Below are 144,179 nucleotides of genomic sequence, written 5' to 3'. Positions count from 1 at the left end.
TTCAATTTTTCCGAAAATTTCAGTTTTTATCCCCCCAAAAAACGGAAAAAAACAGTTTTTTTTCCGAGCTTCAAAATTTCCGGAAATTTTACATCTCTAGTCCTGTCAAATAATTACAACGGATGTTTATGTTCCTTTTATAATTTATGGATTACAATGGACGTTTATATTCCTTGTAATAGGAATAAAAGTAATCAACAATTACAATGGATGTTTATGTTCCTTGTAATAGGAATAAAAGTGATCAAAAGAAAAATGAATGGGACAGTGTAAAAATAAAATAAAAAATACTTTTTTTTTTTAAAGCACTCCCATTACTCCGTGCTCGCACGCAGAAGCGAACGCATACGTAAGTCGCTCGCGCATATGTAAAAGGTGTTCGCACCACACATGTGAGTTTTTACCTCGAACGTTAGAGAAAGAGCAATAATTCTAGCACTAGACCTCCTCTGTAACTCTAAACAGATAACCTGTAAAGTAGTTTAAAGTGTTGCCTATGGAGATTTTTAAGTATCATAATTTGTCGCTATTCCACGAGCATGCGCAATTTTAAAGCATGACATGTTAGGTATCTATTTAATCGCCGTAACATCATCTTTCATATAATACAAAAAATTGGGGTATACATTATGTTTTTTTTTTTTTTTAATTCATTAAAATACATTTTTTCCAAAAAAATGACGTTTGAAAAACCGCTGCGCAAATACCACGTGACATAAAAATTGCAACGATTGCTTTTGATTCCTTAGGGTCTCTGCTAAAAAAAAAAAACACTGATAACATCTGGTGGCAGAAAGGAATTACGATGGTGGAACGTCTGGATTAAATGTGGGCAATGCAGCAAATGTTGCTTTTTTTATGTCACTTGTAATAGGTGAATAATGTTAATTGTTTTTTTTTTTTATTATTTTAGCTCGAGTTCTGCTTCAAATACAAATGCAGGTTTAAGAGAAACTTGATCATGCAAATTAATCATTAATTCTCAGAGCAAACTGTGATCAGTAACTGTTTTAAAATGCACTTAGCAAAGCAAAAAAATAACAGTTCTGACAGCTATATTAGACCATAAAATCACAGGTCACAATGTAAGCTGCTTTCAAAGTGACAAATCAGGTGGTGTCTCCAGGGCTTCAACTCAGTGACACTAGTGTACTGTAGTGAATGGTCAGCAGTAGCCACTAATCCATGACTCATTAACTAATTGAAGTAAAAGTGTAATATTTGAACATCTACTGATAGTATCCTGAAATAGAAGTTGTATGCACAGGAATGTTTTCTTCCCTCTATGGTGCAGAGCTGTGATACTAGGAATCCGGGTGTAGGCTTGCAGTACCCACCAGCCCACGATACCGGAAATCCGGAAATCCAGATCTGATTCTATAACAAATACCATTCCTATTATACCTGGAGTCCTGGTGTATTCTTACATCAGGGGTGTTGCTAGGTCTGCAAAAGATCTGGGGCTAGAGCCCATAGCAGCGGTCACCAACCTTTACCACCGGCAGGGGCACGCTGGGTGTAAGCAATTTTTCGCGGGCAAAGACTGGTGTTGGTGTTTCAATCATCATGGCACCATGGTTGATATAGTGTCAGGGTGATTGAAGCGCATTGTTTCTATTGTTACATTCTAATATATAATGAAGTGGTTCAACTCACCATAATGCAGAATCAGTGGGAGCCCTGAGCATGTCACTTGCCACATCTCCTGCCACCAGATGCAGCATGTCACTTGCCACTGTCACCTGTCACCAGATGCAGCTTTTTAACTTGCCACCGTCACCTGCCACTAGATGTGGATTGTCACTTGCCATGTCGCCTGCCACCAGATGTGGATTGTCACTGGCCACATCACCTGCCACCATTTGCAGATTGTCACTTGCCACATCATCTGCCACCATTTGCAGATTGTCACTTGCCACGTCACTTGCCACCATTTGCAGATTGTCACTTGCCATGTCACCTGCCACCATTTGCAGATTGTCACTTGCCATGTCACCTGCCACCATTTGCAGATTGTCACTTGTCATGTCACCTGCCATCATTTGCAGACTGTCACTTGCCAAGTCACCTGCCACCATTAGCAGATTGTCACTCGCCATGTCACCTGCCACTAGATGTGGGTTGTCACTTGCCAACTGATGTGGATTGTCACTTGCCATGCCAGCCAGTGCCACCAAATGTGCTGGCGGCACTGGTCCATTTAGTGAGGGCAGGAGAGCGGAGATGTGGGGCGGGCAGTGAGAGATGATGTCATCTCTCTGCTCCCCGCCGCACATCGCTCCCACATTGAAGTGGCCCAGGCTGTGAGGGCAGAAGAGTGGTGACATGGAGCGGGCAGAGAGAGATGATGTCATCTCTGCTCGTCCTCCCGCTCGTGTCTCTCCTCTCATCCACCTCTAATGCAGCCCGCCCTCCCGCCTGCCGCAGCCACGACCCGCTGGTTAGGCAGGGACCCTGCGACAAGAGACTCGGGGCTATGGGCTCCAGATTTGGGACTATAGCCTCAATAGCCACCCCCTGGCAATGCTTGTGGTTACCAGTCCCATAACACTGGAAGTCAAAAATGAAACTGAAACAACTACCAGACCCATGATATGGAGAGTCCAGGGCTGACCCTGCAACATGTGCAAGCCTCTTGATATTGGGAGTCCAGGTGTACACTTGCAATAACCACCAGTCCTATGATGCTAGGAGTCCAGGTCTGACCCTGCAACAACTACTAGCCCCATATCAGTGCTGCCTATCAGTGCCTATCAGTGCAGATCATCAGTACCACCTATCAGTGCCAGTGCCACCTATCAGTGCTGCATATCAGTGCCTATCAGTGCCTATCAGTGCAGCTCATCACTGCCACCTATCAATGCCAGTGCCACCTATCAGTGCCCATCGGTGCTACCTATCAGTGCAGCTCATCAGTGACCATCAGTGCAGCTCATCAGTTCCAGTGCCACCTATCAGTGCCCATCAGTGCTGCCCATCCATGCAGCTCATCAGTGCCACCTATCAGTGCCCATCAGTGCAGCTTACCAGTGCCAGTGCCACCTAATAGTGCCCATCAGTGTTGCCTATCAGTACAACTCATCAATGCCACCTATCAGTGCCTATCAGTGCAGCTAATCAGTGCCCATCAGTGCTGCTTATAAGTGCCCATCAGTGCAGGCCATCAGTGCCGCATAATAGTGCTGCCTCATCAGTGCCACCTTATCAGTACCCATAAGTGCTGCCTGTCAGTGCAGCTCATCAGGCCTATCAGTAATGCCCAATAGTGCAGCTCACCAGTGCCCATTAGTGCAGCTTATCAGTGCCACCTATCAGTGCCCATCAGTGCAGCTCATCAGTGCTGCCTATAAGTACCCATAAGTGCAGCCCTTCAGTGCTGCATAATAGTGCTGTCTCATCAGTGCCGCCTTCTCAGTATCCATAAGTGCTGTCTATCAGTGCAGCTTATCAGTGCTGTCTATCAGAGCCCATCAGTGCCGCCTACCAGAGCCCATCAGTGCAGCATATCAGTGCCCATCAGAGCAGCTCATCAGTGCTGCATATTAGTGCTGCCTCATCAGTGCCGCCTTATCAGTGCCCATAAGTGCCACTTATCAGTGCCCATCAGTACTGCCAATCAGTGTAGCTCATCAGAGCCCATCAGTGCTGATATCAGTGCTGCTCATCAGTGCCTATCAGTGCCACATATCAGTGCTGCCTCATCAGTGTCGCCTTATCAATGCCCGTCAGTGCTGCCTCATTGGTGCCCATCAGTGCCTATCAGTGCTGCCTCATTAGTGTAGCATCATCAGTGCACATCAGGGAAGAAGAAAAATTACTTATGTGCAAAATATTATAACAAACTAAGAAAAACATTTTTTTTTTTTAAATGTCTGTCTTTTTTTCATGTTTAGCAAAAAATAAAAAAAGCAGTGGTGTTTAAATACCACAAAAAAGAAAGGTCTATTTGTGTGAAAAAAAATTATAAAAATGTCATATGGGTACAATGTTGCATGACCGCACAATTATCATTTAAAGTGTGACAGCACTGAAAATTGGTTTGGGCAGGAAGGGGATAAAAGTGCCTGGTAGGCAAGTGGTTAAAGGATAAGTTCACCTTTGGGAACATGTAACATGTTCCCACTGCAGCGTCTCCCCTATACACTGGATCTAATGACAGCAAATGCAGAATCTTCTCCCTGAACTCGCTGTCACTATTTAAAAATATATATAGTGTAGTTCCTGTACGCCACCACTTAGGTAAGAGTAAATAATAGGATTTATAAATACAACTTACATGTAAAATCCTTTTCTTGGGAATATATCACAGGACACAGAGGCTTGGTAATTACTTAGTGGGTTAGATAGTACCTTCAGGTGATTGGACACTGATAACCCTAATTACAAGATGAGTTCCTCCCCTATATAACTCCTCCCATATAGAGAGTGCCTCAGTTTTGTAGCAAAACAATAAGTACTCCAACGTATAATCCCGAAGAGGGGTGGGAGCTCTGCGTATTTAAAAATCCAATTTTCTTGTTCATACATTACGGGATACGGCTTGGTAATTACTTGGTGTAATGTCCTAAAGCAATGCCCAAATTGAGGGGAGGGAGACACAGATCAGAAAATACATAGACCGCCAATGGACAAGAGGATCTATACTGCTGCCTGCAGCACACTGCGCCCGAAGGCGGCATCCTCATGCCCTCTCACATCTACCTGATAGAATCTAGTGAATGTATGGACTGAAGACCAAGTTGCAGCCTTGCAGATCTGAGCAATGGAGGCCTGGTGATGCACTGCCCATGAAGCACTAACCGCTCTAGTTGAGTGTGCCTTAAAGTGGATGTAAACCCAATGTCATCCTTTCTAAACTACTGCCATAGGGGTTATCTATAAGGATATACATGCCTCCTGCATGTATCTTTACCTGTCAAATGTCTCCCCTCTGTCTGTTATTAGACCCAAAAAACTGCATATTCTGTGGGCGGGTCTGTTATCTGGAGCTCGGTGGGTGGAGTCGTGATGTCAGTAGACTCCTCGCCCACCTCTACACTCCCCTTGTCAATATGCATTTTCTCCTGTGTATTTCTTACACTGAACTTCTGCTATGATCTCTAACATCCAGTGAAAAGACAGGAAAGTAACCACATGACTTCAGCATGCCAAATCATGCTGAGGTGTGGAACAGCCAATCCTTGCAGAGCTGCTGAAGAAAGGAGTGCGGGAGGGAATTAAAAAATAATGCCTGTGTCTTAGGCTGTCACTCACAGCAAGGGGGAGGAGTTGACAAAGTTTTTCTCAGTTTGTCAAGATTTTTCTCACTGAACAATAAAAGAGGATTGTTCAGAGATGGATTAACTCTGTGTGGCAAGACTGGGCTCAAATGATAGGAAATCTTATACTCTACAGTATGATATATATAAAAAAAAAAAATTTCGGGTTTACATCCACTTTAACCTGAAAAGGAGGCATCTTCTTTTTTATACCATAGGCCTGAATAATAACTTGCCGAATCCATCTAGAAATAGTGGATTTCGATGCTGCCTGGCCCTTTTTGGGGCCTTCTGGCAGAATAACCAGACAATCAGTCTTTCGTATCTGAGCGGTTGCCTGCAGATAGATACTGACTGCTCTTACAACATCTAGAGAGTGTAACAACTCCTCTTCCGTGGACTGCGGATCTGGAAAAAAGGACGGTAGGACCACATCTTGATTCAGATGGAATCCTGAAACCACCTTAGGTAAAAAAGTCGGGTGAGGACGCAACACCACCCTGTCTTTGTGAATAATCAAATATGGCTCTTTACAAGAAAGAGCTGCTAATTCTGATACCCTTCTAGTTGAGGAAATGGCTACCAAAAAGATCAGTTTCTTTGTCAGAAGAACTAAAGAAGCATGGTGCAATGGTTCAAAGGGTTGTTCTTGCAAAACGGACAAAACCAAATTCAGATCCCATGGGTGCACAGGAGGTTTGACTGGCGGATTCAAGCGCAGTGCCCCCTGAACAAAGGCCCGGACCAGGGAATGTGAGGCAAGTGGCCTTTGAAAGAATACTGATAAGGCAGAGATCTGGACCTTGATAGTGCTCAAAGCCAGCCTCATTTCAATGCCTAATTGAAGAAAGGCAAGAATCCTGCTAATGGCATACTTTCTAGGATTCCACCCCCTGGGTTCACACCAGGAAGCATATGCCTTCCAGATTCTGTAGTAGATGAGCCTGGAGGCCGGCTTCCTAGCATTAACCAGAGTGAAAAGGACTGATTCCAGGAGCCCACGGCTGTTCAGAATGTGGGTCTCAGCAGCCAAACCGTCAAATTCAGACTACATAAGGCAGGATGGAATATTGGACCTTGTGAGAGTAGATGTGGACGCAGCGGAAGAACCCAAGGTCTTCCCACTGCCATCTTTACGAGCTCTGCATATCAAGGTCGTCTGAGCCAAGTTGGGGGCCACCAGAATGACCGACTTTGCTTCCCTTTTGACCCTCCGAAGGAACCGCGGAAGAAGAGGAATTGGAAGAAAGGCATAGATCAGAGAGTACCGATCCCATGGAATCTTTAAGGCATCCGACCCTTGTGCTAGCAGATCCTTTGTTCTTGACACAAAGCTATCCAGTTTTTTGTTGAACCTGGACACAAACAGGTCTACATCCAGGGCACCCCAGTTTTGACATATGGTCTGAAATATGTCAGGGTGTAGAGGCCATTCTCCTGGACACATCCGCCTGCCAATTTTCTACCCCTGGAATAAAGATCGCAGACAGGCAAAGAATATGCCTTTCTGCCCAGAAAAAAATGTGATTCACCTCCTTTTGGGCATCCAGGCTACTGGTGCCTCCTTGGTGATTGATATAAGCCACAGCCGTGGCATTGTGAGACTGTATCCGGACAGGATGACCCTGTAGTCTGAAAGTCCAGACCTTGAGGGCAAGATGAATTGCCCGAATTTCCTGAATGTTGATGGGCAAGAGCCTTTCAGCTCTGGACCATCTTCCCTGGGTGGAAGCTTCTTCCAGAACTGCTCCCCAGCCTATTAGGCTGGTATCTGTGGTTACGAGTTTCCAAGTAACTGGGACAAAGGACTTTCCTTTTAGAAGATTCTTGGTTAGTAACCACCAATTGAGGCTCTGGCGCACCCCTGGCATATTGTAAGATCCAAGGCTTGAACCCTCTTGTTCCTAGCAGAGAGGGTGCTGCTTTGTAAAGGCCTCGAGTGAAACTGGGCGTAAAGGTCAGCCTCGAAAGAGGTGACCATTTTCCCCAAAAGTCTCATACATAGTCATATGGAGGGATTTCTACTTGCTGTGACTACCCGGACCAAATCTTTTATGGCCCTGGCTTTTGATTTTTTTTTAAACACTCTGCTGTGGACTGTGTCTATGACCATGCTCAAATACTCCAGCCTTTTTAGGGGCTGCAAGGAGGATTTCTCTAGATTTAGGACCCAGCCTAGGTACTCTAAGTACTTTACCATGCAGAGCACATTGTGGCTTAGGCGTGTTGCGGATTGTTCTATGAGTAGCAAATCGTCCAGATAAGCTGTCACAGTTATGCCCTGAGCCTTTAGATTTGCCAGGGGCGGGGCTAGAACTTTTGTGAACACTCGAGGAGCGGTAGCAAGACCAAAAGGAAGGGCCACAAATTGAAAGTGGTGCAGATCCACCGCAAACCTTAGGAATTTTTAAATATTGGCACATGCAAATATGCATATTTGATGTCTATTGATGCCAGGAATTCTCCCTCCTGAAGGGTGGAGACTACTGAGCGGATAGACTCCATGCGGAAAGGACAAATGTCTAGAAATTGATTCAGGTCTTTTAGATCCAGAATAGGTCTGACATCTTCGTTTGGTTTTGGAACCGTAAAGAAGTTTGAGTAGAACCCTAAGCCTTGCTCTTCCAAGGCCACCTCTATAATTACCCCTTGGGATAACAGACCTTCTAAGGCCAGAAGTAAGGGCCTTCTTTTTTCTGGATCCCTGGAGACTCTTGACCTTATGGAACGAGATGGCGGAAGCTCCCAGAACTCTAGCTTGTAGCCCAGAGACACTGTGGAGGCTACCCATCTGTCCTGAATCTCTTCCTGCCAGGCGCCTGAAAACTGCAGCAGCCTACCCCCACTCGGCCGAGCTGGGGCGCCCCTTCATAGGGAGGCTTTGGGGTTCTGTTTACCAGATCTTGGACCCCAAGGTTTCTTTTTCCCTTGGGCTTGACTTTGGACCTTTCCCCTAGTATTTGATTGGGGAGGCCCTCTCCACTGCCTGGAGGATGAGGCTCCAGGGGCTGGGGACAGAGAACGTCTAAATGAAGGACTTTTACTCTTCCTTTTGACCGGTAACAACGTGGTTTTACCCCCGGTAATCTCCTGGATATATTTGTCCAGATCATCCCCAAACAGGCGTTCTCCACAAAATATTTTTTGCATGAAGCCTCAGCTGCCCAATGTTTAAGCCAAAGGGACCTGCGCATGTGTACCAGCAGGAGAGTGAGGCGAGATGCTTGCTGAGCAGAATCCATAATGGCATCAACCATAAAACACAAGGCTTTAGGAAGGTCTGGATAAACCTCGGCCTCCTCAGTGGAAAGGAGGCTAAGCACCTGCTTCATTTGTTCCTTGAGGAACTGGCACATGCCAATTGCTGCAACTGTAGGCTGGACCACAGCACTTGCCACAGAGAAAGAGGCTTTAAATAAAGTTTACAGCTTTTTGTCAGTTGGATCCTTAAACCCTTGAGCATTGTCCACAGGACAGGTCAGGCTCTTATTCACACAAGAAACAGCCGCATCTATGGCTGGGACTACCCATTTCTTGGTGAAACTTTCCTCCACCGGATAAAGCATAGAAAACCTTTTAGAAGGAGAAAATAGTTTATCTGGGTGACCTCAGTCCTCATACAACAATTCATCCAGTAAAGGATGAGTTGGGAAGGCGTACACAGCCTGTGGGGATTTCCGGGACCCCAGGGAGGAAACAGGGGAAATGGCAGCCTCAGCAGATGGCAATCTGTATGTGGAACGCACCAAGTCAGTATAGTATTGCACCTGCGCTTTGAGGGCCTGGGAGGTAGAAGAGAGCCTCTCCTTGTCCCCCGAATCGTCCGACTGCACCTGATCCGTATCCTCAGATAGCGATATTTCCTCATTATCAGAATGCTCATCCGATAGGGAACACAAAGCAGAGGGGAGGGATCTACCCCTTTTTCTGCTGAAAAAAAAAATCTGTCCAATTCATGGTTTCTGACACAAACATTAAAAAACATCAATGCCACCGCATCCGTTTTCCTAAAACATTAAAGTTTTTATAGAGCAATTTCCTGCATAGTGGTTTGAGAGTGAGCACGATTGTATTGGGTCCTCATGTGCCAACGCGTTTCGCCAGTTATACTTCATGAGTGCTTATGAAGACCACACATTACTCATCTTTAAATCCCCCCATTAATGGTTGGTTAAATGGGTAGCCTTGCCTTAATGGTAACATGTTCCTGGCTTAACCTCACTACTAGGAATCCCAAGATGTGTTCAAATCCCTCAGATGGTGGTAGTGACCGATTGGGTCAGCATGCGAGCCAGGCACAAGATGAACAGGTAATCTTGCATAGGTGTTGTCTCTATGTATACTCGCCCCTCACTCTGGCTGAATGGCGGATAGCACCGCCGCGTGTGGTCTTGAACCTTGTTTGTCTTGAACTTTGAACTCCTTGATCCCATGAAGTTCCTATTTAAGCCATGCCTTTGCACTTCCTTTATGCCAGATTATTGTGCTCCCTCCAGGGAATATCTCACTCTTGTCTCTGCTGCCGTGTCCATATCTTCACTACCACTTGTTACCAACCCTTGGCTTGTTCCTGGACTATGCTTCTGTTTGATCACAAGCTGCAACCACTTGTTACCAACCTTTGGCTTGTTTACTGACTACACTTCTACTTGATCCCTACCTGCTATATCTGCTACTGGACTCTGGCTTGCTCACCTTCTGGTCAGGTGATCCTGATGACTGCAACCTGCTACTAACACACAGCAAAATCCATCTCCACCAGTAGGAGCTCTAGTGAACACTGGTTAGTACTTAGACTCTGCACCTCAGGTGCACCCATGTCATCCACCAGAGTGACCTGCTTCTGTATTTATCCAACTGGTCAGTGGGTGTCTCGCTACTGCTATAGCTACTGGTCTCTGAGCCTGACTTCAGATCGTGCGAAGAAAAGAGATGAGGTCAGGACAGGCTGGAAGTCAAGGTTGGCAGAAGACATGCCTAGACAAAGCCCTATTTTAGTACTTGGCATAAGCTCAGCTCAGCTCCACTCTATACCCTTCTGCCTTTTCCCATTCTAGACACATTTCTAGACAAAACATTTTGGCTAGAAATACTCTTCAAAAGAACTGACGTTGTGGTACAATGGAATTATTTGTTAAAATGAATGGTAGAGAACCTTAACTGTAGGTGGTTATTATACAACAGGGAGCAAATAATCATATATATGTGTAGGTTGATATGTAAAGGGGGCTATCCCTAGAAATAGATAAAAGCTAGAAAATCGACTTCCACATACAATGGAGCACAGACAGTTCTCACTTTTTATACACAGTAATTTGTTTTTAGTTTCAAGTCCTTAAAGGTAACCGATCTGATCCAGTGGTAAGCTTTTATGTGGCTCGGTGTGCAAAAAATGACATGGCCTCGCTTGGCATTCCGCCAGCCTTGGGAGGTGAAAGTGAAATGAAGACACAGACGTCTTATCGCTTCGATCAGGTCACAGGAAACGTGTGCGGTTTTGAATTCACAATATATTCCATTTGCCAACAGTTCTTCCTGTAAGGTTTTTTTATCTTATTTTTAAACAATAATTTTATTGCTGTTCGATCTTAAGACTATATGCATGATCAAACAATATAGATCAAAGTTCAGCAGCAGATTGCGGATTGTTCAAAATTCACTTGTCAGGATAGAGACATGAAAGCTGCCATTGACAACCTGATTTTCTCGAGTACAGTCACCAGGGCTGAGCTTATCTATTCGTCTTTGTATGTCACTGGCCTGTTAGGTGCTGGGTCCATTTACACCAGACGTGCTGACACATGTTGATCAATGCACGCCAGTGCCTATACATTGCATATACACTATATTACCAAAAGTATTGGTACTCCTGTCTTTACACGCACATGAACTTTAGTGGCATCCCAGTCTAGGCCCGTAGGGTTCAATATTGAGTTGGCCCACCCTTTGCAGCTATAACAGCTTCAACTCTTCTGGAAAGGCTGTCCACAAGGTTTAGGAGTGTGTCTATGGGAATGTTTGACCATTCTTCCAGAAGCACATTTGTGAGGTCAGGCACTGATGTTGGATGAGAAGGCCTGGCTCACAGTCTCCGCTCTAATTCATCCCAAAGGTGTTCTATCAGATTGAGTTCAGGACTCTGCAGGCCAGTCAAGTTCCTCCACCCCAAACTTGCTCATCCATGTCTTTATGGACCTTGCTTTGTATACTTGTGTGCAGTCATGTTGGAACAGGAAGGGGCCATCTCCAAACTGTTCCCACAAAGTTGGGAGCATGAAATTGTCCAAAATGTCTTGGTATGCTGACGCCTTAAGAGTTCCCTTCACTGGAACTAAGGCATACCTCCCAACATTTTGAGATGGGAATGAGGGACGCCTACTAGCAAACATATGTAGGCATAGGACACGCCCCCTGCCACACCCCCTTAAAGGAGAATTAACCAAAAAAAGTTTATTTAAATCCAAAAGGGCTTTTTTTTACCACTACTATTCCTTTACATTGGCTATCAAAATGTACAAATGCCGCAATTTAGAAATTGGATGAAAGGTTTAGCACTGGGAAACACTTTTTGAAATATAAAAAGTGCATTTTATATACAACTATATAAATCGATCAAAATGAGGGACAAATGAGGAGGAAGAGGGACAGAGGGACATTGCTCCAAATCAGGGACAGTTCCTCAAAATCCGGGACAGTTGGGAACTGTGACTAAGGGGCCAAGCCCAACCCCCTGAAAAACAACCCTTCACCAAAATCCCCCCTCCACCAAATGATGTGGACCAGTACACAAACAAGGTCTCACTTGTTTACTAAAATAATTGCATTTCCATGTTCTGTGAACTGTGGAAGACCAAATTTAGTGAATGCAGGGTCCCGGGTTTAGTAACACTTTAAGGCAGGGCAATACAATTAGCGGACCTCCAGCTGTTGCAGAACTACAAGTCCCATGAGGCATAGCAAGACTCTGACAGCCACAAGCATGACACCCAGAGGCAGAGGCATGATGGGACTTGTATTTTTGCAACAGCTGGAGGTCCGCTAATTGCATATCCCTGCTTTAAGATAAAAAACCTTTGACCAGCTGTTTTGGTCTGTTAGCAAATTGCTTCCAATGGTTATCTCATAGGCACGCGCAGTGGGTATGGTGGATGAGCCTGGGCACACCCATGTGCCAGGGCCGCATAATAATGCATGATAATGCATTACAGCCTGCCCTCCTGTACTGGGCCCATGTCCTATTGGTTCAACAAAGGGGGTCTGGGCAGAGAAAGAAATATCACTGCTCTAGGAATGTCAATTAGGAACAGACCTCTCCTCCATGCTGGAAGCTACAGGTGGCGGCAATGCTTGTAACAATGAAGTCATGAGAAAAAATCCTGGATAGCCGCACTCAAAGTAATTTTCACATTTATTAAATAAAAATCAACAAAAATACATGCCACAGCAGAAAGTGCAGGGAACTGACGCGTTTCACACTATACTCAATGCTTAATCAGTGCTTAAGGAGGTCTGGGCACCTGCCGTGCAGGAGGACCGGCTGTACTGCCTTATTGCAGATACTGATCCTCTTGTTCCTCGCTTCCATTGCAGTGATGTCAACTTCTCCTCCTCTCCCTCTGGCTGTGCTGCAGGGGGATCGGTTCTAGCATCTGCGCCTCCATCCTGTCCTCAGTCCCTTTCTCAGGTTTAAATGTAAGACATCAGGGGTCTTTTTAGAACCCTGAAATTTCACCAAAGCCCCCCAAAAGAGAAGTGTAAAAAATTAATAAATAAAAATGTAGAAAAAAAAATTACCATTTAAAAAAATAATGAAGGACTCATTCACATGTGCTTTGCACCCTCTAACTTCTGCCATGGTTGCGAAGCATGGGATTGTGGCTGTGACGTGTACCCCCCTAGTCACTGCCTCTGTTGCTCTGTGTTTGAGTTTTGAGATGCACCCTAATGCAATAGGCTCTGTACACCTATGGGTTATCTATTACCTATTTGATAAGTGAAAAAAAAATCCTGCCAGAAATCTTGAGTGCTCTCTGCTTTTGCTGCACTTTTAGCATTCACAGAGGCAGGGGAGGTAACGCCATCATCTCTACCTCATCCAATCAGAGAATGCTTTATCGACATTGAGAAAATGCAAAATGTTCTCTGAATGGCATCGTGCCAAGCAGTCAATCCTCCTGTGTTCAGTAAGCAGCATGGCAGCTGCTTGGCACAAGACCCGAAAGTTAGCAGTGATCACTGTAGTAGCAGTGACAACTACACCAATTTTTCCTGCTTCCACGGGGATCCCACAGGTATGGCGCATACTGTACATGCTTACATTGGTACAAGCCAAGGTGGACCAACGCAAGTTTGTAAAAATTGGCATATCTGGAATTCAGCTTTAATTGGATTTTAGCAATTACATTTAACACTCACTTTAATAAAAGTATTTTAGGACAGCCTAGGGATGTTGGATGATGGTTGGATGATGTTTGTGTCTAGAGATGGACCGATACCAAGCATTTGCGCTAGTATCGGTACTCGTGCAAATGCTCCCGTTAGCCGAAACCGATACTTTGTGGTGCAATTTGAGCTAATACAAAACTAATGGGTGCAAATCACACTGCAAAGAATCAAATGCGATTTGGACACATGCGATTTCCCCCACTGTTCCTGTTTGTGTGTGTGTATAGAAAGGGAAAAGCGCCATCTAGTGGGCAGTTTTTTAAAAATGTTAGAACTCAGTACATATCTGGCCAAATGCAAAATCTTCATAGGTGTCCGGGTCCGCCGATGATAGCAAATCATGGCCAATAAGAGGTGCTCACAGGGCCGGAGGAGATTATTATTATTATTTTTCCCTCTTAGATTGTAAGCTCTAAGTGAGCAGGGCCCTCTGATTCCTACTGTATCAAATTGTATTGTATTTGTACTGTCTACCCTCAAGTTGTAAAGCGCTACGTAAACTGTTGGCGCTATATAAATATTGTATAATAATAATAATAATAATAATTATTATACAGGATATAGCGTCAATAGTTTACACAGCGCTTTACAATATAAAAGAGAGACAATACAGTTACAATACAATAAAATACAATAGAGTTAAGAGGGCTCTTGCCAAAAGAGCTTACAATCTAATAGGGTGGGGCAAGTGGTACAAAAGGTTGTAACTGTGGGGAATGAGCTGATGGAAGTGGTAGGAGATTAGTTGGAGGCGTGATAGGCTTCCCTGAAGAGATGAGTTTTCAGAGATCGCCTGAAGGCAGCCAGAGTGGGAGATAGCAGGACAGATTGAGGTAGAGAGTTCCAGAGGATGGGAGAAGCTCTGGAGAAGTCCTGGAAATGACCATGGGAAGAGGAGACAAGGGAGCTTGAGAACAGGAGGTCTTGGGAGGAGCGGAGAGGACGGTTTGGGTGATATTTGGAGATGGTTATGTAGCTGAGGGCAGAGTTGTGAATGGCTTTGTATGTTGTGGTTAGTATTTTGAATTTAATTTGCTGGGCGATTGGAAGCCAGTGTAGGGATTGGAGTAGAGGGTTGGCGGACACTAAGCTGTTGATAAGGTAGAGGAGTCTGGCAGCAGCATTCATGATAGACTGATAAGGGGATGGCCTATGGAGAGGTAAGCCTATGGAAGGGAATTGCAATAGTCAATGTAGAGATGTATAGGCGGTCTGCCCATAAGCTGACATCACTTCAGCCCCATACCCACTGCACCTCCAGCAGCCGCATGACTTGCTATCATCGGCGGGACACCTATCAGGATTTGGCATTCGGCCAGATATGGACTGTGAGTTCTTACATTTCTAATAAACTGCCCACTAGATGGCGCTTTTCCCTTTCTATAGACACACACACATACAGGAGAAGTGGGGGGAAATCGCATGTGTTTTGGACAGGAATAGCATGAATGAATGAATGAATGATTTGTAAAGCGCTGCAAATGCGAACTGAATCGCCTCAAGGCGCTAACGATAATAGCACAGCATTCCTGTTCAAATCGCATGCGATTATTTGCAGTGCGATTTGCGGCAATTTTTTTTTTGTATTGACGCAACTCGCACCGCAAAGTGCAAAGAGCACTTGACCGAAAGTATCGGAAATGGCCGATAAAAAAATGCTATTGGTGCATCCCTAGTTGTGTCACCGGCATTTCACTGAAAATGACAATTTCCCACCAAGGATATATTTAAAACTTTATTCAATTGTTGTTCTCGGTAAAAATAAATACACATAAGAACAAAGATAATGACCCCAATGCTCTTTGCTCTGAGCCCTCTGTGTCATTACAGAAGTGTTTGTGACGGTACAATTTGGTTGCGCTTCCTGTGTGATTGATCGCGACGCCTGCCGCCAGGAAGGAAGCTGGTACAATATTCTGTTGCCAGTTTCCTGTGTGAGCATCCTGTCCTGTGGTATACATAGGATTGTATTTATCATACAGTCTGCTCGTGAGATATTACACAGGAATAATATAAGACAGACAGTCAATACATTTTATAGTAAGATGTCAGCTGTAACAACTTACCTTTTCACAGGAAATAATGATGAGATAAAAAAACCCAGCTCTGCTATATATTTTTTTTTCCATTGTTAGAGCCAGAAAGGATTATAACATGTCTCAGGCTTATTTTGCTTCCTGTGTCCCCATTATGAAGAATTGTCCTTACTTCCTGTCCACGTGACACCAGAAAAAAGAAGCTAGGGAACTGGACTTGTGGATAGCTGTAAAAACCGGACTTACTTTCTAACCTTTCCCCTTCCTGCTAATATAACATTTTTTGTTGATATAACTTCCTGTCCTTGAAACCCCCTGACACAGATAGGCACTGGGAAAGCTCTCTGACTTGGGCACAGATGGTAAGAGAAGCTTGAATGGGGTTTGTAATCTTCCCATTTTATTCAAGCTAAAAAAAAAGTTTAAAGTGATACTAAACACACATTGTTTAATTTACATTGTTCCTTTCTTTCTGTTTGATTGATGGCACTGTAATTATTTTAATTAATAAAAAAAAAAACTCACTACCTTTTTCCTAATTGATACATAGCTGTCACATGACCCAGGTCCAGTGTCATTGCTATAGGGGTGAGAGGGGTGTGGACCACACCTGGGTGACCCCTGCCAGAGGGGTGACACCAGGGGCACCGATAGGGCTATGACGAAGTCAGATGTGACGAAACGCGTTGGGTATAGCTACACGGCAGCGGGAATTGATGTCAGGACGCCAATCTAGGAAGTGTGAGCGGTTGATGCAGACCAACAGAGATGGTGAGACTGCAACAAGGAGGCACCTGACATTCCATTTATTTTAATATGAAGGTGTTTTATATTAACTTTTGATGTAAGTGCATTACTTCTTAAATAAAATTGGTACCTTAAGTTTTTACATTATTGGAGGCTTTGTTTTTGACTCTTTCCCCTACATGTGGAAATTGAGCTTAATTTTTGGATAGAGTTTGGAGATTTCGAGAGATTCCAGATCAGCCTAATGCTGCACACACACGGTCGGATTTTCCGACAACAAATGTTCGATGGGAGCTAGTTGTCGGAAATTCTGACGTGCGTAGGCTCCATCGGACATTTTCCGTCGGAATTTCTGACAAACCAAATTTGAGATCTGGATCTCAAATTTTCAGACAAAAAATCCATTCTCCTAAATTCTGAGCGTGTGTACACAATTCCGACGCACAAAGTTCCACGCATGCTCTGAATCAATTACGAGACGGAAGCGCTCGTTCTGGTAAAACTAGCGTTCGTAATGGAGATAGCACATTCGTCACGCTGCAAATTTTAAAATCTTTTAATGCAGCGCATTCTCTTCTTCTTTATAATGCTGGAATTATGAAGTTGTTTTGCTGCTGATATTCACACAGAGTTCTCACAACCTGATTTCTTTATTATTTCTCGTGAGCTCATGAATATTTTTTTTTTTTTTTATCCAGATCTCCTATTTTTTTTTTTTATAGTGATCTCCATAATTTTTTCTTTCGTTTTGTGTCAAGTTACCACAACACCATTATTATCTTGTATTTTTTAACCTCAAGGAGGTTGGCGTTGGTCCCCCTTGTTAATTTGACATTGTATTTTTGAAATGTACCTGCCTACTTACAAACAAACTGTCCTTTTTGAAGTAAAACACATAGGCAAGTATATGTGAAAAATAAATAGCCATTTATTATGGGTCATAACAAAATAAAGAGGAAGGCAATGCTGGAGAAACTGGTGAAATTTGCGAAGCCTTTGTACCCCAGGGCAGACATCAATTATTTTACAGTCAAAATTGTTGGCCTGAGGAGTCCTTATAATAGTGAGCACAATCTGGTCCAGGACTACAAGAGATCAGGAACAGCAGCAGATGACATATCTGTCCCCAGGCTGTGGTCTTACCACAGCCTGCATCTTTTGTCAGACCAGACTGAACCCAGGCCATCACTTTCTGGTCTTTCTTCCACACTTCCTTCCCCGCTTGCTTCCAGGCTGTGGCTCTGGTTTTGTAGTTGTGGCAGGAGGTGGAGGAGGAGGGGGGGACCATGGTTGAACTCACAAACATGGCTTTGGCTTGTGAGTTCGCCCCTCAACCCCTTTTTTAGGGCTTGTAACATAACTTCCTCATATAAGAGGCGTTGGCCCTCCTCCATTTCCTGCATTTTGCAGGCTGCCATGTAGGCATACTCTTCTTGATAATTGGGGGGGTTCTGAGGGCCGCAGTAGCCTTCTGAAATAGGCCAAGTGCTGCCTCCTCCAGGTTACTCCTCTTCCTGGGACTTTTTTTGGAAGGAGGAGGGGAGGGACCTGGGATTCGGGCAGGCTACTGGGCCCGGCCACCTCCTGGCTGCCACTTTCCACGGCTTCCTCCTGGCTGAGACTTTTCTGTGTACGAAAAAGGGACATAGTTTTAGTTTTTGGTTCATCAATCACACACAATTTTCAGCTCATGACTGTTGCAAATTGAATGTTAATAAATAGAAAAGACTGTCCTTCTGACCCCAGCATTTTTCATTCTTGTCCCAATCATTTGTGGCCACTACTGTCTATTGATATGTAAAACACTTTGTAAAATCAGAAATTACTGATCAATAATTACATCTAGTTAACATAATTAATGATTTGACTAGAAATATGTTGAACAATGCTATACCTGGCTCAAGCTGGGCTCCTCCACTTCTTCCTGTCTGGAAGGCCCAGGTTGGACGTCGGAAGCCTCAGCTGGGGGGGGGGGGGAAGGAAGCCTTGAAGGAAGACTGGAGAGTGCTGGCTTGGGTTCATTCTGGCCTGCCAGAAAATGCAGTCTGTCATAGTACCACAGCCTGGATACATAAATGTCATCTGCTGCAGCTCCTGATCTCTGGGAATCCTGGACCTTCTTGCGCTCCCTATTATAAGTGCTCCTCATGCCACCAATTAGGACCTTCAAATAGGGGATGTCTGCCATGGGGATCACCGGCTTCACAAAGTCCAGCAATTGATCCAGCGCTGCCTTCCTCTTTGGTTTATTGATATAAAAGGGGTGGTTTACCTGCCACAGACAGGGCAGCTCCCTGTACATATCAAAGAATATGGGGATAAAGTCCTCATCATTGAATAGATCGATTTTCTCTGCAAGACACAACACAAGACAAAGCCTAATGTCAGTCTAAACTCTCCTAATCTTGTCCCAATATAGGCCTCAATCTAGAAGCAGTATAGGCCACTGATGCACCTTGTACCTTCGTTAGAACGATCGGCGCTTCCGCTACACCTTCCTCCGCTCACATATCATACGTACGACGCATGCGTGTTACGCTTTATATACACTGCGCATGTGTGAAACTCTACCCGCCCCTGATGTTCTTTCTAGTCTATTCCCTGCCCCTTGTCTTTCGGCGCAGTGGGAGAGCACATGGTGGAGCAAGAGCAAGTGCATGCAGACAGCAGCAGCAACGACGAAAGGCCGGAGCCACAAACGTCCCGATCCGGAGGAAATTTAAGGCCTCAAATATGTCCTTTATAGAGATGGTGGACATCTTGAAGAGGGCCAACTATGATGGGAAGCATGGACCTTACCCAAACCCAAATGTCAGAGAGGCCAATATCATGACTAAAGTTATGAAAAGTCTGCACAGGAATTTTGGGGTACGACGATCCAAGGATCAACTGAGGAAGCGGTGGTTAGATCTGAAATTGAGGGAGCAGGATCAGTACAGAAAGATCAAGAGAGTTCTTCAAAAAAGTAAGTAGTTGTCGTGTGTTCCTATTATTATTATTATTATTATTACTTGCCTGCTGCTCCATGTGCTTTTCTTTACTGTTGTAAAGGTTACAATGGCAACTTTCAGGTTCATGGGCATAGTAATCGTTCGTAGTAAACATCGTTCGTTCGCCCACTAATACGATGTTTTTGGCAGATCCAGGTTAATTACATTTGTTCAGGCCTATTTGTATTAAAAGACATTGTTGTCTAGATGGGTTTGTACTAGAATGAAATGCAAACTTGATTTAGTGTAAGGAGAGGACACTCAGCAGCTGTTTACACATCTGGATGCAGGAGCACTAGTGTGGGACACCAGAACAAACTTTCCCACACAGGTGCTCCAGTGGATACTAGGGGTGTCTCCATGTGTGAAAATTGTACAAAAAAGGTAAGTATTTATAAAGGGAAAAAAATAATGTCTGCAGCTTGTATCAAAAAAGGCAATAGTACGACACTTCCAAGCAATGTTTCATATTACTATTTCTCGCCTCAAATACCTGTGTGCTAAGTATACCTTTTTTTTATTCACATAGAGGAGAAAAGACTTGGGACAGCTGAGGACACCAGGGACCCCCTACCTCCTAAAGAAAAGCAAATTCCCACACCACAACCAGAAGATGTGGAGGAAGGAGAGAATTATGAAGTGGGCGAAATAGTGACCACAACAGGTGAGTGTATGAGACCACAGCTTCAGGTAATAGATGGATGCCTGCATATTTCTAATACATGGTGTGTTTTTTTATTTTAGGTGATGTGGATGTTGTGGAAGAAGAGTCTCATTTCACAAGTGCAAGTGCACACGTCCTCGTCGGGGAGATCATGGTGTGCAATCGTGATTTACAGAAGATCAAGGAAGACATCAATGATGTGGAAAAAAGACTCAAAAACATCATTGAGGTTTTAGGCAGAATCTAAAACACCCCAAAATTCTTCTAGTTTGTTTGGATTTTTAGTATTTTCACACATTTTAAATATTTTTTAGAAAGCCAAATTTTGAAGATGCACACAGTGTGTCAACATGTGCTATCTGCCATCACGGGATATCAAGTTACGCTTTTGGGGGTGAAACCCCTTCCTCGCAACTAAAGTAGATAAGAGGAAGGGGTTGCACCCCCGAAACACGTCCATTGATCCCCCATGATGGAAGCTAGCACATGTTGACATTAGGCATGGGATCAGGAGTGAAATCCCCATTTTGACTCTCAATTTGTGTGCATCTTCAAAATTTGGCTTTCACAGGGGTGACATCACCCCGTCTGATGAAGGCAATATCAACACAGTTTGGACATACTAATGTCTGATATTGCCTTCACTTTGTCAAAGTTGAACTTTGTAAGTTCCTGATTTGTGTATTGTTTTATGGTTTTAAACATGCCTGTTTTAACACAAAAAAGGCTATTTGTACTGTCAAAAACAACAATGTTATTACTAAAATATGTTGGTTTGTTCAAAAACCCTTTTCTAACACACATGTGAATGTTCACAGAGTAAAAAGTTTTCTACTCAACAATGTGTGGCTTCTTCTCTCAATGCTCAATATAATTTTTTGGAGTAAGTTGGTGTTTACACTGAAATGGGGGTTATTTACTAAAGGCAAATCCACTTTGCACTACAAGTGCACTCTCAGTGCAGTTTCAAGTGCACTTTTGCAGTGCACTTGGAGTGCAAAGTGGATTTTCCTTTAGTAAATAACTCCCACAGTGCTTTATAATTTGCCACAATCAGGCCATTTTTGTAATGCATTACATACATTAACAACAAAAACAAGGTGTGTGTGTGTAGCAGACCCACAACATAATAATAGTTCACTGAAGAAGAGATTGTCACCTATTGAAGAAAATGGCCAAAAAAAAAAAGAGATTGTCACCTATTGAAGAAAATGGCCAAAAAAAAAGCCCATTAGAGAACCTAGGAGACAGCTAAAAGAAACACAAGCAGTAAATCAAAGGAAATATTATTTCAGTTTATCTAAAAACATTTATTCTTAAAATGTTTATTAAACATTTTCTGCCATATCAATGGCCCCCCTACCCGCAAAGTACTCCATATATTTTATACAGACCTCGCGTGCGCTTTGGGGGGCAAGCACTGAAAACCAGATACAAGAATACAGAATACAGAAAACGAATCTCATAGTGACTGAGTGAGTATGAACAGCATGTAATACACCATTTATTGATAGTTTTTACGAGGTGGGTTTAGTGCTATGCTAAGGGCTAATATACACTCATTGCAGCAACACAGTAATGCATGCGTTACCGCATCGAGCAGTAACACTCATAACATGAGTTGTGTTGCCTTTTCAATTGGCCCCAAATGCACTGAGGCAATGTACCTGTGTAGTGTTAGAAAAATTGGCCACATGCTTTGTTAAGTGCAACGCATGTAAGGGTGTGGTGGCCACCAATTCATTTTACATAGGCTGCCTTTCCACAGCATACATTACCTGTGTTAAGGTGGCTCCAGGCATGTACTGGCCATCGGGACTACCGGGAGCTTTCCGTGGGCTGATGGCTCAGTGGGCCAGTCAGGTGCAGTCCTGCAGCCGCTCCTCTCTGACAGTGAGTGATCGCGATTTCACTCCTGTCAGGAGGAGCAGCTTCCATCACTTGCTGGAGAGAGCATTAGGCTTTCGGCTCCCTCCAGCCTGCAGGGGGAGATAGACAACCGGCAGACTTTCCTTCCTCTCTCCCCTTATCACTTGTTATCACATGACTGGAGAGAGGAAAGAGAAGCTGCCTTCAAAACTGTGAGTATATGTGGGAGGGGGAGGAGAGGGAGGACACTCTGATGTGAAGGGGGCTGCTGGTGGGGACTCTGGTGTGAAGGGGGCTGCTGATTGTGGCTCTCTGATGTGAAGGGGGCTTCTGATGGGGACTCTCTGATGTGAAGGGGACTGCTGGTGGGGACTCTGATGTGAAGCGGGCTGCTGGTGGGGACTCTGATGTGAAGGGGGCTGCTGGTGGGGACTCTGATGTGAAGGGGCTGCTGATGGGGACTCTCTCTGATGGGGACACACTGATAAGAAGGGGGCTGTTAATGGGGCTGCTGATAGGGACTCTCTGTTGTGAAGGGGGCTGCTGATTGGTACACACTGAGGTGAAGGGGGCTGCTAATGGGGCTGCTGATAGGGACGCTGCTAATGGGGCTGCTGATAGGGACTCTCTGATGTGAAGGGGGCTGCTGATTGGGACACACTGATGTGAAGGGGGCTGCTGATTGGGACTCTCTGTGAAGGGAGCTGCTGATTGGGACACTCTGATGTGAAGGGGGACGCTGTTGGGGACACTCTGATGTAAGGGGGACGCTGTTGGGGACACTCAAAATTAAAGTGGGCTGGTCATGATGTTGTTTCTCAACCCTTTTTCAATCCCAGCAATACCTTAAGGCACTGATTGGCTGCTGATTGGCCAAAGCATGCACATGACCTGTATGCTTTGGCCAATCACATGTGCTGTGAGGGCCATGATTGGCCAAAAGCAGGGTGCCTTTGGCCAATCATGACTCAGGGGCCACGCCCCATACTATATAAGGCTGCTGCTTACACGGCAGGTTTTTATTGTAGTGTGCAGTCATCTCACAAAAGTGAGTACAACCCTCACATTTTCATAAATATTTTATTATATCTTTTCATGTGACAACACTGAAGAAATGACACTTTGCTACAATGTAAAGTAGTGAGTGTACAGCTTGTATAACAGTGTAAATTTGCTGTCCCTTCAAAATAACTCAACACATAGCCAGTAATGTCTAAACCACTGGTTTAGTGAAGTGAGTACACCCCCTAAGTGAAAATGTCCAAATTGGGCCCAATTAGCCATTTTCCCTTGCCGGTGTCATGTGACTCGTTATTGTTACAAGGTCTCAAGTGTGAATGGGGAGCAGGTGTGTTAAATTTGGTGTTATCGCTCTCACTCTCTCATACTGGTCACTGAATGTTCAACATGGCACCTCATGGCAAAGAACTCTCTGAGGATCTGAAAAAAAATAATTGTTGCTCTGCATAAAGATGGCCTAGGCTATAAGATTGCCAAGGCCCTAAAACTGAGCTGCAGCATGGTGGCAAAGACCATACAGCAGTTTAACAGGACAGGTTCCACTCAGAACAGGCCTCGCCATGGTCAACCAAAGAAGTTGAGTGCACGTGCTCAGCGTCATATCCAGAGGTTGTCTTTGGGAAATAGACGTATGAGTGCTGCCAGCCTTACTGTAGAGGTTGAAGGAGTGGGGGGTCAGTCTGTCAGAGCTCAGACCATACGCCGCACGCTGCATCAAATTGGTCTGCATTGCTGTTGTCCCAGAAGGATGCCTCTTCTAAAGATGATGCACAAGAAAGCCTGCAAACAGTTTGCTGAAGACAAGCAGACTAAGGACATTACTGGAACCATGTCCTGTGGTCTGATGAGACCAAGATAAACTTATTTGGTTCAGATGGTGTCAAGCGTGTGTGGCGGAAACCAGGTGAAGAGTACAAAGACAAGAGTGTCTTGCCTACAGTCAAGCATGGTGGTGGGAGTGTCATGGTCTGGGGCTGCATGAGTGCTGCCGTCACTGGAGGGCTACAGTTCACTGAGGGAACCATGAATACCAACATGTACTGTGACATACTGAAGCAGAGCATGATCCCCTCTCTTCAGAGACTGGGCCGCAGGGCAGTATTCCAACATGATAACAACCCCAAACACACCTCCAAGACGACCACTGCCTTGCTAAAGAAGCTGAGGATAAAGATAATGGACTGGCCAAGCATGTCTCCAGACCTAAACCCTATTGAGCATCTGTGGGCCATCCTCAAAAGGAAGGTGGAGCGAAAGTCTCTAACATCCACCAGCTCCGTGATGTCGTCATGGAGGAGAGGAAGAGGACTCCAGTGGCAACCTGTGAAGCTTTGGTGAACTCCATGCCCAAGAGGGTTAAGGCAGTGCTGGAAAATAATGGTGGCCACACAAAATATTGACACTTTGGGCCCAATTTGGACATTTTTTTGGACATTCACTTAGGGGTGTACTCACTTTTGTTGCCAGCGCATTAGACATTATTGGCTGAGATAAAAGAAAAGATAATAAAATATTTACAAAAATGTGAGGGGTGTACTCACTTTTGTGAGCTACTGTATATAATACAGTTCAGAGTATATAGTGCAGTTAGTGTAGTGTATATAATACAGTTCAGAGTATATAGTGCAGTTAGTGTAGTATATATAATACAGTTCAGTGTATATAATGCAGTCCGTGTAGTATATATAATACCGTTCAGAGTATATAGTACAGTCAGTGAAGTATATATAATACAGTTCAGAGTATATAGTGCAGTCCATGTAGTATATATAATACAGTTCAGAGTATATAGTGCAGTCCATGTAGTATATATAATACACTGCAGCGTATATAGTGCCATCAGGGTAGTATTTATAATACATTGCAGAGTATATAGTGCAGTCAGTGTAGTATATATAATATAGTGGATAATATATAGTGCAGTGCAGAGTATATAATACAGTGTATTGAAGTGGTTAAGGGGAACCCTGTGACAGAATTAAGAAAAAAATGGTGTGGGGTCCCCCCACCCCAAAATCGATACCAGGACCTTTGGGTCTGGTATAGATTTTAAGGGGAACTCCACGCAAAAATTTAAAAAAAATTACATGGGCTCCCCCCCAAAATCCATACCAGACCCTTATCTGAGCAGGTAGCCTGGCAGGCCAGGAAAGCCCCCTCCTGAACCATATCAGGCTGCTTGCCCTCAACATGGGTAGGGTGCTTTGGGGCGCCCCCCCTTCCTGACAACCCTGGTCACTGGTTGTCAGGGTCTGCGGGAGGGGGTCTTATCGGAATCTGGAAGCCCCCTTTAACAAGCGGGCCCCCGGATCACGGGCGCCCCCCAATGTGAATGGGTTTCGGGTACATTGTACCCCTACCCAGTCACCAAAAAAAGTGTCAAGAAGAGAAAACCACAACAGACAGTTTTTGATAATTCCTTTATTAAAAAAGAAAAAAAAAAGTGTCCCGCGATGTCCATCTATCTTCAATCACGCCGCTCGGTGGACCCAAAAAATAGAAAAAATGTAAAAAGATCCCCCTCGATGGAAGCCTTCCGGCAACTGCTGTCTCTTGGCTTTGACAGCTGTTATATAGGCAAGGACGGGGCCACCTGGTGATGTAACCAAGTGACCCCCACCCCTTCTGACATCATGTGATGTCATGTGACATCAGAGGGGTTGGGGTCATCTGGTTACATCAGCGGTTGGCCCCACCCTTGCCTATATAAGAGCTGTGAAAGCGAAAAGACAGCAGTTGCTGGGAGGCCTCCCATGGAGGCAGAAATTTTTTGGGTGGCGTGATTGACTATGGATGCTTTAAATTGGTTGTAAACTGCTGAAGAATAAATAAAATAAAAAAACCTGTAAGACAATGGCATAATTTGCTAGTAAGCATCGCAACAAAGCCCTTCCAGTGGCACCCGCTCACCGCTGAGACGGCTGATATCATCGGATGCATGCACTCTGAATATCTCCTAAACTGTTTAGGAGATATTCACAGTACCTACAGGTAAGCCTTATTATAGGCCTACCTGTAGGTACAACCATTTAAAGAGAACATTACAGATGATTGCCAATTCAAGGACAAATTACAAGTGTGTGAAGTATGATCCCACGATCCTAGGGCCAGGAACATATGGTAGGAACAATTTTGCATTCCAAAGGTGAAGTGGAGCGTGTATGTACTGTTCTTAGAAAAGATTAAAATTGAATAAAAGACAAAAGTCCATAGAAAGATACAGTGCCTTGAAAAAGTATTCACACCCCTTGAAATTTTCCACATTTTGTCATGTTACAACCAAAAACATAAATGTATTTTATTGGGATTTTATGTGATAGACCAACACAAAGTGGCACATAATTGTGAAGTGGAAGGAAAATGATAAATGGTTTTCCAAATTCTTTACAAATAAATATGTGCTTTGCACATCTAGAGAGGGACATTTTTGCCCATTCAACTTTGAAAAATATCTCAAGCTCTGTCAGATTAGATGGAGAATGTCTGTGAGCCTGTGGCAAGACTTTTCAAGTCTTGCCACAGATTCTTAATTGGATTTAGGTCTGCACTTTGACTGGGCCATTCTAACACATGAATATGTTTTGATCTAAACCATTCCATTGTAGCTCTGGCTGTATGTTTATGGTCGTTGTCCTTCTGGCAACTATGGGTATGGTCAAGTCTCAATAAGCCTGGCGGTTGTTCCTGCCTGCCTCTGGAAGAAGTAGAGTAGGAGGGTTAGGCACTGGGTTATATAAATAAATAAATATATATATATATATATATATACCGGTATATATATATTTATATATATATATATATATATATATATATATATATGACCTCAGCCAATCCCAGGGAGGTCACTGCTTCTGTAAAAGCGATCTTTTTTTTAAAAAAAAGTTTTGCATTGATACATGTCCTCCAGGGCAGTACCTAGACCCCTATACCTTTTTATGGCCAATAACTTGCATACAAGCCTTCAAAATGGGGACTTTTGATTTTTAAAGTTCGAGTCCCATAGACTTTAGTAGGGTTCATTGTTTGGGTCACAACTTTTTTTCTGTTTGTGAGCTCTGGTGCGAACCGAAAAGGGGGGGGGGGGGTGTTCGGCCCATCTCTAGCAGAAAAAAGTTGGTGCTTGCACCAGCCTCAGTGTAGATCCACCGAACTGATGAATACCTAAAACATAGGGGGAACTTTAAAAAGAATAATTTGAAATAAATGATAAGTCCTTATAGTCCATAATATAGCACCTTGAAGGCAGCCCAGTGAAGATGAGAAGCAGCTCTATTGCTATAATGCACAGAGGTGCCACTCTAAGGGCAGTATAGCAATGAGTTTTAATGAACAAATTGTGCATACATACTCACAAGAGTAGAATTAAAATAGGCATGTCAGGTATTGGTAGACAAAACGTGCGGGAAGGGAGTCCATCCATGTCTGTTGACTGGTGAAGCAGAGAGAGTTGCGCTGGTGGTCAACGACACTTCCTGGACCTCGAGCACACAAGGAGCCGGGGGATGACGACACTTCCGGGTCTGCTGTGGACCAATAGGAGACGCATTTACGGAACATGCTCCGTGAACGCATCGCTTATTCGTCCACTGCAAACCCAGAAGTGTCGTCATCCCCCGGCTCCTTGTGTGCTCGAGGTCCAGGAAGCGTCGGTGACCACCGGCGCAACCCATCCGTTTCAACAGCCAACAGACACGGATGGACTCCCTTCCTGGACATTTTGTCTACCAATACCTAAAATGCCTATTTTAATTCTACTTTTGTGAGTATGTATGCATAATTTGTTCATTAAAACTCATTGCTATACTGTACTTAGAGTGGCGCCTCTGTGCTTTTTCCCTCGGCCCATCTCTAGCACCTGTGCTTTGAGGGTTAGACGCCGGAAGTTGCTACAAGAACTGTGACTGTTCTTACAGAGTCTCAGACTAGCTGGTTGTCCCCTCTATCTCTAGCAATACTTAGGACAGGGGTGTTATACCTTTTTGAATAGCGGGGGGCCACTTAAGTGATTTGGTAACCGGTCGCAGGCCACAATGAAATGGTTCGGAATTTTGAATTTTTTTATTTTGAATAGCATAAGGAACATTTTCCTCCTGCAGCTGCTGAATGACAGCGAGAGGGAGAAGAGGAGAAGCCGGCTTTCAGCAGTTGCAGGAGAAAATTGGAGAGGATAGGTTCCTGTATATGCCACCCCTGCCACCCTCCTGTCCAAGTGTAAAACAGAATGTGACAGGGAGGGCCATGAGCATGAGGTCGTGGGTCACATCAGAGGGCTCTGCGAGCCACATGTGCCTCACGGGCCATCGGTTGAGCATCAACTTAAGGCTTCTATTGTAGTACTTTGCCTGAGACTCCATCCTTTAATGCCTGCGTGTGTTTTGGAGTATCTTGCACCCCATCCCTCTACCCACCTGTGTTCAAGTGCTACAATAAATCTTCAAAAACACACCCCTAGACTGAGCCTGTGTTTGTTGGTGTGCTCGGGAACTGGTGTCTGGGTCTGGAAGCCTCTGAACAGGTAAAGGAGACATGGGTTATTTCGATTGGCCCCTTCAGGGGTAAGTGCCACATGAGCGAAATACCAGGCTAAAAAATGGGTAACTACAACATTGTAAGTGACTTTATCCATCGAGGTAAGTTTGTAAGGACCTATGGGGTCCAAACCTTAAGAAAGGTTAGGATACTGTTAAGATACTAGAGTCTTTTGTTATTCATAAAGCCATCAAGTCAGGTCTAAAAACACTTATTTTCACCAAAGAAAAGCTTTCAATCATCAAAAAGAGATAGACTGTCAAAGATTTTAGCTTTACAGCATCAACCAAAGGTTAAAATATTACTTTGTGGTGGACTGACCCTTTCATAAGGCACAGCAAAAGAAAGATGTAATTAATAGTATGCAATAAGAATGCAATTTTCACTGATTATATTGCAGTATAGTAAAATCACGTCACAATTCTTTCACCACATTGCGGCTCCTTGGATTGCTTTACTTGGTAAGTAAGAATGTGTTACTTTCAGCAGCAAGAAACCCTGAGCCCTGGAAACACATTGTGGACTGCCAGGTAAACTGAGTGGGTGAGCTGACAAAGATTTCCAACTGAATGGTACTTAAAATGATGTGACCTCTACAGAAGTTCACTTTTTCTCAATGTACCAGATATATACTATGTATCAGTAGTCTCTATCTAGTGCTTTCACTATAACGTAATATGCTTCTGTAGAAAGGTCACATGCTTTTCGTCCCACGCTTGTCCTCACTGTGGTCTCGAGTGGAAATGTCTGATATTTTAAGCATCTTATCTACTTTGGTCCACCCCAAACCATCTTTCAGTTCCTAGCAGATGCTGTAAAGTTAAAGTTGTTAAGAGTTGGCTACTATACAGATCAAAGCCTTACATGCACAATCCATGCAATTCATATCCAGTCACGTGGGCCAGTGTACTACATAGTTGTTGGTAAATTTTTCTAATGAAGATTCTATAATCAGATTGGAACATGAGCATGTGGCCAGCTTTAGGATGAATCCCCTTTGCCTCCGGAAGGATAAGCTACCAGCGCGTGCTTTTGGGGGCACACAGCGAGGCGATCGGGGGTGGCGCGTGTCCCTCTGACATAGCCCATCCCCGATCAGGGTAAACAGCCAATAAAAATTGTCTGCTTACCACGTGATCGGCTGTGTCCAATCACAGCCGGTCACAAGTATAAACATCAGAGCCGTTACTAAGAGATCCCTGCTTCTTCTCCTCCTCACACACTGATAGTGTGAGAAGAGAGCAGGGATCAGTGAGTAATTTAGTGTCTGTCTGTCTATATAACATGTTACTGTGTAGGGATGAGCCGAACACCCCCCTGTTCGGTTCGCGCCAGAACTTGCGAACAGGCAAAAAATTTGTTTGAACACGCAAATACCGTTAAGGTCTATGGGACACGAACAACAATAATCAAAAGTGCTAATTTTAAAGGCTTATATGCAAGTTATTGTCATAAAAAGTGTTTAGGGAACCCTGAACCAAAATAAAAAAAAAAAAATGACGTGGGGGGTCCCCCTTCAGGTCTGGTATGGATATTAAGGGGAACCCCGGCCAAAATTTTTTTAAAAAAATGGCGTGGGGTCCCCCTCAAAGTCTATACCAGACCCTTCAGGTCTGATATGGATTTTAAGGGGAACCCCGCAAAAATTTTTTAAAAAATGGCGTTGGGTACCCTCAAAAATCCATACCAGACCCTTATCCGAGCACGCAACCTGGCAGGCCGCAGGAAAAGAGGGGGGGGACGAGAGAGCGCCCCCCTCCTGAACCATACCAGGCCACATGCCCTCAACATTGGGAGGGTGCTTTGGGGTAGCCCCCCAAAACACCTTGTCCCCATGTTGATGGGGACAAGGGCCTCATCCCCACAACCCTTGCCCGGTGGTTGTGGGGGTCTGCGGGCGGGGGACTTATCGGAATCTGGAAGCCCCCTTTAACAAGGGGACCCCCAGATCCCGGCCCTCGCCCCTGTGTGAAATGGTAAGGGGGTACAAAAGTACCCCTACCATTTCACAAAAAAACTGTCAAAAATGTTAAAAATGACAAGAGACAGTTTTTGACAATTCCTTTATTTAAATACTTCTTCTTTCTTCTATCTTCTATCTTCCTTCGGTTTCTTTCTCCATCTTCTTCTTCTTCTGGTTCTTCTGGTTCTTCTGGTTCTTCCTCTGGTGTTCTCGTCTGGCGTCTTCCTCCGTGGCGCTTTCTTGTCTTCATCTTCTTCTCTTCATCTTCTTTTCTCGGGCCGCTCCGCATCCACGATTGGATGGGAGGCTCCTGCTGTGTGACGCTTCTCTTCTGACGATTCTTAAATAACGGTGACCCCGCCCCCCTCTGACGTCACGGGGAATGCCACAGGAAAGTCCCCGTCAAGTCCCCGTGCGTCAGAGGGGGCGGGGTCACCGGGTGGCCCCGCCCTCCGTTATTTAAGAACCGTCAGAAGAGGAGAAGCATCACACAGTGGAAGTCTCCCATCCAATCGTGGATGCGGAGCAGCCCGAGAAAAGAAGATGAAGAGAAGAAGATGAAGACAAGAAGGCGCCGCGGAGGAAGATGCTGGACGAGAACACCGGAGGAAGAACCAGAAGAACCAGAAGTAGAAGAAGATGGAGGAAGAACCCGAAGGAAGATAGAAGATAGAAGAAAGATGATAGAAGATAGAAGATAGAAGAAAGAAGAAGCATTTAAATAAAGGAATTGTTAAAAACTGTCTCTTGTCATTTTTAACATTTTTGGCACTTTTTTTGTGAAATGGTAGGGGTACTTTTGTACCCCCTTACCATTTCACACAGGGGGGAGGGCCGGGATCTGGGGGTCCCCTTGTTAAAGGGGGCTTCCAGATTCTGATAAGCCCCCCACCCGCAGACCCCCACAACCACCGGGCAAGGGTTGTGGGGATGAGGCCCTTGTCCCCATCAATATGGGGACAAGGTGTTTTGGGGGGCTACCCCAAAGCACCCTCCCAATGTTGAGGGCATGTGGCCTGGTACGGTTCAGGAGGGGGGAGCGCTCTCTCGTCCCCCCTCTTTTCCTGCGGCCTGCCAGGTTGCGTGCTCGGATAAGGGTCTGGTATGGATTTTTGGGGGTACCCCACGCCATTTTTTTTTAAATTTGTCGCGGGGTTCCCCTTAAAATCCATACCAGACTCAGGTCTGGTATAGATTTTGAGGGGGACCCCACACCATTTTTTTTTTTAAATTTTGGCCGGGGTTCCCCTTAATATCCATACCAGACCTGAAGGGCCTGGTATGGAATTTAGGGGGACCCCCCCCCACATCATTTTTTTTTTTTAATTATGGTTCGGGGTTCCCCTGTGGGGAATTCCCATGCCGTTTTTATCAATGAACGCATTTATGAAGATAGAAGATAGAAGAAAGATGATAGAAGATAGAAGATAGAAGAAAGAAGAAGCATTTAAATAAAGGAATTGTTAAAAACTGTCTCTTGTCATTTTTAACATTTTTGGCACTTTTTTTGTGAAATGGTAGGGGTACTTTTGTACCCCCTTACCATTTCACACAGGGGGGAGGGCCGGGATCTGGGGGTCCCCTTGTTAAAGGGGGCTTCCAGATTCTGATAAGCCCCCCACCCGCAGACCCCCACAACCACCGGGCAAGGGTTGTGGGGATGAGGCCCTTGTCCCCATCAATATGGGGACAAGGTGTTTTGGGGGGCTACCCCAAAGCACCCTCCCAATGTTGAGGGCATGTGGCCTGGTACGGTTCAGGAGGGGGGAGCGCTCTCTCGTCCCCCCTCTTTTCCTGCGGCCTGCCAGGTTGCGTGCTCGGATAAGGGTCTGGTATGGATTTTTGGGGGTACCCCACGCCATTTTTTTTTAAATTTGTCGCGGGGTTCCCCTTAAAATCCATACCAGACTCAGGTCTGGTATAGATTTTGAGGGGGACCCCACACCATTTTTTTTTTTAAATTTTGGCCGGGGTTCCCCTTAATATCCATACCAGACCTGAAGGGCCTGGTATGGAATTTAGGGGGACCCCCCCCCCACATCATTTTTTTTTTTAAATTATGGTTCGGGGTTCCCCTGTGGGGAATTCCCATGCCGTTTTTATCAATGAACTTCTATGTGTATTGTCGGACCGGCAATTCATTAATAGCAGCGAGTAGTTTTAAATGACTTTTTTTCCTTTGAAATGTCATTTTGCTGTCAGACTGTTCTAAACACGGGAAACATGCGCCCCTTTACAGGCATACTATAGACACCCCCCAGGTACGAAATTTAAAGGAATATTACACTTTTATTGTTTCACTTTAAGCATTATTAAAATCACTGCTCCCGAAAAAAACGGCCGTTTTTAAAACTTTTTTTTGCATTGATCCATGTCCCTTGGGGCAGGACCCAGGTCCCCAAACACTTTTTATGACAATACCATGCATATAAGTCTTTAAAATTAGCACTTTTGATTTCTCCCATAGACTTTTAAAGGGTGTTCCACGGCTTTCGAATTTGCCGTGAACACTCCAAATTGTTTGCTGTTCGGCGAACTGGCGAACAGCCGATGTTCGAGTCGAACATGAGTTGGACTCGAACTCGAAGCTCATCCCTATTACTGTGCAACAAACGCCCCCCCAATAAAGAGAACCTGTCACCAGAGTACTGTCACACACTCCATCTGGATCTGTCACACAGGCCCAGCATCAGTACCGCCATCAGTGACCTGTCAGTACCACCATCAATACCACCATCAGTACCATCACACAGGCCTGCCATCAGTACTGCCATCAGTACCGTCACACAGGCCCGCCATCAGTGACCGTTCAGTACCACCATCAGTACCATCACACAGGCCCGCCATCAGTACTGCCATCAGTACCTTCACACAGGCCCGCCATCAGTGACCGTTCAGTACCACCATCAGTACCATCACACAGGCCCGCTATCAGTACTGCCATCAGTACCTTCACACAGGCCCGCCATCAGTGACCTGTCAGTACCACCAACAGTACAGTCACAGAGGCCCGCCATCAGTAGTGCCATCAGTACTGTCACACAGGCCCACCATCAGTACCGCCATCATGTCTAAAAGATTTTTCACACCTGAGGAGGCATATACCATCCTTACTATGTCGGATGATGAGAGCAGCGGGATGCTCTCATCATCCAATTCTGGTTCGTAATTCGAGCCAATAGAGAGTAGTGTATCGGGGACCGAGTCAGAGGAGGAAACAGTCCCTCCTAAAAGAATAAGGAGATCAGGAACAAGGTTTAGAAGAAGAATAAAGAAAAGAAGGCGCACCAGCCTTGTGCATTATCCTTTTGGTAAGTTTATTAAAAGAATAAGTTAAAAACTACTCACAAGCATGTGAACGAAAACCGCAATATGAAAGCCTTTGAATGGTGGCAATCGGTCAGATAACAACAGTCTCCTAGGTGATGAAAGAGAGGACATGAGGATCACTGCTGGTTGACGTATTTCGAAGGGATACCTTCTTCCTCAGAGCCTCCAAGGTTTAGCCTACAAGGTTTAGAAGACCTGCCTACCACCAGCAGTGCCAGACCCCAGGAAAGGAGCCCAGTACCAGTACTGGAATTACAAAGCAAACCCGAAGAATCTGGGCCCAGTCCTACCTTCCCGATGCCCTGGCAAAACACTTATGGTTACCTGCCAGCTCAGGGTCAGCTATAATCCCCCCTTTCACCGCACAGCCAGGTGTGCAGCTCAACACTACAAATTTTTTCACGATTAGATTTTTTTTTTTTTTGTTTTTCCCTGAAGATTTGCTGCGGTATATGGTGGACCAAACAAATCTCTATGCAGAGCATTTTATTGCCTCCAACTTCAATTTATCCTATGCCCGTATGTTCCATTGGTGACGTCTCACACTAGACGAGTTCAAATTGTTTTTGGGCCTTACATTTAATATTGGGGCTTACAAGGAAGAACGAACTGCATGTCCATTGGTCCACCCACCCCATCCACCACATACTCATTTATTCTGCTGTCATGTCCAGGACACACTATGACATGATTATGCGTTTCCTACATTTTAATGACAACTCGCAGTACCCTCCCTGAGATCATCCCAATCACGATAAATTGTATAAAATATGCCCCCTAATAAATTATTTTTACAAACGATTTGCTGAAGTGTATTTCCCAGACCAAAATATTTGTGTGGACGAATCCCTTATCTACTTTACTGGCCGGCTGCACTTCAAAAAGCATATTCCCAGTACGAGGGCCAGGTACGGGTTGAAACTGAATAAGCTTTGCGATAGTGCCACTGGATATGTGTATGCCTTCCGCATTTATGAAAGCAGACTCCCAGCTTCAGTTCCCTGAGTGCCCCACATATATCGGAACCAGTGGAAAATTTGCCTGCAACCTTGCATACCTCCTGTTCAAAAAAGGATATAATTTATATGTGGACAATTACTGCCCCTTTTTCATCACCCGTACCATGAAAAAAAACCCTGGCCTGCGGTACCTTCAGCAAAAACAGGAAGGGCTTCACACAAAATGTATTAACAAAAAGGCTACAAAGCGGGTAATCCGCATTTATGAGGAATGAGAAAGTGGAGGGACAAGAAAGATGTTCACGTGATGTCTACCATTAACAATGACACCTTGGTGGAGATTCAGGGAAGATGCGGCCCCATTGTAAAGCCTGAATGTGTCCATGATTATGATGAGATGCTACAACCATATTTATCAACCCGGAAGTCCCGTTACAGGTATAAAAACGTTGCATTTCATCTCTTTCATATGGCCATGTTTAATTTGTATGTCTGCTATCAAAACTCAACCGAAAACCAACCCATCACCCATCTCAAATATATTGAAGACATTGTCACTGCCCTGATTTACCAGCAAGGAAGCATTCACTCTGATAGTTTGAGTCAACTTCATGAGCAACATTTTCCCTATAACATTCCCCCCCCACAGAATCAGGAAGAAGACGCCAAAAGAAATGATGTGTATGCAGCAGAGGAGGAGTTAGAAGAGATACCAGTTATCATTGTCCCCAATGTCCCTCCCAACCTGGCCTATGCATTGGAGATTGCTTCAGAAGTTATCACACATTGATTAGATATTAGTTCCTCTTATGCTGCGTACACATGAGCGGACTTCTCCTCCGCCTGAACGCCGAAGGACTTTTCAACGGAGTTCCGACGGAGTTGCGACGGAGTTCCAACTAAACGGACTTGCCTACACACGATCACACCAAAGTCCGATCGTTTCTAACGTGATGACGTACGACCGGACTAGAATAAGGAAGTTCATAGCCAGTAGCCAATAGCTGCCCTTGCGTCCTTTTTTGTTCATTGGACTAGCATACAGACGAACTGATTTTTCGATCGGACTCAAGTCTGTCGGAAAGATTTGAAACATGTTCTATTTCTAGGTCCGTCGGAATGTTTGATACAAAAGGTCGGATGAAGGTCCGATGAAGCCCATACACGATCGGAATGTCCGACGGATTCGTTCCAGTCCGGTCGAAAAGTCCACTCGTGTGTACGCGTCCTTATTTTTAACAGACTGCCATTTCCCCATTTCAAATACCCGTGCGGATCATCTGCCTGCTACCATGTTTTTACCTTCTATGTTAACAAATAGGAAAAAATATACCGCGCTATGAAAAAAATAAGAATAGCAGCCAGCACAGCTATAGACAAAAAGCAATAATGTGGGTGTGAAATAAGTGCAGCGCTACTCTTACAATCAAATGAAATTGTATATCTATTGCAATACACAAATACTTCAAAATATAAACAAATATGTGAACGTAACCACATGTGAATAGTGTAATAACTACTCCTCTGTGTATAGATAAACAGTCCTGAAAATGCACCACTGTTGCAGTACACAAACACCTCTAAATATAGACAATTATGTGAACTTAACCACATGTGAATAGTGTAATGACTAAACTCTGTGCATAAATAGACAGTCCTGAAAATGCACAACTGAAAAAAGTCCAAAAATCAATGTGACTCAGAAAATAAATGTGGGAATCCAACCGCAGATGTGACCCTTGAGAAGAAACCTTGAGAAGGAAAGATAGCCAGAAAAAAAAACACCACCATAAATAGGAGGAGGCTTACCAGATCAAAATGACTTAGAGAGGCATATACCGCCCAAGTCGCATAGGCTTGTTAGACTCAGTATACCCAATGGATGTAGCTGGTCCTGGATCCACAACAGTTGACATCAGAGGTCAGAACATCAATAGGATATATGAAATGGACCCCAATACTTCATGTAGAATCAGAGGCTGGGTATCACGTGGCATATGTAATGCAATAAAAGAGAAAAAAGGGCTTGCATAGCGTGATACCGTTTTTAAAAGGTATATTTATTGTAGTAGTATTGTATTTATTGTAGTAAAAAATAAACACATTTTGAAGGTCGCAAGTAAGCTTAACATGAATGGATGCAGGTACAGGAGCGATGTATATGGGAAGGTCCACCCGACGCGTTTTGATTTAAACAGTCGTCCCTAGTCAAAACGCATCAGATGGACCTTCCCATATACATAGCTCCTGTACCTGTATCCTCTCATATTAGGCTTACTTGCGACCTTCAAAATGTGAGTGTTTATTTTTATACTACAATAAATATACCTTTTAAAAACAGTATCACGCTGTGCAAGCCCTTTTTTCTCTTATTGCATTACGTATGCCACGTGATACCCAGCCTCTGATTCTACATGAAGTATTGAGGTCCATTTCACATATCCTATTGATGTTCTGACCTCTGATGTCAGCTGTTGCGGATCCAGGACCAGCTACATCCATTGGGTTTACTGAGTCTAACAAGCCTATGAGACTTGGGCGGTATATGCCTCTCTAAGTCATTTTGATCTGGTAAGCCTCCTCCTATTTATGGTGATTTTTTTTTCCTGGCGATCTTTCCTTCTCAAGGTTCCTTCTCAAGAGTCACATCTGCAGTAGGATTCCCACATTTATTTGCTGAGTCACATTGATTTTTGGACTTTTTTCAGTTGTGCATTTTCAGGACTGTCTATTTATGCACAGAGTTTAGTCATTACACTATTCACATGTGGTTAAGTTCACATAATTGTCTATATTTAGAGGTGTTTGTGTACTGCAACAGTGGTGTATTTTCTGGACTGTTTATCTATACACAGAGGTGTAGTTATTACACTATTCACATGTGTTAAGTTCACATATTTGTTTATATTTTGAAGTATTTGTGTATTGCAATAGATATACAATTTGATTTGATTGTAAGAGTAGCGCTGCACTTATTTCACACCTACCTTCTATGTTAACGGACCCTGGCCTGTTTACTGATGATGCCTTTGGATGCCGTTTTAAACCATGTTTCTGACTCCCAACGACCTCGGCCTGTTAAACAACCATGTTTTTTGCCTGTCACATGGACTGATCTTTTTCCCTTCTACTTTAGTACACAGGAGTCTCACATATGTGAGGGGCTTCAGAATTGAGTAGAGAAAGTTTTTGTTTTTCTGTGTTCCCAGAATAGGGTCCGTAGTTCAGAGGCTTCAAAAAGATTTGGGTGGGAGAAGCCTCTACCCCTGTCCCCCTGGCCCTAAGCTTGATGGTCCTTCCTGCTGCCTGGACCAATACTTTGGCTGTGCTGACCATATCGCTGCCTGTAATGACCCAGGACTTTATGGACCATGTTTCTTCCTGCTGCCTGGCTGGGCCAATACTTTGGTTGTGTTGACCATATCTCTGCCTGCTGCCTCTACTGACTATGGACAGTATTTATGCCTGGACGATTCTGTTTGCTGCTGCTAACCACATCTCTGCATGCTACCTGGACCAATGCTTTGGCTGTGCTGACAGTTTCTCTGCCTGTACTAACTATGGACAGTATTCCTGCCTGCTGCCCGGACAATTGTTTTTGCTGTGGCTGACCACATCCCTGCCTACTGCCTTGACTGATGCTCTCCTCTGTGGATCACTGCACTACTAAAACCACAGGTAATCTTTTGTTAATTCGTATGTACATGCTATGTGTTAGAAATATGAAGGGCCTTCAAAAATGTGATCGGTAGTCAGAAAATTATATGTGTAATTTATGCTCCAAGTAACACTTGGAGATGCTACTTGGATGTTGGGCCTCTGTATGTGGCCAGGCTGTGTAAAAGTCTCACAATGTGATATCACTATACTCAGGAGGAGTAGCAGAATGTATTTTGGGGTGTCATTTTTGCTATGTGTTAGAAATATCATATAAATTGACAACTTTGTGTAAAAAAAAAAAAAAAAAATACGTTTTCATTTTCTTTCCACATTTTCTCAAAACTTGTGGAAAAAAATGACATGTTCAAAAGACTCATATTGCCTCATAGAATATACCTTGGGATGTTTTCTTTCCAAAACAGGGTCATTTTGTGTTCATTTTCATTGTTCTGGTGCTCCAGGGCCTTCAAACGTGTGATAGGTCATCATGAAATTATGTGTAATTTATGCTCCTAGAACGCCTTGAGATGCTACTTGGATGTTGGGCCTCTGTATGTGGCCAGGGTGTGAAAAGTCTCACACATGTGGTATTGCCATATTCAGGAGGAGTAGCAGAATGTATTTTGGGTATTATTTTTGCTATGTACATGCTATGTGTTAGAAATATATATATATATAATATAAATTGACAACTTTGTGTAAAAAAAAAATACATTTTCATTTTCTTTCCATGTTACAATAGAAACTAAAGAAAAGTGTTTGTTTTTCAAAATGTTTGCTCTTTTTTTTGCTTACTGTATATCGCAAAAAAATAAAAAAACCCAGTGGTGATTAAATACCACCAAAAGAAAGCTATATTTGTGTGAAAAAAAAAGTGGGTGGCGGCTTTCGTGTTCCAAACCTTCTGAGACGAGAAACCGAAAGGGACGTGATGGCGAATTTTGATTGCTAAAGTCAAATGTGGGAGGGTCTGGGGTGCAGTGCTCTGCGCCCCCCCGAGGACAATGTTAAACAAGCCAATTAGAGCCTCAGGCTCTAATCGCGTGCTTGTTAAAAAATGACGGAGCTAACAGACATTTATTTAATAGACGATTTATTCTTAAATAAATTATAATATGATTAACATTTTTTAACTAACCTAATGTTAAAAAATGTTAGTCATATTATCATTTATTTAAAAATAAATCGTTCTATGAATATGAACTTTGAGGGTGGCGGTGCCCCTGCGGCCCTTATGGACCGGCCGCTACTGCAGCTAAGTACCTTTTTTCCTAATCAATATACAGCTGTCACATGACACAGATCTTTTCCAGCCTGTCTTCAGGGAAATATAAGCCGGATGAGCTTCTAGTCACCTGCTGCTGGTCACATGTTAAAAATAAATAATAATTTAAAAAAAACAGTCTTTAGATTACAGAGTAAAAATAAATAAATAAATAAATAGTATCAATAATCTGTTTTAAATTGGCATACAAATATATATTTGAAATTAAATCTTTATTATTTTGTGGAAATAACAGGATGTGGGCGGATTTCTGTGAGGCACAGGCTGTGTCACGCTCCTCTAGCCTGTGTCCTAGAATAAGATGGAGGTGAAGCCTCCATTAATTTACATGTAATGTCCTTCCCCCATTGTGTTTAGCTGGTAAGTGGGAATGGAGGAGGAGGGAGGGAGTGGGCTGTCATTTACCAATGTGTATACACCCACATGTGTGACTCTATAGTCAAATGGGCTACTCAGATGTGATAGAGGTGAAATGCTCACTGAAAACTGAGCATGTGCACAGCTGTCACCACAGCTGCAAAATCCCTTGCTCCTCACAAGATATCTGACAGAGGAGTGAAAAGAACTATCAGAAGAGTTATCCAAGAGCCAAGGACCACATATGGAGAGCTTCAGAAAGACCTGGAATTAGCATGTACAATAGTTTCAAAGAAAATAATAAGTAACGCACTCAACTGCCATGGCCTGTATGCACGCTCACCACGCAAGACTTCATTGCTGAAGAAAAAACATGTTAAAGCTCATTTAATGTTTGCTGCACAGATGAGACCAAAATTGAACTCTTTGGATGCCATAATACACACCATGTTTGGAGGACAAATGGCACTTCACCCCAAAAACACCCCCCTACCAACAGTGAAGTTTGGAGGTGGGAACATCATGGTGTGGGGCAGTTTTTCAGCATACTGTACTGACAAACTTCATGTCATTGAAGGAAGGATGAATGGAAAAATGTACCAAGACATTCTTGATGAAAATCTGCTGCCATCTACCAGGATGATGAAGATGAAACAAGAGTGGACATTTCAGAAAGACAATGATCCCAAACACAAAGCCTGCTAGAATGATGGAAAAAATCTATGGAATGAACTAAACATCAGAGTTCATAGAGGCCGATGGAACCTTCAAAATGTGAAGAATCGGCCAAAATCACTTCTAAACAACGCAACTAGTTTCTCAATACAGGAGGTGTCTTGAAGCTGTCATTACCAACAAAGGATATTGTACCACGTATTTAATACATTTCTGTTCGTGTGTTTAATACTCTTTCCCTGTGTCATTCCATTTTATTACTTGGGAGGGGCTTTATGTTCGGGTCGAACATGAGTTCGACTCGAACATTGGCTGTTCGCCCGTTCGCCGAATAGCAAACAATTTGGGGTGTTCGTGGCAAATTCGAAAGCCACGGAACACCCTTTAAAAGGTTAATATGCAAGTTATTGTCATTAAAAGTGTTTGGGGACCTGGGTCCTGCCCCAGGGGACATGTATCAATGTAAAAAAAATGTAAAAAAAAGTTTTAAAAACGTCCGTTTTTTCGGGAGCAGTGATTTTAATAATGCTTAAAGTAAAACAATAAAAGTGTAATATTCCTTTAAATTTCGTAAAAAAAGTCATTTAAATCAGAATGAAAATGGAATGAATTGTCGGTCCGCCAATACACATAAAAGTTCATTGATAAAAACTGCATGGGATTCCCCCACAGGGGAACCCCGAACGAAAATTAAAAAAAAAATGCGTGGGGCCCCCCCAAATTCCATACCAGGCCCTTCAGGTCTGGTATGGATATTAAGGGGAACCCCGCGCCAAAATTTTTTTAAAAAATGGCGTGGGGGTACCCCCCAAAAATCCATACCAGACCCTTATCCGAGCACGCAACCTGGCAGGCCGCATGAAAAGAGGGGGGGATGAGAGAGCGCCCCCCCCTGAACCATACCAGGCCACATGCCCTCAACATTGGGTGGGTGCTTTGGGGTAGCCCCCCCAAAGCACCTTGTCCCCATGTTGATGGGGAGAAGGGCCTCATCCCAACAACCCTTGCCAGGTGGTTGTGGGGGTCTGCGGGCGGGGGGGCTTATCGGAATCTGGAAGCCCCCTTTAACAAAGGGACCCCCAGATCCCGCCCCCCCTGTGTGAATTGGTAATGGAGTACAAATGTACCCCTACCATTTACAAAAAAAGTGTCAAAAATGTTAAAAAAACACAATAGACGGTTTTTGACAATTCCTTTATTAATGTCCTCTTCTTTCCCCACTTCTTCTTCCATCTTCTAGCCGCGAGTAGTTTTAAATTACTTTTTTTCCTTTAGAAATGTCATTTTGTGCAGGGACTGTTTTAAACACGGGAAACATGCGCCACTTTACAGGCATACTATAGACACCCCCCAGGTACAAAATTTAAAGGAATATTACACATTTATTATTTACTTTAAGCATTATTAAAATCACTGCTCCTGAAAAAACGGCCATTTTTAAAACTTTTTTTTGCATTGATACATGTCCCCTGGGGCAGGACTGAGGTCCCCAAACACTTTTTAAGACAATGCCATGCATATAAGCCTTTAAAATTATCACTTTTGATATTTCATGTTCATGTCCCATAGACTTTAACGGTGTTCGCGTGTTCGAACAAATTTTTTGCCTGTTCGCATGTTCTGGTGCGAACCGAAGGGGGGGGGGGGGGGTGTTCGGACCATCCCTATTTATTACACATAACTTCATTTCTGAACTTATTTGTTTTGGTATCTTTGTATGTATGAATTGTATGGGTTGTTACCGACATGTGGGGAAAATGTCATGTCAAAAGCACCTTTAGAAATATATTTACCTAGAAAAATGGTGACATGTTCAATACTTATTTTACCTGCTGTAAGTGTGTACATTATTGGGAATTTTGCACATCTCAGGGGTCATAAAAAGCAGCTAGCTTCTGCATGAAAATATTGATTCTTGGAAGCATTGAGACAAAGTACAAGTGCATGTATATTATATACCACTTTGTGACAAACGCTAAATGGTAAGCCACACAAGTAAGGTGGAAGCAAGAACAAAGCATAAAAATAGTCATAGAGATGCAAGTTGGGTATTTAGGTTACCACATAGGAAAGAAAAGCAGCAATAGCATCACCTGATACAGAAATGTGGTGTTGGGGGGAAGGGGGGAGGGTAATTGCATTGTTTTCAGCAGTCCTAATTTTTGCAGGACTGTTTTACTTTTCTGGTTTAAAAAGTGGAGGTGATTGCATAAAGTAAAAAGACAAAATATTACTCCTATCATAAATGTATAATCAACATAGGAAGTGCACAGCAGGGTGGCTCATGAACTTTATACGAAATACAAAATTTTACCAGCATTCAGCTCTGTTTGCAAAAGATAAAATTGCGTAAAATATACTCAATGGCCACGTTGTGAAAACCGAATACCGAAAGTGTTTTTGATTAAGATTTGCAAATATAAATATGAGTTGTCTACAGTAAATCAGCTTGTGTTTTTAAAGGTTGCGTGATGTAACAAAATTTTATTTTACATTTTTTGTTTGAAATTTATAAAAAAATATATATATTTTTAGTTTCTTTTGTGTATCTGTACCTCTAAATAATCCCATGAGCACTTAGACTGTTTTGTTTGAAATATATTATCAGTGATGCGAGAACATCATTTAGTGTCCCAGATCAATATCACTATCACTGTTGGAGCTGGACCAATGTAACTATGTACAACAGTGGTTCTCAACCCCTCTAGTGCCGTGACCCCTTGATAAAATTTCCCAAGTTGTGGGGACCCCTAACAGTAAAATTATTTTCGTAGCGCGGGTTGTCAGCACCCAAGGCAAGACAAGAATTTTGCGCCCCTAACCCATTTAGCGCTCCCTGAGTCTCTTTAACTCACTGTACCACTCTTTCTCTTTGTTCTCCTTTCTTTCTTCTCCTTTCCCTTTTATCTCTCTCTATCCTAATTTCTTATTTTTTTTATCCCATCCCTCTCTCTAGCCTCTTTCTTGCTCTTTCTCCTATTCTTTCTCTCCCTTTTTCTTTGTCCCCACCCTCTTATCCTCTCCCTTTCATGTATTCTCTATTTTTATTCCTTCTCTTACTCCTTGGTGGGGAGGTAGGGGGGAATGGGATGAGTGGCAGTGCTGGTGGGGAGTTCTGATCAGCCAACTTAGGTGCTCTTGATCGAGGTCATCTGCTGATGTGAGAACTGTAGTGGGGACTTTTAATGGCAACTATAATCACAGGTAGTGCTACTCACTGTGTCTCTGGCTTCACTGTGTCTCCGACTTTGTGGTGTCTCGTAGCAGTGACACCTATGCTGAAATTAGGAGATAGGCCGTGAACTGAATGGGTGGCCGTGAAGAGGGTGAGTGGGCGGTCGCGGGCTCCAGGAATAGCCTAGCCTGGTGGCCACAGGCTCCCGGGACAGCCCTGCTGAGCGGCCGCAAAAAGGCTGGGAGAGTGGTGCGGGCTTCAGGGACAGCCCAGAATTTGGTGACCCCTGGCAAATCGTCATTCAACCCCCGCGGGGTCCCCCCCCCAGGTTGAGAACCACTGATGTACAACATGCCCGAATCCCTGAAAAGCCCTAAGGGGGACCTTTTTCCTCAGAACCCGTTGACTGTATTTGATGTTCTTAACCAACAAACATTTCAAAAAAGTGATTTGAATTTTTGTACTAGGTGCTTTTCAATACCCACCCCAAAACACTTTCAATGGTATACAGACCAAAAAAGGAACAAATAATGGAAATTTATTGTTAGGGTTTACACACACTTTAACCACTTCATTACCATGCTATAGTAGAAAGACGCCTACAGTGCGGCTCTCTTGTTCTGGGAGGGCGTCCATGAATGTCCTCTCAGAACCACACCCCCCACGCGCCCCCTGGGGCACGCATCAGGCGCGTCCTGTGACCGCTGTGTCGTTTCGGACACCGCTGATCACCTATCACTGTAAAGGGCCAATCAGTCTAAAGGCCCTTTAGTATGTGATCAGCTGTGTCCAATCACCAATGATATCATGTAAACAGACTTGCCAGTTATTGGCAGTACTTTCCTCACGCTTTGCCTGTGTGAGGAAAGGAGTGTTGATAACCGGCAAGGCTGTCAGCACACTGTTTACACTGATAATCAGGGCACTGATCATCAGTGTCCTGTTGATCAGTGCAGCATCATCAGTGCCTATAAGTGCAGCTTATCAGAGCCCATCAGTGCTGCCTATTAGTGCCCATCAGTGCCACCTCATTAGTGCCCATCAGTGCCACCTCATTAGTGCCCATCAGTGCACCTTATCAGTGGCCATCAGTTCTCATCAGTGCTGCCTCATCAGTGCCCATCAGTCCAGCCTATGAATGCAGCCTCCACAGTGCCCCCTTATTATTGCCCATCAGTGCTGCCTCATAAGTTCCCATCAGCGCAGCCTCATTAGCGCACATCCATTTTTTTCTAAATGTTTGTTCTTTTTTTCAATTGTTTAGCAAAAAATAAAAAACCCAGTGGTGATTCAATTCTACTAAAAGAAAGCTCTATCTGTCTCAAAACAAAATGATAAAAAATGTCATTGAGTACAGTGTTGCCAGTTCAGCGACTTTGTCTAGGCAAAGATGATGTCATCGGTCCGCTGCAGGGAGAAGAAATTTCCTCAGACTGCAACTTTGTAGCAAGTCAAAAGGTGGAAGGCCATAGCAGTTGCTGATCTGTGTTAGTCCAGAAAGTATATGGCAACCCTAGATGATGTCTGAATAAAGATGATGCCATCCTTCTGGGAAGAAAAGCAGGTAAAGGCATTGTCAGAGGGAAGCACTGTGAACTCTGTAAAAGATAATAAATATCTGGAAAGTAGACAATAATTCAGAACCTCATTGCTTCCAAGACCCAAACACATTTCTTCCACTGTGGGCATGATGTGTGCCAATCCCTGGAGCCTGAACAGAAAATACAAACACAAAAAGCAGCTCTCCAGCACATTGCTTCCTCCAGGAACCTTTATTAGTCAAACCCGTACATCCTGTGCACTACCACCTCAAGACTGCCCCACTGAAACATTTTCACATTTCACATTTTAACATGAAAAAATATCTAGGTCAACTTTAAACTTGAAGGCTCTATAAGATGTAAATATCACTTTTGGCTGGACTGACCCTTTAATGGGACCTGCATAGATCAACTGAGCTGTCATTAGATGAGGAATAAAATAGGCCAAAAATTCGAAGCTAGCTTGTAGACTTTCTTCCCTAGAGTCTGTGGAGGTCTCAGGTAAATTAGAGACAGTTTGATTATTGATGGAATCTCTCTAACTGTTTAAATCCCATGAAGGGCTCATAATGGGAGTTTCCACTTCCGAGCGAGCCTGCACAACCTGCACTGTCACCCTCCAACCACCAGGGGGGGCCTGCTCCCCTTCTCCCAGCACCACTACTCCCTTCCCTCTCTGTGGTCAAATCGGCGACACTCAGGAAGAAGATGAGGAGAAGAAGGAGAAGGGGAAGGAGGAGAGCTGGGCCATGGACAGGAATGTCATAGTCCACTTTTGAGACTCATGCACCGCTACGGTCTATAGAAGTGAGGAATCAGCATGTCTTGGGGGACTTCATGCTGAGCTGACTTCAGATGACAGGCTGCACCCCCCTCCCCCCCCACGGTGACAGGATGCACCCTCATCACCACCACCACCCACGACAGGCTCCACCCTCATCACCACCGCTCCCTCTCAGTCTGTGATGGGGCGGGGTCTTCAGCAATGGCGGTCCCTGGTGCCGGTGTCTTGCCGAGAAAGTTCCCCCGGCGGATAAGGACCCCCCTGTACTGCGCAGGCGCAGCACTTGCGCAGTACGAACGACTAAGGAGCCGCTGAAGATAGCCAAAGCTGAAAACCTTCAATCAGCTGTAGACAGCGCCTGCGCACTGAGTCCAGGTTCAAGCCCACCATCCAAGTGGACCTAGAGGTAGAATAAAAAAGTGCCGAGCAAAGCGAGGCCGTGCCCGAAGCGTGGCGAGCGAAGCGAGCCCGCGAGGGGCACTGTTATAGGCGCCATGTACAGCTGATTTACACCTATTTAGCTTCAGCTATTTCCGCCGGCTCGTACTACGCAAGCGCTGTGCCTGCACAGTACAGTGGGGTCCTTATCCGTCGAGGAGAACTTTCTCGGCAGAACACCGGGAAAGTTGGGGATCGCTGCTCTACTTGTGGTCATGCCAAAATTGGTAAGGCTGTCAACCCATATAGACCTACATCCAGAAACAACTTTGTGTCACTATGAAAAGAAATTCTGAGCCAGTTGAGGCAATACAAATTGTTAATTATTTTATCTTGGGTTAAAAAACAAATATACTATAAAATAACAATTAAATACAAACGTCTGTGCTAATACAAGTATGCAAACAATAAGCAGCACACATATGATTGATATACTATATATATAGAGAATCTTCTTAGTAATGCAGCACTTCAATGTTGAAATAACTCGTATATATCTCCATGAGAATAATAGAAAACATATAGAAAACAATGTTTCTTCCACTCAACAGAGAAAATAGGTGATCCACCAGATAGTTGGACCTCACAAATAGAAAAGGTCTATATGGGCTTGATAAAGCAACATCATGTTGGACTCAGAAACCAAACATCCTTTCATGGAACACCAATATGAGAAATACCAGGAAAGACTATATTCTCCCATAATGGCTTTGTCAAGGTAAACTCTATCCATCCATGTGTATCCATCCATTATCCACATGAAGAAAAGAGGAGGATTCCAATAGTCTGGGTACTGTTAAAACAACTTTATCAGAACTTTAAAATTCCTACATGGATGACCCAATGGATTGTGTCTGACAGCAGTGTTTCCTTAGCTCCACCCTAGCAGTTCCATCCTAGAGAATGTCATCAGGGGTGGAGCACACTGCACTTATTTACATGGAGGTGTTGAAGTTTCTTCAACATAAAATGAATGATACTTTAAATCCTTTTGGTCATCACATACAGTACAATAGGCGATATTTTCCAAATTTTTTTTTGTTTTATCAATTTAGTGAAAGTGGAAAATACCTTTTTGAGGTGCACAAGGTCACATCTCTATGGACATTAATATTAGAGGTCTCTGATAGCTTTGAAAGTCTAAACTAGTCTTTCTTTTTTCAGGGAGACCAATTGTTGCTAACTAATGATAGAAGAACATGCATGGGTTTGATTTGTGATTTGTAAGCGTTAAGGTTAAAATTTAGTTATTCGGTTTATAAAGACAATTAAATGGTTTTCCTATAGATGAAATAAAGTAATTTTAATTTTATGAAAAGTTTACATTCGTTATTTGTCATATTGAAAGTCTCTGAAGAAAGTGAAGTGCGTAAGTAATTCCACAGAATCCCGAAAGACTTGAAGAGATTTCTAATACTTTCTTTTGGATGAAAGCTGTCTTTGGATGAACTGGACACAAGTCATACCCCTTGGACTATTGAGCTCAACTGGTCCATTAAAGTCATAATTACTTTATTTTTACTTCAAACGGTGTTGCTGTAGTTTTACTGAAGTCCTTCATAATATCTCAGCAGTTTTTTTTTACTAAATAATATCCTTTGAGATCTTACTCTTAACTTGATTTTGAGTCTCAGACGTCACCTTAAAAAAGTTTTAAAGAGCGAGCACAATAGATCACAAAAACGTCTTCAGTATAAAGTTCTATAGATCAAGCTTTCCATTGTCCAACTTCATTGTTAATGTTCACAGGAAGGTTCCTCGTCTAGTTCAAACGCACCGTTGCATACTCAACTTCACCTGCTTCTTCAATTTGGAAATAAGCTTTTTTTGCATCATAGTTTAAATCGGCGTAGACTATAGAGTCTTCTTCTGGTGAAAGGGGAACGCTGGGCCGGCGGCCCAGATGGGCATTGTCGTAGGTGGTTTCGGTGGGCACTGTAGTGAACTCATCTTCTGGTGGACATGAAGGCTTGACACGCTCCAAGCAGTTCTCATGACCTACTGATGTAGCTATAAACTCTACCTGAAAAAAAAAAACATACAATGTATTTTTAAAAAAGTGTTGTTAGAATACATAAATACATATTTACTGCATGTGTGTGTGTGAGTTGTGGTTTGAGAGGTAATGTTATAAATTGGCTGGCAATCTGAATATTTTGGCCATACTGCACAATAATTTAAATTAGTTGAAGAGCACTTGCCATGCCATTTATGCTTGCAGGAGCCAGGCAAGAGGGGCTGGCTGTCGGGGCTGGGCTCAGCCCTTCTTTCTCTGAGCTGGCTGCTCAGCTGTTGGCTAATTGCCAGCTCCTATCTCTCCACAGTTACTCAGCTGTTAATGATATCCTGCTCGTCAGTCCTGCCTACTTAACAACTTACCGACCGGCTCCTGTACATATACGTCGGCACTTTGAAGAGGGATGTCTCAGTAACGGCAGCAGCTGCTGCCACAACCGAGGTATCCATCTTTACAGGAGTCGGTCATGTTTCCGATAATGGTGGTCTCCGCGGCGGATTCGCCATAAGATCACCGTTATCGGCGGCGGGAGAGGTGCCACCCCCCTCCCGCCGCTCTCCCGCGCCCTCTGCCTCTTACCTGAGTCGTCGGTAGCGGCGGAGGAGATCGGGACCTGTCACTTCCTCGGTCTGGAGACGAGAGAGGCTAAGATGGCGCCCACCCGTCTCCATACCATAGGACGGCGGAAGCGACGTCATAATGTCAGCTCCGCCCATATGTCTTAAAGGCATTTTTTTTTGTCTTTTTTTTTTTTTTTGCATTTTTTTTTTTTTTTTTGCATTTTAGTGTAAATATGAGATCTAAGGACTTTTTGACCCCAGATCTCATATTTAAGAGGACCTGTCATACTTTTTTCTATTACAAGGGATGTTTACATTCCTTGTAATAGGAATAAAAGTGATCCAAATTAAAAAAAAAAAAAAAACAGTGAAAAAATAATTAAAATAAAGTAAAATAAATAGGAAAAAAAAAAAATTTTAAAGCGCCCTGTCCCGACGAGCTCGCGCGCAGAAGCAAACGCATACGTGAGTAGCGCCCGCATATGAAAATGGTGGTCAAACCACACATGTGAGGTATTGCTGCGACTAGTAGAGCGAGAGCAATAATTCTAGTCCTAGACCTCCTCTGTAACGCAAAACATGCAACCTGCAGAATTTTTTAAACGTCTCCTATGGGGATTTTTAAGGGTATAAGTTTGACGCCATTCCACGAGCGGGCGCAATTTTGAAGCGTGACATGTTGGGTATCAGTTTACTTGGCATAACATTATATTTCACAATATTAAAAAAATTGGGCTAACTTTACTGTTGTCTTATTTTTTTTATTCAAAAAAGTGAATTTTTTCCAAAAAAAGTGCGCTTAGAAGACCGCTGCGCAAATACGGTGCAAAAAAAAGTATTGCAATGACCGCCATTTTATTCACTAGGATGTTAAAAAAAAAAAACAATATATAATGTTTGAGGGTTCTAAGTTATTTTCTAGCAAAAAAACCTGTTTTAAACATGCAAACACCTAAAATCCAAAAAGAGGCTGGTCCTTAAGTGGTTAAGCCGTCCAGCCCAGCGGATTTCTGCCTTCACCTTAGTCAACATCACAGAGACGCTCTCCTGCATTCCTGTTAAAAGACTTGCTTGGCTGACATCCCTCCTGGCTCCTGATCCTGCTTGCTGTTTTACTACGCTCATCTCCGGCTCCCTGATATTTGGCTTGTCTGACTATCTGTTCCGGTTCCTGAACTCTGGCTATGTTTTGACTACGTTTGTTCTATTTATTTTTTATTATTAAACAAGTGTGATTTAACTGTACTTCTGTCTCGGTCTGATTTCATGGTTTCTGACAGTGACACCCGAGGCCGGTAGGAGAGGCTGCTAATCATGCAGCACTGTGATTGTCTGAACAGTGCTGATGTCATTGGGAACCTGTTCTCCTGGTCATTAGCAGGTGACCCAATGGTATCAGTTCTGTGAGTGCCGATAGAGTGCACATCAGAACAAGACAGTGATACCTATGTTGTGCCTGGAGGTTAAAGGTTCACCTTTTGCAACATGTTACACCCATATTAAGGATGCAAAATGTAACATGTTACAAATGTATCTGCCCCCTGATCCCCTTTTTTTGCAGCGAGCAGGGGATCTCCTCTCCCCACTCGCTGCCACAACCTAAAGAAAATGCAGCCGTGCTGGGCTCCACCCGCCCGGCTGCATCATTCATTTAGAATTCTGTGAATGAATGGACTACAACTACCGACAGCCTTTGCGTCTGTCAGCTTGTAGTTCTCAATTAACTACCACGGCGCTGCTGAGCGCTGTGGTCATTTATTGATTCTTCCTGTCAGTGTAAAACTGCCTGCCCCTACGATGTACGATGTACGGGCATACAGATCTGCAGGAGACCTGCAATGCAGCAGTGATCTGCTGATCACTGGTGCAATGTTTTCCAGGCTCCTAAAGACATAAAAATAGAAAATGCCCTTTTTTTTTTACCTGCAAAAAAAATGTGCATTTAATATTTTCTGTTAAACAGTGAACTTATACCTTAAGACCCACCTGCATTGCCACATATATGTCTATGCATGTGTCTATGCACACTATTTTATGCTAGAAGAGTTTTTCAAGCTTCCGCGTTTAGGATCAGGAAAAAAAAATTTTTGTAGAGTTTTTGGGAGCGTTTTCCCTTCATAAAAAAAAAAAAACGCTAAACTCCCCTAAACCCTACAAAAATGCTCTTAACAGCTTTTTTCAGACTTATAAAACGAATAAAACGCTCCTAAAAGCCACTAAAATGCTACTACAAGCTGCCACAAAAACACTATTTTTAGCGTTTTTCATTTAGCGTTTTTTTTTCTAGCATTTTTTGAGCTTATAAAAAAACGCTAGTGTGCCTCTTTTTGCTGTTTTGGTCCAATTGGGGAGATCAATCCAAGATATCACCAGCACACCACATTCAGATAAGCAAACAGGACACTTTAGTGTCACCAACAGAAGGAAACAACATTTCTATGCCATTAGGGGCCTCTACCTCAGTCAACAGTGACGATTGGAAGAGGCCCCTAGTGGCCCAGAGATGTCGCTTCCTTCTGTTGGTGACAGTAAAGTGTCCTGTTTGTGTATCTATCTAAATATGATGAGCTGATGAGATCTTGGATTGGACCTATGCTTTGGTGGTGCCATCAGCCAATTCACCACACCATTCTCTTATGACTGGGTCTATTTAGTGTATGTGTTAGCCTCTTTTTTTTTTTTTTTTTCTACTATTGGGGAAATTTCCCTTCACTTTCTTTCCCGGAGACACAAAAGACTATAAAGTAAGGGGAATTTCCCTTTATACCAGGGGTCTCCAAATTTTCTAAACAAAGGGTCAACTTACTATCCTAACTTTAGGGTAGCTGGACTGTGGCCAGCAGGAATAGAATTTTTTTCTGGCATCAGTGGGAGTAAACAGTGCCCCATCTTTGGTATTAGTGGGAGGAATAGTGCCCCAATATTGGTTTCAGTGGGCGGAATAGTGCCCCTTTGTTGGTGCCAATTGGGAGGAATAGTGCCCTGTTGTTGATGTCAGTGGGCAGAATAGTGTCTCATATTAATGGGAGGAATAGTGCCCTTTTGTTGGTGCCAGTGGGAGGAATAGTGCCCCAATGTTGGTGCCAGTGGGAGGAATAGTGCCCTGTTGTTGATGCCAGTGGGCAGAATAGTGTCTCATATCAATGGGAGGAATAGTGCCCATTTGTTGGTGTTAGTGGGAGGAATAGTGCCCTATTGTTGGTGTCAGTGGGAGGAATAGTGCCCCTTTGTGCCAGTGGAGGAATAGGGCCCATTGTTGGTGTCAGTGGGAGGAATAGTGCCTCAATGTTCGTGTCAGTGGGAGGAATAGTACCCCATTGTTGGTGCCAGTAGGAGGAATAGTGCCCCATTGTTGGTGTTAGTGGGAGGAATAGTGCCCCTTTGTTGGTGTCATTGGGCAGAATAGTGTCTCATATCAGTGGGAGAAATAGTGTCCCATTGTTGATATCAGTGGGAGGAATAATGCCCCAAGGGCCGAATAAAGGCAAGCAAAGGGCAGCATCTGGCCCCTGGGGTGCAGTTTGGAGACCACTGCTTTATACAATTTCAACTGGAACTGATGCCAACAACCCCCTCCCATTGGTAAATTTCCTGTTCCAGTAAACACTGTAAAATTTAGATTTTTATATAATTTTTTATCCAGTGACAATAATCACCAGGACAAAACCGAGAGGGTTAATCTCTCCATGTGGGGGCACACAAAACTTAACCAGTGTTCTAACCCTTCACCTTCCTATTCAAATCTTTAAGGCTCGGTTCACACCTAAACCGGCCGCAGATCACACAGCAACGCTGTGCTTCCCTGTTTTCCGTTTCAGGGCAGAATCTTTGCCTGAATTCGGCTCTGAAAAAGAGCCAAAGTGCGCTCCGCAGCTGCTCCGGAGATATGCAAACCGGCTCCATAGAGAGCTCCATAGAGAGCCTGTCACAGTCTCCTGCTATGCGAATTGGATGCGGTGAATCCCGCACCCAATTCGCATAGGTGTGGACCCAGCCTTAAAAAATTATTTATGACTTTTAGGCTCACTCAATCCCATTAAAAAAAAAAAAAAGGAATAGTCACAGAACCGAATAGCTTGATGAGGTTGTTGTATATCGTATTCCTCCATTTATTTTTTTAACCCTGAGATTCTTACCCTGGAAAGCTCGTGAACATGCACAAGTGTGAACCTACAGTATGGTAAAAGGTCCTGTACTGCAGGAGTGTATCGTTTTATTACCAGAACACTGTCAGTTTGTATTCATTTGTATCAACCTTTAGATTGGATATCCCATGAGGAAGTCTGATATGACGAAACATGTCGGGGCGTGGCTGTACGGCACCTATTACTAGTCAGTAGCGACGGACGGGACTTTGCTGTGGATCTCCGTGCATCGGCGGGAGCCTTCAAAACGCTTCAGAGGAACTGCCCCTCGGGCTGTGTCGCCAGCTGGTGATCCACATCTTTAGATTGTCAGCGGAGAGGGGTGAGAACTTACACATCGCTGCTTCTTGAGGTCCGCCGTGACCTTCAGCTTTACAGTGGTGCTGGGCGTTTCACAGAGGAGGATTTGGTTTGATTTGGAAATGCTTTGCAGTGTCAGTTTGGCTTGAATCAAGAGTTGTTCATGTGAGTGCAATGATTGAAGTTTTAGTTGAATAAATTTTACACATTTTTTACGGTATCACACTATCTTGAGTTCTTTTTTATGAATTGAGGTAATACTTGGATCATTAAAGAATCTGGATCCTTGGACCCTTCATTGACCAACCCTACACTTATGCCTTTTTGCCAAAACACGAGAGTGTGAGGCATGTGGAGCTGGTGAGTGGTGAATTCAAGGGGAGAGGAGTCACTAACACTGATTGATTTGGTGGATTATTTTCCAGAGACCTCACCTTTCCTGCACGGTGTCCTGTCTTGGGAATATTTATGGACTATTGTTTAGAGTTCATGCTTTTCATATTATATATATTGCTGTGCATTTGATACATCTGTATAGGGATTTATAATGTTCACTTTCTCACACTGATGAGATTTTCCATGATTATTTTCATTCATTTTGTTTGATGTACACATATTATTTGGTGGAACACTAGATTATCACTTTGCACTTTAGCTAGGGGCTACACCGCCATTTAGCGCCACTTTTTCTGTCTTACAAGTACGTATATAGTCTAGGATTACTTGGAAATTACAGAAGGATTTGCATAGTGGATATCATTATAGCTTGGACATAATATCAATGGGGCAATATATGCCGTACCTCTTCTGTTGTTTCTGGGCCTTTAGAAGATCTGTGTTTTCCTGGAAGCAGAGGGGGAAATTGTTAAAACAAAAATAATAAAATGGAAAAAAAAAAACAAAAACAAAACAAACATATTATAATAAGTAGAAGAGTTTACTACACATACACAAATAGATAGTCAACACACTACAGTGTTATTTAAAGTGTTACTAAAGTGAGATTTTTAAAAATTTTTTTTAATTAAAATAACAAACATGTTATACTTACCTGCTCTGTGCAGTGGTATTGCACAGAGTGGCCCCGATCCTCCTCTTCTAGGGTCCCCAGTGGCAATCTTGGCTCCTCCTCTTCTTTTTCTGTCCCCATTGCAAGCCTTTTTCTTTGGGGACATGCAGTGCGTACTCGCTACCGACCTATGTGTCTACGCAGCCGCGCTCCATAGACTTACACAGCGGGACTTGTGCCCACCCCCACTTCCTCTTCACTGCATTTGATTGACAGCAGCAAGAACCAATGGCTCCTGCTGCTACTCGAATGCTGTGTGAAGAGGAAGGGGAGAAGAGATGCAGCCATGCACAGCGCTGATCTCCCCCCCCCCCCCCCCCCCCCTTTACACAGGGAAATTGAAAACTTTTTTCTTTACCTTAATGCAAACAATGCATTAAGGTAAAAAAAACCTTTTTAGGTTTAGTAACACTTTAAAGCAGAATTAAAGTGATTGTAATCCCTGACCTTGTAAAACAACCTATTCAGTTTAAAATAGAAAACAAAAGGAAAACATTTGTGTATAGATATAAAAAAAAAAAAACATTATAAACATCTTTTTCCCCTTTTCTATAAGTGATCACATTCCTTCTGTTTTCAGCTGAATAAGATTTGGGGGAGGAGAAACAGCAGCACACTGCTGAGCTTTCCGGTGAATGGCTGTGCAAGGGGGCGGGGGTTGTCAGCAGAAGTCTGATTATTGGATGAGAGCCAGAGAACTGACCATGCTGTGCTCTCATGACTAATATGGTCAGTTTTTAATAGGAAAGCAGAGGGACTGGCAGGTACACCAGGGATTTCACATAAAGGAAGCAATACGAAGAGAGCAGGATACTTTCTCATATGAGTGCATGATACAGCAGTCACATACCAGGAATATGAAAGGCTGGGCTTACATATCCTTTAACTACTTCCCGCCCCTGCTATAGCCAAATGATGGCTACAGCGTGGGCTTACTTTGCCGGGACTCAGCTGATCACAGATCGGGGTAAGGGGCCAATCACAGTGGCCCTTTACCACATGATCAGCTGTGTCCAATGACAGTTGATCACGATGTGAACAGAAGCCGGTTACCGGCACTCTTTTCCTCACTGACAGCATGAGGAGAGGAGAGCTGATAACCGGCTTCTGTTAAAGGAACCTCTACACTGATTATCAGGGCACTGATTATCAGTGCAGTCCCAACAGTTCCCACCAGTGCTGCCTATCAGTGCCCATCAGTGCTACCTATTAGTGTTCATCAGTGCCACCTATCAGTGCCGCCTATCAGTGCCACCTATCAGTGCCCATCAGTGCCACCTATCAGTGCCCATCAGAGCCACCTATCAGTACCCATCAGTACCACCTATCAATGCAGCCTCATCAGTGCCCACCAGTGCCGCCTCATCAGTGCCCACCAGTGCAGCCTCATCAGTGCCCACCAGTGCAGCATCGTCAGTGCCGCCTCATCAGTGCCCATCAGTGCAGCCTCATCAGTGCCCACCAGTGCAGCCTCATCAGTGTCGCCTCATTAGTGCCCATCAGTGCCGCCTCATCAGTGCCCATCAGTGCAGCCTCATCAGTGCCCATCAGTGCAGCCTCAACAGCATTAACTGTTTGCAAAATTTTATAACAAACTATGAAAAAAGGTTTGGGTTTTTTTTCTAAATTTTTTTTTTTTTTCATTTGTTTAGCAAAAAATAAAAAACCCCAGAGATGATCAAATACCACCAAAAGAAAGCTCTGTGTGAAAAAAAATGATAAAAAAATTCATATGGGTACAGTGTTGTATGACCGCGCAATTGTCATTCAAAGTGTGACAGCGCTGAAAGCTGAATATTGGCCTGGTGGAAGGGGGTAAAAGTGCCCGGTAGGCAAGTAGTTAAACTTACAAAAAAAGAGACATGGACAAGCAGGATTTTTTGACCCTATTGGTTTCTTCTGCCATAACTGCTTCTACATGCCGGTCAAGATTTATGTATACTGAGACATTCAGTGTACATTTATGGCATGGCTCTCTTCTGTGCTGATGTGACTCCCTTGTCCACACACAGGACTGACATCATCACAGCCCAGGCCCCCCTGGCTCCACTTCTGACTCCACCCCATTTGCCCTGTCCATATATACCCCCACCTTTTTAACCACTTACGGACCGCCCGTCATCGTTATAAGTCTGCACTTTGAAGAGGAATATCGTTGTTATGGCAGCAGCTAGCTACCATAACCCCGGTATCTTCTTCTTCAGCGGGCGGTCGGCTTTCAGATAAAAGTGATACTGGGACCTTTTCTACTCCCTGTGGCTACATTCAGGCCCCCTAAAATCAGAAGGACCATAAACTGGCCCTTTGTTTAGAGATTTTGAAGACCCCTGGCATAGTGTAACAGAAGGCAATAAATACAGTACATACCTCCTGGCTCTTTACAGTGCTAGTCATGTCACCGATAGGGTAGGGATTAGATTACATGGTCTTTGTTGAAGGGAGGGAAACAGATTTGATCATCATCTGCTTTTGTACATACACTATATTGTCAAAAGTATTGGGACGCCTGCCTTAACCGGCACATGAACTTTAATGGCACTCCCAGTCTTAGTCCGTAGGGTTCATTATTGAGTTGGCCCACCCTTTACAGCTATAACAGCTTCAACTCTTCTGGAAAGGCTGGCCACAAGGTTTAGGAGTGTGTCTATGGGAATGTTTGACCATTCTTCAGAAGCGCTTTTGTGAGGTCAGGCACTGATGTTGTCCTGGCTCGCAGTCTCCGCTCGAATTCATCCCAAAGATGTTCTATCAAATTGAGGTCAGGACTCTGCAGGTCAGTCAAGTTCCTCCTCCCCAAACTCGCTCATCCATGTCTTTATGGACCTTGCTCATGTTGAAACAGGAAGGGGCCATCCCCAAACTGTTCCCACAAAGTTGGGAGCATGAAATTGTCCAAAATGTCTTGGTATGCTGATGCCTTAAGAGTTCCCTTCACTGGAACAAAGGGGCCAAGCCCAACCCCTGAAAAACAACCCCACACCATAATTCCCCCCCCCCCCTCCACCAAATGATTTGGACAGGTGCACAAAGCAAGGTCCATAAAGACATGGATGAGCGAGTTTGGGGTGGAGGAACTTGACTGGCCTGCACATATTCCTAACATCTGTAGAACACCTTTGGGATGAATTAGAGCTTAGACTGCAAGCCAGACTTCTCATCCAACATCAGTGCCTGACCTCACAAATGGGATTCTGGAGGAATGGTCAAACATTCCCATAAACACACTCCTAAACCTTGTTGACAGACTTCCGAGAAGAGTTGAAGCTGTTATAGTTGCAAAGAGTGGGCCAACTCAATATTGAACCCTACAGACTAAGACTGGCATGCGTGTAAATGTGCGTGTAAAGGCAGGCGCCCCAATACTTTTGAGAATATAGACAGTATAGTGTATCACATGATCTAATGCCTAAGATTTTGATCAGCTTGGGGTAAAGTTTTCATCAGCAATTCTAGTTATTTATCCATCCCAGCATGACTTGACATGACATTTATGAATAAGTCAATTTTATGTGATTAACACTCTTTTATAGTAACAAATTAGTAAATTACGTTCAGTAGTCTTTATCTCATAAGCCTCTTGGCAATGGTCTCTCTTCACCATACTAGAGGAGTACTCATTAACAACTTACCCCGTCTTATTCGTTGGCAAAAAACAAGAAGACTGATAATGATAATCATGAGACAAACTCCTCCCGCAGATGCCATAAAATACACCACGATTTTAAGCTGTTCCTTTGTCGAATTGGCTGGTATTGATGTTGAGTCTGTATTATGGAAAAAGAAAAGATCGGAGAATTGAAATATTTCCAAAGATTTTCAATGTCTGTCTCTAAGCGCAGTATTTGTTATTAGGTCATAGCTGCCTCTTTTCAGACCTAACCACACCCACACTTCACTAAAGTCTTGCCTATTTAGCTAAGCCACGCCCATTACACTTTACATACGGATTTATCCAATCCATTATTAAAGTTCCACCCCCCCAAAAAAAAAAAAAAAAAAAAAAAATAGTAATGTGCTTAAAAAAAAAAAAAAATGTGGAGAATTTTTTTTTTTTTACTCACCTCTAAATGCCTGTTGCTAGGGGGTCCCTCGTAGTCTGCCTTCTTCAGTGCCTGGGCTCCTGACGTCACTTCCCTCTGCGCAGGAAGGGAGATCGCCTCTCCACCCTCCCTTTTGTCAACCATCTGGGACACAAGACCGGTCCTAGATGATTGCGGGGCCAGTGACGGCGCGCGGCATGGCTCACGCACGAGCAGTGGGTGCTCGGCTGTGAAGCCACAGCGCCGCCGAGCGGAGGGGGGGACGAGCAGGGCTTCAGTCCCCCGCATCGCTGGACCCTGGAACAGGTAAGTGTCCGATTAAAAGTCAGCAGCTGCAGTATTTGTAGCTGCTGACTTTTAAGTTTTTTTTTTTTTAAATGGGAACCTCGCTTAAATGGGAACCTCGCTCCGACTTAGAAAAAGGTTCCTGTACTACTTTGGGGGCGACTTAAGGCGACTTGCATAGACTTCTATACAGAAGTCGTTTTGCAAGTCGCCATTGAAGTCGTGTGCAGGTCGCCTCGGTGAGGCGACCTGCAAGTCGTGCTGCCCCTGTGTGAACCGGGGCTAAGGCTACATTCGAACTTGTTCTTCCTTTGAAAAGTGATCTGCGGTGGATTCTTTATTTTTAGTGCGCTGTCAGGTGTTCAGGAGGTGATCCTGCCACATCCTGAATGCCTGTTTCTTTTTGGATCTTTGTTTGCCTAAAGGCAATTTTTATGGGACTAATGCCCCACGAGCTGAGCATTTGGCTCACTTGCAGCATGGCCACATTGGCTTGAATGGGCAGGTTTGACAGGTGGTGCCACCCATCAAATCTACATGCTGCATTCAATCTCCTGCGGCCATGACACAAAGCATCATGGCCGCACAGATGAACAGCATCCTCCAGCCGTATAGTAGTCTTTAGGTGGGTGGTCAGGGGCGATAATCCTGCAGCTTACCCACCTGTTCTTAAAGAGAAGCTCCAGGCTCCCCCTCAAAAAAATAGAAGTCAGCAGCTACAAATACTGTAGCTGCTGACTTTTAATATTAGGGCACTTACCTGTCCAGGAATTCAGCGTGTCCTCACCTGAGCCGATTCTTCAATCGGCTATCGGGTGCTGGCGCTGCCATCTTGACTAAGGGAAGCCTTACAGCTTCCCAGCTGGTTTCCTACTGCGCTTTGTGAATGTCCCGCAGTCTTCTTGGATCTGTGAAGTCTAATCCCCCGTACACATGATTGGAATTTCCGACGGGAAATGTTCGATGTGAGCTTGTTGTCGGAAAGTCCGACCATGTGTATGCTCCATCGGACATTTGCTGTCGGAATTTCCGTACACAAATGTTTGAGAGCAGGTTCTCAAATTTTCCGACAACAAAGGAAAGTCCGATCGTGTGTACACAAGTCCGACGCACAAGTCCACACATGCTCAGAATCAAGCAGAAGGCAATTGAACTGACTATTGAACTTCCTTTTTCTCTGCTCATTGTACCTGTTGTACGTCACCATGTTCTTGATGTTTGGAATTTCAGACAACATTTGTGTGACCGTGTGCATACAAGACAAGTTTGAGCCAACATCCTTCGGAAAAAAATCCACGGTTTGGTTGTCGGAAATTCCGATCGTGTGTACGGGGCATTAGACAAAAAGAAAGGAGCGCCCAGTGTCCAGAGCAGTGTAAAAATTGGCAACATGTGTATCAAGCCAACGTGTTTCGGGGGGAATAGACTCCCCCTTCTTCAGGGCTGTTGCTGAGTACTATTTGGTGGGAAAGATTCCCATGAGTGGTTATGTTGGATAAAGGTTTCTGAATGGCAGGATGCCAGTTTTCATTGTTTAGGAGGACTTGTCCCAGAATGCTGAGGTGGAGGGAGGGGGGACAAACTACCGGTTCAGCTCTCCACAGCAAACTAAATCAGGAGTGGGAGCGGGTACCTGTCAAAACCAGGTACCTGCTCCCCCAAAAGGTGCCAAATGGGGCAGTGGAGGGGGAAGGCAGACAAGCAGAGCTTCCCCTTTTGGGTGAAGCTCCGCTTTAATGCCCCCCCCCAGCCGCCAATGTGAATGAGGCTTAACTGAGCCATGATCGGATATTCACATTCTTCCTGCATGATGGTGGGTCAGAAGCTCAAGTAGAGCAATGTCTCTCCTGCTTCCTTCCTGAGAGTTTAGCACCTCAAACGCCTCACTGATCGTGATGTTATCTCATTCACCAGCATAATTATATCTATTCTGTAGGGGCTCAGCTCATGCTGAGGTTTACAAGTAGACCAAAATATACTGTATGTAAAATATACTTTATGTAAACCCAATCAGTACGACATATAACAGGGTCACGTTATTTCAAAAGCAACTTTTGATCTTTTTTCAATTTAAAGCTTTGATTAAAAATAAAAACTGGTAGTCCTTCGATGAAGCTCCCTGTGCAGGCACATCCTGTTATAGGGTGACAATGCTCTGTCCCTGTTTAACGCAGCACAGCATTTCTGGCAGTATCAACAGAGATTTTCTGTATTTCCTGAATACGTTTTTAGCTTAAAAAAATAAAACAAATGCAGATAACACACCCAAAGACTGTAAGCTGCAAAATATTGCATTTTTTTATTCTTGGATTCGCCTTTAAAAAGCTTATATATAACAGTTAGGACTTACTGGAATTCAGCATATTCACAGTTGTATGCTCAGTTGTAGCTGTAGATGGAGAGGAATCTATATAGGAATGGAAAAGAGAATGAAGATTTATTCATAGAGCAAAAACAGAAAAACACTTCATATGATTCAGTAATTGTTTTATTATAATAGTAGGTTGCAAGCAACATTGTTCTGGGCTTTGTTCCTAACTGAAAAGATATGTACATGTGCTCCAGTTTCCTTTATTACCTTTAATCTCATCATGCTTTTTTTGGGAGAGCATAGTGGGGTTGGAAGCTCTGCCAGGATTTTATTGATAGGCAGATGTAGTGTCCTCCCAGTTAGGATGCTGGGTAAATTTAGTTTTGGTTGCTTCTGTAATCAAGGGAGCAGTGATTGTTTTGTCTGGTCCATTCAGGGTTTCACAGGCTGGGAGTTTGATTGCTTCCCCCTGCTTTTAGAAGCAGTTTCTAGAGCTTAGGAAAGGAGAATTCTAAAGACCAGCCTGAATATTGATCAAGGCCTAGCCAATCCCTGGGGAGGTGTGCCCAGTTAGTGGCTGGGAAGCTGATAAATAGTCTGGAACCGGAGAGATTGTCTTTTCCCAGGAAGGAGAGTTCCAAGCTTCAGGGGGCTACTGCCTCTTTTGCAGTCTATGTACTATATCAATAGGATATTGCCTCAATTGGGGTTTTTTTCTGGGATAGGGGTGGGTACCATCGTCCATATATCATAGAAATAGGTGCCTGGGGTCACCTCAGAAGTGCCCCTGGGAAAAGGGAGAAAAGTTTGGACTAGCTTGGTACATTGAGGACGTAGACAAGGATATGTAAAGTTTTATATAAAATACATTTAATAGTATATAGAATATAAAAACATTGTGGGACAAAACCACATTGACAAAATAGTTAGATACAGTTGATAATTACAGCCTTTTATGCTGCCTCAAACAATTATACAAAAAATGAAATGAAAGTGACCCCCAGTGTTGGGTGTCGAATATGATGCATCTTGGCGATAGTCCTTAACTAGTTTCGCAGCAATTGCTGCTTCTTCAGAAGGAGCCAGTCCTAAGCATCTATTGAGATAAATCATAATCATAAACCATTATTTATGACATTGATATATATTCCAAAACATGAAGGTAAATTTCTTTAATATCATATAAAATTGATGTGAGTTCTGAGCGGGATACATAGGCACTGTTACCTAGAGCAGGGGGAGACTGCGGTAGTGTGGCAGCATTAACAGGGGCACCCGAAGGCAATTTTTGCCGCCACGACATACACGGGAAGCACCTAGGACCACTGAATTTTAAATTTATATAGTTTACAGATAGTATGGTATATCTTCTGACAATCATCTATAAGTTGTGTAGTGCAAGTAAACACAAGAGAAAAAAGAAAAGGTGAGAAGAGAGGGCAAGAGAGGGGAGGGGGTAATTTGGGGGGGGGGGTGGGGTGAGGGAGGGAGTGGAATGGGGGTTTGAAAAAGGGGGGGAAGGGGGAAGAAAGGGGAAAGGAGAGGAGAGGAGAGGGGTGAAAGTAAAAAAAGGGGGGGGGGGGGACATAGTGGGATCAGATAGAAAGGAAGAGTATAGATCAGACATTTAGAATTGAATGATGAATTTAGGTGAGATAGAATAATTTAAAAACTGATATATTAGACTACCGACCTATTGAGACACTTCTGAGGTGACCCCAGGCACCTATTTCTATGATATATGGATGATGGTACCCACCCCTACCTCGGAAAAAAAACCCAATTGAGGCAATATCCTATTGATAAAGCACCTAAATAGGGTGGATAATACACCCATAAAATCTCCCCCCACCCCATTGCCTCCTCGAACCGTCTACGGACAGTTATATATTTTTTATTTGTCCCTAAAGAATAATACTCGTTGCATCTGTTACTAATCATTTAGTCTTGGATCAAGTAATTTATCGCCACTATTAACATGGATGTTCTTGGTACAGCATGGACGGGTTTCATGTCCACCATTCAGGCTAGCTGCCTTACAGGTCAAAAATTTGAAGACAAATCTAAAGTTTTTCTAGATAGAATGTTTAATCTTCTTAAGAAAAAAATCCCATTTACACTGGCATATCCAATAAGAAGTCTGCCCACTGGGGCTACGTGTTCAAATTTTCCCTACGATCAAAGATCCACCCCCAGAATTCAAGAAACACTGAGAAAATACACTTACAAAATGCAGTTTGGAATTGATGACTCAGTTTACCTCACAATACAATGCCGACATGACAGCAGTGGATGGCGAGATTGAACGCCTTCATTTACAAGTTAAAAACACAACAGACTCCTCCTCTTTCCCCGCCAAATGGAAAGGAGTGAAGGAACGTCTGGAAGAACTAAATAAAGACATAATAACTAAAAAAACAAGGAAAAATCATTAAGGACAAACTAGCTTTTTCCGAAGGATATGCCTATAGATGGAATAGCAATAGGCCCCCAAGAAGAGGTGCTACACGTTCAAGTGCACCACAAGATACTTCTAATCGAATGGATCTAACTGGATCTGACCCCTCTGTTTCTTCTTTTTCTTCACAGATACCCACTCGGTTCACTAATGCACACCTACCCAATACCTCATGTAAGAGATCACTCACAGGTGACGGGCACCCCCTGAAGGACCCCAAAAAGGGTCAAAAACATGATAAAGTACACAAAGCACAAAACCAAACAAATGGCATTCCTCTGGAAAATCAAACCCAGAATAGTGGCACCCAAAACCCCACTTTACACGGTGCTATCCCCAAAATCTTTAAACCCACTAACAGATCCCTGATTGACAATCTGGATTTTTTAGTGCCAACCATGCCAGAGCCCACCAAACAAAGCAACTTGGACACATTTGTACTCAAAACCCTGTTACCAACCACCCCTCTAAACACACTTTATTAGAAAAGGACGTTCAGGCTCACCTGAACATCATTAATCTCACACCCATCACTTTAACACCAGAAGAGGAAACAATCCTTCAACTGGGTCTAGGGTTCTGCCCATCAGAACCTATTAACATATTCGATACAATTGAAGAACTATATCTTTTTGCCTGGAATCTAACGTTTAGATTCATCTTTGATAAAGATAGACAACAACTGAACTTGGAAAAAGAATTGTCCGAAAGGACCAAACAATTCTCAATGCAAGAATTTAGGGCCCTACATGATCTTATGCTTCTATACAAGGAAGGCTCTGAGAATGAGGACTTATCGGTCTCATCTCAAGATCCCCCACTACCTACATCTTCAAATGTTCCTGTCCCTTCTCCTATAGTAGATACAGAAGACAACAAACAAAACAAGAACAACAACAAAAAGTTTAAACTCAAGTCACGAAAATTCCCTGATCTAATGACCTGCCCAGCAATATGGGCCTTTCTACATGTATCAGTCAAAACACTTAAGAAGCAAAAATGGTCAGATATACCTCCGAATTTAAATAAAAAACAGACACAGGCCTTAATTAAACTACAAAAACGATCTGATAAAGGTGGGAACATAGTACTGATGACACATCATCAGTACTAAAAAATGTGCCTTGATGTTCTAGGTCTGGGGTCTCCAAACTTTCTAAACAAAGGGCCAGTATACTGTCCTTCATACTCTGTGGGGGCCGGACTGAGGCCAGTGGGAGTAGTAAAATGTCCTGGTGTCAGTGGGAGTAAACAATACCTCATCTTTGGTGTCAGTGGTTGGAAAAGTGCCCCATCGTTGGTGTCATTAGGAGAAATTGTGCCCCTCTATTGTTGTCAGTGGGAGGACATACGGTATGCTCAGCTGTTGGTGTCAGTAGAATGAATGGATAATGCCCCATCATTGGTGTTAGTGGGAAGAATTGGGCCCCATTGTTGGTGTCATTGGGAGGAATTGTGCCCCTTCATTGGAAGGACATATGTCTCATTGTTGGTATCAATAGGAGGTCACATGCCCAATTGTTGGTGTCTGTGGATGGAATAATGCCCCAAGGGCCGGATAAAAGCAAGCAAAGGGCCACATCTGGCCCCCGGGCCGCAGTTTCGAGACCACTGTTCTAGGTAATTCCACCTGGTATAGAACAATTAATGATACACTAATACAGCAGTATATCTGGGAATTTCGAGGATTTTGGATCAGAGCCTTCTGGGAGGGCCTGATTGACAGAGATACCCTAGATTTAATCGATTCAAAAACTCCACGTATGCCTACCTTCTATACACTTCTTAAAACCCATACAAATCTAGATTGTCCACCAGGAAGACTGATAGTCTCGGGAATAGGCTCCCTAACAGAAAATGCCAGCAAATTTATAGATACATTCTTAATCCCCATGTCCTTAGTCTACCCTCATATTTTCGAGATACAACAGATTTACTTAAGCACATTGAGAGAGTCCAGATCCCTCCGGATGCCCTAAGCAGGGCGTCCAAACGGCTGGCACTTTCCTAATGGAGCAGGACAAAAATACCTGGCCTTTAAACCTCTTTATTTTGAAATTGCTGGAATTTATCCTTACCAAAAACTATTTAACTTACATGGACCAGCTTTACTTACAAAATGGTTGTGGCTATGGCCACATCCTGTGCACCTTCATATGCCAACTTATTCCTAGGAGGATGAGAGAGGACATGACTGGAGGATAACAGATGTAATTAACATGCCCTTCTGCCACCACTATATACCCTTACCCCAATAATTCAGACCACACCGATATTGGAGTATAAAAGGCCGTAGCAGCCTATTTTATTTAAACAAATATATCTTAGAATATCAACACTATGGATATATAACATATCCAACATAAAACAGCAAAACAACAACATCTGTTAAACAACCTGTCTAATTTCTCAAGCGTTGGTCTGAGCAATAGCTTCATAATCATCAGTGTCCAATAGCAAAAACTTACCCTGCGGTCCCATCAAATTTGTCACATAGGCCTCAAGCCGACAAGCTGGCTCAGAGACTACCAATGACCGCAGAGCCCCATTATCACTTCCCGGTTAACCTCCGTTAACCGGGAACCACCATCATGAGCCATATCAACGCTGGCTCCCAAAAAAACTCTTACTTTTTGCCATCTTTTTTCTCTTGCCCAGACCAACGCCCGCCACTGCCACGACATATCTGCGACCATCACCTGTAAAAGAAACAATACAATACCCCTACATCCTAACAATACTTTACCAATATAAGGGAGGGTGAGCGGGAACTTTCTTCAGGAAAACTGTTACTCCCCCCAGGGCGGGATGAACTTATAAAGACCCTCCTAGTGCCTCCCCATCGGTTAACTAATATACACTCCCCCTCTGTGTTAACTCCACTGCTGCCACAGTCATGTATTCCCTCCACCTATGCATTACATGCTGTGTTCCGGTCCTTTCTTGACTGTAGGATAACAGATGTAATTAACATGCCCTTCTGCCACCACTATATACCCTTACCCCAATAATTCAGACCACACCGATATTGGAGTATAAAAGGCCGTAGCAGCCTATTTTATTTAAACAAATATATCTTAGAATATCAACACTATGGATATATAACATATCCAACATAAAACAGCAAAACAACAACATCTGTTAAACGACCTGTCTAATTTCTCAAGCGTTGGTCTGAGCAATAGCTTCATAATCATCAGTGTCCAATAACAAAAACTTACCCTGCGGTCCCATCAAATTTGTCACATAGGCCTCAAGCCGACAAGCTGGCTCAGAGACTACCAATGACCGCAGAGCCCCATTATCACTTCCCGGTTAACCTCCGTTAACCGGGAACCACCATCATGAGCCATATCAACGCTGCCTCCCAAAAAAACTCTTACTTTTTGCCATCTTTTTTCTCTTGCCCAGACCAACGCCCGCCACAGCACACGAGAATAAAACCTTATTCTTGTGTACCCCTCCACACCCGAAGTGCTCGCTGTATGCCATCTTGTAAACCTAAGGCCCACAAGTCTATACCCACTTCGTTCAAGTGAACCCCATCAGACCTTAAATACCTCCAGGTTTCAAACTCAAGTTCAAGGTGTCTCACCGCTAAACCACCATTATTAATCACGAACTTGCTCACTTCTCTGTTTATTTTTTTCCGTGCCCTGTTCACACCTTCTACCGACCTAGCCATCCTCCATGATGTCCGAGCCACCATGTCGGACCAGACGATCACCATCTTAGGAAAAGCTTCCTTCAACTGCCAAATGTCCAACTTTATGTCCCGTTTAATGTCTACCATGGCCCTCATGCCCAAGTCATTGCCGCCTACAGGAATAACTAATACGTCCGGCGGCCTCTCTCGTTGTGCATACCGATGAACCTCAGCAACAAACCTTCCCCACAACATGCCGGGGAACCCCAACCACTTGATACATGCCTCCCGTTTGCTGAAACCCAATTGCCTACCCTCAAAACATGCATCACCTCTCCGTGCCCCCCAGGACACGTAAGAATGGCCCATGATCCAGACCATCCTCGGCAACGAATCTGAAACAGAAGAAAAGAAAACAACCGAACAATAAAAAACTCCTATATTCCACCTTCTTTACCACATCGCCCACTCTACCTGGAATTGAAACAATTCAGTTTTACAAACCTACCACCAGGTGGGGCCGAACATAAGACTGAAACCTATTCGATTCCCACCGCCCAATTCGCTTAACCGCATCCACATGCATACCATTTCTGGCTGCTTCCGTAGCTGCTCCTATCCTAAACGAATGGGACGAGAAATCCTTCTCATCCAGGCCCAAACCCCGTATGCATTTTGTAAAAACTGCCACAAATTGAAATCTAGATAAAAATTTACCACTTAAATGTACCAAAAAGGGGCGAACTGCTTCTACCAGGCATAGTTGTGATCCCTTAACTGGGTAAACTTGCACCGGTCTGCCTTTTCTCAGCTGATCAGTCTTAGATTTCCGTAACCACAAATTTAACCCCTCCGCTCCATACTGTACATCATGATAACCCAGCCCCCCTTCCACTTTCCTAGAAGGGCTGACTAATTCCCCGATCTTGAAAGCCCCAAAAAAAGCCAACAAAAATGCCACTTTAAACAACATACTTTCATAGGTAGATAAGCATACCCCCTCTAACTGTGTTATAATACCTTGCAGGATCTCAAACATCACCGGTCTTCTAGCATCCTTGCCAACCATCGACTTCCTATAGCCCTTCATAGCCTGCCTTACCCAAAAATCCTTAGTAAAGTCCACCTGTCCTTGTAATTTAAACAGAAAAGCCAAACCCGCAACCGTCTTATTTACCACCGACGCAGACACGCCTTCCTCCATTTTTCTGGCAATGTAATAAATCAACAACAACCTCACTTCTCGCCCCACCAGCTCCTCCCCTATTCCTTGTACAAACTCCATCCATTCGTTCCATACCTTAGAGTACGCTGCCCATGTAGACCCACTCACCGACTTCCTTATCCATCCCGCGATGAGGCCAATGCTATCCCCCACAGCCATTCGGGACAAGGTATTCCTTGCTGCTCCGCCTCCGGCGCCAACTCCCGAAACCTGTCCCACTGAAAGCGAGACAACGCATTAGCTATCACATTTTCCACCCCTGGTAAGTGTACCGCATGAATGAAAACATTCAACTGCAGACAGCGCAATACTAAGTGTTGCAATAACCTGATCACTGGCGGGGACGATGCCGTAATCCTGTTGATAACTTGCACCACCCCCAAATTGTCCCCATGGAAACGCACCTTCCGATCCCTGAAAGATGTTCCCCACAGCTCCACTGCCAGCACTACTGGAAACAACTCCAGCAGCACCAGATTCTTCGTGAATCCTGCCTCCACCCATGCTTGGGGCCATGGTCCTGCACTCCACTGTCCCTGAAAAAATGCCCCAAAACCCGTGGAACCTGCGGCATCCGTGAATAGTTCCAGGTCAAAGTTGCTGACTGGACCAGACATCCACAGTGCCCTACCGTTAAAAGCTTCCAAAAACATATGCCACACTCTCAAATCTGCCCTGTGCGTTTCTCTTAATTGCACGAAATGTCTCGGTGATTTTATTCCACTCGTGCTAGACGCAAGCCTGCGGCTAAATACCCTCCCCATCGGTAATATGCAGCATGCAAAATTCAGCTTGCCCAATACCGACTGTAGTGTCCTTAACTGCACTTTCTTTAAACCTAAAAGCCCTGCAATTTCTCTCTTCAGATCTTCCAGCTTATCGTCCGGCAGCCTGCATTCCATTGCGTCCGTCTCTATGACAATGCCCAAAAACTGGATGACCGTGCATGGTCCCTCCGTCTTATCAGCAGCCAGTGGAATGCCAAATCTATCTGCGATGTGCTCTAGCGTGGCTAACAGCACCGCGCAAATCCTGGAGGCCGCCGGACCTATACAAAGAAAATCGTCTAGGTAATGAATAACAGAATTCACCCCCGACACATCCCGCACAACCCATTCCACGAAAGAGCTAAACTGTTCAAATATCGCGCACGATATTAAGCAGCCCATGGGTAAGCAATTGTCCACGTAGAACTCATTGTTCCAATGACAACCCAGTAGCCTAAAACTATCCGGGTGCACCGGCAGTAGTCTGAAAGCAGATTCCACATCCGCTTTCGCCATCAGGGCCCCCTTACCGTAACGACGGACCCATCCCACTGCCGCGTCGAATGAAGTATAGGTCACGGAGCACGCCCCCTGATCTATAGCATCGTTCACTGACCCCCCTTTTGGGAAAGATAGGTGATGAATTAGCCTAAATTTACCTGGTTCCTTTTTTGGTACCACCCCCAGCGGCGAGACCACCAGATCGTCAAACGGCGCCGCTGGAAATGGGCCACCCATCCGCCCCAATGCAACTTCCTTCCTTAGCTTCTCCAAAACCACATCCGGATGTTGCATTGCTGACAGTAAATTGCGTGGAACCGGTGGAATCACCGTCAACTCGCATGGGATCTTAAAACCAACCGAAAAACCTACCTCCAACAATTGGGCTGCTGCCCTGTTCGGATACCTACCTAGAAACGGTCGCATCCTTTCCACTTTCACTGGGGTCCTCCCTTTTGTTTGCAGTCTCTCCTGTACGAGCTTTTCCCTGCTTGAAACATCTGGACCCGGGGTGAGAGCCCCCGCACCCTGAACACTCGTGTTTATACTTACATGCGACTCCAAACCTGCATGTCCCGGTGTTGTATTGCCAACAAACCCCTTTTCTGTTTCCGACCGAATGTCCCTGGGACGAAGGTCCACTGCCCCCCCCCTGAAAAAACTGATTGGGGGCCCTCGCCGTCGTCATCAATTTCATCCAGAGGCTGATGTCCTTGTGATCCCAACGCAGAGCCGGCCTGACCGCCCTCCATTGTCGGAACTGTTCATCATACCTCAACCATGCTGTTCCCCCATAAACTCTGTACGCTTCACCAATAGCATCTTGATAACAAAACAGTGCCGAACAATGCTCGGGTTGTTTTTCCCCTATCACACTTGCCATAATCGCAAACGCTTGCAACCAGTTAGCAAACGTTCTAGGGATCAAACGATATCTCCTCTTCTCCTCATCCTCCTTCTTAGATCCATCCGGCTTAACTCTATCAAGATTAAATTTTTCCAATGGTAGCAGTGAAAAAATTTCCACATACTCACCTTTCCACAGTTTTTCACGCACTTCTTGTTTTAAGTGCGACCCTAACGGTCCCTCATAGCAAACATAGACCTCGCATTTTGCCGCGTCAGCCAACCTTGTTATGTCCTGCCTGCCAGCTGCCTCCGCTGATTTTTCCGTCCCTTCCGTGGCCCCACTCACTGTCACCGCTGGGCTGGGCAATGCAACCGCGGCCTGCACTACTGGCCCTACACTTTTTTCCGCTCCACCTGTTGCCCCTACAGCCCCTGCAACCCCCGGCGGAACCCATGCCGCCGCCGGGCCCGTGCGACCCTTTCTGACGCTTCAAAACGCTGTACGAGCTCTTTTATGCCTTCCAAGAAACCCCCTAAGCCAGAGGCCCCCCCGTTTGTTTCATTCACTCTGCCAGCTTCACTCACACCTGCCACCCCCAGCCCCCCACTACTCGGCAGACCTGCAACAGAAATCATGACATTGGACTCACCAGGCTGCACAGGCGTAGCCTCATCAGCCGGACTTCTGTTCTCCACCGCTGCTGTCCTCTTGGAGGGGGGGGGCCGCCTCTTCCTCTGACCCGGACCGCTCATCCTCTCCAATGCACTCTCCTTCTTCCTCCTCAGCCGATGAAGGCCCACCCGGCCTGGACACCAAGGTTGCTGTGGAAACCGCGGCCATACGCCCCCGCCTCCGCGTATCCCATCTGCCTGCCGTTTTTTGCTGTACCTTGCCCGGACCAGTGTTGGGAACCACAGTCCTGCCGTCAGGTACTATCGCTGCTCTGCCCGGCCGTCCTCTCTCACTTCTTCTGCGATCCCCTGCCGTGGAACCAGAAGGCCCATGGATCTCTCCCCGTGCACCACTGCGCACATCCGACTCCCTCACTCTGGGGGCGGGGCTAACGCTTCTCTCCACTCTGGCTGTACTAGGCCGCCGCGCCGCTCCCGCTCCATCCCGCCGACCGCCATTCGTTCCACCCTCGGTTCTCCTCCGTCCATCCCGTTCACTTGCCACTCTCTTTGGCGGCGGGCCCGCCGAGGGACCGGAGTGAGTCACAGGCTGCCGCTGTTCAGGGGAAAACCTCTCTGGGGGCCGCAACCGCCGAGTCCTAGTGCCACTCGTTACCCCCTTGCTAGATGCAGGCTCTGTCCCCCTCACCGCTGCCTCTAAGGTGTCCTGGAGCCAGGCTGCCCCTCTCACCCTTGCTTCTTCTCTCATCGGCTCCATCAGGCGCTCCAGGTCAGCCATGCTGCTCTTCCGGGAACTTTCTTCAGGAAAACTGTTACTCCCCCCAGGGCGGGATGAACTTATAAAGACCCTCCTAGTGCCTCCCCCTCGGTTAACTAATATACACTCCCCCTCTGTGTTAACTCCACTGCTGCCACAGTCATGTATTCCCTCCACCTATGCATTACATGCTGTGTTCCGGTCCTTTCTGTCTTTGCTGATGAGACACTCCAACCTTTTCTAGATCAGGTCCTCTGCTGGAATAGATTTATTGATGATCTAGTTATAATTTGGGCAGGAACCGAAAGAACCCTAATAGAATTTATTGAATCGCTCAACAACAATCATTTCAATCTTCACTACAAACTCTCAGAAAAGCATATAATAAAACCCTGGCACGCACTAGATCCTCGCTCCTATATGGCCCTACTCGCAGCAAACAGCCAAAACCAGTAAAAATATTAAACAAATTTTCTGCCCATCATAATCAGTTAAGACTGGCACTTGCTAACTGATCACCACATCTTCAAAAAATATGTTAAACCAACTCCAGAGCTGGTATTTTGTAGAGCAACTTCATTGAAAGACAAATTAACAAGTAGCCACTATCAGGAAGGAACTCATGGACCAAGGAATCCTTGCAGCATTTTCCGTTGTGGACAATGCACGCATTGCCCTTGGATACAAGAGAGCACAAAATTTATACTCCCTAATGGAGAAATATTTAGACCTGCCTTTCATGCCAATTGCAGCACAAGAGGAGTCGTCTACTTGATGGTCTGTACTTGCAATACGTTTTATGTGGGGACAGTGGCGGAAGTATAGGGGTCGCTGAGGTCGCCATGGCGACTGGGCCCCATGCTGCAGGGGGCCCTTGAGGGCCCCCCTGTTTATCTGGATAGGAGGAGCGGCTGAGATCGATCTCCCCATTGTTAGCCGACCTGTAATCGCACTGTGCGGGGAGCCTTTCACACTGTTCTAAAGTGAAAGCAGTGTGTGCTGTGCTCTTTGTCTCCCCCTACAGTGCAGTACCCGACAGGAAGAGGTGAGGTAAAGCACTGCCGTTTTTAAAAAGGCTTTCTGTAAGTGTGTGTTCATGTATGTTCATATGTATGTTTATATGTGTGTTCATGTATGTTCATATGTATGTTTATATGTGTGTTCATGTATGTTCATATGTATGTTCATGTATGTTCATATGTATGTTCATGTATGTTTATATGTGTGTTCATGTATGTTCATATGTATGTTCATGTATGTTTATATGTGTGTTCATGTATGTTCATATGTATGTTCATGTATGTTTATATGTGTGTTCATGTATGTTCATATGTATGTTCATGTATGATTATATGTGTGTTCATGTATGTTCATATGTATGTTCATGTATGTTTATATGTGTGTTCATGTATGTTCATATGTGTGTTCATGTATGTTTATATGTGTGTTCATGTATGTTCATATGTGTGTTCATGTATGTGTTTATATGTGTGTTCATGTATGTTCATATGTGTGTTCATGTATGTTTATATGTGTGTTCATGTATGTTCATATGTGTGTTCATGTATGTTTATATGTGTGTTCATGTATGTGTTTTTATGTGTGTTATGTATGTTTACATGTGTGTTCATGTATGTTTATATGTGTGTTCATGTATGTTCATATGTGTGTTCATGTATGTGTTTATATGTGTGTTCATGTATGTTTACATGTGTGTTCATGTATGCTTATATGTGTGTTCATGTATGTTCATATGTATGTTTATATGTGTGTTCATGTATGTTCATATGTATGTTTATATGTGTGTTCATGTATGTTCATATGTATGTTTATATGTGTGTTCATGTATGTTCATATGTATGTTTATATGTGTGTTCATGTATGTTTATATGTGTGTTCATGTATGTTCATATGTGTGTTCATGTATGTTTATATGTGTGTTCATGTATGTTTATATGTGTGTTCATGTATGTGTTTATATGTGTGTTCATGTATGTTTACATGTGTGTTCATGTATGTTCATATGTGTGTTCATGTATGTTCATATGTGTGTTCATGTATGTTTATATGTGTGTTCATGTATGTTCATATGTATGTTCATGTATGTTTATATGTGTGTTCATGTATGTTTATATGTGTGTTCATGTATGTGTTTATATGTGTGTTCATGTATGTTTATATGTGTGTTCATGTATGTTCATATGTGTGTTCATGTATGTTTATATGTGTGTTCATGTATGTTCATATGTGTGTTCATGTATGTTCATATGTGTGTTCATGTATGTTTATATGTGTGTTCATGTATGCTCATATGTGTGTTCATGTATGTTTATATGTGTGTTCATGTATGTGTTTATATGTGTGTTCATGTATGTTTACATGTGTGTTCATGTATGTTTATATGTGTGTTCATGTATGTTCATATGTGTGTTCATGTATGTTTATATGTGTGTTCATGTATGTGTTTATATGTGTGTTCATGTATGTTTACATGTGTGTTCATGTATGTTCATATGTGTGTTCATGTATGTTTATATGCGTGTTCATGTATGTGTTTATATGTGTGTTCATGTATGTTTACATGTGTGTTCATGTATGTTTATATTTGTGTTCATGTATGTTCATATGTATGTTCATGTATGTTTATATGTGTGTTCATGTATGTTCATATGTATGTTCATGTATGTTTATATGTGTGTTCATGTATGTTCATATGTGTGTTCATGTATGTTTATATGTGTGTTCATGTATGTTCATATGTGTGTTCATGTATGTTCATATGTGTGTTCATGTATGTTTATATGTGTGTTCATGTATGTTCATATGTGTGTTCATGTATGTTTATATGTGTGTTCATGTATGTTCATATGTGTGTTCATGTATGTGTTTATATGTGTGTTATGTATGTTTACATGTGTGTTCATGTATGTTTATATGTGTGTTCATGTATGTTCATATGTGTGTTCATGTATGTGTTTATATGTGTGTTCATGTATGTTTACATGTGTGTTCATGTATGTTAATATGTGTGTTCATGTATGTTTATATGTGTGTTCATGTATGTGTTTATATGTGTGTTCATGTATGTTTATATGTGTGTTCATGTATGTGTTTATATGTGTGTTCATGTATGTTTATATGTGTGTTCATGTATGTTCATATGTGTGTTCATGTATGTTTATATGTGTGTTCATGTATGTTCATATGTGTGTTCATGTATGTTCATATGTGTGTTCATGTATGTTTATATGTGTGTTCATGTATGTTCATATGTGTGTTCATGTATGTGTTTATATGTGTGTTCATGTATGTGTTTATATGTGTGTTCATGTATGTTTACATGTGTGTTCATGTATGTTAATATGTGTGTTCATGTATGTTTATATGTGTGTTCATGTATGTGTTTATATGTGTGTTCATGTATGTTTATATGTGTGTTCATGTATGTGTTTATATGTGTGTTCATGTATGTGTTTGCATGTATTTATGTGTGTATTTATATATGTATATGTGTTTGTGTGTGTATATACAGTATATGTGTGTGTATATTATGTGTGTGTTTATCTATGTGTATGTGTGTATGTGTTTAGATGCAGTGGTGGTCCGCGCATTAAGGGCGCACTGTGCGCCACCCCCCCTCTCCTGCCACCCCTCTATCACCAATAGATAGATTCATGCATTGCATGAATCTATCAATGGCCGCCGCTGCCACCCCCTATTCAGGCGCCCAGCCCCTTTTTGGGCGCAGGGAACCTGAATTACAGCGGCAGGGGGTGTTTTTGAAGCACCGGATTAGAGCCATAGGCTCTAATAGGCATCAAAAAAGGTGACCTCACAGGCCACTCAGCTGTGTTAGAAAAGCGAATGACTATTCGCTTTCCTAACACTAAACTGCCTCTCCACCAATCAGGTGCTCGGGTCTGTTACCTGTCACCTGATTGGCTGAAATGTCAGGCGCTGCTATTGGACGCCTATCAGGAGGAGAGGACGGGAGATGTGGACAGCAGGAGACGCATGGAGGACCTCACTCGTCGCAGTCACCCGCTGCCCCACCAAGAAAGGGTAAGTGTCGATGAGCGGTCGGGGGTCACACTGGCAGCATTTAATGGGCACACTGGCTGCGTTTGATGGGCACACTGGTTGCGTTTGATGGGCACAGTGGCAGCATTTGGCACAGTGGCTGCGTTTGATGGAACACTGGCAGCATTTAATGGGCACAGTGGCAGCGTTTGATGGGCACACTGGCAGCATTTGATGGGCACAGTGGCAGCGTTTGATGGGTACACTGGCAGCGTTTGATGGGCATAGTGGCAGCGTTTGGCACAGTGGCTGCGTTTGATGGGCACACTGGCAGCATTTAAGTGGCACAGTGGCAGCATTTTATGGGCACAGTGGCAGCAATTGATGGCACAGTGGTTGCATTTGATGGCACACTGGCAGCATTTTAGTGGCACAGTGGCAGCGTTTGATGGGCACAGTGGCAGCGTTTGATGGGCACACTGGCAGCGTTTAATGGGCACAGTGGCTGCGTTTGATGGGCACAGTGGCTGCGTTTGATGGGCACAGTGGCTGCATTTAAGTGGCACAGTGGCATGTTTGATGGGCACAGTGGCAGCGTTTGATGGGCACAGTGGCAGCGTTTGATGGGCTCAGTGGCTGCGTTTGATGGGCACAGTGGCTGTGTTTGTTGGGCACAGTGGCTGCGTTTGATGGGCACACTGGCAGCATTTGATGGGCACACTGGCAGCGTTTGATGGGTACACTGGCAGCGTTTGATGGGCATAGTGGCAGCGTTTGGCACAGTGGCTGCGTTTGATGGGCACACTGGCAGCATTTAAGTGGCACAGTGGCAGCATTTTATGGGCACAGTGGCAGCAATTGATGGCACAGTGGCTGCATTTGATGGCACACTGGCAGCATTTAAGTGGCACAGTGGCAGCGTTTGATGGGCACAGTGGCAGCGTTTGATGGGCACACTGGCAGCGTTTAATGGGCACAGTGGCTGCGTTTGATGGGAACAGTGGCTGCATTTAAGTGGCACAGTGGCAGCATTTGATGGGCACAGTGGCAGCGTTTGATGGGCACAGTGGCAGCGTTTGATGGGCACAGTGGCTGTGTTTGTTGGGCACAGTGGCTGCATTTGGTGGGCACAGTGGCTGCGTTTGATGGGCACAGTGGCTGCGATAGATGGGCACAGTGGCTGCATTTAAGTGGCACAGTGGCAGCGTTTGATGGGCACAGTGGCAGCGTTTGATGGGCACAGTGGCAGCGTTTGATGGGCACAGTGGCAGCGTTTGGCACAGTGGCTGCGTTTGATGGCACACTGGCAGCATTTAAGTGGCACAGTGGCTGCAATTGATGGGCACAGTGGCTGCGTTTGATGGGCACAGTGGCAGCGTTTGGCACAGTGGCTGCGTTTGATGGCACACTGGCAGCATTTGATGGGCACACTGGCAGCGTTTGATGGGTACACTGGCAGCGTTTGATGGGCATAGTGGCAGCGTTTGGCACAGTGGCTGCGTTTGATGGGCACACTGGCAGCATTTAAGTGGCACAGTGGCAGCATTTTATGGGCACAGTGGCAGCAATTGATGGCACAGTGGCTGCATTTGATGGCACACTGGCAGCATTTTAGTGGCACAGTGGCAGCGTTTGATGGGCACAGTGGCAGCGTTTGATGGGCACACTGGCAGCGTTTAATGGGCACAGTGGCTGCGTTTGATGGGCACAGTGGCTGCGTTTGATGGGCACAGTGGCTGCATTTAAGTGGCACAGTGGCAGCGTTTGATGGGCACAGTGGCAGCGTTTGATGGGCACAGTGGCAGCGTTTGATGGGCTCAATGGCTGCGTTTGATGGGCACAGTGGCTGTGTTTGTTGGGCACAGTGGCTGCGTTTGATGGGCACACTGGCAGCATTTGATGGGCACACTGGCAGCGTTTGATGGGTACACTGGCAGCGTTTGATGGGCATAGTGGCAGCGTTTGGCACAGTGGCTGCGTTTGATGGGCACACTGGCAGCATTTAAGTGGCACAGTGGCAGCATTTTATGGGCACAGTGGCAGCAATTGATGGCACAGTGGCTGCATTTGATGGCACACTGGCAGCATTTTAGTGGCACAGTGGCAGCGTTTGATGGGCACAGTGGCAGCGTTTGATGGGCACACTGGCAGCGTTTAATGGGCACAGTGGCTGCGTTTGATGGGAACAGTGGCTGCATTTAAGTGGCACAGTGGCAGCGTTTGATGGGCACAGTGGCAGCGTTTGATGGGCACAGTGGCTGTGTTTGTTGGGCACAGTGGCTGCGTTTGATGGGCACAGTGGCTGCGTTTGATGGGCACAGTGGCTGCGTTTGATGGGCACAGTGGCTGCATTTAAGTGGCACAGTGGCAGCGTTTGATGGGCACAGTGGCAGCGTTTGATGGGCACAGTGGCAGCGTTTGATGGGCACAGTGGCTGTGTTTGTTGGGCACAGTGGCTGCGTTTGATGGGCACAGTGGCTGCGTTTGATGGGCACAGTGGCAGCGTTTGGCACAGTGGCTGCGTTTGATGGCACACTGGCAGCATTTAAGTGGCACAGTGGCTGCATTTGATGATTTTTTTTTCAAAAAATGTTTGCGCCCCCCAAAAATTTTTGCGCACCAGCCGCCACTGTTTAGATGTATGTATGCACATTTTATGTATGCACGTTTAATCTTGACACCCTATATGTGTATAATCAGGACTGATTTTTTTTTTCTTGCTCGTTCAATGTACCAACAACAAAATGCTATTCCTCTGAAAAGCGATCCATGCTCAGATCACTTTTCAGAGGCATTTGACAGCCGGTAAAGAGGCAATATGTTACCTCCTGACCACCTGTTTTAACCCCTTAAAGTGATTGTAAAGGTTTTTTTTTTAAATAACAAACATGTCATAACTTCATTGTGCAGTTAGTTTTGCACAGAGTGGCCCCGAACACCGGCTTCTGGGGTCCCTCGGCGGCTCTCGCGGCTCCTCCTCTTATCAGACATCCCCCTAGGAAAAGCGCTGTCCAGGGGTCAGGGGGGCCCTTCATGATTTCTTGCATCGGGGCCCTGAAGGTTTTAGTTACGCCACTGTGTGGGGAAGACCATAAGAGAGCTTCACCAAAGAACAGGAGATCACCTATATTATTCCACTAATGGTAAATTTACCACAGTGGGATGACATAAAGACCTACAACACAGATTTAAGCCTGAAGTGGCTAAATTTGTGGTGCTTGAAACTCTCCCTAAGGATGTTCGTGGAGGAGACTGGGATCATATAATCCTACAGCAAGAAGCTGTTTGGATTGAACGTTTAAACGCCAATATACCTCCCGGTCTAAATGAAAGTCACACATACAAAGCATTTCTTTAACCAACCTTTGAGATATCTTTATATATTGATTAGGCTGGACCTGTCCCTATTTCCATCGTGCTGGACCAACACGCTCGTTCTGGTGAGATCCACTGATTCAATTCCTTTCTTTTGATTCCAATATTGAATCTAAATTATTAACCATTAAATTGGAGAGTTTAACATCTCAATATTCCTGTATTCATATATATCTGTTGTAATAAGGTTAGTTGGACAGCCATGGTCAACCTTCATAACCAGGCTGTCATCTACCCCATGCCTATGCAAAGTTATAAACTGTTACCGTATGTTTGCTGTATTTTGCACTGCCCCTAAATTGACTGTGGCGTGAGACAGCTTGAGGTTTAGCTCCCTCAGCGGCGGGCATGCGCCTCTCCAGGTGACGATGATGCTTCTTAGAGAGCTACGATCTATTCCCACCAGGATGATGGCCGCTGGCCGCACCTGCTATTTGGTCACCGCATGTGCGCAATTTCACGCATGTGCGGTGAGAAGACTTGGATCCAGCGACGTCATACACTGGCATCAGCCAACTGACGAACGTCAGCTGGGTTGGAGGCACATAAGGACGCTGAGAACAGCCCCTAGCATGGTGGCCGCTCCCCGGGAATTCACGGAAGCAGGAGACAAACGGTGAGTCATACACTATTTAAACAGTAATATATTTATATATATGCTAGCCATATACCGAATGCCAAGCCTGGCATCGGGGACAGACGCATGGCTATAGGCACTAACTGCTATGCAAATATGACAGAAGAAATTTAATCTATATCCCCTCTCTCTACTGCCCTCTAACTACCTTAATTATATATACCTATCAGGGGAAGTTTTTTTTGCTGTGACACATCGCTTGCATAGATCTCCGTTTAAATAAACACCAGTCAACAACTGCCTGGCAATAGACTGCTAAATAACAACCAGCTGTAACCATCATTACTCCTGCATTCATACTGGATATTTTGACTCAATAGGTCGGTAGTCTAATATATCAGTTTTTAAATTATTCTATCTCACCTAAATTCATCGTTCAATTCTAAATGTCTAATCTGTACTCTTCCTTTCTATCTGATCCCACTATGTCCCCCCCCCTTTTCTTTCTCCAGTTCAAACAGCACTGACAGCCCTGCTCCTGGCTTGCCTTGTCCCATCCCGCAGATCCACATATGAGACTCCGGACCACTCCACTCGGCTCCCTTGCACCATGACATCACACCATGACATCAGGCACCGCCTCCACCAGATTGGCCCCCCCCCCGCCAGCACTGCCTGAACACACCGTAACAGGCACTCAGATGGTTTTGAACAGCTTCGGACCAGAACTGCGTATGCGCAGTCCCGAGCTGAGCGTCGCAGCCATATTATTTACTGCCAACCTTTTCCTGTCACTGGCATTTACTGGCAGGAGAAAAGTGCCTTTTTTTTACTGGCTGCCAGTAAAAATACTGACGGTTGGCAACACTGGTATGTATTCTGTAAAGTCTTGCATAATATTTTCTAAATATTAGAAATATATAATAAATAACAAAATACTTATTTCTATCTTATCTTGCACAGCAGAAACTATTACTACATAGTCACTGGTTAATTATAAATGCTCATGGGAAAAATTAAAGGGAAGTCCAAATGATATACAGATTATATTTATAGTATACAGTACTTCTGTAATTTCTATTTAATAAATGATTTTGCAATTTTATTTCTGTAGTTTTTCTTCCCTGGAAACATGAGCTGCATTGTGTCTGAGGCTTTAGAAGTGAAGAACAGAGCACACTGTTTACCAAGTCAGAGGAGATGCTAAAGATAATGGGGAGGTCAGCAATGTGACAACAAATGCGTCAATGCTTCCAAAATGGCTCACTACCTCAGAATGTTTTATACCTAAGAACATGGGTGTAAAGCATTCTAAATGGTTTTGCCACTTATTCAAGATCTTTTCAAATAACTTTCATTGAAAAGTTTAGACAAGACAATACGGTACAAATTTGTACAGGTGAATGTCAAGCAACGGTGCCTAATTGGGAGATAACAAAACCACCTCATCCTAATCATATAACATCTAAGCAATATTAAAGGGGAAGTCCTCAACCAACTGCGCCCTGAGGTATAGGGTGATGGCGAACAGAAAGCACAGGGAGCAGTGGTTGGGGCTATGAAAACAGGTTCTATAAAACTAAACAAAATCTCCAGTACAAAACAAAAGAACACCATGCTTCCATACTTAGACTAGGTTAGAAATAGGAATGAGGCGAACACCCCCCGGTTCGGTTCGTAGCAGAACATGCAAACAGGCAAAAAATGCATTTGAACACGCAAACACCGTTAAAGTCTATGGCACGCGAACGTGAAAAATCAAAAGTGCTCATTTTAAAGGCTTATATGCAAGTTATTGCCATAAAAAGTGTTTGGGGACCCGGGTCCTGCCCTAGGGGACATGTATCAATGCAAAAAAAAGTTTTAAAAACTGCCTTTTTTCAGGAGCAGTAATTTTAATAATGCTTAAAGTGAAACAATAAAATTAAATATTCCTTTAAATATCGTGCCTGGGGGTGTCCTTAGTATCTGTAAAGTAGCACATCTTTCCCATGTTTATAACAGTACCACAGCAAAATTACATTTCTAAAGGAAAAAATGTCATTTAAAACTGCTCGTGGCTGTAATGTATTGTCGGATCCCGGCAATATAGATAAAAATACCAAAAATTTTAAAAAATGGCATGGATGTCCCCCCAAAATCCATACCAGGCCCTTCAGGTCTGGTATGGATATTAAGGGGAACCCCGCACCAAAATTAAAAAAAAAAATTGCGTGGGGGTCCCTATATACTCTGAACAGCAGTATATATACTATACAGCCTGCCCTATATACTCTGCAGATTATTGGATTTTAGGTGTTGATGGTACCAGAACACTGCAAGCCCTCACAGTTCCTCTTGTTGGGCACAGGAACGGGCCCAACAAGAATTACAATTACAATTACATGCCCCTGTTAAACAGGGGCAGAAAAATTGGGCCTTGGGTGGTGGTGGTGGTGTCACAACACTGTAACCCCTCACAGATACTCTTGTTGGACGCATGAATGTGCCCTGCTGTTAAACATGACTGCCAGTTTCTTGTCCTTCTGTGGTACCCCCTCTCTCTAGGCTCACGTTACTCCCTTCCTCAATCTGGGAACCAACATCGGAGCCTTCAATTCTCTGTGCATCCTCCAGCAGCATATAACCGACACTGTGGTCGAATAACTCTGGGGACTCCTCCGTGCATGATGATGGGGCTACGGAAGGAGTGACTGTGGATTCATCTGCAAATGGTTGGGTGCCTTTTATGTGGATTTATGTGGATTGCTGCCTGCCTATGGGCTGCTCCATCTCTTGTGCCTTGTTTGAGACATTTAGCTCTTTTTTCGAATGGGTGGTTCGGGAGGTGGCGGGGTCAATTCGGTTATCCATTACTTAGATGACTTTCTGTGTGTTGGCCCTCCCTCTTCAAATTGATACAGTATTTTGCTGTCTACGGTTCAGCACCTCGCTGAGCGCTTTGGCATTCCTCTCGCAGCGGACAAAACAGAGGGCCCCGCGTTGACAATCAAGTTCCTGGCGATAGTGATTGATTCCCAAGCCATGGAGTGTCATCTGCCTGGCGACAAGCTGCTTGCTCTTAAGGAGCAGGTTTGTTTGGCCTTTGGCAAACACAAGATCCAGCTCTGAGAGCTACAGTCTCTCCTCGGTAAGCTTAATTTTGCGTGCTGTATTATGCCGGTGGGCAGGGTTTTTTGTCGGCGGCTATCAGCCACCACTGCTGGGGTCAGTTCACCCAGGCATTTTGTTCGGCTGAACAGGGAGCACAGGAACGACCTGCTGGTGTGGCACAAATTTTTGGCCACTTTCAATGGTCGGTCAATCTGGATGGAGGGGCCGGTCAGCAACTATGATCTTGAGCTTTTCACAGATGCGGCCGGCTCTAAAGGTGTGGCTGACGCTCTCTCTTGCTTTCAGTTGGACAGGTTCCGGGAGTTGGCACTGGGCGCAGAGCAACGGAGAACCCCTCGTCCTCTTTGGCTGTGGCGGATTGCGTCGGAATCACCTCCAGTTTGATTCGAAGCTCCTTGAGTGAGTCAACGTGGTCTTACTACACCAAGTTCTGGCATGAATGGGCTGCTGCAGCAGGGGGGGTTGCAATGGTCAGTTCTGAGGTCAGACATTTTGTGATTCGTTTCATTTGTCTGTGTTTCTCTGCCATCCTGTCCATTTCCACAATAAACCGGAAATTGTCCGGTTTGGCGTTCCTTTTTAAATTGTGGGGCATCCCAGATTTTACCAAAGATTTTATTTGTTAAACAGGCCCTGAAAGGTTAACAAAAGGGTGCTCGGCGGATGGCCGCGGCCTATTACTTTTGACATTCTACAGTCCTTGTTCATGCAGACGCTTGTGGTGTGTTCGTCTGGTTTTGAAGTTTTGTTATTTCGGGCAGCCTTTGCTTTGGCTTTTTATGGAGCTCTTAGGGTGGGTGAGTTGGTCAGTGAGTTGTATTTGATTCTATCTGGTTCAGCTCTTGCTTATCATCTCTCTACATATCCATCTTATAAATTTCTATATATATCTTTTAAAATATTTTAAGTTTTTAATTTAGTCCCACTCTCTCTTTAGGTTGATGACCATTATCTAAATTATCGATATTTGCCAATTAGTTGCTTATTTGGGTTTATGGGATCCTGGCCTATTTATGAAACTATACCTAATATCTATTAATTGGCAAACATTCATTATATTTTAATGATCTGGGTTCATTTTTGTATATTTTTTTATATGTTTAAATATATTTTTTTATATATTCAAATATTTCTCTCAATATATCGAGTTTTAAATGAAGAGTTCTCTGGTATGATATATTAAGTATGTGTAATTTTATTTACTACCATTAGAGGGAGTTTGTTTGATATTTAGTGTTGTTTTATTCATATTCCATTCTTTTAACCACTTGCTGCCCGCCCACCGTCATATGACGGCGGGACGGTGCAGCTGTTGTTCTGGGCCACCATCATTCCAGGCAGCCCAGAGGGCGCGCGCGCGCCGGCGGCGGCTCGCGCCCGCCGCATCGCTGGGGTCCTGGTGCGCGTGCCCGGCGGCCGCGATGTCCGCCGGGCACCCGCGATTGCCCGGTAACCGAGCAGGACCGTGGATCTGTGTGTGTAAGCACACAGGTCCACGTCCTGTCAGATGGGAGGAGACCGATGGTGTGTTCCTTGTACAATGCCCTGTATGGAAGTAGTTAAATTCGAATATGGATTTTTATTATATTTATGACATTAATAAAATTATTTGAAGAGTGTTGTATATGTGACATAACACCTTTTAACCAAGTAGAAACAGTATGATGATCCTATGAGAAACCGCTGTCGCTATGGCAACTGGGACGCCAATAGACATAAATACGGAGACTGTGGCGTCTTAGGGCTATCCTTGAGAAAGTCACGTGGTCTGTGATGTAACGCGTGAGAGGAGCTAGTGAAAAGCACTGAGGTTGTGAGACACCAGCACGGCAGCAGCGGCTTTGAGGAGTCATACTCGTAGCGGCTGATTGTTTTCCATTTTGTGCCTGACTTACAATTGGGTTTATGTGAGTGTATCACCTTGTTTATCCCCCTTGGTTTCTTTTTGATCATTGCGCAATGATGTGTATTGTTTTATTTACATGAATCATCTGCATGCTGAAAGTGAAACAAAGCGCAAGCCACTATCTATGAATGACCTGGAAAACAATATATATCTGACACTGAATACTCTGGAGGCATAGCTTAATGCAGGCTAAAAATCAAAACACAAACCAACTCCAGTGATTGAGTGAAGATGATTAATGGACTTGTTAGTGATTAATATTGTTTGTGTTTGAATCTTAGTTAGCTGGAATACCATACCTCATAAGCCCTTTGCATGTTTTTCACTATGCATATCCAGCCAATATGATAGCTCATGAGTTCTGATAGGTATATATGCACATATATATTTTTTATTTACTTATTTATTTATTTCTTTTTTGTGATTGTGGTTTATCATGTATTTGATGTTTGCACCCACATATGGTATTTTGTTAATGTAGTCCCTACTTTTGATTAGCAATAATCATTGCATATATTTTAGGGGAGCTGTGCACTTATTGTAAAGTTAATTAGAGCGCATCATTTATTTTCATTACTATTTCACATTAGGGTGCCTGAACACTCATGATTGATTGCAGCCTAATTATTTAGTTATTTTCCAATCACTATTTACCACAAAGTCCATCTCAGCGCTTGAGTCTCTATACAACACATATTTTTATTTCAGTTCTATTACTTAGTAGCAGCAGTTATGGAGATATTTGAGTTTATAGAAAAACGCACAGTCGATTTAAAAGATATTTTTTCCACAAAACCTAATACGAAGATTGGAGACCTAGATACTAATTTCAGAAGGTTTGGCTACCTGATGGAAAAGAAAGTTAGTCTCTGGTGGGATATCGCTACTCATGAGCAATACATTAAGGAAAACATAGTTCCCAGAAGATTAAGATGGGAAGTTTCCATCAATGATGGTCTATTAGACTAGGATGCAGTGAATGAATGGTATCAATTTTTTAATGAAAAGGGCATTGAATTAGTGCATTTTGTACTCAAAAGGAAACAGAGGAAATTGACTATGATTAACCAACAAATCTCAGATTGTAAGATAACATTGGAGCCATTTAAAGAAACAGCCCCATTTGCCACACTAACCATGCAGCTCAATAAGGTGTTAGAGCAGAAAGATATAGAACTAAAACAAAGGAAGAAAAGAAAGTATCTGAGAGATACTAACGAATACCAACTGGAACAGGTTTTTTTTTTTTTTTTTTTTTTTTTTTCAATTGGCAATTGAATTTAAAACAAGGCAAAACAGGGTCAACCACCTCATCTCCTGACAGAGAAGTTAGGATTGTTACCCCAAGGAGAGAGCCGAGATATAGAAAAAGAAGAAAAAGGTTCCCCTGAGTGGATTTTTCCGGCACTTGCAAAGGTAATATATGTAAAATAGGAAGATACGCGTATATATGTATAATAGATAAAATAGTATTTCTGTTTATTCAAAACGTTCTAGTATTAAAAACAATGCATACATTGGCAAACAACAACAACATGTACATTAAACATATTACAAAACGGTTGTAATATCTATTTCAGTTGGTAAGTGACAGGTGATGTTTAAATAGTGGAATTCTTTTCAAGCCCAACGCGTTTCGAGTACATTCTATTTCAGTCCTTCTTCAGGGGCCAAATTGAAAAGAAAGATTCATCTAAATTAATTGAAAAACATATATTTGATCAATTGCCATATAAATCTATATGTCAATAACCAATTATAGGTGAAATGATCCGTAGATCACTTACCTGTTATGTTACCGTTGATGTTTATGCAGAAAAAGACATTGGTAATTACAACCAGGAATGGGAAATGCTTGCAAGAGAGATGGCGTTTGATTTGATGTTCATGAATAGAAAAGCTGTTCTCTGGGTACTTGTATCTCATATATAACACTTCCCCAGTGAGAGGGGGAAGAGATGAAGGGGAGGGAAGGTTTCTGGAGTTCTTTTTGGATTTAGTTTTTATGATATATATATAGGGGTTCACCTACCCCGGCCTCCCCCGGATGCGTGCGGGCCACAGCGGTATACTGGAGCGAAGAGGAACCGTCCTATAGATAAAAGTTTATATGGTTTAAATGAGTGACATATTCTTATTTCATAGAACAAACAGCAATAAACTTTTTCTTAATATATGTCCATTAGATGCTGATAGCTAATGCGCCAAGTCAGCTTGTAGGTTTGTGTGTAGTGAACACTACCTATATGTAATTCAAAATAGGAGAGAAAATGTGTTGTTAATTAAAATGGTAATTAATGGACATACTTTGCCTACAGAGTATACTTGCATGTGTAGTATGGAGCTCTTAATTAATCATTGTAAATGGAAAATATAAGAGTAATGTTTGATATGCACTATGTGCTCCCCTTAAAAAACTCCTGTGGTTTATGTTGAAGCATACTAGCAGTAATAGCATTGTATGGTCATGGTGTTTAAAATTGTATAATGGGGGGTGTGCGATAACAGACAGAAACTAATGAATAAAGAAAAGATATTATGCACATATGCACATGCAACCGTGCATGTGTACACAAATTTACACACAATTAGGTGTGTGCATATATGAAAGATACTGGATATTTATATGAATAACTTTAGTATTATGTTTTAAGTTTATAATACTTATGGAAAGATAATAATAGACAATGTAAGATCTACAGCATGCAAGCATGTAGAGCAAAAGAAAGAGATCAGTATACTGAGTGGTTAAAGAGGAGAGTTCTAATACCTGTTCTTAGAGAGTAGACATGTTAAGCCAGCCACGCATCCCAGCATCCGGCAAGCAAGACGCCTTAGTTGGGAATGAGTGGGGCCAGTTTATATGTGTGGCGAGTTCCAATCAGCTGGCGCAATGATCGCGCTCAGCTGGCTGGTAATTCTCGCCAGCTGGACGGCCTGAGAAGCTCCCTGAGACGGGGATGCGCGGCGCCGCCCCTACCGCGCATGCGCGAGCGCAATTACGTTGGAGCGGCGTCACGCACACCCCTCCCACCGGCACGGAAAGCCTCACCGGCGGACTGCGCATGTCCGCCGGAGTGGCAATATGGAGGTGAAGGGCATAGATGTTATGTTGCCCTGGTAACCTCCTGTAATGCCGCCCATCTTTAGGGTTAATAATTCTAACGTGTTTGCCTCTCTCCCAGCCCACCCCTTTTGGTATGCGTTCGCCAATAGCGGTTACCTGATCTCTCCCATCTACAATTAACTATCCACTTAGAGTATTTGTAAGTATACAAAAACGTATAAATATATGTCTCTGCGATTCTCTACCCTTGTTTAGGGTCAATAATCCTCAAACAATATGTTTGTCTATTTCCCGGCCCACCCCCTTTGGATGTGTCCGCCAATAGCGGTTACCCGGCACGGAAAGGCCGCCCAGCACCTTCAGCTGGGCGGCATTACAGGAGGATACCAGGGCAACATAACATCTATGCCCTTCACCTCCATATTGCCACTCCGGCGGACATGCGCAGTCCGCCGGTGAGGCTTTCCGTGCCGGTGGGAGGGGTGTGCGTGACGCCGCTCCAACGTAATTGCGCTCGCGCATGCGCGGTAGGGGCGGCGCCGCGCATCCCCGTCTCAGGGAGCTTCTCAGGCCGTCCAGCTGGCGAGAATTACCAGCCAGCTGAGCGCGATCATTGCGCCAGCTGATTGGAACTCGCCACACATATAAACTGGCCCCACTCATTCCCAACTAAGGCGTCTTGCTTGCCGGATGCTGGGATGCGTGGCTGGCTTAACATGTCTACTCTCTAAGAACAGGTATTAGAACTCTCCTCTTTAACCACTCAGTATACTGATCTCTTTCTTTTGCTCTACATGCTTGCATGCTGTAGATCTTACATTGTCTATTATTATCTTTCCATAAGTATTATAAACTTAAAACATAATACTAAAGTTATTCATATAAATATCCAGTATCTTTCATATATGCACACACCTAATTGTGTGTAAATTTGTGTACACATGCACGGTTGCATGTGCATATGTGCATAATATCTTTTCTTTATTCATTAGTTTCTGTCTGTTATCGCACACCCCCCATTATACAATTTTAAACACCATGACCATACAATGCTATTACTGCTAGTATGCTTCAACATAAACCACAGGAGTTTTTTAAGGGGAGCACATAGTGCATATCAAACATTACTCTTATATTTTCCATTTACAATGATTAATTAAGAGCTCCATACTACACATGCAAGTATACTCTGTAGGCAAAGTATGTCCATTAATTACCATTTTAATTAACAACACATTTTCTCTCCTATTTTGAATTACATATAGGTAGTGTTCACTACACACAAACCTACAAGCTGACTTGGCGCATTAGCTATCAGCATCTAATGGACATATATTAAGAAAAAGTTTATTGCTGTTTGTTCTATGAAATAAGAATATGTCACTCATTTAAACCATATAAACTTTTATCTATAGGACGGTTCCTCTTCGCTCCAGTATACCGCTGTGGCCCGCACGCATCCGGGGGAGGCCGGGGTAGGTGAACCCCTATATATATATCATAAAAACTAAATCCAAAAAGAACTCCAGAAACCTTCCCTCCCCTTCATCTCTTCCCCCTCTCACTGGGGAAGTGTTATATATGAGATACAAGTACCCAGAGAACAGCTTTTCTATTCATGAACATCAAATCAAACGCCATCTCTCTTGCAAGCATTTCCCATTCCTGGTTGTAATTACCAATGTCTTTTTCTGCATAAACATCAACGGTAACATAACAGGTAAGTGATCTACGGATCATTTCACCTATAATTGGTTATTGACATATAGATTTATATGGCAATTGATCAAATATATGTTTTTCAATTAATTTAGATGAATCTTTCTTTTCAATTTGGCCCCTGAAGAAGGACTGAAATAGAATGTACTCGAAACGCGTTGGTCTTGAAAAGAATTCCACTATTTAAACATCACCTGTCACTTACCAACTGAAATAGATATTACAACCGTTTTGTAATATGTTTAATGTACATGTTGTTGTTGTTTGCCAATGTATGCATTGTTTTTAATACTAGAACGTTTTGAATAAACAGAAATACTATTTTATCTATTATACATATATACGCGTATCTTCCTATTTTACATATATTACCTTTGCAAGTGCCGGAAAAATCCACTCAGGGGAACCTTTTTCTTCTTTTTCTATAAAAGTTTTTTGGATGTGGCACGGCCCCTTTTCCCTTTTAACCTAGGCAGACCAGTCATTTCCCTCTAAGAGCCGAGATATAGAACTCTGGAAAGAAGACCCAGAACCCCTGATATATCAAGACAAGAAGGAGAGATTGGAATTGAACAAGAAAGAATATACAGGGAAGATAATGGAACTCCAAAACCATGGTGGAAAAACAAAAATAAGTCACCAAGAAGACCCTATTGGAAAAATAATGGGAATAGAAAAAATCAGAGACCCTATAATTCACCTCACAATTATGATGGCTATTCACCCCATCACCACAATGGAAATGGAAGGAATCCAATGAATGGAAACCAAGTTAATCATCACCATCAGAACTACAACAGGAGTAAGCCAAGAGATTACCATCAGAACCCCAATAGGAGTTAATCTAGAGAGTACCCTCAATATCAAAATTATACTCCATATGACCAAAATCAGTATGAACCAAGAAGAAGTCCGATACATACTCAGAATAGGTGTGAATCCTTAAGGGAATACAGAGATGAGGAACAGACGCGTTCTTTTTTAGAATATCACAGGAACGAAAACACCCCTCCCCGGCAAGACAGAATGGTAAAATTAAGAAGCCCAGACAAAAAAGGGGATGTCAAGGAGGATTCAAAATCCAACAGAAAAAGAGAACAGTAGGTGAGGGCATCTACAATATAAGTGGAATAGAATTAACAAGAGCTTAGCTAACCACATTAGACAAAGGACTTAAGTATGCCCCAAAAAGAAACCTCAATGAATTTGAGGTGTACGTTGACATCCAAAAGTATACTAGAAAACTTAACATTAAGAAATATATGCTAAGTAAGCTCCTGGCTATTTAAACTGGAAGAACAGAAACCCCAGACAGAATTGTACACAGTAACTTTAGGAATAAATCGTTGTTCAATCCCCCTGTTTAGAATAATGAACACATTGAAATGTTTAATAAAATGGTAACTCAGGAACTGGATCAGTTGAAAATCACAAGAATATATGAACCCCATAATATTAAAACAGGAATAAAACAGTTAGAAGAAAATAAGGAAATTGTAGTTAGGCCTGCGGACAAAGAAGGGGCAATTGTCGTGCTATCTAAGGACTATTATATTAAAGAATTATTAGGTCAACTATGTGACACAAATACATACATAAGACTCATAGGAAATCCTACAAAAGAATACAAATGTGAACTATCAGATTTAATATCGAAAGGCAGTGCTAAGAATATTTTAACTAAAAATGAATCAAAGTATTTAATACCTGACACATGCAGAGTGCCCATTATCTGGGTGGAGGGGCTAGTAAGGAGTGTTAGGCAGCGGCAGCTGTCGGTGTTGGGACGGACGCCATATCCTTACTGCTTTATCCATCTACATGCTTGTTTAGAGTGGTGCACTGACGCACCCTTAGAACGTGAGTACCCCATTTGGGGGAGAGTTTTGTCTGACTTTGGAATAAATATTTTAAACGATATTACACTATATGGTCCTTTTTCCTATCTATTGTTTATTCCCGTGCTGGAGCCTGTGATCCTGTGACCCACACAGAGCCCTGGGTGGCTCAAAAGCGTTTCCTGACTTTGTCTAGCGACTTAGTCACATTCTCTAAGGTGAGCGCATTACCTTGGGGGGGTCACTTATGTTGCACCATTGCATGACCTGTGGCACGTGGAGATTTAGCAAGTTTGAATATATTATCATTGAAGATCACACACCAGCACTTTTTTGCAGGACTTTTTTCTATGTAGTTCATAATGGACTAGTATGTACCTGAATTGTGGAGCACATAGCACTTTTGTTTGGCACATGGCACTTTTTGGCATCCATTTGCACTTATGTATTATATTAGAAGCAAAAGTGTTTTAATTGATTATTATTATTTTATATGTTAATTGTACTGTTTACTTGTGCACATTATGTTTATGCAATATAATATTTAGTGGGGTATACACCTTTGTACCCATTTGTATATGCACTATATTTCTGTGTGCCATGATAGGGGCACATCTAGCACACTTTAGCATAATTATTTATTTATTTATTTGTTATTTACACGCATTACAAGACGTGGTTCATGCATGTGGCTGTGTAGTGCTTATATTTAGCACTAGGTTCATTGTGGCTTGTAGAATTTTTTTTCTTTTACCCATTATCTATACGGTGCCAAAAATACATAAAAACTTAGAACAACCACCAGGCAGACCTATAATAAATGGCATCCAGTCAATAAATGCTGGACTGGGAGAATATGTTGACAAGTATTTGCAACCCTTGGTACCTAATACCAGTGCTTACCTCAGGGATACTAAACATTTGATCCAAATTTTGAAAAATGTCGATTTAAGACCAGAAGATAAATCATTAATTGGAACAGCAAATGTTGCTTCGTTATATACAGTGATAGATCATGATGATGCGATTCAGGCATCTAAATGGGCCATGGAAAAATTCAGTAATCTTATCTCTAAACAAAGAAGATTTGTTTTGAGATGCCTAGCCTTTGGGCCACAGCATAATTACTTCTGGTATAATGCAGAATACTACAGACAACTAAATGGCATTGGGATGGGTGCTAAGTATGCACCGTGTTGCTAACATTTGTTTGGCCAGATGGGAGGAAGAAGCCATATATTCCGATGTGCCAGAAAATTTGATACTGTATAAAAGATTAATTGATGATTGCATTGTAATATGGAAAGGAGATGAGAAAAGTTTAATTCAGATGTTTGATCGACTAAATGACAACCAGAAGAATATTAAGTTCATGTATGAAATTAGTGATAGGGTTGTTCATTTTTTTGACCTAGAGATACAGATAGGTTAATGGGGTTATAAGCACTAAAACTTTTTTTAAGCCTGTAGAAAGAAACAGTTATATACCAACTGACAGCTGTCATCATAAACCATGGCTCATAAATATCCCGAAAGGACAGATGATACGACTGAGAAGGAATCATAATCATAAAGAATACCTTGCACAGGCACATTGGATGGGAAAAAAATTTGAGGCCAAAGGTTACAACAAAGAATTCATTGAAGACAAAATACAAGAAGTCTACCAAATGCCAAGGAATCTGCTGATCCAAGATAGGGACAAGTATTGTACACTGAATCTAATAATGAACTATAGTGTCCAACATAAACAGGTGGAGCGTATTATTAAAAAATATTTCCCCCCTGTTAAAAGCTGATAAGACTCTTCATAGTATTCTACCCGACAAACCCCGTTTTACCTACAGGCGAGCGCCAACACTAATGCTGCGTACACACGATCGGACTTTACGGCATACTTGGTCCGGCGTACCGGATTTCGTCGGACAATTCGATCCTGTGTGGGCTCCAGCGGACTTTGTTTTCTCAAAAGTTTGACGGACTTAGATTTGAAACATGTTTCAAATCTATCCGACGGACTCGAGTCCGGTCGAAAAGTCCGCTCGTCTGTATGGTAATCCGACGGACAAAAACCGACGCTAGGGCAGCATTGGCTACTGGCTATGAATTTCCTTGTTTTAGTCCGGTCGTACATCATCACGTACGAATTCGTCGGACTTTGGTTGATCGTGTGTAGGCAAGTCCGTCGTAAAGTCCGTCAAAAAGTCCGCCGGGCAAAGTATGCCGTAAAGTCCGGTCGTGTGTACGCGGCATAAGAGACATAGTGGCAAAAAATGTTCCTGAACCCCCTAAAAAAATAACACTGGAGGGGTTCCAACAAAATAAGAGAATTAAGTAAAAATGAATCCAGATGGATATTCGAGATGTGTACTCTCTCGCCTAGGGGTCTAAACATAGACTTCGATCTCAACTGCTTTATATCAGATTATTAGATTCTATTTGAGGTGTATTTGATTCTATCTGGTTCAGCTCTTGCTTATTATTATTGACCATAATTAGAGGGACTGACTGTATATATATCAAATACACCGCCAAAACTGAATAACCTGCCTGCTTAATCTAACTCAAGCTATCTCTCTGTCCACGCCAACAACACTACACATGGCCGCTCTGTAAGCAGCCTTATATAGTGTGGGGCGTGAACTTAGTCCCCCTGAGCCATGATAGGCCAAAGGCACCCTGCCTTTGGCCAATTATGGCTCTCCCAGCAGTGCTGTGATTGGCCAAAGCATGCAGGTCAGATGCATGCTTTGGCCAATCATCAAACAGCAATGCACTGTGATCTCGTAGTGCATTATGGGGCTTACCGCAGCGCTCAGATTTTCCCCAAATGTCCCATATGTTCGATTAGTTTTAGAACAGATGAACACCCGAAGTTGAGGTCGAACTTACATTGGACTCAAACCTCGGGCTCATCCCTAGTTACAGTGGGGACGGAAAGTATTCAAACCCCCTTAAATTTTTCACTGTTTGTTATATTGCAGCCATTTGCTAAAATCATTTAAGTTCAATTTTTCCCCTCATTAATGTACACACAGCACCCCATGTTGACAAAAAAACACAGAAATGTTGACATTTTTGCAGATTTATTAAAAAAGAAAAACTGAAATATCACATGGTCCTAAGTATTCAGACCCTTTGCTGTGACACTCATATACTCAGGTATATACTCAGGTGCTGTCCATTTTTTCTGATCATCCAGCTGATGATCCAGAAAAGTGAGTCCAGCTGTGTTTGATTATACTGATTGGACTCGATTAGGAAAACCACACACCTGTCTATATAAGACCTTACAGCTCACAGTGCATGTCAGAGCAAATGAGAATCATGAGGTCAAAGGAACTGCCTGAAGAGCTCAGAGACAGAATTGTGTCAAGGCACAGATCTGGCCAAGGTTACAAAAAAATTTCTGCTGCACTTAAGGTTCCTAAGAGCACAGTGGCCTCCATAATCCTTAAATGGAAGACGTTTGGGACGACCAGAACCCTTCCTAGAACTGGCCGTCCGGCCAAACTGAGCTATCGGGGGAGAAGAGCCTTGGTGAGAGAGGTAAAGAAGAACCCAAAGATCACTGTGGCTGAGCTCCAGAGATGCAGTTGGGAGATGGGAGAAAGTTGTAGAAAGTCAACCATCACTGCAGCCCTCCACCAGTCGGGGCTTTATGGTAGAGTGGCCCGACGGAAGCCTCTCCTCAGTGCAAGACACATGAAAGCCCGCATGGAGTTTGCTAAAAAACACCTGAAGGACTCCAAGATGGTGAGAAATAAGATTCTTTGGTCTGATGAGAACTTTTTGGCCTTAATTCTAAGCGGTATGTGTGGAGAAAACCAGGCACTGCTCATCACCTGTCCAATACAGTCCCAACAGTGCTTTGCTGTGCTGGTGGTGGCAGCATCATGCTGTGGGGGTGTTTTTCAGCTGCAGGGACAGGACGACTGGTTGCAATCAAGGGAAAGATGAATGCGGCCAACTACAGGGATATCCTGGACGAAAACCTTCTCCAGAGTGCTCAGGACCTCAGACTGGGCCCAAGGTTTACCTTCCAACAAGACAATGACCCTAAGCACACAGCTAAAATAACGAAGGAGTGGCTTCACAATACTCCGTGACTGTTCTTGAATGGCACCGCCAGAGCCCTGACTTAAACCCAATTGAGCATCTCTGGAGAGACCTAAAAATGGCTGTCCACCAACGTTTACCATCCAACCTGACGGAACTGGAGAGGATCTGAAAGGAGGTATGGCAGAGGATCCCCAAATCCAGGTGTGAAAAACTTGTTGCATTTTTCTCAAAAAGACTCATGGCTGTATTATTATTCAAAAGGGTGCTTCTAATAAATACTGAGCAAAGGGTCTGAATACTTAGGACCATGTCATATTTCAGTTTTTCTTTTCTAATAAATCTGCAAAATTGTCAACAATTCTGTGTTTTTTTCTGGCAATATGGGGTGCTGTGTGTACATTAATGAAGAAAAAAATGAACTTAAATGATTTTAGCAAATGGCTGCAAAATAAAAAAGAGTGAAAAATTTAAGGGGGTCTGAATACTTTCTGTCCCCACTGTAGATAAAACCCCAAAGCCTGTGCCAAAGCATTCATGGAGAATTTGTATGGGAACTAGAAGGGTGAAGAAAAACAGTAGAATAAAGTAAAAAGAAGAAGGAGGAGAAGCGATATGTGGTTGATCACCACATTCCAAACTACCACCCCCAGGCCACCCCACCCCACCCACTAAGGAGATTGGAGGTATCTAATCCAGGGGTTCTAGACTTTCCCAAATCAAAGTTGTTTGTCCCAGAGGATACTAGCCAATTTTGTATTTGACTAGCGCAAGGGACTTCCATGCTCCTGCTATAGTGATTTTAGCTGCTAAAAAGATAAAGAAGGTGAGGGTTCTGAGATGTTTGGGTAACTCACTTGATAGGTCAGAAAATAATGCTGTCTTAACATTTTTGGGGATATTCAAACTAGTCACTGAGTAAAGCAAATTAAATATCCTGGTACTGTACAGAACTGTTGGAACTTCAGGCAGGACCACCAAATATGGAACATGATTCCCTCCTGCCTGCACCCCCTGAAACATGGGGGCAAATTGGGTGTTGGGATAGATCTTAGACTATCGTGCCAGGACCACTGATTTATGTTTTAACTGGGGTAAAAAGATTTGCTCATTGCTAGTCACAAGGCTCCTGAATCATGGCAGTGGAGCTGTACATGTAAATGTTTCTGGAGGACACATCTGGTTGTATCTAGAAATGCCCCATGGTCCTCCCAGCAAAAAGAACCTAGTTTTACCCAAAAGCTCTACTTCCACCGTTCGTTCACCAATGCTACCCATATCCATGGCACCATTGAAGCTTCAAATAGGATGCTGTGCCAATATCATAGACTTTGTGTACAAAGGCATTGTTTTCCTGCATTTTCCTAAAGTGCACATCAAACACAAGTCAGCAGATTCCCGTTTACTTCAATAGAGTAGTGTAAATGACAGTTCAGAGGGTGTGTTTAACATGATTTGTGTTACTTTGCTTTCTTCAGTTGCATCAAACCCTATTGAGGTGCATTTGGATTATAGACAAAGCAGGGCAACCTAACCCTTTTCTTGTGAAATGCCACACATTGCATTTGAACATTGCATTGCATTGGGGCGGCACAGTGGTGTAGTGGGTAGCACTCTCGCCTAGCAGTAAGAAGGGTCACTGGTTCGTATCCCAACCACGACACTACTTGCTTGGTGTTTGCATGTTCTCCCTGTGCCTAAAAGACATGCTGGTAGGTTAATCAGATCCTGTCTAAATTGTTCCTAGTATGTATGAATGAGAGTTAGGGACCTTAGATTGTAAGCTCCTTGAGAGTAGGGACTGATGTGAATGTACAATGTATATGTAAAGCGCTGGGTAAATTGACGCCGCTATATAAGTACCTGAAATAAATAAATAATAAATTTGAACGCATGTTGATACGTTAGAATGGAAAAGGTTGACAAGCCCTTACTTTCAGTTCACAAGCAGATGTAGATACTTCTACTGTAGCCTACTTTGAAACGTTAGCATGAAGGAGATAGTATACTATAATTTTACAAATCGTACTCTATATACAGCATCATCATTACAATATATTTTCAGGGCAGACTTACCAGGTACAGTAACTTCTATCACACTTCCTACGATCTGCATTTCCTTAAAGGCTGCTAAACATTGATAAAATCCAGTGTCATTTAACTGCACAAATTTAAACTTCAGAACATGAACTGCTTCATTTCCTTTCTTTTCTCCCCATCCAGAGGAGATCCGATCATCCGGCTTTACATTCTCACATTGACTATTTCCTCTGCGTTCTACTCTGCACCAGGTCACGTTAGGTTGATCATAGGAGCATAGGTGGACTGGACATCTCAGGGAAAGTGGTTGGTTTTGGGTTTGACCAGCCTTTGCATTCTTTGGGAGATTTATATTTGGAGTACAATCTGAACTGAGCCCTGTAAAGAAAGAAACATTAATTAAAAGCAGTTCTGTGTGCAGTGGTTCCCTCGTTAGCATTTGACTTGCAATCCTGAGGTTCTGGTTTCAGTTCCCACAAAGGGCTCTATTTACAGGGATGTAGGTATGTACCCCCCATATTTTGTATATTTTATACTGGTTCTCCACTCAAAACCAGAATCAACCTTCTAGTTTAAAGAAGACCTATAATGAGAGAAATGGCCATTGGCCAAATGTCCTTTTCCTCTTCAAATTCTAGTTGTTTGACTATCATGCTGAATGAAATGCTACTTAAAGTCATTGGGGTTACTTTAGTAAAGGCAAATAGACTGTGCACTCTGCAAGTGCAGTTGCTCCAGAGCTTAGTAAATGAGGTAAAGCTTCACTTTGCAAAGAGCACCCAATCACGTGCAAGAAAATATTCAAAACAGCATTTTTGCCTTCCCATGATTGGATGATTGAAGTCAGCAGAGATTCTGCTCATTTACTATGCTCTGGGGCAGCTGCACTTGCAGAGTGCACAGTCTGTTTGTCATTAGTAAATCAACCCCATTGTCCTTGTTAGCCTAATTTTACACAGGCTATACCCTCTTTAGTCCATCGTCGATGCTGCTACCAGACTTATCAATTTTACAAACCGTTCATTGTCTGTTCCTGCTCTCTGTCAATCCCTCCACTGGCTTCCGCTCACCCAGCAAATAAGATTCAAAATACCAGCAACAACCTACAAATTCATCCAGAACTCGGCCCCCAGCTACATTACTAACCTTGTCTCAAAACAAACTGTTCTTTGCTCCTCCCAAGACCTTCTACTCTCTAGCTACCTTGTCACCATCTTCCATGCTCACCTCCAGGGCTTCTCCAGAGCCTCTCCCATCCTCTGGAACCCCTTAACCCAATCTGTATGACTATCTCCTACTCTATTTGCCTTTCGGCAATCCCTGAAAACTTCTCTTCAGAGAGGCCTCTAACTGATCAACTGTACCTTTACTTTCTCCATTAACACATCCCTTACCTTTAGTATCACTTGTCCTTTCCTTTTAGATTGTATGCTTTAATAGCAGGGCCCACTGATCCTTCTTGTATTCATTTGTATCTGTTCTGTCTCCCTCCATTTTGTAAAGCACGGTATAAAACATTAGCGCTATATGAATCCTGTATGATAATACAATGAAAATGTATGCTGTGACCATAGATCTCCTTTAATAGTTACTTTGTAGATAATGTGGTGAGGCAGAGTTACCTATGATGCTAGACAAGCCCCCTTCCTAGTACAAATCTTCTTCCCCCCATCCTTCGTCCCAACACTAATCCCCCTAAATCACAACTCTTAGCATCCCCCCCAATTCTCCATCCTAGAAAAATACTTACACCCTTCTGTCTCCCAAATTCCTCCTTCTAACTCAATCCCCTCCCCCCATCCTCCTTGCAGCGTTCTTGCATCCTTCTCCCTGCCCATCCCTTGTCCTGATCCTCTTGGTGACCACCAGGACATTCCTGTGAAGAAGACTTCCTATTTCCCTTAGGGAGTCTGGGGTGTAATATTTCTATATTCGCTTGGAGAATCCACTTAGAGCTGGTGAATTTGTGACTTTGTAGCAGGACAGGTTTAAGAGATAACTAAACCTATAATCTGGTAAACCATCTCCTGACACTTTATTTCACAAAAAAATTAAGTACAGATAAACTTAAATCAAAGGAAGATACACCGGTATTGCTACTGGTAGTTTTGGGTCTGTTCATTCATTCTTAAGTCCATTAAAGATAGAAAAGCTGCACTCTATCCAGCAGTATTGATTTATGTATGATTATTGACTTATCTGACTAAACCCCTTCCTTATCTTAAGGATAAACAAAAGTCCCCTTCCATTATTACACCCATACTTGATTTGTTGTAGCCGTATTAGTGCAATTGTGACAGAGAAAATTGAGTACTGTCCGTGATACTTTTTTTATTTGCACTAACATACAATTTTTCAGGACAAGCTTTCGGGGTATGTCCCCTTCTTCAAGGTCCAAGCAGTACTGATTCACACATTTTTAAGCAGAATGTTAAAGAAAAAAAGGAAAAAAAAAAAAAAAAGAAACAACCCATTATAACAGAGGATGAAACTCTGAAAGGAATATTCCAACAACCCCCATTATTGGCTTTCAGACAACCACCCAACCTCAGACACAAAACTAATCAGCAGGAAACTTCACTCTGATTATGAAGTCAAAAATAATGGTTGCAAACCCTGCAATAAAAAACGCTGCAAACTATGCAACCAGATAAATCTATCCAAAAGTGTTACACACACAAATGGGACCTTCTATATCATGGGATCTTACAGCTGTACCTCAAGTAATGTTGTGTACCTCATCCAATGCAAAAAGTGCAGCAAAGGATCTTATGTTGGTGAAACAGGACAGAAGTTGCAAGTGAGGATGAATTTGCATAGACATACCATCAAAGAACATAAAGAAGACAGTTTATGCACACCTGTGGGACATCATTTCTCACAATCGGACCACACGATAGAAGACCTCAATGTCTTAGTTCTTAAAGGGAATTTCAGAACTATCCAGGAAAGGAAAACGTTTGAACTAAGAATGATACTTCTTTTTGACACAAAGAATAATGGCCTGAATTTAGACATTGGTTTCCTTACACATTATGCTAAAGTTTTACGACCGCTCTGTGATTAGTATTTTCCCCCCCTTGCATTCCCTCCTAGCTCTCCCTCTGTCTTATCTCACTAACTCTGCTGCTATCTTTATTACCATTGATTTGTATGTGTTTTGTTTTCTTTTTTTTTTTTTTTTTTTTTTTTTTTTTTCCTTTTTTTCTTTAACATTCTGCTTAAAAATGTGTGAATCAGTACTGCTTGGACCTTGAAGAAGGGGACATACCCCGAAAGCTTGTCCTGAAAAATTGTATGTTAGTGCAAATAAAAAAAGTATCACGGACAGTACTCAATTTTCTCCATTATTACACCCAGAAATATAATGAATTAGTAGGTGTGCCACTAAATATGTATGTTGGAATTCCCATAAAATGGGGTCACACAACCAAGGCCTACGCCAAACCCAGCAAAGATTCACCCACATGACCAGATTTGGACCAAACCAACATTTGTTAAAGCCCTTGGGGCCCTTTTACTTCATTGATGGATATGGTAAACCCTTCTATTTTTCTATTTTTCCTTTGTTGAATTTTTTTTTACAGCTTGTGATTGTGTGCTTTTTTAGATTAATATATAACAATTTCAAACATTTTTTTAATCTGCAGGTAATGGCTACCCTAAGATTTCATCGAAATCCTCATGTTGAGCATTGACGTACTTCTAGAAAAGCACTTTAGATTGCTCAGGTGTAAACCTGGGTTAACACTTCATGTATACAAATTGTTTACAGACTTGCAGATGTTGCAATTTCACAAAAAGGGACTTTTACGACCTTAGGGAGAACCTAAACCGAACTGAAACAGATTTTAATACCGTTTCTGTATAAAACAGAAGTATGGAAAATCACCTTTTCAGCCAAAAACAACCACCGGTCAAAAGGTTTACAGAAGAACTTTGTTTATTTAAAAGGCAGAATGGAGTTTTAAATTGAGCAACTGATATCACTGGTCCGCGTATCAATCTGCTTAATATGAAAGATTGCGTTCATGCCTGTTCAGATAGTACTTTTAAAGTACACATGCTTTTTTACCTTACCTCATTATACAGTAGCACCCTGAGGGCTAGTTCACATCGGTGTTGGCTCTTTGAAAAAGCTGTTTGTGGTGAATTGCATTTTAGAGGGCATTTGAAAGATATGGCACCTCCTCACCGCCTGTTTTAACCCCTAAAAGCTTGCACCACTGTGTCTCAACCATGTCCATTGTATGCGACTGAGAGGTGGTTGCTGTGCTGCCCCATTTGCTTGAATGGGTTACATTTGGTGGGCGGTACCGCCCGCAGAACGCAACAGTGGGGATAATTTTTGACACATGTGCAAAGCTTTGTGGCCATGGAATGTGCCGCAACCATGTGCACCACTGTGCCACCGGGACCTGTGACATGTCCCAAGAGGCTGCGGGCGAGGGGGGGGGTGCAAACTTCAGCTTGGAATCCCTAGGCAATCTTGAAGGAAGTGGAAGCAGGTACCTGCCCAAACCAGGTACTTGCCCCCCCCATAAAAAAAATGGTGCCAAAAGATAAACAGGAGGGGAAGCGGGAAGGCAGAAAAGTGTCTTCACCCTCATCTGAAGTTCCGCTTTAAACTCATAATTATTGTCCCAGCAGACACTAAGCTGGGAAGATCATTGTCTTTTTACACTACAAGAGACTGGAAAAAATATCTTCTGTACTGTACAGTACTATGAGAAGTAAAATTGTGTTGGATTCATTTTCTGTATCTTATTGGAGCATTAAAGTGTCATCAAAGGCAAAACTTTTTTCATTGTGGATAGAGTAAAGGAGGGTTATAACCTCTGTCAATTTTTTTTGCCATCTGTGTCCCATTGGGGAGATTTCCCTTCACTTCCTGTCCCATAGCCAAACAAGAAGTGAGAGGAAATCCCTGCAAAGTGAGGGAATACAGAGCTGACACCAGAGTCAATAGAACTAGTGTCCATATTGGAAGATTTCACCTCTATTCCTGTTCTGAGGTCAACCCACAATTTGGGATTTTTGTTTACTTTCAGTTTTCGATAATAAAGGTAAACAGGACAAATAAGGAGGGTGAATGTCCCTAATGGGCAAACAGACAGCAATAAAACCCGACAAGAGGTGACCATACTGTCTGGACAGATGGAAATATACTGTATGAAGGTATGTCAATGCATAAAGCCACTTTCAAAACAGAGAAGGATGCTGCACAGCTTGTTGGGGAATCATAAAGCATGGCAGATCAGGTAGATCAGGTAGGTAGATTTATATGCCTTAATACAACCAAATAACACTTTTAACTTATTTTCTTTAACCTGGTGCACTGCTGCTCCCCCAGTAAGTGTTGTTTTGCTGTGCTTAGCACATAAAAAGTACCTAAATAAGTCCCAAAGACATAAAAAGACCTAAATAAGTTGTAAGCTCCGCCCAACACACTGCATCACCCAGTAAGAACACAAGACTCCTCCCATGCTTGGAAAGCCTTTCCCTCGAAGTTGCACTCAACTGACTATACAAGAGAAGGTCAAAATGAATTGAAAAATAAATCTGGATACCCTTTAGATTTCATTCTGACCTATCTGTGTAGCGAGATGGAGGGCTTTTTTGCAACCTACACCTCCCTGATTTTCCTGTAACAGGGCGTGAACAGTCACCTACAGTACCAGCTGTATTGCATCAAATTCTTCCTGTCTGTTTCTTTTATGTATTGCAATTGACCCACTTTTCAACTTGTTTCTTGTTATGTGGCCAATTTTCCAACCACATCATGCTGCTCACAAACGAGACGTGATCAAGTTTGCAAAACGAAAGAAAGTGACAAAGATGTCAGAGACATCATAATGACTGTGAACTGTCACAACCTGTAAATGTGAATGAGTCAACATGGTGGCTAGTGAAATTTCCAAAGCTTGAAATATTATTTTTGAAATCATATGGTAATGGTAATGACATAATAACAGCCTCCACTTTCCTGGGAATGATCCCCATACAACTTTGGAACCTGTTTGAGGGAAGTTTGGCCGATTCAGTCAAAAGAGCATTTGTGAGACCAGGTACTGATGCTGGACAGGAAGACTGTCTCCCTACTACTAATTCATCCCAAAGAGATTCAATAAGGATGAGGTCAAGGCTCTGTGTTGGTCAAAACCATGCCTTTATGGAGCTGGCTTTGAACACAGAGACACAGTGATGATGTAAATTAAAAGGGCCTTCTCCAAAAGGTTGGAAGTGCACCATTACTGGATCTATAATTTTGTATGCTGTAACATTAACAGTACCCTTCACTGGAAACACCTGTAGTCAAACATTTAGAGGGATGTTCTCATACAGGACCATTGACCATATCATTTCCATGTACTGTATACCTAAAACCAGAGTCTTTTTTTTTCATGTATAAGTTCACCTTCAGCAAGATTCTCCCCAAGTCCCCCTATAGTGAATAGTACATACCATCAGTGGCGGCTGGTGCTCAATTTTTTTCTTGGGGGGGAGGCAAACAAACGTGGCTCCCTCACTCACACTACATCCCGGCACTCGATCGATTGAATGAACGGCAAAGGCAGCAATCAAGGGCCTTACCATATCCTTAGTTGTCAGTCTAGGCGGCCTCCTCTCGCTGTTGCTGCAGTAGAGGTGCGGGGAGGAGGAAGATGACAAGGTGGTGGTGTTGGTGCACTGCTGGATTCGGGGTAGGGCTCCTGGAAGAGGCTGTTGCTGTCTCTCCACCTGCTGCTCCTCACTGCACATGGCCTGCAGCTTGCGGAGGGAAGAGTCAAGGCCATTTTTTCTCCTCCCAGCCGAACAGGAAGAGGGTCCCGATACCTGATTGGCTGGGAGTCCTAAGACTCCCTGGCCAATCGCGTCTCAGGACCCGCTTCCTAAATGGCCAGGAGAAGAAGCAGGAAGACATTAGCGAATATTAGGGAGGCGGTGCCCCTGCACCCTGCATGAGCAGCTGCCACTGCATACCATCATTCCTCCTGTTTTGAATGGTGCACATCCTCCCATTAAATATGCAGCTGTTGGGGGGCCTCTCTACAAAACTGTTGGCCCCTCAGTCCCCCTCCGTGCTGCCATTTGCAGGATGATTGGAACATTTAAACTGTGCATCCCTAGTGGTCTACTCCAGCTGAGCTCATTAGCGTCCTCTCCAGGCTGCTCAAACTGCTGATGCTTTCTCCTTCTCTAGCTCAGCTCGAGGATCCAGCAGTGTTTATAGAGAGGTGCTCCAATATCTGCAGGTATAATGGGAAGACATATATAAAAGTTTTATCCAATCTCAACTGCTATATTTCATATCCAGCAGCTGGAGTCCGGTACTCTGGTTGAGGCATTCAACTCCCAAGGTAGTAGATATCAAAAAGATAAAAGCCGGCGACTCTGAGTGCTCTTGCGAAAAAAAAATCTTTATTGGCTACATATATAAAAGCATCATACAAAAGATGCGAACGAGTTTCGGATTTTGCAGCCTTCCTCATAGCATAGGAGCAATGGGCAGCAAAAGCCGAAACGCATCAGGATCTTTTGTATCATGCTTTTATATATGTAGCCAATAAAGAATTTCCTTGGCACTCCGAGTTGCCAGCTTTTACCTTATTGATACAATGGGAGGACATGCATCATTTAAAACAGGAGGAGTGTTGGTATGTAGGAATTACATAGGAGTACTTCTGGGAAAATCTTAAGGAAGGTGAACTTACACTTTAAGTTTTGGATGGTGAAAGAGGTAAAACCTCTGTCAGGTTTGTCCCTGTTGGGGAAAGTCCTCTCTATATGCTATGGTGACCACTATCACCAGAACAAAAGGTGAAAGGAAATCCAAAATGTTATAATTGTCATCAGAACATCAAGAGAGAGGAGATATTCCATTAGATACACCTGTTCTGGTCAAAAACTGTCTAATGCCCCGTACACTCAATCGCACATTCCGACAACAAAATCCATGTTTTTTTTCCGACGGATGTTGGCTCAAACTTGTCTTGCATACACACGGTCACACAAATGTTGTTGGAAATTCCGAACGTCAAGAACGCGGTGATGTACAACAGGTACGACGAGCCAAGAAAAATGAAGTTCAACAGCCAGTGCGGCTCTTCTGCTTGATTCCGAGCATGCGTGGAACTTTGTGCGTCGGAATTGTGTACACACGATCGGAATTTACGATTCCGATTTTGTTGTTGGAAAATTTGAGATCCAGATCTCAAATTTTGTTTGTGGAAAATTTCGATGAAAAATGTCTGATGGAGCCTACACATGGTCGGAATTTCCGACAACGAGCTTCCATTGAACATTTCCCGTCGGAAAATCCGATCGTGTGTACGCGGCATTAGAAGGGATTTTCCTTCATTTTGGAGAGATGTTCTCTCACTTCCCATTGTGTTCCAGGATAGGAAATGAAATGGGACACAGATTTTTTTTGTTTGAGTATAGATCTATGTTTGCCCCAATCATATTTAAATTCACATTTACTGTTGACTGACTCACTACCTCTGCTGGAAGTCTTTTTCAGTTATCAACTACTCTTTTGGTAAAATAATCTTTCCAAAGGATAGTTTTGAACTTTGTTTCTGCTGGTTTGAGGTGATGTCCCCAAGTTTTTGATCTTAGCGTCATATAGAAAATACTGCCCTGCTGAACTTATTTACACCCTTCATGTATTTATTTAAAGGGTTTCAGTCATGCCCACCTATTTCCTTTCTTTACTCCAGACTGATATGTTTTATACCTCAGATCTTTCACTGTTTTTGTTGCCCATCTCTGGACTCCTTCTTTCTTATCAATATCTTATTGTTAACAAGGACTCCAGCAAATGTTGATAAATGTAAAGTTATGCACTTGGGGGCTAAGATAATACATGCATCATACATACTATGGGGGAGTACAACTAGGGGGGATACATAGTGAAGAAGGATCTGGGTGTTCCGGTAGATCATAAACTTAAAGTGGTTGTAAACCCTTTTGTGTGAGATTTACATATAGGTAAGCCTAGAATAAGTCTTTCCTATAGGTAGTGGAAATATCTCCTAAACGTGCGCCGCTTATGAGATATTTCACTTGTAATGTGCCGATGTCGTCATCGGCGCATGTGCTGTGAAGAAACTGACCACAGTGCCGTTTCTTCCCCCAGCGTGTGCCATGACTGACAGCTCCCGCGCACATGCACGGGAGTGACATCACGTGGCTCCGGCCAGTCACAGAGCCAGAGTTCGCAGCCCCCGGAAGGAAGAGGGGCGAAGATGGACGCAGCCTGCACAGGGGACAGCGCGGGCTTCGTTTGCAGGTCAGTGTCATATAATGGGCTAGTATGCAATGCATATTAGCCCATTATCCTTTTAATTTGCAGGCCTTGCGGGAGCAAAAGAGGAAGTAAAACTCATCGGGGTTTACTTCCTCTTTAAGAATAGCATGCAGTGCCAAGCTGGGGTTTCCAAAGCGAGCAAAGTCCTTTCTTGTATTAAGAGAGGTATGGACTCCAGAGAGAGAGATATCATTTTTCCCCCCTGTACAAATCATTAGTAAGACCTCATCTGGAATATGTAGTTCAGTTTTTGGCACCAGTTCTCAAAAAGGATATCGGGGAACTGGAGAAAGTGCAGAGAAGGGCAACCAAACTGATGGGAGGCATGGAGGAGCTCAGCTATGAGGAAAGATTAGAGCAACTGAATCTATTCCCTCTTGAAAAGAGGAGATTAAGGGGGATATGATCAACATGTATAAATACATAAAAGTGGTCTATATAATGAACTCAGTGTAGAGTTATTCACCTTAAGGTAATCACAGGGGACAAGGGGCACTCCTAGAGGAAAAGAGAGGAAAAGAGATTTACTCTCCAAATACGGAAAGGCTTCTTCGCAATAAGAGCTGTGAAAATGTGGAATAGACTCACTTAAAAGCTGGCTATATCCAGCTCAGTAGAAAAAAGGCCTGGATTCTTTCCTAGATACATATAATATAACTGAATGCTAATATAGTCACCAGGGGTCCCCAACCACAGAGCCGTGGCCTCCTCACAGCCGGAGAGCGCGCAGGCAGCACAGGAGAGCTGGGCGGGCGAGAGAGCAGAGAGATTACATAATCTCTCACTGCCTGCCCTCTCTCTGATAACCCTGATGTAAGGAGCAGCTCTCTAGGGACTCTGAGGTAAGGAGGGGCTCTCTGGTAACACTGATGTAAGGAGCAGCTTTCTGGGGACTCTGCGGTAAGGAGGGGCTCTCTGGGGACCCTGATGTAAGTGGGGGGCTCTCTGGGGACCCTGATGTAAGTTGGGGGCTCTTTGGGGACCCTGGTGTAAGTGGGGGGCTCTCTGGAGACCCTGATGTCAGTGGAGTGTTCTCTGGGGAACCTGATGTAAGGAGGGGCTCTTTGGGGACTCTAATGTAAGGAGGGGGGCTCTCTAGGGACCCTGATGTAAGGAGGGGGCTCTCTGGAGACTCTGATGTAAGGGTGAGGCTCTCTGGGGACCCTGATGCAAGACTGAGGCTCTCTGGGGACCCTGATGCAAGACTGAGACTCTCTGGGGACTCTGATGTAAGGGGGGCTCTTTGGGGACTTTGATGTAAGGGGGGGCTCTCTGGGGAATCTGATGTAAGGGGGGTCTCTCTGGGGACCCTGGTGTAAGGGGGAGGATTTTTTGTGCAATTGCGTATAGTTTATATACTGTTTTTGTGCGTGTTTGCAAAATTAAAGTGGGCCGGTCTGGATGAAGTCCACAGACAAATTTTTGTCCCAGTCCAGCCGTGTAGGAGAATGAGGATCTCCTTCCTCCTGCTGGTGATCCCCCTAGTAATAACTAAAGATCTATATAGAGAAGTCGGAACCTCATTCCTCCTGCCGGTGATCTTCCTAGTGACACCTAAAGATTCATATAGGGGAATCAGGACATCCTTTCTCCAGCTGGTGGTCCTTGTAGTGATAACTAAAGATCTATATGGGGGAATCAAGATGTCCTTCCTCCTGCTGGCAATCCCTCTAGTTATAGCTAAAGATCTATATAGGGGAATCAGGACCTCTTTTCTTCAGCTTGTGGTCCCTTTAGTGATACCTAAAGATATATATATATAATCAATACCTCCTTCTTCCTGCTGGTGGTCCTTTAATTTCCCCAATGCCAGGTCAGTCTGTTTGCTCATTTTGCAATAATGTGAAGATATGAACACCCCCAAACCTTATCCCTCACTCCTCCAGGCTTCTATCCAGCTGCTCAACCAGTCTCCTGAAGCTGCTTCTCTTCACAGGCACTCCTATGTCACCTCATAAAATGCAGGACCAGCAGTCCTTCACTGTAAGTAAGAACTCAGAAGGCCAACTCAAAGCACCGGCTGCAGGGAAAGTGAGAGGCTTTATTGTAATTGTATATTGTTTATTGTATTGTATTGTAACTGTAATCATTTATATTATAAAGAGCTGTGCAAACTGTTGGCGCTATATAAATCCTGTATGATAAAATAACGTTAATAGACTAAATGCTAAATGTGCTTAGTCCATGCTCTCTATGAGTCTGGCCAATATATTGCCTGAATTAGGATGAGGATCTTGAGAACCTTCATTTCCCCTAAATCTCCACCAAAAAATTAGAAGTTGCCAAGTTTTTCCCACTTTGGCACAATGTATTGAGAAGGGAAAATTAAGGTGGTTTTGGTGGTTCTTATTAAATGTCCCTTTCATGGGAAGGAAAAAAGCAAAGTGTACACAACCTGTTAAAGGGACCGTACATAAAAAAAAGTAGATTTTTCAAATGTTGCCAAAGTTTGGGTTTTCATTCCAATGAAAATCAGTATTTTATGGTGAAATCAATTTTTCTAAAATAATTATTGCTGAAAATAAAATTTTGAATACAAAAACTTGATGACTAAAAATGGTATTAAAAGTGACCGTACATAAAAAAAGTAGATTTTTCAAATTTTGGCAAAGTTTGGGTTTTCATTTCAATGAAAATAAGTATTTTATGGTGAAATCAATTTTTCTAAAATAATTATTGCTGAAAATAAAATTTTGAATAAAAAAAAAAAAATTGATGGCTAAAAATGGTATTTTGATAATTGTATGCAGTTAATATATTAGTTATTTTTATAATACTATGTTAGTATATAATAATTGTATTTAGTATATTCATTCTTTTTTTTTTACAAACATAGAAAAGTGATGGCAGAAAAAGACATAGTCCAGCGAGGCTGCCCATTTTTTTTCTTATGTTTTTGGGGTTTTTGATTTTTTTTCTGGGGGGGGGGCTTGTGTTTTTTGTTTTTTTACTTTTTTTTTTTAACATGTCTTTAAAATGTTTCCCACATGTACCAGATGACCAAACTGTCCAGAAAAAAATAAAATAAAAACTATAACAATGCTGGTGGGTGCTTGAGCAGTTCCAGAAACAGTTTTTTTCTTATTTTTCTTATTTAATTTAGGAATTATGTGGTTAAAAACAAACCCCTGTACGCATATCAGTCACAAGCTCATATGCAAACGATTGTTGATTGTCCTACAAGTGACTCATGTTGTGACAATGTAGACTTTTTTTTTCAGGGACTTTTTTCCCCTTTAACTTTCTTTAAACTTTCTTAATTTTTTTTAACTGACATCTTCCTTTTAACCAGAAAAAATACCTAAATACCTAAATACCTAAAACAGCTGAAAGAATTTCCCACCATCTTATATAACATTTACAGTACCGTAGAAAATCCCAGCACAGTTGTTGATGTGTGACTCATTGGAGTACATAACAGCAATAGAGAAAATGAGACTGACAACGCCAACGGCTGTGATTTAAAGCGGAGGTCCACACAATTTTTTAACTTCACCTTATCCCCATCAGCGCTATGAACAGATCCTCAAATGAAAAGTAAAAAAACATTTTTGGTGCTGTATTTACCGTAGAATCTGTCCGTATTGTGGCGCTTCCTGTTCGTCACTCCCGCGGGAGTAGGCGTGTATATTTGTTTTCCCCTGAGGAGCGCTGTCTCCTGGGAGCTAACTGTTATGCTTCCCATGAAATCCAGTTGTTCTGACGATATGGGTCCCCCGTCGGATAATACCCGGGCTGGACTGCACTTGTGCAAATGGAGCAGCCGAAAATTGCCGAGGATGATTTTCGGCTGCTCCGTTTGCTCATGCGCAGTCCAGCCCGGGTATTATCTGACGGGGGACCCATATCGACAAGACAGTGAGCAGCATTCACCGCTTCCCGGAAATCAATGCTTGTGTGCTTCACATTCCCACAAGCAAGATGGAACCGGCCATCACAAGATTTTATAAGTTTACTTTATAATTGAAAACCGACATCGGGGGAATTAATTCACCAAACAAGTGAGTGTTATCTAATGTTTAGCAAAGTGTCAGAATGGCTGAAAAAAAAAAAGAATGATCGGCGGACCTCCGCTTTAAAGAGGTAGTAGAAGTAAACCCTCCTGCAAAAAAAAAAAAAGCTAAAAACACACCCTGCAAGATAAAGGGATAATGAGCTAGTATGCATAGCATACTAGCTCATTATGAATTACTTACCTGAGAACGAAGCCCCCGCAGCCGTCCTCGTCTCCCCCTCAGGCCGCCAACATGTCGCCCAGGGCTTGCTTCCGGGTATCACGGCTCCGGCGCTGTGATTGGCCGGAGCCACGATGACGTTACTCCCGCACGTGCACACGGGAGCCACCGCGAACGGGACACAGTACAACTGAAGCAACGGCACGTACATGCCATTGCTTCAGTTGGCTTAAGTGCGCATGTGCTGCATGACGTCGGCACGTGCAAAGACAGGGATATCTCCTAAACCGTGCAGGTTTAGGAGATACCCAGGGTAGCTACAGGCAAACCTAATTATAGGCTTGCCTGTAGCTTAAAGTGATTGTAAAGGGTTTACAACCACTTTAAAGCTGAACTCCAGGCAAACACCTAAATACACAACATATATGGGAGCTGCGAAAGGGATTTGTATTCCCGTCCATCCAGTCCTGAGAGTTACACTGCCACACAACACAAATCTGTCTGGCAGGTTAGGGGACCTGGTTTTTCTCTGCTGCAGTTCTACTTTCACTTACAAGTCTTCTCCTCACCACACCCTGCGAACGAAGACGCAAAACACACTGATGAGCTTACTTCTCTGTCACTCTGCTCTCTCCTCCTATCAGCACGCTCCCTGTACTTCTGTACTTTACTGATTGGCTCCTTGTGTTGTTCCTTTCTCCCTCACTGAGTTCTGCTGTACTGGGCCTGCAAGAGGCTGATGCCAAGTCACATTACAGGTACCTACATGGCAGGGGGCGGCCGGTCCACTAGAGGCGCCACCACCTTATCCATGCATCCAGGCCCCCTAAGCTACATGCAGGGCACCAGATGCATGGATTCCAATGGGGTTTTTTTTTTTTTAGGCACGTGATTAGAGCTAGAGGCTCTAATAGGCTTCAAAAAAGGGTGGGCTCGGGGTGCAGAGCACTGTGCCCTGAGCCCACCCAGTTGTGTGAAAATAGCGAATGAATATTCGCTATTGTCACACTGATTCTCTTCCCATCCAATCAGGAAGCGGGTCTTGAGACCCGTTTCCAGATTGGCCAAAAGGAGAAGCAATTATATTGGGCCACAGCAAGGAGAGAGGAGGAGGAAGGAGATATGGAGGCCACTGGAGGAGATGCAGTGGATTATACCCGTCGCCCGGAGGGAAGCGCTGCCCGTGGGTAAGTGTGGGGCTCATTGATCAACCTGGACATCCCCTTTGCATGGTACAGCAGACGCCCCCACTATGGGAGAGAGAGAGAGAGAGCAAGTACATCAGATTTCGAGAGGGAGAGAGAGCACCTGACCCGAATGATCCACAGGGGTGGTAGGGGTTGATGTGTGCGGCGGACCCGACCGACCCATGGTGGGGGGGGGTGGTGGTTTGCGGGTAACCCGACCGAGGGGGCGTCTGTGGGTGCTTTGTGAGTCCCCCCCCACTGTGTAAATAATTAAAGATCTCCATTATTTGTGCCTTCTATAGCTGCTTGCCCCTAACCTGACCCTAACACTTAAACCTAAAGTGATGTCAGAGCTTTAGGAGTATATTCAGATCCTGGCATCATGGTGAATTGCGTTCAGATATGTGTTTTTTTTCACACCGTAATGTGCATTGTGTTAAGGCATTGCATTCAAATAAATAGAACAGCAATGCACCAAAACACATTGATTAAACATGTACAGCCACCATTTTTGGCAATGCACCAGAAGGCATGGTAGTGCTGTCCTCTTTAGGTGTGTTAGAGCTGCGTTGACTTAGTGTGTTGCTGGGCCATTCAAAATGACATGTAGGGGTGGATGTACTGAAGACAAAAAACTGCACACTTTGCAAGTGCGGTTGCACTCTGCAAGTGAATTGCAGAGCTTGGTAAATGTGGTAAAGCTCTGCTGACGTCAATCACGTGCAAGCAAAAATGCTGTTTTTTTTTAATTTTTCCTTGCATGTGATTGGGTATTCTTCATTTCATTTACTAAGCTCTGGAGTAACTGCACTTCCAAAGTGCACGGATTATTTGCCTTTAGTAAATCAAACCCATACTGTATACTGCAGTTTGTCACCAGCATTAAAGAGGAAGTAAAGTCGTCCTCTTTAATTGTACCTACAGGTGAGCCTATAATAAGGTGTAGCTGTAGGCACTGTAAATATCTCCTAAACTTGCACCATTTAGGAGATATTTACTGTATACGCTGCCGTCGCCGTCATCGGTGCATGCGCACTGAAGAAATGGCCTGCTTGTTTCTTCAGGGCCCGTGCCGTGACCAGCAGTGTTATTTTCATCGACTAAAACATTTTAGTCAACTAAATGAATACTGTTTTAGTCGACTAAAATACGACTAAATCTAAAACAATTCAGATGACTAAAATTGGACTAAAACTAAAATGCCATTTTAGTCAAAAGACTATGACTAAAAATTAAAATTTGACTTCATAATGAACACTGGTCTGTAGTGCATGTTCATACCTCAATACCATAAATAATAACATATTGGATTTTTCACTCCAGCAGTATATAATGAGTTTGGAAATTGTAAAGAAAGGTTAACTAATGCATTACAATTTAATTACACCCATTAGATTTTAGACGACTAAAATGAGTTGTAGTCGACTAAAATGTACTGGAGATTTAGACCCCTTTCACACTGGGGCGGTTTGCAGGCGTTATTGCGCAAAAAATACCGCCTGCAAACCGACCCAAAACAGCCGCTGCTGTTTGTTCAGTGTGAAAGCCCGAGGGCTTTCACACTGAAGCGGTGCACTGGCAGGAGAAGAAAAAATCTCCTGCAAGCCGCATCTTTGGAGCGGTGAAGGAGCGGTGTATTCACCACTCCTTCACCGCTCCTGCCCATTGAAATCAATGGGGCAGCGCAGCTATAACGTGGCAATACCGCGGCTATAGCCATGCTATGCGAGCGGTTTTAACCCTTTTTCGGCCGCCAGCGGGGGTTAAAACCGCACCGCTAGCGGCCGAATACAGCCGCAACAACGACGCTGTTTTAACGCTGTGTGAAAGGGGCCTAAGTCGACTAAATACAACTAAAAATAAAACAATTGCGGAAGACTAAAATGAGACTAAAACTAAATCGCCATTTTAGTCCTAAGACTAAGACAAAAACGAAATCGAATTTGCTGCCAAAATTAACACTGGTGACCAGTGGCTCCCGCGCGCATGTGCGGAAGTGGCGTATCTGCGGTTTCGGGCCAATCATAGTGCCGGAGCCTGCAAACCCGGATGTAACTCCGGGAAACATGTCGGCCGTATCAGTGGTGTGCCAGTGCTGATCCAGGGCATCGTTCTAAGGAATTAAAATTAGACTTGGGAAACTTAACATTAATAAATCACCGGGACCAGATGGCTTGCACCCAAGGGTACTTAGGGAACTCAGTCAAGTAATTTCCAGACCGTTGTTCCTAATTTTTACTGACAGTCTACTGACTGGAATGGTACCAGGTGATTGGAGAAAAGCCAATGTAGCACCAATATTTAAAAAGGGCCCAAAATACATCCCTGGGAATTACAGACCAGTTAGCCTAACATCAATAGTATATAAACTCTTGGATGGGATGATAAGGGACTATATACAGGATTTTAGTAATGAGAATGTTATCATTAGCAGTAATCAGAATGAATTCATGAAGAATTGTTCTTGCCAAACCAATCTATTAACCGTCTATGAGGAGGTTAGTTGCCATCTAGATAAAGGAAGGACCGTAGATGTGGTGTATCTGGATTTTGCAAAAGCATTTGAAAAAGCATTTGACACAGTTCCCCATAAACGTTTACTGTACAAAGTAAGGTCCAATGGCATGGACCATAGGGTGAGTACATGGATTGAAAACTGGCTGCAAGGGCAAGTTCAGAGGGTGGTGATAAATGGGGAGTACTCAGAATGGTCAGGGGTGGGTAGTGGGGTTCCCCAGGGTTCTGTGCTGGGACCAATCCTATTTAAATTGTTCATAAACAACCTGGAGGATGGGATAAATAGTTAAATCTCTGTATTTGCAGACGATACTAAGCTAAGCAGGGCAATAACGTCTCCTCAGGATGTGGAAACCTTGCAGCAAGATCTGAACAAATTAATGGGGTGGGCAACTACATGGCAAATGAGGTTCAATGTAGAAAAATGTAAAATAATGCATTTGGGTGGCAAAAATATGAATGCAATCTATACACTGGGGGGAGAAACTCTGGGGGAATCTAGGATGGAAAAGTTCTGAGCACCAGTCCTCAGGAAGGATGTACTGGAAATGTAGCAAGTACAAAGAAGGGCAACAAAGCTAATAAAGTGTCTGGAGGATCTTAGTTATGAGGAAAGGTTGCGAGCTCTGAACTTATTCTCTCTGGAGAAGAGACGCTTGAGAGGGGATATGATTTCAATATACAAATACTGTACTGGTGACCCCACAATAGGGATAAAACTTTTTCACAGAAGGGAGTTTAACAAGACACGTGGCCACTCATTACAATTAGAAGAAAAGATGTTTAACCTTAAACTACGTAGAGGTTTCTTTACTGTAAGAGCGGCAAGGATGTGGAATTCCCTTCCACAGGCGGTGGTCTCAGGGGGGAGCATCGATAGTTTCAAGAAACTATTAGATAAGCACCTGAATGACCGAAACATACAGGGATATACAATGTAATACTGACATATAATCACACACATAGGTTGGACTTGATGGACTTGTGTCTTTTTTCGACCTCACCTACTATGTAACTATATGTAACTATAATGAGCTAGTATGCGATGCATACTAGCTCATTATGCCTTTGTCTTGCAGGGTTTTTTTTTTTTTGGAGGTTTACAACCTCTTTAACCTCCCTGGCGGTATGATTATTTCGGATTTTAGATGCTGAAAGCGGTACCATTATTTTTCATGGAAATTTGGCGTTTTATATTGTAGGTCTGTAAATCTTAACAATAACACACTTAAATCTGTCCAAACCAGAGTCTAGTAGATATCCCGGGTATGATAAAGTTTGAAACACAAAAACATAAATTATAATATAATAAATAAAAATAAATAATTAAAAAAAAAAAAAAAAATAGTAATAAAATAAATTTCCCCACAATTCACTATCGCTCAATTCTGCAAGTGTTCTAATTTACTATCGCTGTTTTCTAGCTGGTCTAAAGCCACTTTTGACGTAAAGGGACACTTTTTGGTTGCTATGGACAATCTCCAGTTTCCAGGCAGAAAGAACAGTGTATATCATGTAAAACTGCATGCAGGGCACTGGACAAAGCACTGGGGACAAAAGGGATGTGAAATCATTTCATACAGTACTGTAATCTGTAAGATTACAGTACTGTATGTGTTATGATTTTTACTTTTTTTTTAATTTGCCGCCAGGCTCCGCCCCCGTGCGTCGCGCCGCTCGCAGGGAACGGAGCCTGGCATGGAGAGGCTTCGGAGGAGGACAGAGCCCTCGGACACTGCGGGTGACATCGCAGGATCCCGGGGACAAGGTAAGTAACGCCGCCCCAGGATCCTGCAATGCGATCCCGAGTGTGGCTCAGGGTTACCGCTAATGGGACTGAATTTTAACCCCGAGCCACACTCGGGAAAACCGCCAGGGAGGCTACCACGGCAGTTTTATTTTTCCATGAAACCTACCGGTTATACGTTTTATTACCTATTGAACCCACCAGTAGACCTGTATCTTTTTTTACTTCCTGTACCAGGTCCAGCTGTCTGGCAGATATATATATACATATATATATATATATATATATATATATATATATATATATATATATATATATACTGTATATGTATATTGTTATAGCAGCTGTGTTAAACTTCAAAAGAAAAAAAAAATGTTGCTGTATCTTAAGTGTCAGCATGAGTTGGGCTTTAATTAGTTTGTAACTCACATCAATTTAGAACCACATGTCCTTCTAATGCCGCGTACACACGAGCGGACTTACCGGCAGACTTGGTCCGGCAGACCGGAGATCGTCGGAAATTCGATCGTGTGTGGGCTCCAGCTGACTTTTTTTTCCCAAAAGTCCGACGGACCTAGAAATAAAACATGTTTCAAATCTTTCCGACGTACTCGAGTCCGGTCGAAAAATCCGCTCGTCTGTATGCTAGTCCGACGGACAAAACCGATGCTAGGGCAGTTATTGGCTACTGGCTATCAACTTCCTTATTTTAGTTCAATGTACGTCATCACGTACGAATCTGTCAGACTTTGGTTGATCGTGTGTAGGCAAGTCCGTTCGTTCGAAAGTCCGTTCGAAAGTTCGGGGAAAAGTCCGTCAGACCAGTCCGGTCGAAAAGTCCGCCCGTGTGTACTCGGCATAAGACTACCCTGTCCACAAGGTGACAACGCTGCTATCCGATTTCACCTCTAAATTAACAGTGTTGTCACCCTATTACAGGAACAGAAAAAAAGAACAGATCTACTGGCAGGAATGAGAGATAATGAAGTAAAGTTACAGAGACAGGAAAATGTGTGCTTATGCTAGTGACAGACTGCATTTAATAGGTGGATTTGTGTTTTTGCCAATAATTACACTTTCGGGTCCATCCACACCAGATGTGCTGGCATGCATTGATCAACACATGCCTGCGCATATGCATTGTGGAGAGCATTGATAGTTTCAAGAAACTATTAGATAAGCATCTGAATGACCGAAACATACAGGGATATACAATGTAATACTGACATATAATCACACACATAGGTTGGACTTGATGGACTTGTGTCTTTTGTCGACCGCCCCTACTATGTAACTATATGTAACTATAATAACTAGTATGCATTGCAATGGGGTGCATTTACTAAAGGCAAACAGACTGTACACTTTGCAAGTGCAGTTGCACGCTGGTAAAGCTCTGCTGATCTCCATCACCTATCATGTGCAAGCAAGAATGCTCTTTTTTTTATTTTTCTTACACCCGATTGGGTATTCTTTACAAAGGGAAGCTTCCCCACATTACATTTACCAAGGAAAACAAGTCCAACTAACTGCACAGTCTATTTGCCTTTAGTAAATCAACCCCAACATCTTTCAATAGGAGCAATTCACAATATGTGCTGCCCTGTACTGGAAAAGAAAAAAAGGAAGTAGAACATGCCCTACTATTTTTCGGCACAACACGTGCAAATCCATGTAAGCACAACGCATAAATGTCAAAACAGTTAATCTTTTCTACAAATAAAGCTTAGTGAAGTTACAAATAAAATAGAAAAAGTATTGCAGTGCATTTTAAAACGCAGGGGTATTCATGTCAACGCACATGCATTTAATGCACACATTGCCGTGTGACTTAAGCTAAACTACACACTTATAAGATCTTGTTCTGTGTACTTACCTTGTCCTGCATCGGGAGCAGCTGTACCGAAATCTCCCCGCTCAACGCCGGGCTGCGAGCACAGACGGCTGCTGTGACTGCTATACATAATACATCTGCCAGTGTCTATATGTATAATGTCACCACATTGAATATAAAAGTACTGATTACAATGTATCAAGTGTACAATAATATAGAATCGCCAAAATAATGATAAAGTGTTAATAATCCTGAACATGGATTGATGCCCTTTTTTGTTTTCCTATAAGCAATGTTTCATATAATGCTGGACCTTTCAATTCAAATACTGTAAGATTTGGATATGTGCAATAAATTATTAGCATCCACAATCTGTGCAAAGAAAAATTCCCAAAAGCTCTATTTTAATCAGTGATATATCCCAAAGCAATACCAAAAAAAAATTCTTCAATCGATTGTATATCCCAAAGCAATGTGAAAAAAAAAAAAATTTGTATATATATATTTTATTCAGCGGTTGTCATCGCACACAAATCAGGAATGAAAAATGGGCCCAGGTGCACAGCAAAGACCGTAGTGCATATAAAGCAAAAAACATAGTGTCACTCACGGGTCTTCAAAAGGTGAACGCGCGATGGCGGTTCATCAACGTTTCGATGGGGCGCACTCGTCAAAACGTTGAATTAAACCACCATTGTGCCTTCACCTTTTCAAGACCCGTGAGTGCCGCTCTTTTTTTGATGTGTGTATATATATATATATATATATATATATATATATATATATATATATATATATAATGGTGATATCTTTTTAAATGATTTTTTTTAGAAGATCTTACCTGGTAATGGAAGAGCCAACAGTGTCACTGCAAGCACCGTATTCAGCAGAGAAAGGGCCCTCCGCCAAGGAGCCCAAGCTGGAGAAGACAGGTCCATGCTCATGTTGTTTTGATGCTGTAGCTGTTCGTAGTGTTGTAACGCCTCATCTTCTCTCCAGCACCTAATCTTGGTTTTGAAGAGAGAAAAACAGGAAGGTGCAGAGAAGAAGCTGCTGATTTAACACAAGGGCTGTCAGTTTAGCTAATAAGGTGTACGCCCGAGCAACATGCAGTCTGCACACAATGCAATTCTCACTTTCAGATGAAGGTGCAATAGTTCCAATAGTTCTGCTCTCTAAACAGTGAGCGTGTGAAGACGATCACAGCTCAGGAGTATAGTAAATCAACAGCCTTATCTAGACCTTCATCGCTTACGCTGCTTCCTTTTCTTGTAGAGGAAGAAGAGTTTCTGATTTGTTACCCTAGAGGTGAAAACTATCAACCGTCATTTAGGTGCCTTTAAAAGGGAAATTTTAATAGCTGTTGTCAATTTTATTTACATACATAATATTATTTTATATCTTATTTTATTCATTGTGTTTTGTTTTACATTATGGGTACAGTCTTTGATTTACAAATAATTTTTTGATATATATGACAAAGAATTGGCAGAGCACTACGGGTTAGCTAAAGACATAGGTGTGCACCCCAAAGCTACACACACATATATATATACACACACAGTATCTCACAAAAGTTAATACACCCCTAATATTTTTGTAAAAAAAAAATTATTATATCTTTTCATGTGACAAAACTGGAGAAATGACACTTTGCTACAATGTAAAGTAGTGAGTGTACAGCTTGTATAACAGTGTAAATTTGCTGTCCCCTCAAAATAACTCAACACACAGCCAATAACGTCTAAACCGCTGGCAACAAAAGCGAGCACACCCTGAAGTGAAAATGTCCAAATTGGGCCCAATTAGCCATTTTTCCTCACCGATGTCATTTATAGACCAAGCCCAATACAGCACAATAGAGGAAACAGTAGTGGAGAACCCTCCGCTCATCTCTCTGCTTTACTGTCAGGGATATAAGGCATGCCTAGACCAGAAAGGTCATGTGACTTGAGACCTCTGTAGAGTGAGGTGAGTCTGGTATAGATGGTGACAAAAGTATCCACCTTTTTCTATTTCCCATGAAAGGGATCTCTCTGTATACAGCACAATTCATGGGTCTGTCTGTATACAGCACAATTCATGGGTCTCCCTGTATACAGCACAATGCATGGGTCCCTCTGTATACAGCACAATGAATGGGTCTCTCTGTATACAGCACAATGAATGGGTCTCTCTGTATACAGCACAATTCATGGGTCTCTCTGTATACAGCACAATGAATGGGTCTCTCTGTATACAGCACAATTCATGGGTCTCTCTGTATACAGCACAATTCATGGGTCTCTCTGTATACAGCACAATTCATGGGTCTCCCTGTATACAGCACAATGAATGGGTCTCTCTGTATACAGCACAATTCATGGGTCTCCCTGTATACAGCACAATTCATGGGTCTCTCTGTATACAGCACAATTCATGGGTCTCTCTGTATACAGCACAATTCATGGGTCTCTCTGTATACAGCACAATTCATGGGTCTCTCTGTATACAGCACAATTCATGGGTCTCCCTGTATACAGCACAATGCATGGGTCTCTCTGTATACAGCACAATTCATGGGTCTCTCTGTATACAGCACAATTCATGGGTCTCTCTGTATACAGCACAATTCATGGGTCTCTCTGTATACAGCACAATTCATGGGTCTCTCTGTATACAGCACAATTCATGGGTCTCTCTGTATACAGCACAATGAATTAATCTCCCTGTATACAGCACAGTACATGGATCTCTTTACAACACAGTACAGTGCAGTCACCTCTCTATATACAATGCATGGCTCTCTGTATACACCCCCTATAGCTGGTGGTATTCTGCATTGTTTCTGTATTGCTAGGATTTGTAGTCCTCTTTGAGGTTTCTATTTCCACCTTTCGTTAAATACACACATTTTGTGCTAAATCTCAGCATATAAACAAGGAAAAATAAAACGTTCCAAATTGTACTCCACCAATGGGATTTTAGGGTTAGTCACTCCTTGACTTCTACCTCTCTGAACTCCATATCTGATCTCATGGATACCACTAAGGATGAGCTTAGGCTTATTCGCAAACAGCACGTGCAGAGCCCGCCAGGAAGTGGGCATTGCGGAGCGCTAATCACAAGCAGTGAGACATTGTCCCGATGCGTGGCTGCAGAGATCGGGAAATGTCTCAGAGCTTGTGATTAGAGCTTCCCAGTTCTGACTCCCTGGCGGGCTCTGCACGTGCTGTTTGTGAACACGCCTGAGCTCATCCTTAGATACCACTCACCTCTCTGCACACCCCGCCCCAGCACCAATTAAAGAAAAACCTTACACACAGCAGGGAGCAATGATGACTATTACACAACATAACTGAACCAGAACTTGCAGCAGACTTGCAGAATGTTTGCAAAGAAAGTCATTTTCAAACTTGCAGCATAATTACTTGCTATCTAGGTGTGTTATCACATGAAAGGATATGTGAACAGTATTTTAACCCTTATCAAATTAGAAAAGTGAGAAAAATAGTGGCGCTTAAATCACAATATTGTAATCATATATAAATACTCGGTCCAACAAAATGTCAAAACAAAAAAATATTTCATCCTCATAAGCAGCAAAATGAGCATTGTAATCAGATTGCTTACATAAGAATTCATATTCAATGATCACAGGTCGATGTCGATGACACAGGCACTGAACAAAGACAAAGGAAATAGATGGTTTGAAATGCAGTGGACTGAAATGCATCATGGGTAATCAAGGGACCAAAAAAAAAAAATAGTTGCTATGGGAATGACAAGAATGTTCAACCGCGGCTAATCGCAGCCGCATGTAAACGCTGGTAAACGCAGCTAATCGCAATGTACAAATGCAAGTGATCGCTGTGCCTGGAGTCCTGAATTTCAAAATAACAAAACATGCTTTTACCTGCGGCAGAACAGGGGTCTAATGGCTGTGTGTTGAGTTATTTTGAGGGGACAGCAAATTTACACTGTTATACAAGCTGTACACTCACTACTTTACATTGTAGTAAAGTGTCATTTCTTCAGTGTTGTCACATGAAAAGATAGAAGAAAAAATTTACAAAAATGTGAGGGGTGTACTTACTTTTGTGAAATAATGTAGGTCAAGGACTACTGGAACTCAAAATGACTAGAGCTCAAGGATGGCTTTATATTTCTGAAGTGGAACTTTTTGAAAAATTATAGTGTTTCTGTACATTGTGATAAGCCAGGAATATATTCCTGCAGGCTTGTAAAGTTTTTGAAAGCTCTATGTTAAATAATTAAGGATCTGAGTTTTATTTCCAGTTTCATCTGCCACATTGGAAAGGTAATTTTGTAAAGCTGGTTAAGCTGTCTGCGAATAGCAGCTGTAATCTGATTTACTACCTGTTGGGATTGAGAAGGACATTCCCATGGAGAAAGAGGAAGTAATCCAATCTTTTTGAACTCTGCAACCGTTTGCTGCTGGTTGGCTATTGGTTAAGGTTTCTGTTCTACAATAACCTACTTTTTCAGTTATTGCTTAGATTCTATAATTTTTTTGTTCAGAGAGGAAGGACAGACAGACACGATTCTAGAGACAATTGGAACACATGCCTTCCTTTTTTTTTTATTTGCATCTCTGACCCTGACTAATAGTCATCATGTCCCTGCTGGCATCTGACTTCATTGTCCATATGGTAAGTGGAATGCTATTTCCCTAGCGTGCCATCTTACTGGTAGTATTGGGTCCTCTGCTCTTTCTCTGACCCTCGGCTAATCCTCATTCCCACTGACACTGCCAGAATACCCTGGCCGGGAACTCCCAGCAGTCACACAAAGATGGCACACACTGACCTTTTAGAAAAAAAAATGGATTGTTTTGGCAGATCAGACTTAAAAGGTAACACAGCCGATCATTTAGTGCCTACATACAAAAACAATTCAATAAACACAGGTACCTTTAGGGCTCTTTCCTCCCACTCACACCAATGATGGGGCACATTTCCTCCCACTCACACCAATGATGGGGCACAATTCCTCCCACTGGCACCAATGATGGGGCACAATTCCTCCCACTGACACAAATTATGGGGCGAATTCCTCCCACTGACACCAATGATGGGGCACAATTCCTTCCACTGACACCACTCATCCTTCTACTGACACCGGGACATTTTGTACTCCTGATGGCCACAGTCCGGCCCCCCCTAAAGTCTGAAGGACAATAAACCAGCCCTTGGTTTAGAAAGTTTGGAGACCCATGTTGTAGAAGGTAACTGGGAAAACTGATAACATTGTTTGATATACTGTATCAGTTAAGTGTTCAGAAAGTTAAAAGTACACTGAAATTTTGGCAAAATTATAGACCTTTGTCAACCGGCTTTTGTTCTTGTTAAGAGGCTTTACCATTCCTATAAAAGTGTATAGGGATACAAAACTAGCTTAAACCAGGTCTGAAAGAAGTCAACAGCAGGTAAAATGCACTTGTCAATTCTGAATGATCTCAGAAGCATCCTGCACTTATGACAAATTGATGCCATCAACAAAAGTCCAAAGCCCTCCATCGCAGTGCTTAATATTATCCCTTAAAAAATTTGTTCTTAAGGATCGCCTAAAGGCAGCCAGAGTAGGATTTAGCTGGACAGATTGAGGTAGAGAGTTCCAGAGGATGTGGGAGGCTCTGGAGAAGTCCTGGAGAGGAGCATGGGAGTAGGAGACAAGGGAGCTTGAGAGCAGGAGGTCTTGGGAGGAGCAAAGAGGACTGTTTTGGTGATATTTGGAGGCAAGAGTGGTGATGTAGCTCATTGCAGAGTTGTGGATGGCTTTTTATGTTGTTGCTAGTATTTTGAATTAGTTATGTATTTGACACAGTTCCACATAAACGTTTACTGTACAAAGTAAGGTCCGTTGGCATGGACCATAGGGTGAGTACATGGATTGAAAACTGGCTACAAGGGCAAGTTCAGAGGGTGGTGCTAAATGGGGAGTCAGAATGGGGTGGGGTAGCAACACTTCCCCAGTGACACAGGAAGCTATAGAAGACTTGAAGCCATGTTCCCCTTGACTTCCTCTCCAACTGGACTGCTGATGCAGGTGAGCGCCACCTACAGTGGAGAAAGTAGACTTCACCTGCCTACACATGCATTCCCTTGTGGGGTCTAAACTTGTGGGACATATCACATTTTTTAACATCAGCTCTACGTTAAGATGCCTACAGAGATTAGAGCAGCCCTTCTCAAACTATTTAACAGAAGAACATTTTAAATAACTTTTTGGTCTCAGGGAACCCAATGCCAGGAGCCTGGCAGACAAGATGGGAGAACAAGAGATACTGTTGTACGAGGAGGACTTTGATTTTATGGGAATTTCAGAGACTTGGTTCAACAGCTCTCATCATTGTCTGGCAACTATTCAAGGATATTCCCTTTATGGCAGGGATAGAGAGGGTAAAAAAGGGGGAGGGGTATGCCTGTATATCAAGAATAATGTACAGTAAATGTGAGAGATGACATCACTAAGGGAACTAGGGAGGAGGTGGAATCCTTATGGGTATAGCTCCAAAGAGATGAAACTAAGGGGAAAATAATACTGGGAGTATGCTATAGGCCCCCTAACCTGTGGGAGGAGGGGGAGACGGACCTCCTATCACAATTTGGATTAGCAGCAAGGATGGGAAGTGTCATCATAATGGGGGATTTTAATTATCCAGGAATAGACTGGGCGGAAGGAAACGTGCATTCGTCCAAGGCTCGCCAGTTCCTAAATGTCTTGCAGGACAATTTCATGGGTCAGATGGTAGACGCACCAACTAGAAACAAAGCGTTACTAGACCTACTGATTACCAACAATACAGACCCAATCACAGATGTGGAAATAAGGGGCAATTTAGGAAACAGCGATCACAGGTCAATTAGCTTCAGTATAAATCACACAAATGGGAAACACAAGGGGAATTCAAAGACATTGAATTTCAAAATAGCAAAGTTCCCTAAGCTACGAACCTTGCTAGAAGCTATAAATTGGGATAAAATCTTAGGAACAAAGAACATAGAGGAGAGATGGGCTTTCTTTAAGAGCATATTAAACAAGGGCATTAGCCAGTGCATCCCACTGAGAAATAAATTTAAAAGAGCAAACAAAAATCCTGGATGGCTTAACTCCAATGTAAAAATGCATATAAAAGCAAAGGAGAAGGCCTTCAAAAAATACAAGGCTGAGTGATCATCATCAGCATTCAGACTTTACAAAGAATACAACAAGAAATGTAAGGGTGCAATTAGGGTGGCTGAGATAGAACACAAAAGGCACCTATCGGAGGAGAGCAAAAACAATCCCAAGAAATTCTTTAAGTATATAAACAGTTAAAAAGGGAGGACTGACCATATTGGCACCATAAAGAATAAGGAAGGAAATCTGGTTACAAATCATGGGGAGATGGCGAAGGTATTGAATTTATTCTTCTCCTAAGTCTTCACGAGGGAATCAGGGGGCTTCAGTAACCAAAACTGCAGTGTTTATCCTCATGACACATCACTGGAAGCACCCTCATGGCTAACAGAGGACAGAATTAGAAATAGACTTGGAAAACTTAACATTAATACGTCATCGTGACCAATGGCTTGCACCCGAGGTTCCTTAGGGAACTCAGTTAAGTAATTGCCAGACCATTGTTCCTAATTTTTACTGACAGTCTACTGACTGGAATGGTACCAGGTGATTTGAGAAAAGCCACTGTAGCACAAATATTTAAAAAAGGGCCAAAATACATCCCTGGGAATTACAGGCCAGTTAGCCTAACTTCAATAGTATGTAAGCTCTTGGAGGGGATGATAAGGGACTATATACAAGATTTTAGTAATGAAAACGGTAAGCAGTAATCAGCATGGATTCATGAAGAAGCAATCTATTAACATTCTATGAGTAGGTGAGCTGCCATCTAGATAAAGGAAGGCCTGTAGGTGTATCTGGATTTTGCAAAAGCATTTGACACAGTTCCCCATAAAAGTTTACTGTACAAAGTAAGGTCCGTTGGCATGGACCATAGGGTGAGTACATGGATTGAAAACTGGCTACAAGGGCAAGTTCAGAGCGTGGTGATAAATGGGGAGTACTCAGAATGGTCAGGGGTGGAAAGTGGGGTCCCCCAGGGTTCTGTGCTGGGACCAATCCTATTTAATTTGTTCATAAACCACCTGGAGGATGGGATAAACAGTTCAATCTTTGTATTTGTGGACAATACTAAGCTAAGCAGGGCTATAACTTGTGGAAACCTTGCAAGAAGATCTGAACAAATTAATGGGGTGGGCAACTACATGGCAAATGAGGTTTAATGTGGAAAAATGTAAAATAATGCATTTGCGCAGCAAAAATACGAATGCAATCTACTCACTGGGGGGGAGAAACTCTGGGGGAATCAAGGATGGAAAAGTACCTGGGGGTCCTAGTAGATGATAGGCTCAGTAATGGCATGCAATGTCAAGCTGCTGCTAACAAAGCAAACAGAATATTGGCATGCATTAATAAGTGGATTAACGCCAGAGATAAAACGATGATTCTCCCACACTACAAGACTCTGCTCCGGCCTCACCTAGAGTATGCTGTCCAGTTCTGGGCACCAGTCCTCAGGAAGGATGTACTGGAAATGGAGCAAGTGAAGAGAAGGGCAACAAAGCTAATAAAGGGACTGGAGGATATTAGTTATGAAGAAAGGTTATGAGCACTGAACTTATTCTCTCTGGAGAAGAGACGCTTGAGAGGGGATATGATTTCAATTTACAAATACCGTACTGGTGACCCCACAATAGGCATAAAACGTTTCCGTGGAAGGGAGTTTAATAAGAGATGTGGCCACTCATTAAAGCGGAGGTCCACCCTAAAAAAAAAATACATAAAAGTGCTCCTAAAAATGTAAAAAAAAAAAAAATTGAAAAAAAAAATTTTTTTTTTTACTTACCAGAAATGGCTGTTGCTAGGCAGATCGTCCTAACCTGCCACTTCCTACTCCGCGGTGATCTTTATTCTTCTCCTCCTCGCGTTGTCTTCTGGGGAAGGTGGCGCGCTGTGTTCTGGGAACTGTGTGTGTCCCAGAACACAGCCGGCCATTCACAAAGCGCCGCGCGACTCGTGCATCCGCAGTTGGAAACGTGCAGTGAAGCCGCAAGGCTCCACTGTCTGTTTCCCTTAGTTCTAATGGCAGCGCCGGGACCCGATCCGGTGGACGGATCGGCCTCGAGCGGCCGACAACGCGGGCACCCTGGACAGGTAAGTGTGCTTATTAAAAGTCAGCAGCTACAGTGTTTGTAGCTGCTGACTTTTAAAAAAAAAAATTTTCAGCTGGACCTCCTCTTTAAGATTAGAAGAAAAGAGGTTTAACCTTAAACTGCGTAGAGGGCTCTTTACTGTAAGAGCGGACAGGATGTGGAATTCCCTTCCACAGGCGGTGGTTTCAGCGGGGAACATCGATAGTTTAAAAAAACTATTAGATAAGCACCTGAATGACCACAACATACAGGGATATACAATGTAATACTGACATACAATCACACACATAGGTTGGACTTGATGTCTTTTTTCAACCTCACCTACTATGTAACTATGTAACTATGTAACCCCTGCTAATAATAATTGCTAATAATTACTATAACTCTATCTACAGCTCGCAGTATATTAGTGCTATGGTTAGTGGGAGGAATGTTCCTTATATTGGTAGTCAGTGAGTAAGAATGCCCCTTACATTGGTGGTCATTGGGAAGAATGCTCTTTATCCACTTCAGCTCCGGAAGATTTACCCGCCTTCACGACCAGGAGATAAGGCACTTTAACTGACAAATGCCCAATATTTTTTACTTTTTGCTATAAAACATATCCAATTAAAAATGTAAAAAATCAAATTTCTTGATCAATTTAGGTCATTATGTTTTCTGCTAAATGTTTTTGGTAAAAAAAAAAAAAAAATCCCAATAAGAGTATGTTGATTGGTTTGTGCAAAAGTTATATCGTCTACAACTATGGGATATTTTTATTTATTTATTTTTTTTAATCTTCAACTGCGGTTTACTACCGCTTTAACTGTTGTCTGACCAGTGTTTTACTGTACTGTGGGAGGTGCTTTTACTAGGGGAAGGCATGGATCCATGTCCCTGCTTTGCAGGAACGCAAGTGCCTTCCCTACTGACAGAACTTTGATCTGCCTTGTTTACATAGGCAGACCACCATTCTGCCTCTGTGGCTGATGATCAGCGGGATCGGGACAGAAGTGTCAGATCACGTACTAGGTATGTTATCCGGCTCAGCAGTGCCACCTTGCTGCTGTATAAGTTATTTTGGTGATCAGTGAGAAGAATGCTTCTTACATTGATGGTCATTGGAAAAAATGCCCCTTACATTGGTGATCAACGGAAATAAAGCTCCTTACATTGGTGGTCAGTGAGTAAAAATGACCCTTATTGGTGTTCATTGAGAAGAATGCTCTTTATATTGGTGGTAATTGAGAAGAATTGACCTTAAACTGGTGGTCAATGGGAAAAAAAGCTTCTTACATTGGGGGTCAGTGGGAAGAATGCTCCTTACATTGGTGATCAGTGGGAAGAATGCTCCTTACATTGGTGATCAGTGGGAAGAATGTTCCTTACATTGGTGGTCAGTGGGAAGAATGTTCCTTACATTGGTGGTCAGTGGGAAGAATGCTCCTTACTTTGGTGGTCAATGGGAATAAAGCTTCTTACATTGGTGGTCAGTGGGAAGAATCCTTGTCTTTCAGAAAAGATCATTGGTGTCAGTAGGAACTTATCTAAGAAGCAGAAATTGCTCATTGCTCAAGAAACCCCTAGCAACCTCTGGAGGAACTTTAGGGTTCCACAGAACCTGGGTTGAGATAGGCTGCTTATGCCACGTACACACACGAGCGGACTTTACGGCAGACTTGGTCCGGTGGACTTTTCGACGGACTTTCCGAATGAATGGACTTGCCTACACATGATCAACCAAAGTCCAACGGATTCGTACGTGATGACGTACAACCGGACTAAAACAAGGAAGTTCATAGCCAGTAGCTTATAGCTGCCCTAGCGTCGGTTTTTGTCCGTCGGACTAGTATACAGGCGAGCGGACTTTTCAACCAGACTCGAGTCCGTCGGAAAGATTTGAAACATGTTTCATTTCTAGGTCCGTCAAACTTTTGGGAAAAAAAGTCCGCTGGAGCCCACACACGATCAAATTGTCCGACGGACTCCGGTCCGCCGGACCAAGTCTGCCGTAAAGTCCGCTCGTGTGTAAGCGGCATTAGAGAACATTAGGTCAATCCAACCATTGACGGAGGACTTCATACTCCTTAAGGCCTTTCCTGATAGCTGAGGGAGGGTGGAATGGAGCTTTCAGTAAATCAACCCCATTTTGTTTATTTTGTTTTGTAAAGTGTCCAAGACAAAAACCAGTGGCTAAAAATACACACGACCTCTGAGCGTTTTTCATTCCCTTTGGTGAGAATAGATGATTTCATAATATTAAAATCCCATAGCCAGAATCTAATCTGTTGATATTTTCTCAGTTCTGTTTGTATTGGAAAAGCGTTTTGGAAAATTCAACCATGAACTTAGCATATTTTTAGACTTTAGCAAATTCCCATCAAGCTGTTTGAGACAGAAGAATTAACTGGGGAATCCATTGAGTAAATAGAAGATTACAAAATTGTTTTATTTATTTTATAATAGCCTTCCCTTGAGAGAGCGTATGAATACAAAGTGATAGACAGACAAAAATACATTTTTTTAAAAATTAAAAAATAATTAACATATACAGTATGTAAACTCAATCAATTTATTCTAATATAAGCATTGATATGTTCATGCGATTTCTCATTTTCAAAAGCTTGAAAACTGCAGATTTAATTATATTAATCCCTGGCAATTCTACTGTGAAGGTCCTTGTTCAGCCACTTCCTGTTATAAGGTGACAACGCTCTGTCTCTGTCTCCTAATTGTACTCCTGCTTTGTCACTCTGCCACATGAGCTTCTAATGGAGACTACAAATGGCTGTTTCCAAACACATTATGGAGGTGTGGCCCACTGTTATCACCATCGGGAAATCCGCCCTGAGAAATCATGGCAACAATTGCTGGAATTCATGTAGACAGGAGGAGACTACAGCAGCCCTGAGACGTAAAAAAAGTTATTTAGTTAGGGGTCTGCATCTACTGTTGATGTTTTCATGCTGTATAGTAAGCAACATAGAGCACCATCATCCACCATAACCGGCTATTGCCTTTAAAGTCCCCCAAAAATTTTATTTTTGACAAGACAACTGAATTTTTAAAGTTGGTATTTCATAGGGCTACACATGCCTCCAGCTCCCTATGTGATAGTGCTTGGGTTGTTTAGCCATTAAACATTGGTATTATGGGAAGTTAAGGGGAATATCCAAAAAGGTTTTGGTTTCTGCAGGGGGGTTAAGCAGCTAAATAGGGCCATAATAAAGATCAGTAATAGAGAAGGAGCCTTATAGCCAACTCTGTATACTGGATATAGTTTGCCTTAAGAGAGCCCCTCTTTTTACCATCTATATGGGAAATAGAAGGTTTATTTTACTGAAAACATTCAAAAAAATATTTCACGATTTAGAAGAAAAAGTCATGATCAGTGTTCAGAGGACAGCAAATCCATCATGTCTCCATAGCTCCCAACAGTCCCTCTTATCCTCTGTCCCTGTTTCCTCCTCAGTAGTTGCTTGTTTGTGTTTGATACGGATGATGGGAGTGATCTGGTCAAAATTGATTTTTTTCGTGAATGAGAGTGTGAAGTTGACATTTTTTTGTCAACTTCAAATTGGCACGCTCAATTTCTTTGAAAACCTTTTTTCGACACATTGTGGTCAAAAGGTTGCCTACCCCTGACCTAAATTGATAATGATTTTGTGTCTTTATGACTCAATTTTCTTGTTTTGTCCTCCTTTGAAGTAGTTGCAAATGCAAACTAAATGAACTTTGGTTTGCTAAAGCACTGTGTGTTGTGCAAAAGTCCCCTTTTTAAATAAAATGCGGTACTTGTTTTTATAATTTGTTACATCTTATGCCGCGTACACAGACTTCCCGGCAGAAAAGGTCAGAACGAACCCGTCGGACATTCCGATCGTGTGTGGGCTTCATCGGACCTTTTCTGTCAAAAAATCTGACGGACCTTAGAAATAGAACATGTTTCAAATCTTTCCGACAGACTCGATTCCTATCGAAAAAGAAAACGTTCGTCTGTATGTTAGTCCGACGGACCGAAAAAGATCGGGCAGCTATTGGCTACTGGCTATTGAACTTCCCTTTCTAGTCCGGTCGCACGTCATCACGTTCGAAGTGATCGGACTTTGGTGGGATCGTGTGTAGGCAAGTCCGTTTCGTCGGAACTTCGTTGAAAAGTCCTTCGGAGTTCAGTCCGACAAGAAGTCCGCTCGTGCGTACGCGGCATTAGAGATGCTGATCTTCTGAGCCCTCTTTGCAGTCACTGCAAGAGAGAAAAAGGAATGGGTAGAGAGGCACCAAGCATCCAATAGTGTAGCAAGTTTAATAGGCCATAAGGTGAACTAGGAAAAAGTGGCTAGAAAATGAATTTTTGTTCCCACACTTGGGTGCTACCTTTTACATGCATTGTTGCCTATACAACACCCCATGTTATGTTAAAAGTTCTCCACAAAATATACTGCAGTTTTTTTGTTACGATCCATAAATATATGTAATTGTGAACCAGAAAAAACAAAAATCTTATGGTGCTGATTTTGCTTGTAACTTTATTTCTATTAATTTTAGCAACACAAAATATCTCTTAGGGCTAGCTTACACTTGCTTCAAAACATGACTTCGGACACGCTTTGTGAAAGCTCTCTGAACGCCAGTCAAAGCTCCTGTCACTAAAAAAAATGGTTAGCTTACAGTCCTGTTTACACCTTGCTTTTCCTTGGTGCTTTGATGAGGCTTTAATGAGGCTTCGGTGGGGCTTTGATGAGGCTTCGGTGGGGCTTCGATGAGGCTTCGTGGGGCTTCAATGAGGCTTCGTGGGGCTTTGATGAGGCTTCGTGGGGCTTCGATGAGGCTTCGGTGGGGCTTCGATGAGGCTTCATGGGGCTTCGATGAAGCTTCGTGGGGCTTCGATGAGGCTTCAGTGGGGCTTCAAGCAAGCTTTGCCATAGACTTTTAGGGAGGCTTTGAAGACGCTTTGAAGCATCACTAAAGCTAAATGGGGTATAATTTTTGAAGCAAAGCCAAAGCAAAGCAAAAGCAAGGTGTAAACAGGACTGTAAGCTAACCATTTTATTTAGTGACAGGAGCTTTGACTGGTATTCAAAGAGCTTTAACAAAGCCTGCACGAAGCCTTGTTTTGAAGCAAGTGTAAACTAGCCGTTATTGTGTGTAAATGAGCCCTAAAACTGACATTTACACATGTTTGTAAGATTTGAGACAGGTATTGGTGCATTAGTATACTCAAGAGTGAATGTACTCCATGAAATATGGCAACGTTGTAGAAAATTTGCAGATTGGCACCAAGCAAAATTAAACATACACATTGTAAATGTATCAAAACTGAGATGTATTCATCAGAATTTTCAGAAGGCACTGTGTAATCAACAAAAGTTAAAAAAGCAGCACACTTTGCCACAAGTTAACTGAAATGACTCAAAATGCAACTCCATCTCCCTCAATGCCAAATAATGCCAAAAATTGACTATTCTACAATAGATTCATTACAGCTCAAAAATTACCCAAAAATATGAAACAATGACTTCATTCATCAGTCTCATCCCTATCACTGTCACCAGAGTTATCATCCAATGTAGCTCTTTCCTCTTTTTCTTGGGAAACATTTGCACAATTTTTGCACCGACATAAATCAGTACAAGACAGTCTTGCAGACATACAGGAACATTTTCCAGTCTCACATTTGCCTTGCTTGCAACTGCAGTGGACTACCTGCAACACACTTTCAGGGGCAGGATTTCTAGTCATCCAGGTCACAGTTAACTTCCCATCCTCGAGGTGCCATCCATTGTCAATGGGTGATGGGGCACACACATTATACCTTTCAGAGAATGTCTCATTATGGCTGCTTCCTAGTTTGTCCTTTTACAGTGTTGGCAAAGGGCGTCACTTGTCGGAGGCATGGATAGTTGTGGCAAAGCTGACGATGCCATGCAGAATGCTTTGTATCTTGTATCGTTCACATTTTTTTGCAGACGACTGGCCATACAGGTGGCACACATATTTGCAAAGAAGTTCAAAGGTAGACTGGCCCAGGTTGTAAATGCAGTCAGGTTTTCCTCTTTCTCACAAACAGATAATGCCTTTCTTTTGTCTTTGCCATAAAAGGCGCATGTAGAGTCACAACCTCGGAAGGTATGGTTCCCAAAAAGTGCCAAATACACACTGGTGCCAAGAGTTGATGACACATTCGCTAAGTCAATGACCCTTGTTTTGTTGCCAACCTCTGTGAAAAAATACAAGCTGATAGGCAGATTACCTCATCCATCAGGTACAAAAACAACAGAGTCAACTGAGATAACTAGCCAACGTGATGGTGAAAACACACCAAGTACAAGAGCTGGTCCACAAAGACCAAATTCAATGGCCTCTATCAATAATACAGGCAGCACAATGACACTTTATAGTGCAGCTTTGATACTAAAGATGCTTCTATGTGACTCTCCTGGTATGACATGCCCGTGGCCACCCACATCAAATGATTAAAATGTGAGTGGAGCAAAATCTGTTGTGCCACTTGAACTGTATAATCTGATTTGCTGGATTACTGGTGCAACTGAGGAACCAACACTGGCCCATTATGTTGATATCCCTGATGATTTGAACCTAAAGGTTCTATCTATTTGTCAAGACATTGTGTATCTCGCATCTAAGGGCCGGAGGCAGACACCTAAATCATTGTGTCTTGGTCTAACTGTGTGCCATTTAACAGGTTCATTTGTGTCACTTCTAAATGTAATGGAGGGTTTACAAACTCTTAGTGAAGTTGAAGATCTGACATGTAATCATGAGGAATGTGACACCAGGGTTTTTTTTCCATGCAAAACATGCTGCACAGAAGTATCAAACTGTAGTCATCAAGACCCCCGATACTGATGTGGCAGTGATTGCTTTAAAGCGGAGTTCCACTCAAAAGTAGAACTTCCACTTATCCATCTCATCCCTCCCTCCGGTGCCACATTTGGCACCTTCCAAGGGGGGGGGTATCTGTTTTTGACAGGTACAGTTCCCCACTTCCTCGGAAGTTCGCCCCCCTCCTTCCTCCGCTAGCCAGGCCACTTAGAAAGCGCCGCGCATTTCGCACGTGCTCAGTAGGGAACCGCCTGTGAAGCCAGTTGTCAGTTTCCCTTACCAGGAACGTCTGAAAATCGGCTGGGGTGCCAACATCGCGGGAACCCTGGACAGGTAAGTGTCCTAATATTAAAAGTCAGCAACTGCAGTATTTGTAGCTGCTGGTTTTTAATTTTTCATGGGGGGGCTGGAGCTCCTCACTAAGTCTTCAGCAAGATTTACCATGTAGGTTGTATTTTTTCACAGGGGTTGGCAACAAAACAAGGATCATTGACTTAGCTAATGTGTCATTAACTCTTGGCACCAGTGTGTTTGGCACTTATTGGGATCCATACCTTCCCAGGTTGTGACTCTACAAGCGCCTTTTATGGCAAAAACAAAAGAAAGGCATTTTCTGTTGCTTGCAAGAAAGAGGAATATCTGACTGCATTTACAAATCTGGGTAGCAGTTTTAACCTGGGCCAGTCTACTTTTGAACTACTTTGCAAATAAGTGTGCCACCTGTATGGCCAGTCATCTGCAAAAAATGGGAACGATACAAGATACAAAGCATTCTGCATGGCATCGTCAACTTTGCCAGAACTATCCAAGCCTCCGACAACTTACGCCCTTTACCTACACTGTAAAAGGGCAAACTACCAAGCAGCCATAATGAGACATTCTCTGAAAGGTATAAGGTGTGCCCCGTCACCCATTGGCAATGGATGGCACTTCGAGGATGGGAAGTTAACAGTGACCTGGCTGACTAGAAATCCTGCCCCTGAAAGTCAACTGCAGTTGCAAGCAAGGCAAATGTGAGACTGGAAGATGTTCCTGTATGTCTGCAAGACTGTCTTGTACTGATTTATGTCAGTGCAAAAATTGTGCAAATGTTTCCCAAGAAAAAGAGGAAAGAGCTACAATGGACGATAACTCTGATGACAGTGATAGGGATGAGACTGATGAATGAAGACACTGTTTCATATTTTAGGGTGGTTTTTGAGCTGTAATGAATCTATTGTAGAATTGTCTATTTTTGGCATTATTTGGCATTGAGGGAGATGGAGTTGCATTTTGAGTCATTTCAGCCAACTTGTGGCAAAGTGTGCTGCTTTTTTTACTTTAAATACACAGTTCCTTTTGAATATTTTGATGAATCAACATCTCAGTTTTGATACAGTGTCTTGCAAAAGTATTCACCCCCGTTGGCATTTTTTGAGTTTTGTCTCACAACCTGGAATTAACATGGATTGTTTGAGGATTTGCATCATTTAATTTACAGAACATGCCCACAACTTTGAAGATTTTTTTTTTCTTATTGTGAAGAAAACAACAAATAGAACAAAATAACAGAATAAGTAAATGTGAATAACTTTTCACCCACCTAAAGTCAATACTTTGTAGAGTCACCTTTTGCGGCTATCACAGCACCAAGTCACTTTGGATAAGTCTCTATGAGCTTGCCACATCTTACCACTGGGATTTTTGCCCATTCCTCCTTGCAAAACTGCTCCAGCTCCTTCAAGTTGGATGGTTTGCGCTTGTGATCAGCAATCTTTAAGTCTGACCACAGATTTTCTATTGGATTGAGGTCTGGGCCTTGACTAGGCCATTCCAACACATTTACATGTTTCCCCTTAAACCACTCAATTGTTGCTTTAGCAGTGTGTTTGGGGTCATTGTCCTGCTGGAAGGTGAACCTCCATCCTAGCCTCAAATCACATACAGAGTGGTACAGGTTTTGCTCAAGAATATCCCTGTATTTAGCACCATCCATCTTTCCCTTAACTCTGACCAGTTTCCCAGTCCTGACTGCTGAAAAACATCCCCACAGCATGATGCTGCCACCACCATGTTTCACTGTGGGGATGGTGTTCTCTGGGTGATGTGATGTGCTGGGTTTACGCCAGACATAGCATTTTCTTTGATGGCCAAAAAAGTTCAATCTTAGTCTTATGCTGCGTACACACGAGCAGAGTTTTCGACTGGACTGGTCCAACGGACTATCTGACGGACTTTCGGCGGACTTCCAACGGACTTTCCCAACGAACGGACTTGCCTACACACGATCACACCAAAGTCTGACGGATTCGTATGTTATGACGTACGACCGGACTAAATTAGGGAAGTTGATATCCAGTAGTATCCAGTATCCAATAGCTGCCCTAGCGTCGGTTTTAGTCTGTTGGACTAGCATACAGACAAGCGGATTTTTCGACCGGACTCCAGTTCATCGGAAAGATTTGAAACATGTTTTATTTCTAGGTCCGTCGGACTTTTGGAAAAAAAAGTCCACTGGAGCCCACACACGATCGAATTGTCCGACGGAGTCTGGTCCGCCGGACCAAGTCTGCCGGAAAGTCCGCTCCTGTGTACGCGGCATTATCAGACCAGAGCACCTTCCTCCATACATTTTGAGTGTCTCCCACATGCCTTTTCGCAAACTCAAAATGTGCCATTTTGTTTTTTGCTGAAAGTAATGGCTTTCTTCTGGCCACTTTGCCATGAAGCCCAACTCTATGGAGCGTACGGCTTTTTGTCGTCCTATGTACAGATACTCCAGTCTCTGCTGTGGATCTCTGCAGCTCCTCCAGGGTTACCTTAGGCCTCTGTGCTGCCTCTCTGATTAATGCCCTCCTTGCCCGGTCCATGAGTTTTGGTGTGCGGCTGTCTCTTGGCAGGTTTGCTGTTGTGCTGTAATTCATATAAAAACCAAGTGTAGCGCTAATAAATAGAAAAAAATTTATAAATATTACGATATCATGTGCAATAATAAAAGTAAAATTGGTGTTTTGTATCTATTTAAAGTTCGTGCATGTAAGGTCCATCATATTAAAACACCCTTAAGGTCACCATATGTGATGGCAGGATAGAAAATATGAGAAACGTCCGAAACTAAATAAATAAACAAGTGCAAAGAAACATAGATATTGCAATGATGATGAACTCCAAAATGTGTGATCGTGAACACTCTCAAATACAATCCAATCGGTGCTGATAGGACCACCCCCCGAATGACTGGAGGCTTACCGGAAAGTTGGGACCCACAGAGCGTACGCTATATGGGTCAAACAGGCTTAAGTTGTTCTCTGGCAAAGGAGGTAGAATGCCCAGGGCTGGTAGATGGTGAAATCATAGCCGTGCTATCCCAAAGCGGTCTTCTCCGTATGGAAGCTCAGACATCAGCGAACATAGCCCACATGTAATGAAGAAGTGGCCAATAGTGTAATTCCGTAAATCATGTAAAAATTTTTATTAAAGAAAAAGACTTACATCTCAAAGTAAAAAAGCGCTTGCAAAATAAAAAATGGCGGCAGTGGAGTCCTCCCGACATGATTTACGGAATTACATATGTTATGCATATGTGTAAATGTCAGCTTGAGAGATATTTTGTATTGCTAAAATGACTAGAAAAAAAGTTACAAGTAAAACCAGCACCATAAGATTTTTGTTTTTTTTTTGGTTCACAATTACATACATTTATGGATTGTGACAAAAAAAGTTCCAGAATATTTTGTGGAGAACTTTTAGCATAAAGTCAATAGGGGTGTTGAATATGGAAAAATGCATTTAAAAAGTGTGGGAACGAAAATACATTTTTTCCTAGTTCACCTTTTGGCCTATTATTAGTAAAAAAAAAAGTTAAAATACAAATATTATGCACTCTCACACATTCATTGATTGTGTTAAGCATTGAAACACGATCCATAAAAAAGTCATCAGTTCCCAATCCAATCCACACCAGAGCCACAGACAGAACCACAGTAAAGCCGAGGCAGGATTCCAAGCAAGCAAGCTGTCACGGGAGACTCGATCTGTCAAGGAACTGTCAGGAAGCTGTCAACCATCCGGAGTGCTGTGACCAATCAGAATGCATTTTGGAGACCAAAACTCACCTCCTTCAGCCTCCATCAGCCTCCATCAGGGGCCGATGAAGCAGGCGAGTGTGGCAGAACTGCTTTGGCACCTCGATTGTGTGCTTCCTTCCAAACAGTGCCTCCTGCCGTCCAAACCATTCTGATCAGACCGAGAACTAACACCAGCCCTTTTTACCCCACGCATCATACACAGACAAGATGTTGGGATAGAACCAAAGGAATGACTGTTTATTGGCCAGAAAATATAGGTTTTTATACACTTCAAAAGTAGGTCAGTCACATGAACCAAATATTACCCAAAACATCACACAATGATTAGATAAAGAAATAGAGTTGACACAACGCTAATCCCATCTAGTAGGATCCTCCAAGAGTTAGCCAAATTAGCCAACAGAAAGAAACAATAGGTGACTCAATTAATTTAATTAACAATGGTAATCACACAATGGGGGAAAGACACTTAACACATAACACCTTAAATAGATTTTAGCAGAAGACCCCCAGCACCGAGTTGCTTGAGCTGATTATATTAACATCTGCTCTGAGTCTCACAGTCTGAAGTAGTCTCTGCTGGTTTGGGCCTAGAGACCCCAAATATGTATATGGTTCCTCTAGTTCCTCTAGTTCCCAGAGTCTGCGTGTGTTGGGGAAACATGGACTTGAATCCGAAGCAAGACCACTCCAAAGGTCCCCCAGGCATACATCTCCCAAAGAGTAGTGTTCCTCTAAAAGCAATGGCCCGGTCAGTAGGCAAGAGGCTAGCCTGCAGTTTCCTCTAAAAGCCTCTGTCCTGGTTGGGCCTGTCACAGTGAGGTTTGGCCTCCAAAATGCGTTCTGATTGGTCACAGCACTTTGGATAGTTGAAAGCTTCCTGACAGCTCCTCGACAGACCGGGTCTCCCATTATGGCTTGCTTGCTTGGAATCCTGCCCCGGCTTCACTGTGCTCCTGTCAGTGGCTCTGGTATGGATTGGATTGGGAACTGATGACTTTTACATGGAGCTTGTTTCAATCCTTAACACCAGCAATGTCTGTGAGTGCATAAGCTATGTATTTTAACTTTTTTTACAAATAAAACTTGCTACACTATTGGCGGCTTGGCGCCTCTCTACCCATCCCTCTTCTCTCTTGCAGTGTTTGCTTTCCCAGCCTGCTCAGGAGGCAGCCCCTCCCTAGCCAGCTGTGTTAGCAATAGACTCAACAACTAATATTGATACCTCAGGGATTGTATACATTTTAAATAGACATGTGTGTATATATATATATATATATATATATATATATATATATATATATAGTAAGTAAAGTACCTTCTGCTGATTTTTTATTTATTTGTTTTAGGCTTTAAAGTTTTCATCATAAGATTGTGTGACAGGATGACAATACAGTACAACAACTGAAAGACAGGAACAGAGCATGGCGACCCTACAGCTAAAAGAGCCTGAATAAGGACCTTCATTGCAGGATCACTAGGTACTATTTTAATAATGACCTTTGACATGTTAAAACCACATGAGATTTGAGTGATTGGAATTACGTGTAGTTTAACACGTTACCCATTTTTATCAAGAAAAATGTGTATTCATCACAAGTATAGAGATAAAAGGGGCAGGGAGGAAATTCTATCATATTTTATTGCAGCACCTCACCACTTCTTCTTTTTTGCATGTCATATATTCTTCTTTTTTTATTGCTATATTACATACAATAGAAACCCCTTAACAACTTCAGCCATGGAGGATTTGGCGGCTCAATGACCAGAGCACTTTTTACAATTCGGCACTGTGCTGCTTTTACTGATAATTGCGCGGTCATGCAATGCTGTAACCAAACAAAATGTGCATCCTTTTTTTCCCATAATTAGAGCTTTCTTTTGATGGTATTTGATTGCCTCTGTGATTTTTATTTTTGTGCGATATAAATGGAAAAAGACCGAAAATTAAAAAAAATAATGATATTTTCTACTTTTTGTTATGAAAAAATCCAATAAACTCAATTTTAGTCATACATTTAGGCCAAAATGTATTACGCCACATGTCTTTGGTAAAAAAATGTCAATACGCGTATATTTATTGGTTTGACACCCCATTTTGGAAAGTAGACACCCCAAGGAAATTGCTGAGAGGCATGCTTAGCCCATTGAATATTTTATTTTTTATCACAATTGATTGAAAAATGACAAAAAAATAGAAAATTACACAAAGTTGTCACTAAATTATATATTGCTCACACATGCCATGGTTATATGTGGAATTATACCCCAACATACATTCTGCTTTTTCTCCTGAGTATGGGGATACCACATGTGTGGGACTTTTTGGGAGCCTACCCGCGTACGGGACCCCGAAAACCAATCACCGCCTTCAGGCTTTCTAATGCCGTGTACACACGATCAGAATTTTCGTTGGAAAAACCTTGGATGGTTTTTCGGACGGAATTCCGCTCAAGCTTGGCTTGCATACACACGGTCACACAAAAGTTCTCTGAACTTTCGACCGTTAACGCGGTGACGTACAACACGAACGACGGCACTAGAAAAGGGAAGTTCCATACGAAGCGCGCCACCCTTTGGGCTCCTTCTGCTAATCTCGTGTTTATCTTGTGTTAGTAGAAGTTTGGTGAGAGACGATTCGCGCTTTTCAGCCTCGTGCTTTTCAGTCCATTACTGCTCTTCAGTTTGTGCTTGTGGGTTTGTATCTGTTCTTCAGTGTGTGTAGTCAGTTCGCATCTGGGTTTCAGTGCGTATTATTATTAGTATAGTATGTATTTGTTTTTCAGTGCGTTCTTGTCTGCCCATTTCTGATTTTCAGCTCGCTCTTCTCAGGCCTTTCTGTTTTTCAGTGCTTTCTGTTAGTTCATTCTGACCAGTCGACCGTTTTGAAGCCATGTTGCAGTTACATACTCGTTGTAGAATTCGTGCTATGTGGGGGCTTGGTGTTGGGGTTCTTGCTTTGACCCAAGTCCAGTCCATGAACAGGGCGGGGAGGAGTTCATGGACCAAGAATTAGTTGCTCCAGCGTGACCAATTCTGTCATATGCCTTTGTTGCGGGAGATTCAGGAGAATAATCCTGATGATTTTAGGAATTTTCTCCGGATGACGGACCCCATCTGTTGACTTTGCTGTCCCCTTATATTACGAAACAGGACACCTGCATGCGGCAAGCCATCACTCCCGAACAAAGGCTAATCGCCACGTTGCTGTACTTGGCAACAGGGAGAAGACTGCAGGACCTTAAGTTCTCAACAGGCATCTCCCCCCAGGCTCTGGGGATCATTATTCCATAGACCTGTTCTGCCATCATACAGGTCCTGCAGAAGGACTATATTAGGGTACGTTTTCTCCTTTAACATCACATTCTATGTATTTAATGTTTGCTAATGTATTGTATTTCTTTCATCATTCCCTAATTACCATGATTGTAATATGCTGTGAATGTCCTCTTTGTCCCCATGCATACTGAATCACATAGTGCTAGCGTGCTGTATTCTCCATGATTATTTAAGGAGAAATCCTTAGTTGGGCCCGAGGCAGAAATTCAGGACATAAATACAATGACGGCCCTGGAAGCTGGCCATCCTGGCTTGCCCCCCCAAAGCGCCCGTGATGTGCGGCAAAAATATCTGGACTATTTTACGGGTAGGGGGGCCATTGCTATGCCAGCAAATATTTGATTCTTTTATTGAATAAAAAATTATTTTGATCTTAAAACATCTTGAATTTGATTTACTGCTTGTGTTTCTTTTAGCTGTCTCCTAGGTTCTCCTAGTGCACTTGTAGTGCCAAGTGGATTTTGCTTTATTAAATAACCCCCATTGTCACTGTAAACACCAACTTAATACAAAAACTGGTATTGAGCATTGAAAGAAGAAGCCACACATTGTTGAGTATAAAAACGTTTACTCCGTGCACATTCACATGTGCGTAGTAAAACATTTTTCCACCAAAAATACATCTTTGTTTAATTAAGTTTTACATTTTTAATTTTATATTTTGCTTTTAATAGGCATGTTTCAAACCATAACATACACAACTCTGAAACTTACAAAGTTCAACGTACAAAAAGTGAAGGCAATATCAGACATTAGTATGTCCAAACTGTGTTGATCTTGCCTTCATCAGATGGGGTGATGTCACCCCTGTAAAATCTAAATTTTGAAGATTGGGATTCAAAATGGGGATTCCCCTCCTGATCCCATGCCTAATGTCAACATGTGCTAGCTCCCATCATGGAGGATTGATGGACATGTTTTGGGGGTGCAACCCTTCACCTACTTGAGTTTCGAGGAAGACGTTGCACCCACAAAATGCGTACATTAATATCCCATGATGGCAGATAGTACATGTTGACACATTGTGTGCATCTTCAAATGTTGGCTTTTAAAATGTATTAAAACTTTAGGAACTTTCTCCAAAAAAAATATAAAATGGCGTCATTTTGTTGTTATTTAGATTCTCCCTAATACATCAATCATGTTGTTCAGTTTTTGTTCAACATCATTGGTTTTTTGCTTGATGATGTCTAAATCCAGACTACACACCATTATGTCCTGGGTTAGCATTTGTGCACTTTCACTTGTGAAATGCGAATCTTCTTCCACAACATGCACATCACCTAAAATCAAAAAACACACCATGTATTATAAATATGCAGGCTTACATCCATTACCTGAATCTGTGGTCTCAGACACTCACCTGTTGTGGTCACTATTTCAACCACCACTCCTTCCTCCACATCCTCTGGTTGTGTGCTGAGTTCCCCTTCTTTAGTAGGTGGGGGGGGGGGTCCCTGGTGTCCTCAGATGTCTCGAGTCTTTTCTCCCCTATGAGCATTAAACAAAAGGTATACTTAGCACACAGATATTTGAGGCCAGAAATAGGAATATGAAACATTGCTCCGAAGTGTCGTACAGTTGTCTGTTTTGGCAGAGTTCCAAGCTGAATACATGATTTTTTTCCCTTACCAAAGCTGGAATACTTACCTTTTTTTGGACAATATTCACACATGGAGACACCCCTAGTATCCCCTGGAGCACCTGTGTGGGACACCCTAAAAAGTTTGTTCTGGTGTCTCACACTAGTGCTCCTGCGTCCAGATGTGTAAACAGCTGCTGAGTGTCCTCTCCTTACTATACACTGAATCAAGTTTGCATTCTAGTTACAAACACATCTAGACAACAATGTATTAAACTTATTTTAATACAAATAGGCATGACCAAATGTAGTTAACCCTGTATCTGCAAAAAAAACCATTGTATTATTAGTTGGCGAACGAACAATGTTTACTAT

General features: G+C 43.0%; 1 protein-coding gene across 1 annotated transcript; it reads right to left on the bottom strand.

The window, feature by feature from the left end:
- Positions 1-47,037: 47,037 nt before the first annotated feature.
- Positions 47,038-120,047, bottom strand: LOC141129340 (uncharacterized). The gene is made up of 6 exons (XM_073617315.1): positions 119,618-120,047; positions 98,040-98,381; positions 61,492-61,548; positions 58,446-58,580; positions 54,550-54,590; positions 47,038-48,748 (listed from the first exon to the last, which is right to left on the bottom strand). Exons 1-6 carry the CDS (start codon positions 119,718-119,720, stop codon positions 48,488-48,490), a joined length of 939 nt encoding a protein of 312 aa, XP_073473416.1. The 5' UTR covers positions 119,721-120,047; the 3' UTR covers positions 47,038-48,487.
- Positions 120,048-144,179: the final 24,132 nt, after the last annotated feature.

The sequence above is a fragment of the Aquarana catesbeiana genome, linkage group LG02 (assembly GCF_042186555.1).
Source record: "Aquarana catesbeiana isolate 2022-GZ linkage group LG02, ASM4218655v1, whole genome shotgun sequence".
Lineage (NCBI taxonomy): Eukaryota > Metazoa > Chordata > Amphibia > Anura > Ranidae > Aquarana > Aquarana catesbeiana.
This window is presented reverse-complemented; position numbering and strand designations above follow the sequence as displayed.

Excerpts from the sequence above, each read along its gene's own strand:
- LOC141129340 (XM_073617315.1), bottom strand. The coding sequence starts at position 119,720 with ATGAGCATGGACCTGTCTTCTCCAGCTTGGGCTCCTTGGCGGAGGGCC. Across the intron at positions 61,549-98,039 it reads GATAGAAGTTACTGTACCTG|ATTCCTCTCCATCTACAGCT; the intron begins GTAAGTCTGCCC and ends ATTCCTATATAG. Across the intron at positions 58,581-61,491 it reads TGTGAATATGCTGAATTCCA|ACTCAACATCAATACCAGCC; the intron begins GTAAGTCCTAAC and ends TCCATAATACAG.